Below are 144,179 nucleotides of genomic sequence, written 5' to 3'. Positions count from 1 at the left end.
TCAGTATATCTAACAACTTCAGTTACTTTGCAGATTCAGATTAATTAACAAACGCTAAATGGTGAATGTATTATGATAGATTAAGTGAGACAGATTAAACTACCCAACAGTATATAATCAAATTAAAATAAGCGATGTACACATTAATGCAATAGTTATTATACAATACAATAATATAGTTTCATTTTGTCTTGATCTTCATAGGCTCACATGTAAAATGATATGCAAGACTACACTAAAACCCCCATTAGCTCCAATTAGAAGGATTTTTAATTGGTGTGTAATGTCTCATGCGCCAGGCTCAGATTTTCACCACATTTTTACAACAAGCTTTAAAGGCTTAAAAGGCTTTAAGTCTGAGCAGGTACTGTGGGTAGCAACAAAGTAGTACTTCTAATCCAAACCATGATCATTCCCCAACTTTCCACTAAATTGCTTTTGAGCCTAAAACTGAACTATGTCAATGTAATTTCTTATATGGCGTGTCATCTTGTCGATAGTGGTGTTGCATCACAACATGCTTGTCGTTCTGGAGGACACTGACCAACTACACATTTTGTTGTTTAGTTTGGAGGAGTTCAAAATGTTATACCAGCTAAAGGATAATAAGCAACATCATAGCAAATATCATCTGCAACAATGAAATTGACAATCCCGGACCAAAGGTTAGCAGAACAATAACGATACAATACTTTCTGAAATGCACTGCCAGCTACACAAAACTGTATTCCATGCCTGTTGGGTTTCATTGTCGAGTCCCAAGAGAGAAAAAAAAGATGTTAATTTGAACTAAAGCAGTCGATGCAGAGCTTTTTGTGCGAACACATCTAACGCTGCCAAATCCTTTCATTAGACCAAACTGTGCTGTTCAGTGTTTTTGCTCCATGGCTTGAATTTAAACACATATTTGGCAGTGTTGGACTTCACATTGTCTTGCTGTTGTGTTTCTTTTTGTTGCACTGAAGGTCGTCATGTTGGCAATTTTTCATCTGTGCTGAAATTAATTCTAGCCGCCTAGCTCTCTCTGTCTCTCTCCTCTCTCTCTGTGTGTGTCTGTTTGCAGGAGGAAGACGATAAATCAGATAACTTAACTTTTCCTTTTGTCTGCAGGGCCAAAGAGGTCTGCGGGAAAGAAGTCAGAATATAAACTTTATTTTTGCTGAAGTGAGATAGCGACACATTTTACTGCAGTCTCATCTGTCTGTGACCTCTACACCGGACGAGTTTTGAGTGGTTGGATTGTTTTGGGGCTATGATTTCAAAACTTCTCCTGTCCTGGTAGAGGCCAAGTTTACACCGGAAAAACTCCAGGGAAGCTCTGAATCCAATTGCTGTCAAACATTTGGGATGAATCATGCAATTTCTCATTTGTGTTTTGATATGTTCATTTATTTTTATTTGGATGTTATCATCATTTTCACATTATTAAATAGGGGAAGCTGTTTTAGATGAAATTATTTCCAAAGGGATTAGTCTGTCCTAGTTTGCTTTTGCACCTGGAGGCATGAAATGAATGGCTTTAAGTGTATGTGTTTGTTGGCGTAGTTTTAGGGTCATGTGGGGACAATCTGATTACACACCAACATTGTGGGGACTTTTTTTGTGACTAAATGGGGACAATAACACGTTCGCTTAATGCAAATCATTACATTTTATGGTGAAGTCTTGGTTTAAGGATAGGTTTAGTTTAGGGATAGGGTAAGGGTTTGGATTAGTCTGAAAGTGGTTATTGTTCTGGTAAGTCTCCCGGCAATGAATGTCAGTCAATGTAATGTCCCCAAAAGTCATAAAAACACATCTTTCTTTGTGTGTGTGTGTGTGTGTGTGTAGTCATGTCCAATGTTATGTTCAATTTGATTTCACGTAGTCAAATCAAATGTAGTAGCACTTTATGTTCCATCTTTCAAAAACTCTGCCAAAAACAATCATGTACTTGAAACACTGAGAGACAAACACAAATGAAAACTGGAAATTGAGGCCCACACAGTGTCGAGATTAAAGGATCAAATCATCAACAAACGGCTCAAATTGAGTCCTTCTTGTCCATTTAATGATAATCAAGAAGTGTTGACAAAGCCTCGGCGGATGAAAGCAATGCATTGAGTCTGGGCAACGCAGTCAGCAGCCTGACTAATGTATTCCTGCCCCTTTTGTAAATTTGTCAATTGTTGCATTTGAGTTTGTCGCTTGCAAGTACTGATAAGGGAACTGGGGAAAGGGGGCTTGGATCTATTCCAAGTTTTAAAATATGAGTTTCCCCTCTTGTCGTCCCTCATTTTGGAATGAAAGTCTCTCACACTAAAATAAGTGGGGCTTCATCAGAGGTTCTGTAAGGCATCATGCTGGTGTTTTAGATCGACCGTTAACTACTTTAACTACAAGTCACGCATTACTGCAGAACCGTTTAAAGCAAGCTTAGCGTTTTGGAAAGCAGTCTGTGGTGTTTGTCCATTTTGGTTCAAAGTATGAAATATACTTTACAGAAACTTGACATTTGCTTTGTATTCGTGTTCCTCTAGAGTGAGTGTGGACTACTTCATAAAAAAATAAAAGAAAGTGTCACTGCAGTCATTCTGGGACTTGACTCAGAAGATAAATAACACACATGAAAGTCATGAAAGAAATCATTTGGGTCTGTCTCTGAATCTTACTTCGTTTTCCAGTTGACACAAATTGTCCTATGTCAGGCTGTCCTTGAACGCACCACACAATGACATTTTCCCAAAAGATGGCTTCTGGCTAATGTGATAACAAAACTTTGTAACGGTTTTTACAGTTCTTTTACATTCATGTTGAGCATTCATCAAGTGTAGGGTGAGTTTGAGAATGCCCAGCATTATGTAAAGTAGCAACACATAACTGATCCTTAATCATTCAACGGGAGCAGAGAACTCTTCTGTCATCGCACCACAATCACTGAAGCATCTGAAGGAAGTTTCTTGGGTCAAAACAAAAAGAGTCTAAATGTTCTTCAAAGCCTTTTTTCAAGCAGTTGCTCCATGCTGCAATTTAGTATTCTGTTTGTGACTCGGGAAACGGAGACTGTGCCATTTTGTCCGCTTTGCAAAATCAAAATCGATCCAAGAGTTTTGATTACAATTTAAAAACAAAAATGACAGTTTTGGTGACCGTCCTGTCTCATCGTGATTTAGCTTGCTTTGTCTGCTCAAAGGAATCTGTGATTGTGAGGTTTACCTATCATCAAATCCTCTCTCACACACACACACACACACACACACACACTTCAAACCCATCAGTAGTCAGAGCAGCCGCCGGCACTGCTCCATTAGTGGACTATGAAATGGAAGTTAACAGATTTGTACCATGAAATATGGCCAACAGAGGCTAACTATGATAAGACTGTGCTGAATCACAATGCTGCTCAAACTACTCAGTCAAACTGAACTATGTCAAAACTTTGCCTGACTTGCTCCCATATGTGCAATCAGAGATAGAAAAAAAAGTAGAATAATTTAATAGCAGCAGAATCCCGAAGCAGCTGTGTTGTCAAACCAGACTGAGGAACTATTGTACATTAAAATAATAAATAACGTGGCTGTTTTATAAATCACGTGGCCTGCGGTGATTTGTGTGTACATACAGATGGCGATGTCATACAATCAAAAACACATCGTATTTCCTCTGTTAAATCTACCGTCGGTGTTCACCACCGGCTCCTCTGGGGCGTTCACTTGCTTCGTGTCACTTCAGGACTGATGCTGTTTCAAGGCAGACAGCTCATCAAGATGAGTGACAGTAGGGACGATGAGGTCAAATATAACTGGAGTCACGCAGGCAGCGGTTCAAGGCAAAGACTTTCAAACTTTATTCCTCCCTGCGGAGGATTTCTTTTGCACTCGTCCTCCATTGGGATGTTCAGAGGTCAAGGTCAGCAGCAGAGTGGCATCACTGGAGCTGCAAGAGGTTCAGGGTCTTGCTCAAAGGCACTACAACAATGGCAGTGTTTGCCTTGCAATACTTGAGAAGCCCCAACAGGCCTCCGCTGGCCTACAGCCCAATCTGGTGGACTTTGAGGTTTGATTCTGAATAAATTAAAAAATAGTGCATATTGCAGAACTTTCATCATCCTTTAGATCTGTACTCAAAGGTCTTTCACGTAGATGTGCACATTAAGTTTTACAAGTTGAATTATAATAAATTGAGTTTTTTTGCACAAGGAAATAGAAATAAAATACATGTGCAAGTGAGGTAGAAACCCACCGAAAGTGAGAATAAATAAACATGGATTAAAAGAAATAATGATGCAAAATAAAAGATAAATGAAGCTGCAAATATTTAATGCCTAGTTAAAAATATTGTAAATGATTAGCTGCTAATGAACAAAACTGCATGTTGAAAGCAAAAACAATTAAATTATTCATTTCTTTAATTTCTAGATATAGATATGTTCGTGGATATTCTCATTTAACATGTTCTATTTTTATTCAGGTGAAAGATTTGTCAAACTCGAACTTAATGTAATGGTAAGAATGAATGTGAGACATTTGATAAAACAGGTTTGATATCATAAAAGTCTTACTCATTCATCACAACTGTTTTCAATTTCTTATTTAAGTTTGCACTGCTGTGATTATTGACCATTGACTGTGCTGTATACGTGATATGGCTGACAGAGTGATACTGATGTTAACCAGCACATCTGACTCCTTTGGTTTGCATCTAATTGGCTGGGTCAGTAAGTTTCAACGGCAGCAAAGTAATGAGACAGAAGTATATTCATGCCTGAGAAACACTGTTTTTTTTCTGATATTTGATTGCATGTTGGTCCACTTCAAAGTTCAATAACATAACATAATATTTCCCCCCGTGACAGGATAAGCAGTGATGAATAATGTATGAATGGATTATTTTCTCCTTATTGCCTTTATTTCCCTTCGGGTGATGTCACCCTGTCCTATTTTTTCCCCACCGCCGGGTGATGTCATCCTGACTGACAGGCGTAGAAAATTATTGCAGGCACGAACGAATCATTAGATTTCAAAGTCATAACTATTTCACGAACCGCTGCGAGACCGCGTTGGAAGAGTTGGTGTTTGGTTACTGGTATAAAATCATAATTTAAGGACACTTCTGTAATCAACAGAACTGCTTCAGAAGAGGGCATTTAAACAGAACAACAATAGAAAACAACAAAATTATAAAGCAAACTGGTACAATGAGCATGCCGGGAGCAGCTGGCTGCTGGTGTTTGATGGCTGCTGCTGCTCTCCCTCTCTGAGCCCCGGAGATCTGATGCCGTTTAATTAATGATTTGATAACTGTTGAGGTGTTAAGAGGAGCGCGGGCATGAAATACGACTACAAGTGGAAGCAGAGCGACGCAGGATTTCGCTCCACCTGGTTCCCCATATGCTCCGTGTTTCATTGTGTTTTTCCCTCTCTGTCTCTGTGCAGCTTTTCACACGAACACAAACGCATCTCAGGCGATGGGAGGCATGAAAACATGTCGCAAATGTCTTGAGAGCTTTGTAGACAGTTTACCCCGTATGGCGTTAAAAGGTGTGTTGCGCTCTCATTAAAAAGAAGCAGAGTGTCAGCGATACTATCAACTCTGATGAATAAATAGAGTTGGAGAAACAGATGATCACCGACTGCGGGGTGAATCAGTGGAGTCGCAGCTTACCGGGTGTTGAGTCTTAAAGAGGAGGAGAGTGTGGCTTCCACTGTTGGAGGTCAGAACAGAGTTTGACTAATAATATCATCATTATTTAGTATATTTTAAGCTGATCTTCTCACTCTTTAGACCAGTCTTTCCCAAACTTTTTTTCTGAAAAAAGAAAGAGACTCTTCAATTCGCCTCCTGCTCGGTAAAAATACGAAATACATTCATGACTAAATTAATTGAAAATAAAATCACATGTTTTGCTGTAGAGTTGCAATTGAGACAGTTGGACTAAAAGTTCTTACAAGTATGTGTGTCTGTTCATTATAAACATGAATCAGAGACATGAATAAGTGAAGGGGCCATTCTTGTATTGGAATAATATTCCAATACAATATACAATGAATTATTCTCATAGAAGAAAATCTATTGTCACCGTGTTTTCTTTTTTAATAAAATGTATGAATCAGGCTATGAATGATATATGAACAAACACTTCAGGTAAAAACTTTCAGAATATAGATATGATGCAACTGGAAGGTTTAGTGTATGTACAATGTTTTTGCCTGTAGAGTCTCCTCTTCAATTCTTCAGTTCAAAAAGAACTAAACCAAGATTTCAATAACAATTTCCTATTAAAGCTACAGACAATCTTTTTTTTCAAGAATGCCTGAGAACAAACATCACATGAAGGTCAGCAAAAAGAAAGCTATATCTTAAAGTAGATTATTTGGTTAAATGTTAGGTAATGTCTCTATTTCTGTGCTTTCTTTTCGTTTTAGAAGTGGACATAATCTCACAGTTGTCAGTCCTTCAAAAGAATATGATGTATGCCTCAAAACAGCAACCAGGTTGGAGTTAAGCGGTGAGGTTTCCTCCTGATCAAACATCACATTATAGAGTTTCTCCCTGTCTGGTTTAGCACGTGCAAATCACATTTATCTCAAGAGTTCGTCAGCCTTTCAATCAAATCATCTTAGAAGTGCACAAGAACAGACATGACTGACGCCATAATAATATCCTACGATAAACAACCTACCTAGCATATACCAGTGCATGCTGGGAGAGGCTCTACCCCCCGTTCCATCCACAAGTGGAAGCAGACAAGTAAATTGCACCAACAAATACATGGTTGATGTCAGTATGAATCCAATTAAATGCACTGAAAGTCCAGGACAATTATTCATAACAAACGCTGTGAATGTAAACAGCCAGGTGTGGTGCTGAGTGGAAGAACCAGCGACTGCAAAAAAAAAAAAACAACAACTAGAAAAACACAACTCTCCAGGTCAGGATGATGTGTTATTAAAATTCTTGAATTTGCAGTATGTAAATGTGCACCCCTCATCCTCGAGCTAACTGGACTGCCCACAGAGTCCTGCTCATTATAGTCAATATCTCAGATTCTGTTCATTATATATGCACTGCAAAGGGCTCGCTGTTGCATGTTTGCAGCCCAGCAGTTTTCTTTAGTGGCTGTGAGCCAGGTGCTGGGTTTACATTGTGGTATGGCTTAAGAGGATGACACACATAGGCTCTCCACACCCATATAAGACAGACATAGCTAAAACCATCCCGGTCCCAAAAGGGCCTGGTTGCTGGACACCCTGCCCTTGTCTGCCTCTGTGTGTTTGGCTGGCAGTGTGTGAAGAGCAGCCATCTGTTTGTGAGGAGAGCTCGTCCTTTGGCTGGCTCTTTGTTGGGAGAAATAAAGGATTCACAGCCTTTTTTGCGTCAGAAAACTTAGCATTGAAATGTCATGAAAAGAGCCAAAAATTAATATATATTATATATTAATGCAGGTCCATTTACAAAAGAAAAGAAAAATTAATATTTGGGGCAGGATTTATTTGATAATATGTAAATATACAGTCGTTTTTTAAACACAAAGAGAAGCAAAGCCTTCAAAAGAGGAGCATGAATCAAAACGCAACCAAATGATCGTTGCAAATCTTTTTTTGCTATTTCAGTTTTGTGATAAAAAAAGAAAAAAGCTGAAATAATTTGTAAACCAAATGATGGAAGGCTAACCGTTCCTCCATTTACTGCAGCGAATGATATTCACAAATGATAGGAAATATAATTTGAATTATCCATAAAATGTGAAATGTGATCTTTATGCAAACCAGGGTTTTATTTGTTTACCGTAATTGCACCAATGTATCACAACTCATGACAATGACTCTGTGTGTTGGTGTAAAAAAAATGGCTCATTTAGCAACTTCTGCGACAATTTGAGAAAACAATATGTTTGATCGGTGGCCAAGATTCATGTCATCTCTGCTCAGCACCTTCCACGGGAGGGTCTCAGACTCCGACGCTCAGGAGGGAATAAGGATGCTCGTGTGCAAAATAAATATCCAGCCTTACCTCATTATGATGATGCTCTGACAACAACAGCATAAGGTCACGATTGGTGTCAAAATACCCAGCACACCTTGATTTCTGCTAAATCCTCTCATTATCTTTTAAAAGTGCAGATGGAGTTAGAGAGGGACCTGAATGGAGCATCGGTGCTGAGTTTGTTTACAGAAATAGCAGCATGACAGCGTTCCGCCTGCTGTGTACAGCATGAGCACATTTTGGCATCCTCTGCTGTCAGCTAGTCGCTGTAAACAAAAGCTGACATGAAGGTGTTTTGAAAGGATATCATCTTCAAATCACATCACTCACATAACATGTGGCATATTACATCTCATATACAGATTGTGACAGACAATCGCGTCGGATCAAAGTAAACTGACCACAAAGTTTTTGAAGGTTTCTGTGTTTTTGATTTCCACACTAATGGCCCAGAATAAGATAATGCTAGAATATCCAACACGAGTAAAAGCAAGCGTAAAACTCAAAACATTTACTTGTGCACATTGTTTTATGTTTTTACTTTAATAAGCCTGAAATGCATCTGCAGTATTTGTAATTGTGTTATTTTTTTCATAATTCTCTTTAAGAGACGTGAACGTACAACAATGTCTCACTTAAGTTTGTAAAATAGTCACAAAATTGAAACCTGTTGATTCGTTTACATGGATATGAATATTCCATTGTATTCATGTTGCTCAGTGTGACTTCTTTTATAATCAGATTTATTTTTATGGTCGCCCGCTTGCTGGTTTTGTTTGACTTCCTTTTCATACTTGACTTGAAGTGGAACCAGGTTTTACTGAAGTCAGTGAGCAGAGTCCAAATCTAAACCTCCTGGGGGGGGGGGGGGGGGGGGGGTCAGTCGATGTTATTTAGTCCGTGCTGAAGCAACTTCAAATAATTCATAGCCTCCTGAGTTTCAGAGGCATTTCGCTGAATCTTAAAAAAAATCTGTGTTGGATTTTCTTTGTGAGAGAGCCGTTGCTGTCTAAAGTGTTGTTTAATGTCGGACCTTGGTGTTGCACCCTGGGAACTCCACAAGTTCCTGTTTGCTGAACCTTTAAAATGCTGTATGTATTATTCAGCATTTACGTGCCACTGTGGCTTCATTAGCTGCCATTAATTTCCCAGATTATAGTTTGAACAGGCCCTCCATTATTGCACCCTGTATTTTGCAGAAGTGCCAGGTTTTATCTAATCATCTCGTCCTCAGCCTGAACAGTTACTCCATAAAAGGTTATTGTGCTTCAGGTCATTGAAAACCTTTCACAGCGCCTTTAGAAGTAATTATGAATTCTTTATTCAGAGCAGCTTAAAGACACAAAGGCGTGAAGCAGCTCTGTCCTCTGCAATAAGCCCGGACAATGTGAAAGGAAGCTATTCAGGGCCGAGGATGTTCCTGTTAAATCCCACTGATGAGAGTGCATTTTATTAAAAAAGGATTTAAAGGTGTAGAGGAGGCGGCCATGATGGCTCTGAGGTGAGACAGTTCTTCAGTTCTTCAGTTTTTTTTTTTTTTTTTTTTGTGTCAGTGAAATTTTATATTAATTACAAATTTAATTTATAAAGTTCAAAATACAAATTTAATCTTAAGGTGCTTCACATACAGCGTAAAAACTAAACAATTTACACTAAAGAACCATCCAATTTTATGGGTTGAACCAAGATAAATAAAATTATAAACCAAACATTTAAACACCTTAGTTTAAAAATATGTTGTAGCTAACTTTTTGAACCCTATTGTCCCTTTACATTTCCTCACAAGCAGCTTTAAAGTTCAAGTTTTTCGGCTAAATAGCTGGAGCCGATCCCAGCTATCATTGGGCGAAGGCAGGGTACACCCTGGACAGGTCACCAGTCCATCACAGGACCAACATGTAGAGACAGACAACCATTCACACTCACATTCACACCTTCATTCAACATTTGAGAGTCACCAGTGAACCTATCCCCATCCTGCATGTCTTTGGACTGTGGGAGGAAGCCGGAGAACCCGGGGAGAACCCAGGTTTACATGGGGAGAACATGCAAACTCCACACAGAAGGAAGCCAAACCCAACCCGGGAATCAAACCCGGGACCCTCTCACTGTGAGGCGACAGTGCTACCCACTACACCACCACGCAGGCCTTTTTTAACTAAATTCAAATTTTAAATGAATGAATCTATGTTTGGACAAAGCTGGCTGTACAGCGTGCAGAGTTTGTATAATGGGTTGAATTGGGTTCACCAATATAATGAATGTGCTGCTAACAACCAGTGCTCTGAGACGTTTTATCAGAAAAGCGGAACAGCTAAGGATTTTTTTTTTTTATATATAAAAATATTTAGTAAAGTGGGGATAGGTTAATTGATGACTCTCAAATGTCCGTAGGTGCTAACCTGAGTGTGAATGGTTGTCTGTCTCTACATGTCGGCCCTGTGATGGACTGGCGACCTGAAATTTGCTAGTTTTAAAGTGCCAAATTTGCTACTTTATTACGTACGATGCCAACAACCGGCAATTATGCCAGCTGGCTTCCCATGAATGTCGCTTTTATCTTTCTAATTAATCCATCTCAATGTGTGACAACGCTTTGCTAAGGTCCTTAGGGTGATGGCTGTTGATGGTTATGGTTGGTTAATTTTATATGGGACAATTTTACATGTCATCTTATGGGTGTTTGTTGATCAGGTGGTCATAGAGGAAGTAAACACATTGCTTGACCAGGATGTTTGTCGTTGCTATGACAACACGTGAAAGTTACCGCTATCTTAGCCCAACCACCCGATCAATAAACACCCATAAGATAACAATTTGGCCCATAAAATTAACCAACACTAACCATCAACAGCCATCACCCTAAGGACTTTAGCAAAGCATTGTCACACGTTGGGATGGATTAATTACAAAAATAAAAGTGACATTCCTGGGAAGTTAGCTAGCATAAATGCTGGTTGCATCGTAGTAAACTAGAAAATTTGCCACTTTAAACTAGCAAATGCATATTTAAAAAAAAATTTCGACAGTGGCCCTAATATGCTCTGGCCCTAATTTTTCAATTAGGCCTACACTTTTTTTTCACCTCTCTTTGCCTGCTTCACAGTGCTCATCTCATGTTTGCATTTGTCATTGTCTCTGATGTTCCTCTGATTATCGGCACTCAACCAGGGCGACACAAAGAGAGAGAGAGAGAGCGAGAGTGAGGAGAAAAATATCACTTAGCAAGTAAGAAAGTCATTTCCTGTTTTGTTTTTGTGGGGGGGGTTGAGTGTGTTTCTAAGTAATTTCATACAACTATTTAATCCTATTCGGTCGAGTTGTGTGTCTATGTGAGACCATTTGAGTTGAGCTAGATCAAAGTATACAGCTACTCTGTCGGCTCTGTGAGGCTGTACTTTTACTAAAGCTAAATGCTAACATTAGCATACTACCATGCTCCCAGTGACAATGCTAATCTGTTGCTAAGCAGGTATAATGTTTAACATGTTCGCCATGTGGTCGGTGGCCTTTGGCGTCTGATTCTGCCACACCGAGGCACCCTTGGGTGTCAGCGAGATGCACCAGACATTAACAAACTGATGAAGTATACAGACAGTGAAAGTCCATGAAGGGAGGAGGTCATGGTGGATGGTTAGGTGAAAGAAACATGGACTTTCACCCATGAGACTGCTGTTTGTGTTCCTAGTGAAACAAAGTCAATGTTGACTTATTTTATCTACTAACTTGTTGTTAGTATGTTCTGTAACACTGAGTAACTAACTAAGTTACCTAACTACAAATCACAATCTTTCCCTCAGTCTAACCAAGTACTTTTGTTGTGTAAGTACACCTGAAAATTAAACTTTGGAAGTGTATTATGAAAAAGTAATTGTATGCATGTAATGAACAGAAACAGTGTATGTCCTGTTAGCACAGAAGTTTATTTTGAAAAGATAGCAGGTAACTAATAGAACTTGAACACCGTCGCAGCCACGGCCAAAACTGACACTACAGGGTATGTAGGAGTTTGAAACGTAGGGCCACTGATCAAGGCTGATAATTGGGGGGTTAGTTGTGTTGGCAAGCTAACATTTGCACTAAAAACACTAAAGCACTGAATGCATAATACAGTTGAGGCTGATGGGAATGTCATGCCATCCCACAAGCCATGATTGGCTCAACGCAATTCAGATTTAGTCATTTCTTTACTTATTTTCAAGGGGATATACTTCAGATATTAATAAAAGTTTTAGTGAATTTTATGTTCTCATCTAAAAGCTGTTTTGTTGTTCCCACTGATAGAAAGCGCTGTTCCATTCTGTTTCCTCTCATGGCGAGTGCAGTGCTAATTAGTCTTTCAAAGTGTTAAAATACCAAAGAATACATCAAAGTTTATATGGAGGCACTGCAAATCATATAACCTGCAACATCCCTGCATATTTTCTACAAACCACAGGATAGGCATAATGTCAAAGTTTCTGAATCACAAATATGTTTCATTCATACATTTCATATTATTCTCATATCACGCTTACAGAAATGCACAATGCCACGTGGTTAACATTGTGAAACTACTCAGGCACAAAACTAATTGGAGTGCAACGACATCCTATAACAACATAAGGAGTGTGAGTAAACAACAACAACAACCCTTAGAGGACTTTCTTACAGAGCGTAAATTACATTTTGACACAAACAGAAGTCTCCTGGGTGAGAGTACTGTGTTTGTTTGACTCATCCACCACTGTTCCCCTCCACCACTTCAATATAATGCTCCATTATTTTTATTAACGGACGCTCAATATACATCAATCACTCTGCCTGAATGCAAAAATATCCACATTAAAAAAAGAAGAACGTCCAAAGTATTCGTGTTTTGCAGAAACTTATGATGACAGCATTTTTTTCCTCCTGGTGATGGGCTGTTTTTACATTGCTATTTTTACCCATTTTACACTCAAAAACTTCTCTGAGTATTTGCAAGGGACTTTAAATGAGCTTTACCTGAAACACACACACACAGCATTGAAACTATCACAGGCTGCCAGTAAGTCTCTGCTTGGCAGCAGCAGCAGTGTGGTAAAGCAGAACCAGCTAATCAGTCCTAAACTAATCTGCTCCAAAATAGCTTCACTTAAGCAGCGCTGCTTATCCTCCAAGCCGTAAACATACCTTACATGGAGCAAATTGATTTTTCTGGCCTGATTAATCTCACCTTGCCTGTGATTGGTGCTGTTGATTGACTGCGCAATGATTTCCCAGAGTGTTTCTGGTGGCTGTGATTGCCAGGCCCGGAGACTTTATCTGAACACAGATTAGTCATGGGCAGCACAGAGAATACATGCCTTTACTTTGAAAGAAAACAAACCAGACTGATTACCAATTCACAGAAAACTCTTCTTAACAGACAACCCTGTTCCATTTTACAGGGTTGTCGATCAGGGTTCATATGTATTCCAGAAAAACCTGTAAACAGATTCACAGTTATTGAAAACACACACAAAATAAGAGTCAAAAGACCTGGAAAATGTTGTGTTATGCTAGAGAATTCTGTTTAGCTCAGAATTAACTACGAGGGTCAATCAGATGTCAATGGATAGCATTGCCATCTGAAAGGGCAAGGGTCACGATCATATCAACATTAAAATGGTAGTTAATGGATGATGTTGCAGAAACATTGTGAACGCACCCCAAGGTCCCATCACATCGTGGCAAGTACAGGTTGGATGACTGAACGTGGCATTCTTCCCAACTTGTTTGAAGTTGAGTGGCGTTAAATTGGTTAGCATGTCTGGTTAAGTTGCTAAAGTTGACAACCTTGCTAGCTTGTTTTGCCTACATCTGTAGGTGTTCTTTTATCAATTTGTCATAATTTCTATCATGTAAGACATGATTACAGAGATGAAGCATAGACTGCACATCTTTACCATGGAGAGGAATATATTCCCTCATACCAGGTAGACCATTAGGTCCACGTTTGGAGATTCCGATCTTTGGTTGGGTTAAGGCAACAAAAAACACTTTGGTTCGGGTTTGGGAAAGAGCGTGGTCTTTGTTAAATGTTAGGAAACACGTTGCACGGGACGGACCCAAACATAGATAGTCAGGGCAGCTCATTGACATAGTGCAGATTCAAGCAGGCAGGCATAGAAAGCAATGAAGCACCAATGACAGCCTGGCAACAAACTGGGGTAAAAGGACTTAAAATGGAAGCAGGTGAGAAGGTGAATGAGAGTCATGTGACTGGGACCGGAGGGAAGGTCTGAGGTCATCTGGAGGACAGCGAGAGAATGGCAGGTCTGGGGAGTTAGAGGACAGTACAGGACCTGGGGGACGTGAGCAGGAGCTGAGACAGGGACAGAGAGCCTGAACGTATCACTAATAACATTTTTGCAACTTCCCAAATTTTAACAACATTACCCTTGTTTAACCCTGCTTCCTACCAATTTATGTCTTTGAAACAAAATCAAATAGAAAACGCAAAAAAAAAAAAAAAACTGAGTTATGTTTAGTAACACATAATGGTTTGGCTTGAAATAAACATTGACTTTTGGTTTTACATATGACACAAACAGCGGCCTCCTGGGTGAAGGTCATGTGGGCTTTTTTTCCCCCATCCATCCACCTCTACCTTATCCTTACATGGATATCGACAGACTTATTTGTTTGTAATACATCAGAAAAGAAATGTAATTGGAGATAAAATAAGTTTCCCTTGAAACACAGTTTTTTTATATGCAAACATCATTTTTAAGAGGCTGGCTTGTTATGGTGCTTTGTTTTCCTAAATGAAGAACTTGATGGTGATAGAGCAGATGATTATGCCCTTTCCTGTGGAAAGACTCTTGAGACTGATGGCGGGAGGTGGGGAACTTGTTGAAATAATGGTAAGAGGAGGCAAAAAACTTAGCACTGACATATGAACAAGCGTCTGTGAGGGTGCAAAATCGCAACACGTCCTCAACTTCACACACACATAGTAACAGATGGCAGGTGCTGTGGAGCTTTGTGATATAAATTCAGTCCCATACGCTGCACGTTAAACAGGTTCTTCTCACTAATAAATCACAACCCCAATAACAATACCTGAAAGAACGTCATCATGAAGATGTGCTGTACGTCCTCTTTTTTTGTTGAATATCATGCAAGACATGTTTTTGTAATGGATGGTATTAAGCAGTTTGTTTCCAGCTTTGTTTTCTTTCCAAAATTAAATCTCCACCTTTATAGAAAAAGGGGCATTTGACATGGGACAGATGTACACAGTAATACACAGCAGTGGATATGTTTGACATTTTCATATTAGTAGTATTTATATTACTTTTATGTTTGCTTGTTAAACTTTGTTTCCACAATACAGTTCAGTTCACTTCAGTTTGTCATTTTCATACCTCCATTGGCAAAAGTCATGGATTGTAGGCCTAAAAACGGAACCACTGCATTCTTGGTACTGCCTTAATTCCAGGGTTATAGACTGCTGATTGGACAGAAAGATTCATCACTAGCGTGAGCTGGGACATTCTGCACAAGCCTGCAATTGTTTAGTTAGCCACGCTACCATAAATAGAGTCCACCATTTTTCAGACACTGGACCCAGATTATTTTTAAATGGCAGCTTGCAAAACTACTCCGATACCCATTGTATGTAGTAATGTAGGCGTTCCCTGTTTGGTTGCTGTTGAAGATGATGCCAGTTTAACATGCCGTTCCTATGGCGATGAGCTGAGAATGCTGCCTCCAATGAGGGGCTACAATCGGCAGTGGACACACGGCATTGAGAAAAGTGAGTTAAGTTGTAGGGTACAATGCAGTAGAAATACTACTTTAGTGTTGTCTACCAAACTGAATGGATGAATATGATTCCACATGTATTATTGATCTGATTATACAGTAGTTGGGCAACTGATAAACTGGTTCTAAACTAATGGGTTGTATGGCAATTATGGAAAACATAACATATAAGAAGGTAAAACCGACCACAGTCTCTGCAGCTTCACCTGTTAATTTGGAAAATATGTGATTCTTGACACTCTAGTATCTGATTAGCATTTGTCCTTGGTGGAAACCAGTGAACCTTCCAGCCTACACACACACACGCACACACACACACACACACACCACACACATATCTGAGTATGATTACAGAAAACACACTAACCTACATCTCACACATAAATAAAAGACAAACTCATACAAACCAATAGTTGAACCTTACTGTGCTTGTGAAAACGTATTGACATAAACTCATAGACATAGAACAGGAGTGGAACAGACAGTGAACTGTCTTCCGTGGTCCAGGGATGGTTGGCTGGCTAGTTAGCGGTAGCTTTTTAGCCTAGTCCATGACTTGCCATAAATCAGTTTAGTTTAAACAGGATTTACAGGATTTACAGAAAGGAACAATGCCTTAAAAGTGTATTCTACAATTTGAAAGGTTTAACCCCCCCCCCCCCCCCCCACACACACACACACCCCTCCCCTCTGTATCGTTCTCCCCTCGCAGCCTCCCACCTCCCTGTTATTTTATGAAAATAGTTCAGCGAAATGTGTTTCTGAAAACATTTTAGGCGAGAAATAAGCTATGCAGTTGCTGAATCTGTCTTTATTTTAGATCAACAACGCTCAGTTTGAAAGATTTTCAACTCTCACCCCGACTGCAGTACGTCCCCGATCCCAAACTGCTCGGCGATCGCTCGCCACAATCATACCCTCCCCGCTGACGCTGCAGCCTCAGCCAAAATCACGTGAGAGCCCTGCTCCATAGCTGAACTGCTCAGGGCAACAAGCGTCTTGTTTGCTCGTAGTTTCAAACGCGGAAGTGAGTCGGGACGAGACAGGAGCAGGAGCAGGAGAGTGAGCGAGGCTCGGATCGGAACATTTAGCCAATAGTAGCCATGCGAACAGAAATGGATACTATTGGCTAAAGTTTCCATCTTTAAGTGATGAAGTCCTGTCCTGAATACCTCCAGTAGGGAATTTGACACATATTTGGCATCAGATTTTACCTGTTGATACAACAAAGTCTCACGCCAGTTAGTGAAATATAGTATATAGTATAATATGGTGCAAAATTTGAATCTAGTGAACTCTGACTGTTGCATAGTCACATGGATGTTTAATTTGTGTGTCCACCATGAAAAAAGACAACCAGGCTCAATTTGGTCAAAGAATTTTAAACATCTATATGTTACACATCACACTTTTATAAATATGATTACCATGACTACATTTGAATGCGGACACCTTAAACATCACATTTCCTTCAAATGACCTACAAATCAAAACTGAAGACAATAAAAAATTGTACGTGTCATTTACCGTGCTCACTCGAGGTAATGGCATGCATATGTGCCTTTGCCTCTTTTTAAGCCTTGTCATGTTGTCAGCTTTCATGTTTTGCAGCTTTTACTGCAGCTGAAATGAATAACCCTCATACCTGAAAGGATTTCAGTAATGGATTTACTGGTGTGGAGTTGGAGTGTTGTCCTCTTGTTTTGCCTGTGGGGGAAGTCGGCCGCTCGGGCCACTATGTGATCCATTTAAAAGGGGAAGAAATGCTATTCAATCCAAGGATTGGCCTTTCTGGATAAATCTCATTAACTCGGGAACATGCCATTCCCCCGTCACTCATCAAGCCAAAATGGCACAGAAAAAAAATACTTTTCTCAGTGCGGAGAGAATTCATATGAGCCCATGAAAGGGTTCAGCACCCACAAACCTCTTTTTCGCCACCTTGAATGGCCAAGAAATGTGACTCATCTCGGCTTTACCTAGATCTGCAAGAAGGGCCGGGTGACGCTCTCACAGTAGAGAGAGCTCTATCACATCAGACACATGATCGGTGGAGTGAAGCAGAAAGATTTAAATCCATACACACCACTGTAAAAGAAATGGCTGGAAAACGAAGAAATCATCATGAACATCACACACAATCTCTACTCTGATTATCTACACTTAAACCGTGAGCCGCAATATATACTTTAAGGAGTCGTTTGACATTTGGGGAAATAGACTTATTCACCTTTCGTGCTGAGTGTTAGATAAGATGATCAATAGCACTATCATCAATACAGAAACTCGGGGCAGAGGGAAACCACTAGCCTGGCTCTGTACAAAGATAAAACGTGTAGCAACTTCTTGCATGTAAAGTTTGTTTTTGGTACATATCACAAATCCCTTCCCCTCCGGTTTATCTGTAATGACTTTTTTTCAACGTCACTGTTCAGACTTCTGCAGAAGTCAGTCCTCTCCCACCCATGTAGTTTACATGTGTCCAGCTCAACAAATACCCACATGGGCAACCTGCATTTGGGTTCATTTCGTGCAACTGGCTCAGATATGATGCACTGAAAATGAACCACACTAGGGTTCGTTCTCCGAGATGTAGTTTAGTAGTGTGTGTTGTTTTTGTCTGTTAACCACATTTCAAACTGTGACCGTTTTCTAGAAACATAATTAAGGGTGCATTTAGTTGTGGAGGTCTTGGCTACACATGGTCTGGGGCTCTGAGGCTGTTTGGATGTACAGCCAAATTCTCAGAAACAAAACTGGAGACAGGTCATGGTAATGAAATGAACATTCAATTTACAGGCAACAGCTCTGCTGGCCATTTCTGCAGCCAGCATGCCAGTGGCACACTCCCTTAAAGCTCCAGACATCTGTGGCTTTGTGTTGTGGGGTAAAACCTCCTATATTCTAGGAGTGTCCTGTTATTGTGACCGGACCAACCTGAATACAATCATGCTGTTTAATCAGCATCTTGACGCCTGTTAGGTGGATGGATTGTCTTTGCAAAAGAGAAGTGTAACACAGATTTGTAAACTATACTTCAGAGAAATAAGCCTAAATCTTTTATTTCAAATTGACTATTTCAAAACAACTTTAGTGGTACATGGCTGGTAAGAAGAGCCACAGCAGATCCACTTCCCCTACCATGTACTCCCAAGCCGGCCCACATCCTGATTATCTGACAGGTGCTGCTGGGGAGAATACCTTCAGGAGAGGAAGATGAAGAGGTTTCAAAAGACAGCAGGACATGTTGCAGTTTGTTGTATTAAAATGTCAAAAAAAAACATGATAAAAAGACCAAACAAGCACAACTGGCTGACACAGAGTGAGAGTGAGGATGCTTTGTGTTGATCCTCCGGGTGTGTTTTGCTTTTAAGCTTGAAATGGAGTCTTCAGTGTTTTTACCTTCAGGGAGGAAATGAAAGTTTCAAAGATAAAAATCATGCAAAGGCTTTGAAACATTACTAGAATACAAAAACTAACAGAGATGCTTTGAGAGCATTTGGGATTGTAAGGCAGGATGCTTTCGGGACTTTCGGGTTGGATGCTGTGTTTTATTTGGCCTGCAAATATGGCTGCTCAAACAGAAATGACAATCCCAACATTGTCATTCCTGTGGCCGACGAGATTTATTCTCTGGATGCAGCCCAGTATCAGAAAGCTTAACTGCCAACAGCATCAACAAAAATGCTAGCCCAGTGCCTCTTCACAGGTGGTTGAAATCCCGGATATATTCCATTGACCACGTGTTACACACACAGAGAAATAAATATGATTTATTTCCCCAAAATCTGTGAGCCCTGTGACACCTCCCACGAGTTGAAATAAAAATATTGGTATAGTGAGAAATGTCTACAAAGAAATAAAGAGAGAAGAATGTCAACAGGTTGGAGTTTAAAGTATTTTTGGTATAGACGGATAGCTGAGATGTCAAAAATACACTGCGAGCACTGGGATGTCTGCTGCAGACTGCAAAGGTCAGGGTCTGACAGGAGAGTAGGACGGGGAAAGTTAAAGGACAGCTGCTTCACATTGAAGAGCTTAATGTGACGGCTCCATCCCATGGCAGGGTTGGGAAAAATCTATTGTTTTCGTGTGCAGGGACATGCATTTTTGTTTTGTGTCACTGCATGAAAATAACAATGGAAATGTGGATTGTTTTGATAGGTGGAGACACAAATTCACATCCAAGTGACTATGCAACAGCCAGAGCGAGTGACTTTGGTAAGTATTAAATATTGAGAGAGACTATTTCTGGTGGGTGGGTGGGGAGGTACATGGGTCCATCAACACAGGACACCATATGTACGTAGTTATTTTAAGCCCTCCCATGATGTTCCTAATCTAAATAAGTGATTTTTTTGTGTAAACCTAACTTTCTTTTTATAGCACAATATCTTTCCGACTGACAGACAAAAACAAAAGCTTGGTGCTAACGAACAAATTGAAAAACATTAGTTTGAAATTCTGAACCACATGAAAAACATGGAACATTTGTGTTCCATGTTTTGTGTTGGACTAGTCAGGCAGACGTATAAAAAATATAAGTGTCCTAAAGTGTTGTTGTAAGGTGTAGCGTAACTTTCGTTTTGTAGCGTCATGTCGTCCCGACTGAAAAAAAGCGGACAGTTGGTCTCAGTCAGCACGAAACCAACAGATTCAATTTCATTGCCGTGAGACTGTGTTGAATATGAAGCATATTTTCACCCTGTTTTTCTCCCAGACCTTAAGCCTGGCTGGATTATGAATAGATACTCTGAATAATATTTGTGGAATACTGAATAAACTACAAAGCCGTTGGACCTGACCTTATCATTTAGTGCTGATTTTGTTCCTCATAGGCTACAATCACAAGTGTTGGAGGGGCGTTGGATAGAGGAGCATCATTTTCTAATTCCTCACTGTTTGGTAAATGCTGTGATTGTGAATTCAGATCACAGAAAGTAAGTTCTTAGTTTTTTTCCTCCAAGTTTACTGAAAAAAATACAAGTCGTGCAGAGATTTACAATGAGCCTCCGTAACTCGGAGGGAACCTGTAGGAGGACGATGCCTGTCTGACTCCTTACATGCAACTGGAAGCCTACTGTTGCATTATGCTTCCTTCAGCACTCCACTCACATTTCAAAGTTTCTCTGTAAAAAACATGCCTGCAGCCCGGTTGACTTTTGGAACCTTAAAACTTTTGGTAATACCAACATGATATCTGGCGATATCACCAAAGGAAGACTAGTGTTCAGCCTTGTCAGCATATACATACATGGCAATACAAACTGATCTGAAGCTGGAAAAAAATGTTGCTGACTTGGACTTTAAGGCCACAGAAAACCAACCATAAAACACAAAGAAACAATCACTGATAACATTTGATACCAAATTAAGAAAACAGCTGTCATTTGGCGAATCTTCATTCACTTAAATCCGCAGCCCAGTTTCAGACCAGCTCAGTTTCCGACAAAATTACGTTCCCATAAAGGTAAACAGCACTCTCAATTTCTCAGTTTCCAGGGAAACGTACTGTATTTGTTTTCCAGATCAAACGGTTGCAGTTTGAAACATGTGGTTAACAGACTACAAAGTTATGTTAAGGCAAAGAAACTCCTTGGTTACGTTTAATATATAACATCATGCTTTGGTTTAAAATGGCTATGAAATTGGAACAAACAGAAATGTTCCAAAATACTTGGTTCACATAGGCCACAAACAGCAGTGTCCTGAGTGAAAGCCTCGTGGACTTCCAGGGACTTATTTGAAAATGATTTCTGATCAATCAAGAGCAAACATATTCAAACTATGTTCCCCTCGAAAAGCAATTCACAATGTAGTTTAGCTGTCTGAGGACATGATTTTTATGAGATCAAGCTCTTAGCTGTCAAACAATCAGCCATTTAGAGGTCCTTTAGAACACTAGAGTCCCGATTTGTCCCATCCAACCCAACATCAGCTGCAGGTTGTGGACCAATCCCAGAGGAGTGAGGCTGCAGCTTCTGTTCTAATGGTAACAGAAGAAAACAGTAACAATCTTTAATAGAACAGTAAATATAACTGAGGAAAAGTTCAAAAATATTTCTTTAATATTCTCATTATCCTCTCCCAAATGCTGAGCTGCCTGAAAGTAACACGAGGTGGACACTGAAGAGAGGGGTGCATGCGTAGCAAACCTTCCCTGTAAACAAAGGTGGAATAAATGAAGCAAAATGTTTGTCCCTTCTACTAGAGTCCATAAATAGGACCAAAGGGCCCAAAAATACAGAACTGTCCTCTGTAAAACCAAACATCTTCCCGGGGGGTTTATTTAGCTGCTGCTGTGCTCGCCTTCCTCCAAGTCCTGTATCAGCCTGCTTGGAACTGCTTCCCGATTACTGGCTGCTCAGAGTCACTCAGGCTTATCTTAATAGAGATCTTTCTGGGAGACCAAACAATGGATTGGATCCCATCACTTTGGCAGTGAGTGCCAAGTGAAAAGAAAGAATTGGTAAAACGTGTAGTGTGAGGGGGACGTCATGTGGCGTTGGCTAGATACACAAATATTCAATTTACAGAATGGATTGGAGGTTCATAGACACAGAGGAGTGAACATTTTGGAGAAAAAAATGGATCGATAAAGGTTATCAATTATGATTTGTTGAGATTTGATGCGTGAGACGTTTTTGATAATATTTGTTTTCTTGTTCATGTAACATATAACATTGTGACTTAAGATATAAAATAAAAAGTTAGTCTGGGCCAGTAAACTCAATATACGCTGCTCAAAAAAATGAAGGGAAAATTAAATCAGATCATGAAGTTGAAAATCTTCACTGATTGTTGACAACCAAAGTACGTAACAGCAGTCAATGGAAACCAAAATCAAACTAAACATCAAGGTAAAACATTTAAATCACAGGTTGAGCCAACTCAGAATCTGACTCAGTAATGTGTTTGGCCCCCACATATCTGTATGAATTCCTGACAACATCTGTGCTCCTGATGAGTAGGAGGATGGTGTCCAGGGGGATTTCCTCCCAGACCTGGATCAGGGCATCATTGAGCTCCTGGACAGACTGTGGTGGTACTTGGCCGTGTAGGATGCACCTTTACATAACTTATTATAGGTGCTCAATTGGATTTAGGATATCGGAATGTGAGGGCCAGTCAATGGCATCAATGCCTTCGTCATCCAGGAACTGCCTACACACTCTGGACATATGAGGCACCAGGAGGAACCCAGGACCCACTACACCAGGAGGAACCCAGGACCCACTGTACCAGGAAGAACCCAGGGCCCACTGCACCAGGAGGAACCCAGGACCCACTGCACCAGGAGGAACCCAGGGCCCACTGCACCAGGAGGACCAGGACCCACTGCACCAAGAGGAACCCAGAGCCCACTTCCCCAGGAGGACCAGGGCCCACTGCACCAGGAGGAACCCAGGGCCCACTTCCCCAAGAGGACCAGGGCCCACTGCACCAGGAAGAACCCAGGGCCCACTGCACCAGGAAGAACCCAGGACCCACTTCCCCAGGAGGACCAGGGCCTACTGCACCAGGAGGAACCCAGGACCCACTTCCCCAGGAGGACCAGGGCCCACTGCACCAGGAGGAACCCAGGACCCACTTCCCCAGGAGGACCAGGGCCCACTGCACCAGGAGGAACCCAGGGCCCACTGCACCAGGAAGAACCCAGGACCCACTTCCCCAGGAGGACCGGGGCCCACTGCACCAGGAGGAACCCAGGGCCCACTTCCCCAGGAGGACCAGGGCCCACTGCAACAGGAGGAATCCAGGGCCAACTGCACCAGGAGGAACCCAGGACCCACTGCACCAGGAAGAACCCAGGGCCCACTGCACCAGGAGGAACCCAGGACCCACTGCACCAGGAAGAACCCAGGGCCCACTGCACCAGGAAGAACCCAGGGCCCACTACACCAGGAGGAACCCAGGCCCCACCAGCATAAGGTCTGACAATCACTCTGAGGATTTCATCCTTGTACCTAACAGCGGTCAGGGTACCGTTGGCTGACATGGAGGTCTGTGTGACTCTCCAAGGACATGCCTCCCCAGATCACCACCAAACTGATGTTACAGGGAGCCTAACGTTCACCACGGCGTCTCCACACTGCTTCATGTCTGTCACTTGTTCTCAGTGTGAACCTGATCTCATCTGTGAAGAGAACGGGGAGCCAATGGCAGACCTGCAATCCTGGTGTTCTCTGGCGAATGCCAATGGTGCTGCACGGTTCTGGGCTGTGAGACCAGGTCCCGCTAGAGGAGATCAGGCCCTCATGCCACCATCACGGTGTCTGGTTCTAACAGTTTGGTCAGAAACACACACACACGGAAGTACAAGACAGGACATCACACATGGGACCAAATTACAAAATGAAACAGGAAATTAAACCAAGAAAACACAGATCATGACAATTTCAGGAACACTAGCAGAACACAGAACTAGAGAAGAATTAGGAAGAGGACTATCATTTGCACCAAAGCAGTTTAAAACTGATTCATAATCACTTGTTCTTCCTAAATGGACAGATTGATCTCCCTTAAGTTTAACTGACTGGGTGTTATACTGTAATGATTAAGTGTTCCCTTCATTTCTTTGAGCAGTGTATGAGAGATGAGCTCATATATTATGGGAACATTTGGAGATTGTGTCTGATTCTCAGTTCTTCAAACATCTTTTTGAGAGCTAACTTGTTTTTTTATGTTAGAATAGGCTAAAGGTTAATGTCAAAGGAATTCAGTTTATTTATGTAGCACATTTAAAAACAACAGGAGATGAAAAAATATGCTTTCCAGGGAAGGTGGATGGCTTATGATCTGCCTCACTACAGGTTTACACAATTAAGTAGGTGCAAAGTGTACAAGGCAATAAAACCTAATGTAATACAGAGAGAGCGAGAGAGAGACAGAGAGACAGAGAGAGGGAGGCATCAGGGGCAATGTATCTGCATTGCATTGAACAGTATTAGTATAAAAAACATTATTTTAACAGCATTGTATTTTATGGAAATATATAACTGTAATCATTGCTTTATTAAATGTATTCAATGTCAAATTGTCTTCAGCGTGGAGAATGTTTTTAAATGTTTTCTCATGCCTTCATGCCTAAAGAGGAATAAAACAAACCCTGGCTGTCCCAGCTGATGCATGAATCCAGAAGTGCAAGGAACTGTTCTACCATGTAGTTTTAAACAAGGAATATATCTTACAGGGGTGATTTTTCCATAAGACCCATGCGCTGCTCTGCTACTTCCGTCCTCTACCAACCTGAAACCCTCATAGATCACAAAGCGACATCCGTGCTATCCTCAACAGCCTCTTCCTCACGGCGTCTCATTAAAGTAGGTAAAATAGGTCGCTGCTCAGCTGGAAGTTTCCACTGACCTGGAAAACTGGAGGGGCCCCAAAAAGGTGCTTTTTGTTAAATTTCCAGTGGGTAGGTAGGTTTCCTTTCTTTGTGAAGTTTGTAAAATAACAGTTTTGTTCCCACTGACTTGATTAAAACGCCCCCTCACCACAGACTTCTTTCAGCTGCCAGTCAGTTCCTTCTGTAGAGCCAAATCTGAATTAGCCTGAGAGCAGCAGACAGGCCACACTGACAGACCATAATTACAGTAAAAGGTCAACAGAGACACAATCTGCTCTAATGACAGGATGGGAAGTGTTGGCCGAGCCGGCGAGTGTCGGACACTGGCAGAGACAGAGATGCAGCTGCTGCTGGTTACCGAGCCGTTAACACCGGAGCATTTACACTGCACGACCGTTGCAGATGATCCTGTGCTACTGTAGCACATTACTGCTGACATACAGTTATTTAAAAGGCCATTGACATTAATATTTAAGGCTGTTTGTCCTGCACCCAGACAAGGTATTGACTGGGCCTATTTCAAGGACCTGACCTTGCAAAAGTTGCGAAGTTTGTGGTCTGTTTTTGGTTTTCAGGGTCAGTGACCCGTACCAACAGATAAAATATCTAAGAACAAATTTGAGAAATCACACTATGGAGCTTTCAAGAAAAGTACATGCGCCAGTGAGCTTTCCTGCACACAGAGTCCACTGGACGCTCAAAGGTCAGTTTTTCGGCAACTGTGCCCAGATCCTCCAGGGCCCAGAGAATGCATGAGGACTTTTGCTAAAATCAGTAATAATCTCCTTGGTTTTGGGGACATTAATATGTAGGGTGCCTTACAGCAGCCAGAAAAGTCTGTCACTTCAGGGTCATTGTCATCAGTGCTTAAAAGAGACACGATGAATGAATCATCAGCAAACCTCCCAGTGTGGTGCACCATGTGCCAGTTGAGACATGCATTGGTGTAGAAACCTAATTAAAGAGGAGAAAAGACACAAACCTGCGTTGAACCAGTGAAGGAGAGAAGAGCATCAGATAAAATACCATTAACCTTCACACGTTGAGACGGGAAGAACATACAACAGCACATGTCAGCCAGCTGTTCGGCAAAACTCTTAGGAATCATCGGGGCCGGGACTTTCCCTCTCCTTTGTAGTTGCATATTGAACATTTTCAAATGACTGATGAAATATTTACAGCTATGCATCAAGTGATCTTCTGTTTATGTCGAGTGGTGCTGTTGAACTTTTGTAAATGCCTCAAACAGCTGTGCTCAGTGTAGCTAAATAGAATAGGTTAATGACTGCGGCGGTGGACATGGTTGGCATTCAGGGGAGGCGTTGAGAGCGTTGCCAGGTGAGGTGATTGGCACAGCTGGTACTCGTCGACTCATTCTTTCCCTTTAAATGGTAGAGGGATGGACCTCGGATGGCCCCAACACACACACACACACACACACACACACACACACACACACACACACACACACTAAGACTTTTTAAATGTGCAGCACTTTGTGTATAAAAGCAGCTGGACCTTGTGCTACATGAAGCCGGTCAACCAGGAGCTCATGGTCAATACGTTATAGTTAAAAGTGTGTTTGTCATCAGTCACAAGTAAATGTGTTAGCAGCAGCCTGCCATGTCTGTGTCGGTGCTGAGGAAACTCATAATAGACTGCAATTTCCCCCCTAAAGCCTTAAACCCTGAACCCTCAGGGACTTAACTGATGTCACCTGGTAAATGGTTGAGTGTGGGGCTGTGGGCGTGAAATGGTAGAGATAAATGGGACAGAACTTTGCATGTCACGTTACTGTGATGACACAAAAACATGTTGGAAATGCACGATTTGGGAGTGTGTGAGTCTGTGTCTCACAGACTGTGAGTGTGGACTTTGGGATTGGGCCACAATGATTCTACAATGACATCACTCCGTCCATATTTAAGCATGCTAGCGGGGTTCAACCAATTTAGTAGGCCGCAGCTTTTGCCTGCAAATTCCACAATCTTTAGACTATGAGTTTGGAAAAATGTGCGAGAATCTCCAGATGGCAACAAACAGAATCTGATTAATCCTCACAACTTTAAGAATCTGGGTCCTCCCTCAATGGGGATCATTATTTTCTCAAACTAAATCAGATGCGGGGCCTTGGCTTTCACTCGTTAGGATCCACCTCCGCTGGCAGCTTCTAAACAAGGAGGTGATGCTGTGTCTAGTGTAAGGCTGCCATAACAAATTCAGTTGGATAATGTATCTGTGCTCTTGTATCTCTTGAGATACACGATAAGACAGACAAGATGGCTCAACACACACACACACACACACACACACACACACACACACACACACACACACACACACACACACACACACACAGTAGATTATTGATCGACTAAACTTAAAATGTATACAAACAAAGCACTAAAAAACATGAAATCTTGGATGATTTGTTTTTTTTTATTTCCCCCTCTGTGGTTTAAATATACACTTACTTGCTTTCTGGTAGATACAAAGCAATTGATACACAGTCATACAACACTCGTATGTATCCATTACATATAAGGCTACAGCAACACCAGGGCAGTTTAGCTTCACAAAGACTGGAAACCTGAGAAACAGCTGGCCTGTAGTAGCGAAATCCGCCTACCATCATTTATTTTTTATTTGTTTGAGATTTAACATGTCCTTTTCAAGACCAAGACAACAGCATGAAAGGTTTCACATAAAAAAACAAACAGACTGAAAGCAAAACAGCAAAATAGTTAAAACAACAAACAGCTTTTGCAGTTGGACACACAAAAGACAAAATATCTCTTGCAGAAGCAAGCACTTCATTCCAAACGATAAATTCCTTAAGAATGGTATTTTGGTATCACAACTTTACACACAAAAGGCAAAAAATAGCTATCTCCACATGCCAACACACACACGGATGTACCGAGTATAAAACACTGTTATCTTTCTTTGGCATTTTCATTGCATGCTGTAAATATAGACTGTGAAAGCAAATACAATGTGTTTTTTCTCAATACTCATGTACTCGTAAAAGTTTCAGACAAGATAACTTCAACTGGCGATGACTTATTCTCTCTCTCAAATTGGCCTCCATTGTTGTGCACCCCAAACAGGAGTATCTGTAGTGTTCAAGCTCTGATTTCCACCTGTTCTAATTAGTTCACAACTGCAGTTATAGCATAGCATTTGCCAGCTCTGACCTGGATCTAACAACTATCCGGCTCTGCCTCATGGGGTGTTTTCCCCCCTGTAAGTCCAGAGTAAATTCCAACTTAAATTATCCCAGACGTGGGCTGCATCTCCCTCTACTTGACATTGATTGGTTTGTAGACGGGCTCGTTGTCAATTTGGCAGGTAGCCTCTTCTGTTTGAATGGTTTGAGAAAATGAATGAATGGATTGTATTATTACAGTATTTCTACCAGCAGCATCAACTTCAAGCACATTAATTCAGACAAATTAGCTTCCTCTTAGTGCAGACAAGGAGGCAAAGACTTCAAGCAATTTCTGAATTTCTATGTGTGATTTATAATGGTCTTTTTTATAGTTTTGTTTGACCAAATTGCTATTAGATATATATCGTCTCCTCTCCCCATGTGCTACTGCAACTCAATTGAATGATTTTGCAGCTTCTTCTTCTCTGATAGCTGGCTGCATCAACTCCCTGTAATCAGTCCAAGAGTCCGAATCATCCAGAAAATTGTGTACGTTACAACACATTTTCAATTATATGCTGATGTATGCTGCATTTGGTTTTTAATGATTGTGACAGTGAATAAAATAAATGATCCCTAAGGAAATAGACCTTTTATTTAGAGTAAAATCCAAGGGAATTAAGGTTTTATTATGACCAGACCAGAGTTGGTCATTGTTTGAACAGTGAAAGAACTAAGATGAGTTTGGTGGGTTTAGTTCTGTTTCTGTTGACTATATGAAGGCGCGGCAAAATTACTGTTTTTGTCAATGAAGACTGGCGTTTGACAAGAGCCATCTGCTGTTTCTGGTTAAGGTATATCCTCTCCATAATGTTCTCAGAAATCAGTTTGACATCCTGGATATATCCTTAAAACACATATTGTGAGCCATCTGTTTTCTTCTCCCTGAAATCTCTTCTTTTTTTCTCCTCCAAAGATTAGATAATATTTCTTCAGTGAGTGCAGTTAGTGACAGTGTGCTCCATGGTCGCTGACAGTTTGATGGGGTTGCAGCAGGGGGCGGGGTTTCATGAAGGGTCACTTGAGTTTTGGTGTTTTAATGGCAGTGTTTAGCAAACAAAACACTCAGACCCAATTTCAATCCGGCCCCTCCTATCTGAGTGATGGAGTGAACCCCGTAGTCACACTCACAGCTGAATGAAGCGCCCTTCTGCAAGGTTTTGGCTATAAATATAGCAACAAGTTTCGGGATAAACATCCCTTTCTGTAAATACACATCACAATCAGTAATACTTTATTGATCCCCTGCGGCAAATTTGGTTACGTTACAGTTGCTCCCACTAATGTTAAAAATATCCAAGGATAATTTACTGTCTTTAAGCAACACACGGATGTATAATGGAACAGTTCAAGCGCTACCCGTGAAAAACAAGCCAAAAAAACAAAACAAAAACGGTAGTGCATTTTTTTAAATTTGCATCAAGAATGCTAATCCAGGCCGACATCATAACACTAAAAATTCAACATCAGGGAAACGTGCATCAATTTTACTGCTTGAGCAACAAGCAATTTCGCCTATATGGGCTATATAGCTGCGCCCACACTGTGTTCCTTTCTGTGGTCGTATGAGGAAGACAAACCTGCTTCCTCGTATAACAATGATGCATAAACTGGAACTGTCACACGGCATTGTACACTGAATGTAATGTTTAAAGAAGATGAGCCTGCATACATATACATATCACAATTACTTGTGATATCATATCACAAGTAATTAATTGCTGATTAATTACTTTAATTATTTTCCTTGCAGCAAGAGGAAAAACCCCATTCATTTCTACAATAGAAACATAACTTCAAGAAGTTTGACATTGTGATGTTTGAAAGACAAATTAGCTTCTCAGAACAAAACCAAGGTATTTATAAGTGAAGAATTTTCAAAGCTCACTAATTAACATTAGCTGTATTTAATTTGTGTAATCAGCACCAATCAGTTAGACTACTTGGCCAGGCACAGTTACACAGTAACTTTTGTTGCCCAAAACCTAATTACAGATACATGAAAGAGAAACATGGTTAAAATAAATAGCCCTTCCTTCATTCACATTATATAAATGTATCATTCTCATATTTACAAGAGGTCGATTATTAAGAATACTGCAGGTACTTTGCTGTAAACCTTGTTGTTTTTCAGGTGAGACAGATTGCTACTGCCAGCCCTGTAAGCAAGTTAAAGCTGAACCTTAGCTGTGTAGACAGTGTAATAACAAGCTGTGATCAACAGTATTGATGGAGCCATAGGAGGGCAGCGGAGTGCTCTGAGTCATCAATAACTGAAAGATCATTCGTCAACCCAGCCGGTGTGGTTTCGTTGGAACAGAGAGATACAAATCCAGTCTGGAATTGATCAGAAGGCTTACCACATGTGATAAAAGATAGAGGTTGGGTGCTTGGCTGTAACATATTTCGAGCAGATGTAAGGTCACTGATATGGTTGGATCCCGCGTGGATCCCTATGAGATGACACATTTGGTGAAACATCAAGTTTTGTTTATTTTAGTGTTTGAGGTTGAATGCCTCCCGTATACTACAAACATATGATCCTTTATATGATGAAGTCTGCCTCTGTAACGCGGTCTCTCTCCCTCCCTCAGACAGCAGGTCTTCCTTAGATACAGTACATTTGATTGAAATGCCTCCTCAGCTTCACAGGCTGGCTGCTGAGTAAGCAGATGTTTCTGTCTGCTTTCCTGTCAGCCTGTGTTTAATAATATGTCTCTGTTGTTTCTCTAATTTTATAATTTACACAAACGTGGATGGGTTACTGAATGGGCCGACTCTGGAATCCAAAGTGTCAGAGGCCTCCCTGGCCTTAACCTGCAAAATGTCCCCAGAGGGGACAACCAGGAAGAATGATAAATGACCACATAGAAACATAAAACAACTACAAGGAGGTCAAAACAACAACAAGGAGATGCAAAATAGCTGCAAAGAGAATCCCAGCGATTATGAAAAGGGGCAAAATAACTACAAAGTGACATAAAATGACCAAAAAGACAAACAACAACAAAAACATCTTATTCTGAACACACAAACAAACACACAACCTGCAAAATGATATATGATATTTGCTGTAATCACAGATCAAGATTTTAATCGAAGTCCTCCCAATTCAGTGTGGGTCTCTTTCACCCACGCCCTCAGAGATCTGACTGCCTGAATGGCTTTTTTACTTCCTCAGAGGTTTGGCTGTTTTAGAAGTTGTTTGCAATAAAAGAAAACCAACCCAGAGAGACGTCAAAGGTCCAGCCAAAGTAAAATCCTCTGAAGTGTAAGTGCAGAAAGAATAAGAATTGTGCAATCTTCCAAAATCAGATTTGTTTTTTCATGTTTTGTGAATCCCGCACACAAGACAACTCCAGCATGTTTAGCAGGCAGTCTGAGAAAACACAAGGGAACAAAGCAACTGGTGGGAAGTTAAAGCATCAATCTATCGCTCCAACATCTGAAAGTGTTTCCTGAGACAAATAAAACTCATCCTCTGTTCTTGCCAGCATGGATTTTGATAAACTCGGAACAGTTATATCCGGAAAATATGACCTCCAGTGGATCAGCACATACCAAAATTCAAAACTGTGATACGACAAAGCTTCGCACACTGTGTTGAGTTTTTAATGAGCTATTATATATTCTGGCCTTGGCTGGGCAGGCAGCTCGGAAAAGCTTTTGTTCTCTCTTCAGAACTTTTTTTTTTACGTCAAGCATATCAGTCGCTGAGTTTCTTAAAAATGTTCCTTGGGTCGCTGGTTTTTATATTTGGACATTTTAAACATCACACCAAAATCCAGCACAAAAGGGCCAGGACAGGCAACACAAAGAAACATGACCAACATGGCCCTCATGACAAAAACAAAGAAAAGCAACTAATCTTCGCATTTCTGAAGCTGGAAACGGAGAATATCTGGCTCTTTTGTTGCTCTTCTGATAAAACTTGGTGTTGATTACTTTTCTAAAAAAGTTACGAAGAGGAACTCTTTAATACTGATGCCCCTATATGACCTCCATAAGTAAACATGACCATCAGTGAGATGATTGGCTATTTCTACAGAGTTATTGTTATTGTTAATTGGGTCGGATTCTGCTGAAATCAGCGGAAATCATGCAGGTGTTCTAAAAACTCTGCCTCTGGCAGCAACCAGTCCACTATGGACGGACCCAGAACCGGCTTCTCTGCGGCCCTCGAGCTGCAGAGCTTCAGTGGGAGGTGGAGAAGTCCAGGAGCAGAGCTTCGCCTCGCTGGTCCAGTGGTCCCCGCTGGGAGCCAACACCGACATGCTGGAGGCCCAGGAGGTTTTATTGTGTGGTATCGTATTAATTGTATTGTATTGTATTAATGTTCTAATGACATGTTGAGGAAATATTCAACATGTCTGTGTGTGTATATGTGTGTGTGTGTGTGTGTGAGAGAGAGAGAGAGGGAGGGACAGATTTTCTGATAATGTTGCCACTACTGTAGAGCACAGTTCTGTGGCTATAAACTATTACATGTTGCTATCAGGGAGCTGTCGTGTTTCTCACCCCTCTGTGAAGGCTCATTTCCCCTCAGCATCATCCAGAATCCAACGGATAACCAGAAAACACTGATACGTGGAGATAGCTGTGGGGCCAGGCTCTATGTGAGTGTCATTAAATAAAGTGAGAGTGAAGCAGTGAGGACAGAGACACCAATCAGCTGGAAGTGCTGCATTCAAGTCCCACGTGTAGGTAAGTGTCAAACTCAATACCTCCTTGGTGGGGATGATGTTTTGTGAAGATGAGGCTGCCTGCAGTCAGGTCTCATGTCTGTGGAGCTAAATGATACTTACAGAACCACAAGCAGACTGAAGCCAAAGCTGAAGTGCCTTTAACCTGCATTCTTTCTAATGGCCATCAGGGGGCGAAAGAAGTCTGATTCCATAAAAGTCTGTGAGAAAATGAGCCTACTTCTGCCTTGAGTTATTTTTAAAAATATAAGTTTATGGTCTTGATCATTTTAAGTCTCCACAAGCATGATGCTCATTTTCTAAATCATGGTCCCATTTAGAGTAAAATAGACCAATAGGCCAAATAGGCTTTTGAGCGTGGCTACCTTGTGATTGAGAGGTCGTTACCATGGCATTGTCAGATCTAGGAGTCAGTGTTTTGGTCTTACAACTTTAAACCTTTCACAGTGTGTTTTCAGTTCATGGAAGTAAATTATTACATTTTGGTCACCTATAAATATTTTATCCAACATCTGGTTGCAAAGATGGCGACCGGCACAAACGTCTATGGATGTGACAGGGATGTGAGATTGCTGGTCATTCAGATGTTCAAACTTTAATACACTCAACAAAAATATAAACGCAACACTTTTGTTTTTGCTCCCATTTTTCATGAGATGGACTTAAAGATCTAAAATTCATTCCAGATACACAATATTACCATTTCTCTCAAACATTGTTCACAAATCAGTCTAAATGTGTGATAGTGAGCACTTCTGCTTTGCTGAGATAATCCATCCCACCTCACAGGTGTGCCACATCAAGATGCTGATCTGACGTCATGATTAGTGCACAGGTGTGCCTTAGACTGTCCACAATAAAAGGCCACCCTGAAATGTGCATTTTTTTGCTTTATTGGGGGTCTGGGGACTCAGAACCAGTCAGTATCTGGTGTGACCACCATTTGCCTCATGCAGTGCAACACATCTTCTTCGCATAGAGTTTATCAGATTGTCAATTGTGGCCTGTGGAATGTTGGTCCACTCCTCTTCAATGGCTGTGCGAAGTTGCTGGATATTAGTGGGAACTGGTACACGCTGTCGTATACGCCGGTCAAGCACATCCCAAACATGCTCAATGGGTGACATGTCCGGTGAGTATGCTAGCCATGCAAGAACTGGGACATTTTCAGCTTCCAAGAATTGTGTACAGATCCTTGCAACATGGGGCCGTGCATTATCTTGCTGAAACATGAGGTGATGTTCATGGATGTATGGCACAACAATGGGCCTCAGGATCTCATCACGGTATCTCTGTGCATTCAAAATGCCATCAATAAAATGCACCTGTGTTCTTCGTCCATAACAGATACCTGCCCATACCATAACCCCACCACCACCATGGGCCACTCGATCCACAACATTGACATCAGCAAAGCGCTCACCCACACGACGCCACACGCTGTCTGCCATCTGCCCTGAACAATGTAAACCGAGATTCATCCGTGAAGAGAACACCTCTCCAACGTGCCAGACGCCATCGAATGTGAGCATTTGCCCACTCAAGTCTGTTACGGCGACGAGCTGGAGTCAGGTCAAGACCCCGATGAGGACGACGAGCATGCAGTTGAGCTTCCCTGAGACGGTTTCTGACAGTTTGTGCAGAAATTGTTTGGTTATGCAAACCAATTGTTTCAGCAGCAGAGTGGCTGGTCTCAGACGATCTTGGAGGTGAACCTGCTGGATGTGGAGGTCCTGGGCTGGTGTGGTTACACGTGGTCTGCGGTTGTGAGGCCGGTTGGATGTACTGCCATATTCTCTGAAACGCCTTTGGAGACGGCTTATGGTGGAGAAATGAACATTCAATGCACGAGCAACAGATCTGGTTGACATTCCTGCTGTCAGCATGCCAATTGCACGCTCCCTCAATGCTTGTGGCATCTGTGGCATTTTGCTGTGAGACAAAACTGCACATTTCAGAGTGGCCTTTTATTGTGGGCAGTATAAGGTACACCTGTGCACTAATCATGATGTCAGATCAGCATCTTGATGTGGCACACCTGTGAGGTGGGATGGATTATCTCAGCAAAGCAGAAGTGCTCACTATCACACATTTAGACAGATTTGTGAACAATGTTTGAGAGAAATGGTAATATTGTGTATCTGGAATGAATTTTAGATCTTTAAGTCCATCTCATGAAAAATGGGAGCAAAAACAAAAGTGTTGCGTTTATATTTTTGTTGAGTGTACAATGCAAGGAGGTCCAGGTTTAAAAAACACACAAAGCAACAGATTTGTGTAGCAGTTTAAAATAGCGGTGTCCAAGGAGGAGCCATATCATGGTATACAGATCTGTGACAAAAAAAGCAAGCCCCTCGTCACAGTAATAGAGCAGAACGTTAGCAGAGGAAACACTCTAGCAGAGATTAAAAGTGGCTGGGAGCTCCTGAGAGCCATAACGTCACTGTTGAATGTATAGGTAGGTCAGGTAGGTGTTGTGTTTTTCTATCTACACACCAGGTTGTCTTCAGGTTCCACAGGACATCCAACAAATGTGCTGTTGTATTTCTGGACACTGAAGAGCCAAACTAAATGTCTAAATCTCAACTGAGCTAAAAAAGAAAAAGTGTCTCCCTTTCCAAAGTGTGATTTGATCCCTATGTTTCTGATATAGAGTTTACTTTGTCTCAGCGTGGATGAAGCTGACCTCCTCTCTGTTTCTGAACAGATGCTGATTTTCTCAGTGGCTGAACTGAAGTGGATCTCATCAGCTCTCGACATTCAGCGCCGCCGGGAGGAGAGCGAGTGATGAAAACCCAACCATTACGAGATGACAAGTGCCTAAACGAACAACCGGTTTTCTCCTTTCTCTGTCTTACTCTCTGTGTGCCCGAGCCGGGTCGCACCAAGCAGTGATGAATGACACGACAATTTGTAAGTCATATAGTGTGCAATAACAACATCTTTTTGTCTTATTGTCATTTTTGCCGCAATATGAATATGTTTGGACCTGAAAAAGGTGGTAATGACTGGGTCAAACTAACACAGGACTTTCACTGGTGTTCATGTCCCAAAGTGCTGTAGAGTTATTTTAAAGTCATGTCCGTAATGTATGTGTTTTATGTTATATTGTAATATATTGTATTAATCTTTCTTTACTTAGTTTAAGTAGTTATTTAAAGCCCAACCAAGATGTTTCTTCAAGACCTAACTAAGTTGTTTTGTGGCCTAAACTGCATCTATTTCATGCGAAAATCCCAAAATGCGTAATTATGTCACGCTGAATGTCCTTGAAATGTCATCCTTTCTAGATGACTTCCCTCAAGATCCGGTTGGTGTCTCCCTTCAAACACAGCTGTTCATCTCCTGAAGAAGAATAATGGCATTATTAACAATCACTCAGAGAGGAAACTCCAAATAAACAAAATAAACTTAAGTGAAATGAGGTGTTAAAAATGATGAAGATATGGTTACAAATATATACCTTTTCAATGGTAATAAATGATCATACAACTGATTTTCTTTGGAGAAAACATGTCTGAGGTAACTTGGTCCACAACATTAAGCCAATCCATCTGGAAAACAGACATTTTATTACACAATTTTATGCACCAAACTTCAACTCAGTTTTTACAATTGAATGGGACTGCGCTTTCTTCTCAAATTGAACTATAAACTCTTTCTCTGGTTAATCTGTATCGGAAGGTAAGTCATTCTTTGTTGTTCAATGAAGCAATGATTTACTAAATAACACTCGGGGAGGAAAACTCATCCCGCTGCAGAGTCCCATCGAACCAGCAGAGCAGAGCTCACTAAAACACCACATGGAAAACAGCTATAAAGCTGTGTTTTGTCTCTGAAAAATAAACACTGGATCAAGTTCAATGAAGTTCTCAAAATGATGGAGACACCGTTACTAATTTGGAGCAAATGTATACCTTTTGAAAGGCATGTTGATACTGATGATCTAGTTTTAGCCGGACTATCAGTCTCATGTAAAATATGAAGGTTTGCGATTGATTGATTATGCAACATTATCTTTATTGGATGAATAATGAGTCGCTCATCTCAGCTCTTTCTCACTGCCAAGGCATCAAATAATACCGTGCACTTTGGCATCTGACACCGGCGCTCATTGACCCACCCGTTGCATTATGGGCAGAGCAGAGTGAGATCGTCCACACAAGGAGGGAGTGGAGGTCGGTGGGTCGAACAAACACAGGACTTTTGTCCAGGAGGCTGTTCGTGCTGCACGCTAAACTACAAGGAAAGTTGACATTTTATCACATCAGTCGTTAGTAACGTAAAAACGTAAGTGTTGATAGTCACGTGACTCACTAGATAGAAGTTAAGCCCAAGTTATGCTTCCGTGTCGACACAACGCAAGGGGGCTTACGGACCCATAACGTCCTTGCGGACCCCCCTTACGACCAACGCAAGGGCCTGATGTGCACCTCCCAAAAATCCTAGACGTCTTTATTGTTTGCACCTTGTCGCTTTTGCACAAAGAAATAAAACACCAAGTTCTGAAAAATTGTGGATGTTTAAAGCCAGAAGGTAAACAAATAGGCTATAACGAGGCTAACGACGATATACGTCAAGAGTCTCAGTCGGTCGGTCAGTCTTTACAAAAAGACATAGCGCCCTCTACCAGTGTGGCATTGAATTGCATTTCGACATGTAGACCCCACACAGAACCATCACGGTCTCACGACTGTGTCCAAGCAACTGCGTGGCCATTGCGTGATCACTACGCGGAAGCATAACCGAGGCTTTAACGTCAACCACGCTCTATTCCGGAACCTAACTTCCTGTGAAGACAGAAATGTATTTTTGAAAGCATGTAACAAGCATAAATTGACACGCTGTCAATGACATGTAAGTGAGAGTGAGAGGGGAACGTAGAGCGTCCTGGATATTTAGGTCACTGACCAAGCTGCATTATTTGACTTACTGGTGTGAATGTGATGATATTGTCAAGAGAGGAGAGTTTGAGAAAGAGAGCGGAGTCTGACGTGATGAAGGTGATACTTCATCACTGAGCATTTTCTGTTGACCTGACCTTGCAGCTGAATATTTAATTTAGAGAACTACAAATGATGGAGAGTACGGTGGTCACCAACCACACTGGTTTATATTCATCATATCCTAAACTTGTCACTGTTCTGCCGGTATTTCTCGCAAAAAAAGAGTTTCTATCTAGTTTGAATTGCACAGCCATCAGTTTAACTTTGACCTTGCAATTGTATATTTAATTCAATAAATCATAAATGATGGAGAGCATCTCGCTTTCTGAGAAAACACAGAGGCTCTCAGTGGAAAAGCTGAGCTCTTGCAAAATATGATATGTATAATACATTCTGTGTGCCTCTCCACTGGCCAACAGCTATATAGTATAAAAGGCTGTGGACTCTGAGGATCTAATTATGAATATATATAAAAAAAATCTAAACCTGTCAGTTTGAAATAGATGACTTTATTAAGTTTAAGACAGCTACCAGCCTGCAGCTGTGTCACATAAGAACAATGAAAATCAGTAAAAGTGCAGTCAGACTAATCAAGTCAGTCACTGCTGTATTATGGTTTCAGAGGTTTCCACACACATGCAGGTTAGTGTGTGCGTGTGTGTGTGTGTGTGTGTGTGTGTGTGTGTGTGTGTGTGTGTGTGTGTGTGTGTGTGTGCGTGTGCGTGTGCGTGTGTGTTTTGAAAAACTCTCCTCTACATAAAGCACCATCACTTTTATGACCTACAACGATGTGGAAGTGTGAAGAAGATGTTACCCGCGTTCTGGTTTCCATTTGGTGTCTCAGTATTGACTAATCACAGACTATGTATACGTAGTGGACGTCGTCAACATGAGGTCCCGCCTTGGCTTTGGAATGGCTCGAGTTTGGCATTTGGGCCATCTGGGTTTTTTTCAATCAGAAGTGACACGCGACCGAATGCTGAATTTGTAGGAGGGCAAAATGTAACAATTCACTTTCATGAAGTGAAAACAAACTGGAAAGTGTTGCAATGCAGTGATCAATCACAAAGAAGCCCCGCCCTAAAGCATACCCTGCTTTATGGTCTATTTGGCTCTAAATGGGACCATCATTTACTCAATGAACATCATGCTGTTAACAGTGTTTACCAGGGTAATAAATCCATTTAGATGTATGGTCATTTTCAACCGGAGGAGTCACCTCCTGCTGGCCATTAGAAAGAATGCAAGTTGATTCCTATGTGTGGCCCGTCGCCGCCGCGGCGTGCACTTGGCCCCGTCTAACTGTGAGCAGCAGATCTAGAGAATCTATATAACACCGACAACGCCACCTTAGGACTTTCACCTAAAGAGTATACTCCGCACACAAATGAATACAGGCACGTATGATGTATAAGTTAACAATCTTTATTTCTTGCAGTAAACAATTTTATTAAGTTAGCTCTAAAACATTTGTATAGTTCTTTTCTTTAATGTCAGACAAAATATGGTGTTCCACTTACACCCATCCGTAGCGGTCCAGCTAAGAGGAAGGGGGCCGATAAACAGCTAGCTCCAGCAGCGGTCACTGCTCTTAAATAAACTCAAAAACCAAGAAACAAATCAACTGGAAACTCAAACGATAAAACCAAGATAAACCATGCAACATATATATATTTAGCAGGTCCTTCACTGTCACTGCTGCAATATTTTCCCTCTACCCTCCCACCGACAACTCACGGTCTGATCTGAGCGGACAAGATTGAACTCCAGTGGCTTCAAAGCTTGTCTATGCGACAAGAGCAGCGCGACTGGTTACGCTAAGTACGCAGAGCAACGCGACTGGTTACAACTAAACAGAGCAACGCTAATTAAACAAAGCGAGGCTAATAAAACAGAGGCTAACTACCCAGAGCAAGGCTAATAAAACAGAGGCTAAATACACAGAGCAAGGCTAGTAAAAGGAGAGGCTAGGCATTAAAGGCAAGAGTTTGGAGGCAAGACAGGGCACACAGCAGCCCAACGCCAGGCAAGCTTCAAAAACAAAAGCAATCGTTAGTGACAACACCTAAACACACTTAGCAGACAAAAATAGCACTTAGCTCATAGCACGGGTTACCTGCGTCAAGCCCGCATCAGTGCTAATAGCTGTTAGCAGCCACGGCGGCAGCAGCGGCAGCTACCCGGACAGGGGGGGACACACACGCACACACACCATCCCGGCCCACTGCGCCAACCTACAACAAAGGACCGTCAGTGCAGCATCTTATTACCTTGTCACATCATGAGACTGCGCTACATACCTGCGGAACACTGCACAGACGCCGGGATACGATGGCTCGGCGGAGCTGGCAACACGCAGCACCCGCTTCGGCAGAAGAGAGAGAGAGACTAAATAACTGGGGAGTATATAAACCACCCCGCATTAGCGGTCGAGGCCACGGCGGCACTACAGGTGCCGGAAAGGGGCGTGTCACACCTGCCGCGATCGCCATACCTGTCACAAAACAGACTAACGAGGACACCAAAGAACCGAAATGAATAGATACCATATATCATCCGGTTACATATGCAGGTAAATGGAGGACAAAATAGGCTGAATGCATTGGCCTAAATGTAATCTCAGAAGCCATTGGCTTTCGTCTGACATTGATTTCAATTTACCTTAAAATTAGCTTGGAAACTGACAATCTGGTCGTAAATGTTGTCCCTCAACTCCAACTCCAGTGTTGCATCTCAAGTTAGAGTGTAGCCATGAGCAGAAAAGGATTGAATATCCACTTGCTGTGGATATCTGTGGCCATGGCCACACCTGAACCCCCAGAGGCTTATCCGTGTCAGATCAATAGCCAACAGGTTCAGAGTTTGGCAACACCTGGGATGATCAGAGGAGAATTTGGACCCAGCAAGGCCTTTTTTACTGATCAGAGGGGGGGTCGCAGAAAATGATCTGCCGGGGCCAGCTGTCCTTTTTGGACTTCTAGGAGCAGCAAACTCCACGTAGATTCCCCGTGTCGAGCATCAGCTCAGCCCGACTGTGACAGCCTTTTGACACAGCCCTGGGGCAGGACGGCTCACTTTGCAGGCTTTCAATTAGTCTTTATTTCCATGCTGGGTGTAACTTCAGACAAGTTTGAAGACTAGAGTATTCAAACTTGAAACAAACTAGTTTGTATCTGACCACATCCAAATGCAAAAAATGTTAAGTTTGTGAATAAATCTTTCGCATTACATCGCTGCCCTTTTGCATGCTCTTTCTTCTGTGTACTGGTTGTCAACAGCTCCACAGTCTCATTATATGCACATCAGGTGTCCTGCTCCAGGTCCATCAGCAGCAGTGCTAGTTAAAGATTAAGATCTGGTTCTGTATAAATATGGGACCCGCTGTGTATGGAAACACTTCGAACAAAGCCGAATGAATCATCTAATGCACACTGGGCATGACGGCTGTAGGACCGTCTCCACGCGTAGTCGGCACCACCGATCCACCGCTGTCATTGAGAATCGAAACAAGGCTGCTTTAAATGCAGATTTGCTGAAGTAATACCACTTCCACTTTTAACTAGACACAGACAGTGTTCGCTTTCCACAGATATTTTGACTTCAAATAGGATAACGTGTTGTTTTTTCCACAGGACGCAGTGTCAAACTATGAAAAGCTCACCAGGACTCTTGACAGCCTGCAGCAGCAAACTCTTATTTGTTATTCTGTTCGGGTTCAGTAGTACGCATGGGATGATATGAAAATTTAATTTCACAATTATCCTGGCCAAAATAAATTGGCGTCAAGAAGCACCGCCACCGCATAAGGACGGACTCATACACATCGACACAAGTAAGAGGCTATCTGTCTGGGCAGCGACATAAGTTTGATAGTGTAGGATATGCTTGTAAATCTTGTTAACGTGTTTTAAGTTTTTATCACGGACCGCCGAGTCCATTGCTTTATTTGTTGTTGTATTCGAATGCTGATTGTGTACCCACGCCGCTGGGTTTCATTTCGGTAACAGTGTGTGTCCAACCTCGGACACATTCACAAGCTCAGTAAGTGATCTACCATCAGTTAAAGGACCGGGGTCCCGCCGAACGAACGCCAGTTCATTCACAAGCTCCCGTGAGATGGTAATCGCTTACTGATCCTTTGTGTATTACGCGCGCATTCTCTCTCTCTTTGTTCCGGCTAACAAACATGTGCACACACATACACCGTCCCCCACACGTATCTACGCCAGCTGTTTCCGTCTCCGGACACTAGGGAAATAGCTCCATCTGGTGGCTGTACCTGGCCATCTCTCTCTTTTGTTTAGCTTAGCTTTGTGTGTTAGGTAGTTAGGTAATAAGTAGGGCTGTCAAAGTTAACGCGTTAATAACGCGTTAACGCAACATCCTCTTAACGCCGTTAATTTTTTTAACGCGCGATTAACGCTCGGTATTAAAAAAAAAAAAACGCGCATTGTATGATTTATGGCCGTCGGTGGCACCTGTAGTCTTGATCCAGAGGGAAGGTACGTGTCAACAGGCAGCGGTGTTTCACCGCGTCCCATTCATTGTCTATAGGTACGTGTCCACAGGGGCGATTTTAAACGCGTGTGGACGCGCCGCTTCCCAGTATTGCACGCTTGGTGGGCTGCCACTGGAGGATGATTGACAGGCGCTCTCCTTCATACAACAGATTTTTGCGAGCGTTCGCGAGCGTTCCCGAGGCGGCGAGTCGAGCCCGGCGCCTCTGATTAGCATAAAGTAGATTCGACTTCAAGGCAAATGAGGAGCGGCCAACTCGCGCGCCGTCTCTCGACATTCGCCGCGACGCTACCAGAATGCATTGCTCGGCTTTTCACATAGACAATGAATGGGACGCGGGGAAACACCGCTGCCTGTGGACACGCACCTTATGTGAAAAGCTGTTCACCTTCAAAAGACTGCCAGATGGTTCAGTCGATAATACCAAAGTCATCTGCGCGTACTGTGGGTATGAAATGAGCTACCATAGAAATACGTCCAGTCTGAGATATCACTTGCAAGCCAATGCACTTATATCCTAACTGTACTTATCTCCTGTTACACTATCTCCTGTGACATGTTCACTTTAATTGTTTGTGATATATTCTTATAACCCTGTTTTGATCCCATGTTTTGGTAAGGGGATATTTGAAGTGTTAAATAAACATTTTCATAAATCAAGTATATTTGCCTTATGTTGTTAAAAGTATTAAGAATATGAAAAAAATACATTAAGGTACATTTAGTAGAAAAAAAAATGTGCCAAAAAATGCGATTAATTTGCGATTAATCGCGAGTTAACTATGGACAAAATGCGATTAATCGCGATTAAAAAAATCAATCTTTTGACAGCCCTAGTAATAAGGCTTTGTTAATTGCAGTGTTATTGATTGTGATCATTATTACTTATTCATTTTAATAAATCTTATTATATTATAACTAGCGGTCTCTTGTGCTTGTTGTGTATATGTCACTGGATAACAGCAGGTTGTGAAGGCTAGTGCTCGAATTTCACGCCTTTTTAATTGTTTGATTGTTTTTATACTCCTATGCCAATGATCACGATGATTGGCATGTGAGTATAAAACCTTTATATTGAGACTGAATACAGTTTTTGGTTATCTTTTCCCTGATTCCAGGGATGGTGCCCCGTACATTTATGATCATATCAGAATAATATATTAAATATAATCATTAATATCGATAGTTATATTGACATTAATAATTATCTGTTGATAGCCAAATCTGCTCCTGCTACATCCCCAACACCATCCATCCATCCATCCATTTTCTACCGCTTATCCTGTATTCAGGGTCGCGGGGGGGCTGGAGCCGATCCCAGCTATCATTGGGCGAAGGCAGGGTACACCCTGGACAGGACGCCAGTCTATCACAGGGCCAACACGTAGAGACAAACAACCATTCACGCTCACATTCACACCTACGGGCAATTTAGAGTCACCAATTAACCTATCCCCATCCTGCATGTCTTTGGACTGTGGGAGGAAGCCGGAGAACCCGGAGAGAACCCACGCTTACACGGGGAGAACATGCAAACTCCACACAGAAGGAACCCGGGCCGACATCCCCAACACCTTGAAATGTAATTTACAGTTTCATTGGGAACATATATTTTAGGAGACTCGGCTGCAAAAGTCACATGACTTTCACCCAGGAAACTGCTGTTTGTGTCCCATGTACACCAAGTACGTCTGTTTTGATTTTGTTTGAATTTCATATTAATTTTAAGCCATCATCATTTAAACCATGATGTTTTTTTACGAAACCTTAATCTAAAATATGTCATTTTGTAGCATTTTTTGTTTTGTTTAGTGTTTAAATCATTAAGTCCCTTCAAAATTGCTTTCGTTGCTGCAGCATGGAGACATCTGGCTTCAAATGGTCAAAACGTTTTCATCACAAAAATGCTTAAAGTTTTAGGATCTACATCATAGAATCTATAGATGTCTTCTTTATAAATGTTCTTTTGAAGAATTAAATGTCAAAGATGTATGTGCGATGTGCTTTTGATTATGTATTGATCAGTTGTCTGGTTTTTCCCTTCACAAGCTTATTAAGATTCTGTCTTTGTCAAACAACTAGGCTGTATCTATTTCATGTCTTTTGTGCTTCACATTATTAATAATAACTGTAATCCTTCAAGGAACCAAGAGAAAGGAGATCCCGATTCATTCTTCCTCAAATATACTTGACTACAGCCGGCAGAATTAGTGTCAAAGAGGATTGTTTCATTCAAGCCATCTTTTAGGGAACAGCTACATGTTGAGAAGCTATAGGATTTGAAATTTTCCAAAATTGTCCAAATTGCCGCAATTAGGAAAATGTTTTGCCCTTTTCCTCTGCTGCTGCCCTTCTGCATGACATTTATATTACAAAGTGTCATGTAGGCGTCAGCAGCCACATCCAGCCTCATTATATTGCATGCACACTTTTTTTCAAAAGGTGAATGTGTTGAGATTGAGTTCTTCACATCGACCTGTCTCCTGCATTTAAACTGACTACAGCTCATTAACATTCTGTCTCGATGGCGATCGTACACGTGGAGAATGTATAAGAATGTCACAGTTTTCATGCCAAAAGGTGTTTTTCTACAGATTTCTTTTGATAAAAAAAAAAAAAAAAGAAGAAACAGAAGCATGACAGCTTTGCTTTATATTCTGAGCTTAATGGACACTTATTGCTGTAATAGAACAATTTGAGCATGTTTGACAATTACATCACTTTGATGCAGCTGTATTTGTGGAATGTCTGAACATAATGCTGTTAAGATGTGCGGGACAGATGTGCACTAATTTAGCTTTGAATATTGAGAGAAAAATCCATGTTTAAGATTTCCAGAGAGACACATTAATGTGATGTGAGAATTAAATGTAGAAGTGAGGTTACTTGTGAATATAAATTTAGTGAATTTATGTATTAGTGAGTGTTTTCCCTGCCATTTTCCACTTTATACTTGTTTGTGGCTTCACTCAACAACACTCAACACACTATTGCATGGATGAACATGTTAATATCTCATACAGTGAATCATCGTTTTCTGCTTGCAAGCATTGAACGAGAGTATTTCCAGGTCAAGTTCTTGATCTGTTCTTTTTCAAAACACACTGAACATTTAAATGTCAACGTGTCAGGAAGCCGAGGCAGCTAAATTAATCACATAGCTGTGGCCTTTACCTGTTAACAGGCAGATCAGTTTGAACTAGCACTTCTGGCTGTGTGTTGTCAGCATATTGCATGAACCTAGAAGACTTTAAGGAGTGTTGCTGCCGAGGGATCAAATGAGCTGTTTCTGCCATCTGCAGGACAAACAGGAAGTCACAACCAGCCAGTAAAGGGGCATTTCAACCCCAAACACTTGGTTTTAAGACCACTGAAATCAAAGGTATAAAATAAAATATATAAAATAATTTAAAAAAAGTTAATTTCAAAGCAGGTACATTGTACGGCTCAAAAAATACAATTCACTTTCTAAATGTTATGACAATATTATACACAATAATGAATCTTGTTATATGCAGTTTTATTTAAAATGACCTGCAGCTCCTGTACACATGCATGGAAAGTAATTAAGTACATTTTCTCGGGTACTGTCCTGAAATACAATTTAAATACAATATAGTGGTACTTGACTATACACTGTTCAATCTGCGGCAAATACCGAAATGGGTCACAATGAGTAGTTTTACTTTGGATACTCGAGTTACATTTTGCTAATAATACTTGTACTTCTTCCACTACTGCCCAGGGCATCTACGTAGAGGCAGGACTTCCCTTTAAGACCGTGGCCATCATATCTATGGTTTGTGTGCAGGAGTGACTTTGCCCTATTATGAGGTAAATGTGGGGAGAGTGAATGTGAATGAGACTAAAGAGAGAGAGAGAGAGAGAGAGAGAGAGAGAGAGAGTAAGCGAGAGCAAAATAATTAATAGCTAATAGAGCTAAGAAAAGAGAACGAGGAAGTCTGAGAAAAATCTATATCATTATTGATGCAGCAAAGATATTTCTGGGGGTTGTGGGAGTTTCTTCTGCCTTCTCAAACACCTTGATGATGAAGAGAATACAGCAGAGTTGTTGTCACTACTTTATCTTGTGGAGATTGTAGTTTTAAATTCAATTCGCTAGATGGCGGTAAAGCAACATTTTGAATGCCAACCGCCAATAAACACCAGAAAAGAAGAGGAAGCGTTTGGACTCTATCGCTCTCCGTAGTTTCGGCAGCATACACATCCGTGCAGTTGTGGTGTTGTACTGCTGCGCCACTACTTCACTACTTCACTTCTGTGTTTTCGCGTTTAACTTGGACTAAGCTCACGTCTGGAGATGTCCGGTGGAACCCTGTTGGAGAACGCGAACCCGGTGATCTTCCAGCGGTCCGTGGAGAGGCTGCTGACGGAGACAGACGAGGATGAAGACGTCCACGACCCCATCGACGACAGAGAAATATTCGATATCCTGTTTTTAACTTTACTACTAGCCTGCTTTTACACCGCACATATAGTCTGTGTATGTATCTGTGTGCTTGTTAAACTGAAACTATGGACACAAGACGTGTTTCCGTTAGAACATTACTAGCTGTTGCATCATTTCTTAGATAACGTTAACGGTTACGTACCGAATTTAAGTAAACTTTTAAGTTAAAATGCTCAAGTAAAGTACAACTAACTCTACGAAAATATACCACAGTACGTGCTAAGTGTAAACGTGTAGTTAAATATTGCACATTTTACTCAATCTAAAGCTATACATCTTCATATATCTTGTAAACATAACTTTTGCCACATTGCTTCAGAATATTGAAGTGATGTTTGTTTTTTCTGTAAAACAATGTTTAATTAATCTATTTGTTTTATGCTGACTGTGATATTTAATTGGTGCTCTGTATAACTGTGTAACAAATATGCAGGCAGCGTCAGGATCGGTTGTGAAACAAATATCTCTACATCTACAATCATATAAATGAGAAACATTTCTTACTTCAAATGTGCCCTTTATAAATGTGTGCTTTCGGGTTATTCACAGTATATGGACAACTACATTACTTGGGTTTTAAGGAAGGGACACCCTGTAATATTCACTGTGACTCAGCACTTAGAGGCCGAGGTTGTGTTGTTTTACATTCTTTAACCAAAGTTACATCTGATCAGATCCATCAATGACCCAGAGCATCCTCTGTCTCTGGAGGAACTCAATGTGGTGGAGCAAGTCCGAGTCAGGGTAAGACCCATTCATTGTGTGTTTTGGTGGGTTTCTTTTAGTTTTATTCATAACAGGGTGAATGGAGGGGGAAGCAAGCAATTATTTTCCTAACATCTTAATAAATGTAAGACAAACTTTAAATGGGGTATAACTCACCACCACCATTATCCCTTTTTTCTATAATTGTGCAAGTCCCTGACCTGATTTTCCCTCTGCATAAAAAACACATAATATATATATTTTTTAAAAAGACATTCAACACATTTCACGCTCCCTGTGAAATGTGACTCCCTGCAAAAACACCCATCAACCATAACAAGTAAAGAAAATATTACAGAAAATATATTATATTTCAGCTCATTAAATTGCAGAAGTTAATTGCAAGTCCCATTTTATTTGATTGTCTTTTTTTTTCTCAGGTTGACGATGCAGAGAGCCATGTGGGTATTGAGTTCACACCCACCATTCCCCACTGCAGCATGGCAACACTCATTGGGCTGTCTATCAAAGTCAAGCTGCTACGCTCCCTGCCAGAAAGGTTCAAAGTAAGTGTGTGTGTGTGTGTGTGTGTGTGTGTGTGTGTGTGTGTGTGTGTGTGTGTGTGTGTGTGTGTGTGTGTGTGTGTGTGTGTGTGTGTGTGTGTGTGTGTGCGCGCTTCCATTGATTGAGTGTTAGTTCATATGAACAATGTTTCATACAATAAAACATTTCTTTTTTTTCCCCATCTTAACATCTATATTGTATGTTTTTCTGTTTCTACTCAGATTGATGTCAACATCACTCCCGGGACTCACGCCTCAGAGGAAGCAGGTAATCATTCAGAGACAGCATGCATGATGGGATATTAGATCATATTGCCCACTAGTCATAAGCTGCACTACTCATCTTTAAATGCGAGGACTTGAATGTAGGTTGTGTAAATGTTTGTGTTGTGCAGTGAACAAACAGCTGGCGGACAAGGAGAGAGTCGCAGCAGCTCTGGAGAACTCGTCGCTGCTGGAGGTGGTCAACCAGTGTCTGTCCGTGACCAAGGGCGTCTGAGCAGCCAATCAGCTTTATCCTCTTCTGCTTCCAGCCACTGAACAGCCAGTAATGTTTGGCTCTTGTTTTGACAACTGAATCACTAATTCTGGTTTGAATAGCTGCAACTGGTGGCAACTGATGCAGCAAACCAATGTCAGGATCGTACAGAGTTTATACATCCAGTGTTTCCAGCAGAAAAGTACAGGCAATGCATCCACCTAAAGAGAGTAATATCAACCTTTGATTGTCATGCAGAGCTTGGAAACAGCAGTTAAATTATTCTAATATCTGTTCATTTTGGGGTCATCAGTGTGAACCATTTTTGAAACTGTTCATTCTGTCATTTTTGTTTTATATGGTCAAATCTGTATTCTAACATATGTTATGAATACTATTATCAATCCCCCATGTATTATTGGTGATTTTAACATGGATTTATTAAAAATTGACACATCAGAAATAAAAATGTAATGCTGATAGTATTTGTGTGTGATTTATTTCTTCGGGGATATGCTACGTAAATGATCAGACATTGAATTAGTGGTCTTGACTACCTTTTTGAAACATTGAATGATAATATATAATTGAAAGTCGTGTTTCTTCTAAAATTAGGTATTTTCTATCGATTGCTGACCTACAAAAAATGATACATGCTTTTATCCAGGCCCGGCTTGATTATAGTAATGCATGTTACTTGGGCATCAGCCAGGGCTCCTTACTGGGACAACGAGGCATGAACAAATCACCCCTGTGCTTGCCTCCCAACACCTACTCCCTGTTGGTTTTAAAATGGTACTGCTCACTCTTAAAGCCTTAAACGGCCTGGCCCCTAAGAACATTTTGGATTTATTGACCTGGTATGTGCGATCCGTGGCTGGAGCCCTGCTGGCTACTCAGGATTTTGCCATTAGAGCCACACTTGGACCTCTGCCTTCTGAGGCCTCTAGATTATTTTTAATCTCATTTTAAAACTCTTATTTTTGAAAGGCTTGATATACATTTGTATCTATACTGGTTTATTCCTATTTGTCTGATCTATATTTATCGTATTGTCTTTACTTCCCCTGTGCTTGTGCTCTTTACCCCGCTTCTCATTTCATCTGCCTTGTTTGGTTTTATTTCCTTTTAATGCATTCGTTAATCCAGCAGGGGGCGCCATATCACCTCCCTGCAAAATCTTTGTCGGAGGCTGGTCCATCACATCTGAGGAGGCAACTGGCGCAAGAAGCACACAGAGTCGTCCAACATGCTTGTCCACCCACACTCCCCCTTAACTGAACTCACCAAGCAGCTGGGCTTACTTTAAGTCAAATTCAAACAGACACGCTCACTGAAATCTTACACAAAGAACAGTAATGCCTACAAATCTCTCTGAACTCGATAACATGGCCGGCTAAGTTATACAAACGCAGAGTGAAAATTATTAAACTCTAAAATGTCACTTTTACTCAGATTGATGGGTGACTCACAGAAGCCCAAACAAATAGGAAATATATTTTTAGATGTAGGTCACGTTCCTATTGAGGTTAAATGCACTTATATACTTATACTTGTATGATATGCTCACAACAAACATGCAGTACACACATTTATTGTGTAACATTTATTGTAGGAAATAAAGTACAAGAGTTGGCTAAGACGGTTATGTAATCTTACTGTTAATCATGACTCAGTGTGCTATTTGGTATCACTCTTTTCAAATGCACCAGCTGAGTGATTGTAAACAGGCACTGATATAGAATACATTATAAGTTCTGTTGCAAAAACCCATTAACGTATACAACTGTAAAGAACATATCCAACATGACTGTATGTAGGGAGTAAATGTTTGTTGTTCCTTAGGCTAAACTAATACCTTCTTTTGTTTTGTCTCTCTTGTTCCACATCTGGAAACATTGCGTCACTGCTAAAACCCCGGATAAGAGACCCAGCCGGCACAGCTGCATTAGCCGAATCCAGAGCCTTGCGAACACAGGGTTTAGTCAGACCAAAGATGTCGTCAGAGGGTGAAGATGACGTAGCCTGCTGACAACAACAGAATGCAGGGTAGGTATGTATCCTTGACCTACTACTCTTTAAACGTTTACTCTTAATACTACTTCTTAATTGTGGAAGTACATGTATGCTAGCTATCTGGAATGGGAGGTTGACTGGAGAGGATTTCTAGTGAGTATTAACAGTAGATGACATTGTTTCTTCCAACTTGTTGCTATGTAAAAAGCTTCTAAAAACGATGACATGCATTTAGCCATAGGGTATGTTTTTGACCCAAACAAATTTGATATTGTTTCATGTATCCATGTATTCTACAAAGTTAGCTTCAACTAGCTGCTTTTTAGCTAGCTAATCGTTAGCATTTACTATTAGCTAGTGCTACCAAACACCATACCAGACACAACTAATCGTCTGTTGTACCGCACGAAAAAAAGTTTTTCTTTATATCATTAATGGTTGTATCATTGTCTTGATTCTCCTCCCCTTACTCCTGTAGTAGCAGTATTTCCCCACATGGTGTTCCTGAGGAGACGCTTAGCTCAACCCCCTGTATATAGGGCTCTGGATGGGGCCAGTTTAGCTGGCCTGCCTGCCTGTCTGTCTGCCAGACAGTTCTCTGCAGACTTCAGGATTGGCTGCACGCATCGCTTCAACACCACCTCCGGTATATTGACGCTGTATGGAAGATTATTAGCCGTGCACAGCGTTTCACACCTACGGAGGTACGTTCAGCAAACATTATCTCAAGTTCGTGTTAAGTTTTGTGTTTGTGTGTGTGTGGAAAATAGCTTCAGTGAAGCGGAAACCGTGAGACCCGGAGTTCGCTTTACAAGCAAAAAAAACAAAAAAGAGAGAGAGAAAATAAGTTGTCATCTTCCAGAAAGCAGGCTGGGGCCGATTCCAGCTGCGAAGGCTGATGAATTGAGACGAGCTGTTTACTTAACCGCCCAAAGACGCATTTAGTCGGTTACAAACGTCTTGCAAACTGGTACAGAGCTCTGGCAGGGGTTTTGGTGGCGGCAGGCCAAGGTCTGTCCTTTCTTCCACCCGCAAATGATGGTCCATGGGAGTTGATGCATCTACTGCTTTTCTTTTAAAACTCCACCGTGTTTGCATGAACTGGTCTGCTGTTCGGCGTGAAGTCAAAATGAACATATGGGATGTGTTGGGAGTTGTGTGTTTTTGCCCAGAGAGAGGAGAGAAAGAGTGCAGGGTTTTCCACATATTTGGGTTTTCTTTTCGAAGTGCTTTGTAGGGAACACTGGTGGGTACAAACACACACACATGCACACTGAAAGAGATACTCTTGACTTCAGCTGGGCATATCATTCACATCATTAAGTGGCCTGAAGTCAGAAAGCTAAGGAAAAGGAATTTGTTTATGTATGTGTGTGTTTCTTCGGAGCCTGTTTGACAGGATGCCATTTGGCTGTAGGCAGTCATCTCCATGCACCTGCATAGACGCAGACTCTCAGACTGAGCTCCTTCTGTAAACATTTAGTTTATAGAGAGCCACTTGCTTTGAATGGAGGATTTCAGAGTGAATGCATGCTGATGTGACAGTAATCTGAAAGGCAGCAGAATAAAAAACAGTTTTCCCTTTGAGAGGCCCATCCACTCATCCTCTTACAGAGCAGATACTGTAGCCGGCTTGTCTTAGCCCCGGTCGGGCTGTTAAAGTCATAACTCGCTGCGTCTCTGTTTCGCCCTGAGGAGGTCTCCTCTCGCAGAATGGACTCCTGTGTTGATGCAGTCGTGCAACATGCTAGTGGAGGTCCGGTTGAAATGACAGTCATTAGATAAATAAGAATATTTCTTCTCATGGCGAGGTCCTGCATGTCACAATGGAGCCAACATAGCAAAATCTCACATAATAATCTATCTGTCATTGAGTGGCGCACACTATTTTCCATACGTGCATGCAATGCATTACATCAGATGACACTTATCACACATATAAATACAAATAGGGATTAAACAGAAAGTAATTAAACCACAGTAGAGATCTAATTATTAATCGATTAGTTGTCAACTATAAAATTAACCAGCTTCTATTTTAAAAATGTAAAACTTCTTTGATTCCAGCTTCTTGAATGTGAGTGTTTTCACCATTTTCTGACATTTTATAGACCGAACAACTAATCAATAGATTAATCAACAATGAAAATAATCGCTACTTGCAGTCCTGAACCATAGTATTAAAAAACTTGACTGAGAGTCTTTTGCCAGCATGCACATACACTCTCTAAAAGAACATTCAGTTTGTGCTCATCAACATGGATTTTTATTAATCTGTTAATCAATATTTCTTTATCTATTCACATAAAAACTGTCCACCAAATGTCTCAAGCAAGGCCAGAAACACATGATAATGCCAAATGAAACATTTGGAGAAGCTGTAATGATGGTGATGAAGTTAATTCTGAGTTTTTGGTAGTCCTATAGACTTATGTGGACCTGCAGTACAGTGAGTCGCTGTTAGTTTGTCAGTGTTTTTCTGGATCAGTTTCACATGTTAATGTGTTTCTTCAGTTAAAAATATGTATCCGCTTGAAATAAACAAAGATGTTGTTTGTCTGAACTGGACCCACTCTGCCGTAAATCCTCAGGAGGACTCAGTGAGGCTCCTTCAGCCAACAACCACTAAAAGATGCCGTTTTTTATAGCGAGCTGAGCTTCTGTCCGGCTCATCAGGAGCATCAGGGGTTCAGTGTCTTTCTCCAGTTCAGTTGGACATACAGACAGGAGGAACATGGAGGATATAGGAGTTTATACTCAAAATAAGTTCATCAATATCAGGATAACTGAAAGATCTGTAACTTGAAAGGTCTGTGAAAAATAGAGCCGGGTAAAAATACAGGATACAAAAATGTGTTTTTATTTATTTCTCCTTTATTTATGCAGGGAGACCTTAAGATTTATGATCATCTTATTTTAGATTATTTGATTGTTTTTAACTTTAAAGGATTTTCATCATGCAAATCTTATCTAAGATGCAATAAAATAAATACTTATATTTATAATAATGATATTGTTCTTTATAAAACACAAGTATTAAGCATATTTTGACAATTATCGAGATTATCTGGCATTGATTATTTTGATTGTGAAGGAACTAATAACACTTTTTCTTATGCACGCGTTTGGAAACGTATTGTAAGAGGATCTTAAAACAAGGGATGGGAATATTTCGGGGTTTGCTTTGGTTGACAGGTGTCTCCCAGCTCATGCACAGCTACGCTGGTTACATCAGATACTATACCCTTATACGTCATGTGACATAAAAGCTTAGTTACAGTACAGCTACAGTAGCCAAACATAATTCTTTGTAGTTTGTATTTTGTCTGATACATATTAGAATTAAAGTAGCGATAATGCAGCTGTTATGTCCCTGATAAGGGAATCCAAGTCACTGGGTGCTTCCATTTGTCTCCCTTTCAAATGTCGGTTTTCTGGACCTTTGCACTGGTTCCCACCACACATCCATTGGAGTCTTGGATTGTTGGTCCCTCGTGTGACACCAGCATCAGCTTGTCCGTCATCTCTACTTTCAGAGATGACCTCCAGGCTTGATTCTGCTGAGACAGCTGCATCCCCTCTCACATACAGCTGAGGAGACTAGGAGCGCAAACACCACATTACGTGGCTCCAAATGTATAATATCCAATATTAAAATATCTCTAATGCAACAAATGAACAAATATTTACATTGGGTTGAACCAATGATGACAACCCTAATGCAAAGACGCAAATTAACTCAAATTTGCGGCGGAAGGTGGGAATTATGCAGTGCAATTGCTGAACATTCGCATGACACTGTATTGGGAAAGCCTATCAATGTTAGCATAGCTTAGCACCGATCAGCCCGAGCTCCATTCAGTTGATACAGCTGTACAGTGGATACAGTGACCGCATGGCTAAATTCCCTGTTATGAACAGGACAGCGTTTGGTTTCCTGGTGCATCTGGGACTTCCACAACGTGTACAAAGCAGCAATAGTGGTTATTCCGTCCATGATCGATGAAATGTTTTAGGTATCTACATGGAAGTAAGCCCCGCCTCCCCTCTGGTGCATCTAAACACAAATCCTGTGGCCAAACTTGCGTGAGTAATGTGATGTGAAAATTTAGCTTCGCGTTTGGTGTGAACGCCGCATTACTGTGAAGCCCGGTCAGGCCACAAAAAGAGCCGTGATGTAACTAATGCTATGTCAATGTTTCTCTACTGTGGCTATGACACAGACGACCTCATTGAGTTCGTGCAGAATAATGAGGGACCTATGTATAGACTCCTGGGCCGCATGTGTTTCTTCATATTTGGTACGAGGCTGGTTCCTGTGCTGGAAGTCGCCCAGCAGCAGCTCTGTGCAGATGCTGCTCAGAAATTCTCATCAGTTTGTGAAAAAAGGAGGTTGAGGTTTTGGTGGTTGGTTAAGGTGAAGAGGTTACATGATCACGTATGCTGCCTCTGGTTGTGTTCTCATTCATATGCATTGTCACTGAACAAGTTTTATTTCATTGCTGCTCGGAGTTCTTGGCATTCCTCATGAGCTGGGTGGGACGAAGCCAGCGTTGGTGAGGAAGTGAGGGGCTGGCTGAACCTCGGCCACGTCTCCCCCGCTCTGCCATTTATCCAAATCTGGCTCGCGTCTTCTTTTGAATTGGACTCAGACTTGTTCTAAAGAGCATCGCATCATTTCCGTGCATTCAGAGATGAACACGTGAGAAGGAATGCATCACTCTGAAGCGCGTTTCACGGTGGAAGGATAGCATGTGGGGATTCGTTTAGCACACGTGGGACGCAGTAGAAACATAATGCAACACTATGCGCCCTCTTTGTGCTCAGCCCTGTTTCCTGAGTAAAGCATGTGATCCTGGCAGCTCTCCGTCCATCCAACACAGAAACTCATGACCATGTGCCTCATGTGTTGTGAGTGCAACCACTCAAAGGCTTCACACAGCCATAAATTAAACACAAATGGTATATGTGGTCAGTACGTCAGAGGGTCATAAAAATGCCTTTAGTGTCAGATTTACATCAAAAAAAGACATAAAAGTTGAGTAGAGGTGGCCGTTGCTCAATTTTATTCCCTCTACGCTGCACTTGTGAAACTATGTGAGTAAAACAGAAGGCTAAGTAATTTTGTCCCAACATCTTGTTGTTGCTCTAGGTACAGCCAGAGTTGATCTCAAATATTAACACAGTAAAATGACTTCTGAGTCTAACTTTTTTTAGTTGAAGCATTTGAAGGCTGTTTTGTGGCGTCTGTGCTTGGCCTACAGTATGTGAGTCATATGTTGTGTGATGCATGATCACAAAGCCTCTTAAGTCACTGACTGGCCTGCAGGCAGAGCTGCGCTGTCCATGTGACTGTGTGACATGATGACATATCACTCCTCATCTCCTGTCTTCAGTCTCCTTTGGTATTTGTTGAGGCTAATGAGTCTGAGGACTGTTTGCCGTTAGGATCCGGGTTATCGACGTGGGCCGTCACATTCAGCCCTACGTGGCGAGATGAAAAGGGACAACAAGGAACAATTGAACCTGATGACGTTAGTTCAATGAGTCCGTTGAGACACGGGAACGGATGGAGCTCCTGCTGTCAGTGGTTAACGAAGAGGAAATATTGAATATGTTGAGACACAACTCTGCTCCTGTTGCAACACCAGGCTGTAGTTCTGATACAGATGAGACTGTGTAGAAATGAATACTCCTGAGATGCAATGATATCTTATATTTTTGCCCTTGCCACAAATGCATCATGATTCAGTGTTTGTAACTAGAGATTTGCTGATACCGTTCGGCCAATGGGAGTACGATACCACTGTAAAAAAAATAAAGTTAAAACGGCTCCTAATTCCCTCTCTAACTTCTATTTTATATGGCTGTCAAAACATCTCCTTCAAGCTGCTGTATTTATTTAAGTTTCTCGTCACAACTAAATTTTTTTTACCAGATTACATTTGAATGCTTCATGATAATGTATAAATATATAATTTAGCTTTTGCCTATTACTAAGACCATTATAATGTAACTCAGTGCAACCTCTTTTAATGTTGGCTGTTAGCTCCGTTATTATAATGTGATTTATGATCGGTGATTCATATACTCACGGATACCTGATTCAGCGTTTTCGGCTGCATCGGAAGCAATTCTGTGACTGGTATCAGTATCCGAACAGCTCTATTTGCAACTGATGCCTCAACATTTCAAGCACCTACCTTCTGGCCTCTTAGCATCTCAGCAAGTGTCCTGTTGTTGTCCTGAAAATACAAACTGTGATGTCTGACTCTTGTTAAAGACACAATGACAGCAGGTGAACCCCAGATTAAATCTGGAACATTTGTCTACTTGGAATTTCGGCATGCTTTATTTAAGTTTTTCTTCAGCGCTGTGTCTGCTGTTTTCATAGCTTCCTATTGTCTGCAAGCTTAAAATCTGGCACCTAGTCGCTACGTTTCTATAGAGGTTTACGCCCAGAAAAATCTCGAATGCAGCTAAATGAAAAGAAAAGGCAGAGGGCAGTGCAACTGCAGACACACACTTCTAGTTGATGCAGAGCGTTAGATGAGAGGATCAATTCCACTTTCATATCTCTGTTAAACATGAAGCTACAGCCAGCAGATCGTTAGCTTAGCACAAAAATTGGAAACGGGGGGAAACCGATAGCCTAGTTCTGCAAAATGCAACACAATTTGCTTACCAGCAACTCTAAAGCTTTATCACATTTGTTTGTTTTTTCTACACAAAACTCCAAATAGTTGTGATTAATATCGATCTTCTCATCTAACTCTCTGACACAAAGTGACTAAGCAGATTTCCCAGAATGTCCTGCTATTCATGTTAAAGGAAAACACCACCGCATTTCCATACTGAACTATGTTATGCTCTGATCTTAGACGAGGTGATACATACCTCCCTCTCCTCTGTGCGTGCACTCAATGGCTCTTGCGCGCACTCCGCGCAGCGCTAATTTGCTAGCATGTAGCTTGTCCCAGTATATTCCTTAGGATCCAAAGGGGGGTGAAGTTAGAAGCGACCAAGCACTTCCACGTTGCCCCTATTTAAATACGGTTACGTGAGTAGTTACACGACCCAAGTTTGGCTACACAAAATGAAACATGCCAATTTTTCTAAGCGGATAACAAGGATAACTATATAGTATGGCGGAATAACAACTGGAAGCACTTCGACGTCGGTGCAGTAATATCATCACTCCGCTCCCCCTCTTACTTCCGTCAATAGAACCTACGTGACCTGCACGCCGTCCCCTGCACTACCTGTAGTAGTTTGTGCACAGTTGAGGAAGCATCAGGTTGTAGTAAGATAGTTTGTGAACAATCAAACATCATGGTTATAACGTGCATCGCACAGGGTTGTGAAAACAAGCAGAAGTATATAGTCCCGTCATGTTTTGAGTGATGATATTACTGCGCCGACGTCGAAGTGCTTCCAGTTGTTATTCCGCCATACTATATAGTTATCCTTGTTATCCGCTTAGAAAAACTGGCATGTTTCATTTTGTGTAACCAAACTTGGGTCGTGTAACTACTCACGTAACCGTATTTAAATAGGGACAACGTGGAAGTGCTTGGTCGCTTCTAACTTCACCCCCCTTTGGATCCGAAGGACAAGCTACATGCTAGCAAATTAGCGCTGCGCGAAGTGCGCGCAAGAGCCATTGAGTGCACGTACAGAGGAGAGGGAGGTATGTATCACCTCGTCTAACATCAGAGCAGAACATAGTTCAGTATGGAAATGCGGTGGTGTTTTCCTTTAAAGCTGACTTATTTATTTATTTATGTGTAAATTATATTGTAAATAATTACATTATTTTGTAGTTTCAGCCTGAATTGCTGATTTGTGAACATACTAACGGCATGGTGTGGTAAGGGCATCGCAGACATCATACAAAAACAGAATTTGCATTTCAGAGAAAAGGAAGTCACAGCCACCGAATACTAAAATGATTGCTGCATCCCCAAAGTTGATTGAGTTCAGTCAACAAAAGAGAATTAAACAATGAAATTAATGAGTTTCACTACATTGCTGCTTGTGTATGGCTTTGCATTGTGATGGAAGTTTCTTTGTGTTAATTTGTCCAACAGAATTAAACAGGGTTAGACGTGTCCAAAGGTGTGATATTTGGACTGTCTGCTTTAAATTCAAATCGGGTTTTATTATTAGCAAGTTTCTGGAACAATGTTGCCAAAGCATCAACATACATAAGTCAATCTATTTACCACGAAAATGTAAAGTGATTAAGGAAACAATCCAGATTTCTGAGAAAATGCCTTTTTGGGAATTGTGGCTGTATGTTTGTTTCATTCTCAGTCATTTAAGCAGCATCACTTCCAGAAGCTGCAATGATTGAAAAAGCTCTTCATGTAGCTTTACATATTAAATTCCTCTCGTACATTTGTCAAGGCTAGGTGCTGATATAACCTTATGAGCACTTTTTCTTCTTCATGCAGTAGCCTGTTGCAGTGGCCTCGGTGGGGAACACTGTCTTTCTATTTAATGGTTTACTGAAATTCCAGCTCAGACATGTTTCCGCTCGCTGGAGCCTGGTAAGGAAAAACAGCTGAGTGCAGCGGAGAAAGCCAAGGTGTCTGTTTAAGAAGCTGCTTGAAAGAGAAGACAGGAGAGAGAGAGAATATTGACATGCGGCCGATGGCGGGTTGACAGGCCGCCCCTGACTGCGCTGTGAGGCAGGAAGTGTGACACTGAGAGGACAGGAAGTGACTGCTGCGGAGCTATGCTAACCCTTTCATCCAGCAGCTTGAGTAGCTGGAATCAATTCACTTTCAGTGAAACAATAAAACAAAGGCCGTGGGCCCATTTGACTCTGAGGTTTAGGGTTGATTTTTGCCTGATTTCTAATCTCTCCCCTCATTTGTCTCTCCTCTCCTTGCGGTGCTTAAAATTCATGTTTTCATGAATTTTTTTTAGGCCTCTCACGATGGCATATTGGCATGGTCACAGGCACACATGTGGAGTCAAGGACAATCGTGGGAAGAGCAAACTAATCAGAACAGTGAAGCACAGAGACTCTCGCATATGATTAATTATTTTTGCAATGGATATTTTGTTATTTTGGGTAGGCGAGACAGCCTCAGTGTGAATGGATAGAGCCAGGAAGCCGGACGTTTTAACGACGTGTTATGTGTGTGACCTGCCACCAGGGTATTTCAAAAGCTCAGAAGAAGAAGTTTTACGTTATAATGCACAGCGACTTTGCTTGTGTTTAAAGAGTTGTGTAAATGTACACGGCTAGCAAAAGAAACTCAACTCTCACTTAACCTGCCATTGTTGTTTTGGTATGCACAGCGTAATTGGATTTCCGACACTTAATTAAAATGTCACGAAACCGCCAACGCCGTTGTTAGCAGGATGAAAACACCTTCTGAATCTATTGTAGTTTCATAATATGAAACTAGATTCAGAAGGTGTTTTCATATGTTTTCACCATATTTGTTGGCACGACAATTACTGAAATGATCTTAAATGTTCTTGTAAAACGTTGCTGCATTGGGAATCCCGGCCCCCCCTCCCCCCCTCCCCTCCCCCAGGTGGGGAACTGAAAAGAGGAAGTGTGCTTGTGCCGTGTATATATAAGGTTTGTGTGAGTTGATGTGGGACTTCTCTGAACGTGGGATGTGAGTTTAGAGGAAGAGGAATCAAGAAGTTCTACTCGGTGCACAATGTATTTTTTTTGTTTTTTTAAGATTTTTAGATGCAGCTAATCTTCCGCTTTTTCCTGTCCCCAGCTGTATGTGGCTGCTCTTCACATTCTGCAATTGTATGAGGAATGAACTAAGGTGCTTCTTCTACTGTCTTCTGAATATACTGCTGATTCTTCTATGGACACAGATTGAGTAAGTATTTTCTTTAAGCCACACATTTTCACTGTTTTACGTAGGGTGTGTTTTCCCTGTTGATATCTAGTTATGATGAAATTGTGTGTAAAAAGTCTGCTCGTATGTATTGCTGCAGTTTATCAGAGGACTCCGGCTCAGTCGTGTTTAAAACCAAGTAAATTTGTTTCCCGTGTGTGAGGCTGAATCCACTAGATGATTAATAATTTAGTTGATTGACAGAAAATCAATCTGCATCTATATTGATTAGTGATTTATAGTCAGTTTTCTATCAAAAATGCAAAAAGAAACAAAATAAATGGTATCTGTGGTGGTTGCAGGACTGTTGAACCTGTCCAATTATTTTATTCGGCCTGAATCAGATGATTGGACAGAGTACCTGCTTGTCTCCCTTGTTTTTGCACAAACAAGACTGGATAACCAGATAACGAAAAACAAGAAATGCATCAGGAGAGGTCACGACGCCACAGGCATAAACGACGGACTTCCCCTCAACTTAAAGAGAAAAACTAACAGTAAATAGAAAGACAAACCAAGCTGACATATTTTAGAAGAGCACCAAATGACAAGAAGCACATAAAATGAGCAAACAACAATTCTTGTTCAAAATAAATCCCTCACTTAATAAGACAAATACACAAGGGCCTTTCTACAGAGATGCTGATCTCTTAACGTTTCCGTTGCAAAATGTGTTCAGCATTAATTTAGTTGAAGAATGTTAGAGAGGTAAAATTAACTGCTGAGTTGAAGTCTAAAACAACAGCAGCAGCAGAGCCACATCTGTTGCCAGATACAGCTGCTGTGTGTGTGTGTGTGTGTGTGTGTGTGTGTGTGTGTGTGTGTGTGTGTGTGTGTGTGTGTGTGTGTGTGTGTGTGTGTGTGTGTGTGTGTGTGTGTGTGTGTGTGTGTGTGTGTGTGTGTGTGTGTGTGTGTGTGTGTGTGTGTGTGTGTGTGTGTGTGTGTGTGTGTGTGTGTGTGTGTGTGAGCAAGTGCATGTGAACACACCACAGGATGTTAGCTTAGCCACTCAGCACTGTTCCTGCACAGCCGACACATTTATTACTACCCTGGGCTGCATTCAACATGTTTAAAATGGCCTTTTCCACCCAAATGTTCACAATCAATCCAGATTTAAACTTTGCAGCATTGAATTGATGATTTCCAGGGAAGACAGATGCACATGTATCATATTTGAAAGTTGTTACTTGAATTACTCGAGGCACGTTTTGATTGGTCTTGTTGTTTTGCTCATTATTGAGCTGTCTGAGAGCTGGAGCGGAGTTGAGTTCCTCTTGATTATCACCCCTGTGAAAACCACAGCATGTCAACAACGCGCATTAAATCATACTCTTTTTTTTTAAGTTCAAACAAGAATCCTCAAGTAAACTACTTAAATCATATAACTGTTCAACTTCAGCTGTTGATTTTGAATGTTGTTGTTATTATTATTGTTATTATTATTATATCAGTGATTTTCTTTCTCACCCTTGGCCAAACATGAAACTGAGGGCATTTCTATTGCCCTTCAATGCCTCTCAACATGGACGACTGCTTGCAGCTAACGGTGCTAACTGTGCTACAGCAAAAGTGCTGACCGTGTTAATCTGAAGGGGGAACCGGAGAAGAGGTGCTATGCTTCCACGATAACGTTGCCGGTTGGGTTGGCTGTATCAACTGTGACCCTTGTATGAGCGTGGCGCAGAGCGGCGGCTAATAGCTGTGCATCACATGCACTCAAAGGAACACGGAGCAGAGAGAAGCTTGGATTACAACACACACAGAGGGAGACTTCATTCTCTGCTCAGGTTGACTTCAATCCACTATATCTTTGCATAGCTAATAGTTGCAATGATAGTTGTTTAAGCGACACTTCAACGGTGACTTGCATCAATGCAGCCACGATTTATTGCTTTTGTCGCTCAGTGGGAAAACGGTATAATGAGGTAGAGTAGCACAGGAGGCTCAGTGGCAGGATGAAGACGCCTTTTTATGGCCATTTGTAAACTGAAACACATGTGAGCATCGTTCAGCGTCTGCGTGTCTTCAAAGGATCCTCACCCTCGTATCCCCTTCTCTCTACCCTCTCTCCCCCTCTACTACTCTCTCCGTCTGTCAAAGGAGCCATTGTGCATGCTTAGCTAATATTAGGCTGTGTGTGTGTGTGTGTGCGAGTACTGGAGCAGAGAAGTTGCGTTGTGCATTTTAAATTTCAACAAACAGGCCTGTTTTCTTTTAGCAGAAGTCGATTTCTTTCTGCATTCAGCTGCCTCAGCATCGTCGGCGCCAACTGACGATTCATAACTAGACTCAATTTGCAATTTCTCGTCATAACATTTAGTTGTATTTCTGGGTGTGGAAATGACAACTGTCAACCACACAAAACCGAGGAGGGGCTTTCCATTACAGTCCCCATTTCTGCTGGTCTTACATGTGCAGTTGTGTCAGCGTCATTTCATCACTGTTAACTGGAAATGAGTCGATGTGCTGCTCTCTGCATCCGGATCAAAACTGTGAAAGTGATTCTTACTTGGACCAAATTTCATTCTAGACCCCACTGTCATCAACAAGTATTTCTACAAGTATTCTAACCAACTTGAGTTTTTGTTATTTTAATGTAATCATTTTGCTCGGGTCACTACTGAAAATACAAACATTTCTGATTCAGATTCCGATATCTTGAATTCAATACCGATGCACAACGATACTTTTTTTGAATGAAAGGTATTAGTTATCTCATCAAAACATCAATTTCTGGATCTGTGGGCTACAGCCTCTTCAACTTTGCCCTATTCTCTGCCATGGTAAAAGCAGTCTGGGAATCAGAGGAACCTTGGTCTGAACTGTAATGGGATAAGAAACCGATCCAAACTAGCTTCCTACTGCTAGTGTAACAGACTGTTCTGTGATTTGGAGAAGTGTGTCCCTGTAGAGTTGCCGTAGGGTTGCCGTAAAGTGTTGTGGCTGTCTCATTTTGTTTTGGTTTACACATGTGAGGGACCGAGTCCGAGCAGAGCTGTTGAGGTTCACTGTACTTGTGTCTGAGTGGTTTATTATTCTATTACATGCACCCGGTCAAGCGAACCCAAGACGCTCGGTTACACTAGTTTGTGCTGGCTTCAAATCTAGTCTATGCTGCTAACATTAACTAATTTAGCCAGGCATGATAGCTACCCAACAGCAACAGTGGAGCGAACGTAAGCAAGTTGGAAAGTACAACTGTTTTGTTGCCACTGTCAGCAGAAGTTGCCGCGGTAACCTTAGATGGCTGTGTCTTGTCAAAGACTATGCAGTTGTCCAGCCTTAAATTCACGCCATGTAGGTTTAAAGGCTTCATCATGTTTGACGTGTTTGATGATTTGCTTTTAATTATGTTCGGGTATCTGTTGCATTTCGCGTTTCAATGCCTGGTAGGACCGATGTAATTCGGTGATTTGCCTGCTGTTACCGTTTCCAGCCTTAGTTACCACTCATAAAACTATCTCAAGATCCTCATGATGATTGAGTAACTTTAAGCAAAAGTGTTGATCATATTACATACTGTATGCAGTCAATATTACAAACTGGACACGAGCGGTGTATCATGTCCAGTTATGGTTTTGCAGAAATGGAAAGAACTGGTTTGGATTTGGATGTTGAGACCTGAGTAAACCTTTCAGACGGTGGTGTCGTGCAAGAACATTGACCATCACATCTTGATTTGGTTGGTTTAAGATACCAGACATTAACATTTTTTTTCTGTTCAGTTTTGCTGTTGTTTTTATATACACATTGGTGCACAGCAGTAGAAGTGCATGCAGCCTGCTGTGAGGACAGATGAAGAGAGAGAGAGAGCAAGAGATACACTCTCAACATCAGTTTGAGGTGTGGAAGGTGACGAACCATGCAGGAGCACTTGAGATTAGATCATAACGAAAGCCCACTGGGTGAAACTGTGAGTGAGGAAAGAAGGATGCTGGGTGAAGCAAGGATGAACGCCAAGATAATGTAAATGGATGAAGAGAGTGAGCATGAGGAGGAAGGAAGGGAAATAATGGCGATACACAAATGCATTGTGAGGGAGAACGAGGGAGTGATGCACTGTTGAGAATAAGAAAGCGTGAGGAAGGAGGAGGATGTCAAAACGATGCGTAGCTGAGATGAAGAGGTATCATCATCCTGGCAGCCGGATGGCTGCGGTGCTGGAGCCGCGTGGTGACTTCCTGTTTGTCAGCAGCATACAGGAAGTAAGAGGCCCCTAGAGGATGGTCTGAGTGTGCGTATGTGTGACTTAAAATGAAGTGAGAGGCCAAGCTGTGTGAGTGGAAATTGAATTTGAGATAAAGTTAAGTGAATTTTAATGCGTGTTTCATGGCATTTTACCTGACCTCGCCTCTTTGATCTTAGTGCAGTTAGTCTTTGTCTTCAAAGATACAATAGGTTAAAGTTACTTCAACAAACTTTTAACTGGTTATGAGACATTCTCAATTCAATACTGATGCCTCTTTATGACCTGCATAGGTAAATAAGACTATTGGCTGTTTCTATCCTTCAGACCCCTGCTGAAGAAGATCCTTCAGCAGGGGTCTCCGGCAGCAGCCAGCTCATTGTGAACAGACCAAGTTCAACTTCTGTGAAGAGCTCCATGGCGGGCTTCAGCGGCTCCTCCTCTGGCCAGGAGCAGAGCTTTGCTTCCGTTGGTCGGAGCCAACGCCACGCTGCTGGGGGCCCAGGCAGTATTGCAGGCCCTGATGGAGGGAAGGGAGTTACTGGAGAACCAGAACAGGACTGCATGGGGCAGACTGCTGCAGTAAAATTAGATGTTTTCTCATGGGAATCTGGGACCCAGAAACAATACCACTTTTGTCCACAGGGACTGCCAGAATCAACATCAACACTATTTCCTTGAAGTAGCTTTACATTAATGTTGTAGACCTGATCCAATGGTATTTTATTTGTAGCTAATGTTCTTTAGGTAGTTTGGTCATATTTTCTACCTGCAGTTCTGGTCGACAGGAGAGACCCTGAAAAGTTGAATAGTATTTTTTGTGCAGCTTTAACAATTATAAGAAAATCAGCAATTGATGCAGGCAGGTAATGTAGCATCTTTCTTGCTCTGCATGTTACACCACTGCATTAAGTGACGAAGTAAGGACTAAACTCTAGATATACAGCGTGTTTTGAAGTCATGTTTTAGGGAACTTAACCAAGTTCCTGTTCAATGAAACATTTACTGTAAGGTTGTCATTACCTGTGAGCTCAGCATCAGTGCATTGGAGTTATTTAATTGCTGTTATCGCATATTATTAAGTCGAGCTGGAATGCAAAATGATCACATCCTCGGTCATACTGTTCACCTATTTAACAATATATAAAGAAAAAAGTTTGTATTTATTCGCATTTTCCGATGTTTTGTCTTCCTGGAAAACAAATTATTTGATGCATGCTTACATCGGCTATTTTTGACCAATTTCAACCAATATCATGACATCCATCCATCAATCGATCAACCTGCAACTTTTGGCGGGCACAGCAAGAGAAGATCGTGAACAAATAAAGTTCCTCCTAATGTTTCAGCTCGACTTAATAGTATGTTATGATCACTTTGTCTATTTTGTTTTATGCATACAATCCATTTGAGAACCACAAAATCAAGCAATAATCTCAACAGCACTTTGTAGCTTCTCTAAGAGCCAATATGGCACAAAGTCCTGATTAATTAAACAGATTAAAATCCTGGATGGAGCTCAGGTTTGTCGAGCAAAAGGCAAGAACCATGGCTGAATGTGATATGATGTCTCTTCAGCAAACCAGGTCTCAAACATGTCGTCAAAACATATTTAAGGAAGTGAAGTTAACTATTGTGACCACTGCTTCCTGTGGACAACATTTGACTTCATACGTTCATTGTTTTACCAGTCACTTCAACACAATGACATGCATCTAGTAGCCTTTAAAGGAAATGCAGCTTACAGCACCTCAGTGCTCATATTTAGTGGTTAACTAAATACGAGTTGCACACTAAACAGCTTGAGAACCACTTGGTTTTACTTGAGAAATATTAGCAATAGCTTTTTATTGTGTGTCAGTATTGTAGATGGAAAGATAACTGTACACTTTGGTTTTGTGGGGACAACCTCCCTCCAGTCTGTTCTATTTTATTAAGTGTGTGTGTGTGTGTGTCCCCTCCAGGGTGCAGCGTCCAGTGCAGACAGAGTAAAGTGGAGAGAGGAAGATGCCGCCTCCCCCCCCACCACCACCCCCAGGGCCTCCCCCTCCTCCCACCTTAAATGTTGTAAGTCCTTCTAGTCGGATCAACAGAGACACCTTGTGGATAAATCATGTCATGTGTGATCTTACTGATTGATCTAACACACAAACATCGATAAAGTCACTAGTTGTTTTCTTTCTTGCTGTATCCTGCAGCTGTACTCTGTCTCAGACTGACTGCATCCTCTTGAATGTGTTCTTGCCTTTCAGGCCAACACACAGAAGCCGAATCTGAACCGTTCAGAGCAGCACGGAAGGAACGCTCTGTTGACCGACATCTGTAAAGGCTCCAGATTAAAGAAAACTGAAACCAATGACCGCAGTGTACCCGTACTGGACAGTAAGTCAAGACCTCTTTGTAAGCAGAGAAAAAACAGTTAGTTTAGCCCAAAGTCTGGTTTGTTCGACTTGTGTGAGTGTTCAGTACCTTGCTCAAGCAGATTGCATCCCGCAACCCTACAATTTATCATGTAATATTGTTTGTTCATCCTCTCAGAGCCTAAGGGAGGAGGCGGCGGAGGAGGCGGCGGAGGAGGTGGAGGAGGAGGTGGAGGTGGAGGTGGAGGTGGCGGTGGCGGGGCTCCTGCTGGTTTAGGAGGCCTGTTTGCGGGAGGGATGCCCAAACTGAGGTCTGCAGCAAACAGTGGTAAAAATGGTAAGAAACATTTATAAATTAATTCTAAATTACAATCTGCATGTTTTCCCTGTGCCTGCGTGGGTTTCCACCAGATGCTCCAGATTCCTCCCACAGTCACAAGATATGCTGGTTAGGTTAATTGGTTACTGTTAAATTGCCCGTAGGTGTGAATTTTCGTGTAGACGGCGAAAACGAATACGCTGACGTCATCGCCCCGCTCCTCGACCCTCGAGCCTGACTTCTTCCCCTGCGACGTCTCGTAACAACAACAACAACAACAACGGCGGCCTCCGTGCTCGTAGCAGATATTCTGCTCGTCTGTACGACGGCGTATCAGGGCCGCTGTATGGAAGAAAAAAACGGAGCCGATAGAGGGGGGCGATATTCCGGGAAAAAAGTTGCAGATATGCTACTTTATTACGATGCTAACAAACAACCACTAGCTAACTTCCCATGAATGAAGGCATTGATTGGTCTAATTAATCCATCCCAACGTGTGACAACGCCTAATTGTCATCTTATGGGTGTTTATTGATCGGGTGGTCGGGTGGATATTTAGCCGTAGCTCTCACGTGTTGCCATAGCAATGGCAAACAGCCGGTCAAGCTCCGTCTCTTCTTCTGCGTTTTTGTAGCAGAAACAGCGCCGCATAAGGGCCTGGAATATGTACTACAGCGCGCTGAGTCGTTTTCAGTGGATTCGTCTGGACGCGGATTTTCTTAAAAAAAAGTTAGTTTTGCTTCGTCTGGACGGCCCCTGAGTGGCATTCTGTCAGCTGGGATTGGCTCCAGGCCTCCAGTGACCCTCATGTATGTAAGCAGAGGCCTGTACTACGAAGCAGGATTTGAGGTTAGCGAAGTAACTTCAGGGTAAACTCTGGGTTTTGAGTCTTACAGTGTTTCACTTCTTACCGGTATACATCTCCATGGTAACTTGCACACTGCACAGCTAAACTGCCCCTGAGCAGGTTATGTTCCTGATAAGAGATCAACGTGTATAAAAGCACCGCCTACTGACCAATCAGCTCTCTTGGAAAATGGCATCACCATTGGGAGAAGATCCCGTGGAGCTCAGTGCACGGATCGTGAGAGGGTCTCTTAGGAGAGCTAGAAGGTTCAGGGACCTGCAAAACCCTTCGTCCTTCCCTGATGATTTTATATATGAGAGATACAGATTCTCATCTGAGGGAATGACATATCTGTGTCAGCTCCTCGAGCCGTATCTCAAGACTCACTCAAAGGCTCAAGACTCACCTGTTCAGACTTCACCTCGACTAGCATGACCCACTAACCCCCCCCCCCCAAAAAAAAATACCCTTACCTATAGCACTCTGATCGTAGCACTGTTGCTCTTGAAGTACTAGTTTACTCAGATGAGGACCTAACACTTGTTCTATTTTTAGCTCTTACTTTATCAGCAATGATTCGTTGTGGTTTCTTTGTTTCCTTCTTTTGACAAATGTACTTATTGTAAGTCGCTTTGGACAAAAGCGTCTGCTAAATGACCTAAATGTAAATGTAAATGTAAATGTATCTGGCCAGTGCAACACGTCGGAGTCGAGCGTTTACAGTGCTGCAGACTGTATGCATTGCACTGCGTTACTTTGCCACGGGTACTTTCTATGTATGCTGAGGGTGATGCAGAGAATCTGAGCAAAAACACAGTCTGCAATGCAAATCATAAGGTGACACGCGCTCTGACACAGGTGCCGGCTAAGTTATGACAATAAGCCGACTTACCACTTTGAGTTATGTTTTTATATTTCTTTTTTATTTGCTCCCAAGTCTGTTTTACACCGCCGGGAAGGAATGAGGCTGATATTGTCATCCACCACGCCATAAGATTACATCTAGGCAACGCATTAATTTAATGGAATACACAAATGTAATTATAGTCATGTAATTCTTGCCTTTTCTGTCTTCCAGACTCAGGACCCAGCAGAGGACCAATGCTCCCCCCAGGAATCCGCTCGTGTGGGCCCACCCCCTTTGGTGGAGGCTCTACTGGCCCACCTAAACTTCCAGGAGCCCCTGCTGGTGTCCGTAGCAACGTCCCTGATCTTCCCAAGGGCCGGCCAAATTTCTCATCCAGACAAGACACTCCAGGAGGCCCCCCTCCTCCTGTACCCAGCACACCTCGCCCAAACCAGGGCTTCCAGTCTCGCGGGGGCCCATCTCCGCCCTCACTCCCTGGAGGGTCGAGACCAAGTCCATCTTCTGGACCAGCACCTCCTAGTGTTCCACCAGGGAGGCATGGGCCTCTCCCTCTTCCACCAGGAGGCTCCTCAGCTGGGCCGAGACCAGGATTCTCTGCACCTCCTCCTCCACCCCCAAGCAGCAGCAGACCTTCCTTACCGCCCGCTCCTGGTGGGAGGCCTCCACTTCCTGATGACCGACCCCCACCACCACCTATGGGAGGTCATCGGCCATCTATGCCCCGAGATGTGCCCCCTCCTCCTCCCTCTGTCAACTCCAAGCCTTCCTCCTCTGTCTCTTCCTCCTCTCCCTTCTCTCGTTCTTCACCCGTTGGGGGTGCGCCCCCTCTCCCGCCGGGCCGACCAGGCCCCCCTCCTCTCCCACCTAGCCCGGCTGGAGGGGACGACCACAGCACCCCTCGTCTGCCCCAAAGGAACCTGTCCCTTAACAGGTACTGGTAAAGTTTCATCTGCTTCTGCCCTTTATCCATATGGACGAGTTCACTGAATGTTCCTGATACTGAGTCTACTTTTGTATAGATTCAATTGCTTTTCATTCATGCAAACTTGCTAATGTAGTGTCCCTTTAAAAAGAACAGTCCCTTTGTTTGGTAAGAATGTTTTTTTCGCTCCATCTGGCTCAACAATCAAATACTTATGTGGCAGAGGCAGGTGATGTGTTCATACCTATGTTCAGTTTAAAATATAGTTTGTTTTTCACAGTCATAATGATATTTCAGAAGCAATGATTTTGACTTGCTGTAGTGAGATCTGCTTAACTTCTCACATCCTCTGCCGACTTTCCTGTCTTTACGTGGCTGTAGCAGGCTCAGGCTCAGAGTTTGAGTGAATCGGTGGGTCTCAGCCATGTTGTGCTAGCTTGTCAGGTAAAATGTTAAATAATGCTCCAAAGTTGGGTTCCATTTAGGAGCATTATGATGGAGGTATATATCACTAATATCTCAAGTTGTTGGAGCGATCTTTGTTGATGATGCCAATTTTTTGTGGAGACTCGTTGGTACCCATAGATCCCATTTTCCTTAATATATCTTGAGGTGAGGGGTCAAGGGACCCTGTGAATACCAGTTTTCTGGGGGAAAAAATGCAATTCCTACAGAAATCTCCAAATGTCAAATGTTTTAGATACAAAATCACAGCATGAGATGTTCCTGTGTTGTTCAAATAGACATGGTTAAGAGGGGTGAATTAGAAAAGGTTAACTGCTTGCTCTCAGTTTATCGCTCTTTTTCTTACCACAAACATACTTAAGTATAAAATTCTGTTTCTCCTTGCCAGCCATGGTCCAGCTCCGCCACATGGTCGGACAGGACATCTCCCGCCTCCACCAAACGAGAGGCCGCCATCTCTCGGCAGGAACCAGTCCTCCACACGCACAGGTGAGCAGCCTTGATTGATTGGTCAACCGAAGAGTGACTCTAAAAATGAGTTGATGTTTGAAACAGTGTGTTTCTCCTATGTGAAGTGATCATGCAGGATCAGCTTACATGTCAATTTTTATCCCTACCTCCAAGGGCCTCTTCCACCCCCTCCTCCCTCAGGTCGTAGTATGGGTGGGGCCAGTGTGAGGTCATCTCCAGCTCCTTCTCCTATTGGTCGGCCAGGCCCAGAGCACCCTCGTGGAGGACCTGGAGGTAGACCTCCCCTCCCTCCAGACAGGCCGGGTATGGGAGGACCCCCTCCTCCTCCAGCACCCATGGGGAATGGCTTCCAAAACTCTCACCACAACCAGGGTGAGTAAAAGCCCTGAAGGTGCTAAATGCTAATATGGTTTCTCTGAGTATTCATACAACAATTTGTGTGGAATGTAGTTGCCAATGTAATTTATGGCACAAAACAGAAATACCATACTTCACCAGTAAAAGATGGACAAGGAGGAGAATAGAGCAAAACAATATTTACAGTATATTTAAGGAAAATAAAAACCCTTTGTCTAAAGTATAAATCCATGCATGCCCTGTGCAGGCAGATAGTAAACTCTATGCCGAGAGGATCGACTCTCTTTTCAAAGACTGTACTCTCCCAGTATCTACAAGAGAAATCCGTTGCCCCGAGTGTTGTTTTTACCACATGACTTCAGATGCATTCAACTATGGCAGAGAAACCCACTGACCTCCCGTTTGTGTTGTTTTTATCCCATTGTACCAAGTTTGATTTGGAAGGCAGTGTATAAAAGAAGTGACAGTCCTGAATGTCCTGCTCAGGAAAAATAGTCACAATATTCTGTGACTATGTAGTGCTTTTTAAGACAAATTTGAACCTGTAAATCACTGTCTGAAATATGTGTATTCAGTTGGAATATAATGTATTTGTAACATACAGTATGTATTCTTCTCTTTAAAATGTAGTTTAGAATAGAAATATAGCTTGTTGAATTATTGCACATATTTTAGATTGTGTCTTGAAGTAAATTGAAGGTTTATAGTTTCCAGATTAGTGTCGAATCAGGAGAATCCTGTTTAATGTGACAGGCCCAAACCCACAGCCCTACATTAATTTTCTGTTAAACTAGAAGACTCAAACCTCATGATGTGCCTCATGCTTGTATAATGGGAGTTTTGTCTGTCTGATGAAGACCACTTAACTGCATTTCTTTCCAAAAACCAGATGAGTGGGAGTGTCGGTTCACTTTCCATCCAGTGGCAGACCTTCCTCCACCTGAGCCCTACGTACCCTTCCAGAAGACCTACCCCAGCAAGATGGCCAAAGGTCAATCCAACACACGCACTCACACCTGCATCTGCCTGACCCCAACCCTTATGCTTACCCTAACCTAAACCTGATTCTAACCTGAGTCTTAACCCTCAAACAGGCCTTTAAAGAAGTACGGACCTGCCAAAATATCCTCACTTTGTTTGTTAAAATCTTGTTTATGTCCTCACCAAGTTGCAATTACAAGAACACAGTCTTTATGGAGTTCCCAATAAAACCGGCAGCCACTGAGATCAGTAAAATAAACTATTAATCACTACCTCTCTACCTATCACAACAATAATTACAACTGCAGTTACACAATATGTTTATAACTCGATCTTGATAGTCAGCTTCAAATAAGTTAAAACAGACAAATGGATAATAATATCATTTGAGGTCAAATAAGCTACAGTGCCACCTGGTGGAAGAAAATGAAATCTCCTGTGGGAAGCTGAGGCAAATACTAACTTCTGTGTCTTTGCTTCTTTTCAGGTTCTGGTAAAAAGGAGAGAGGAGCTCCCCCTCTTCCTCCTTTACCGAGGTGAAGAAGAGATGGCATCAAACACAACCCCTGGAACTACTTTCTCTGTTTCCCTACGTGTGTGTGTGTGTGTGTGTGTGTCTGTGTGTCTGTGTGTGTGTCTGTGTGTCTGTGTGTCTCTCTCTCGCTCTCTGTTGTGCTTATTGGGCCTCATGCAAGAACCACTTATATGAACAGATTTGTTTCTTAAATGGCTTGTACAAATTATTTATGTCAACAATTTTCTCAAATTTAGAATTTTATCTTTGGTGCGGACACAATTTACGAGTGGTCCAGACCTGTCGTAAGTCATGTGCAATTAGTCCGCTGGTTTCCAAGCCTGATTTTCACTCATGGATTGTATATTTCATTACTTTGAATCTGACGTGCCACGCTCATACCAACTGAGAAATAGGTAAGAGAAAGATAAGATAAGAATACCAAAATGTTCTTGGATGAGGCCCAGTGTGCTTGTACCTGTGGCACGTGGTTTCATCTGTGGACTGCAATGTGTAAAATGGACCTGAAGGTTGGTCGACCAAGTAAAAAGACTCACAATGTGGAGTTTAAATCACTTGCCTCTGCAGCAGCAAAGACCAAAGCCTGTTTATCCTCCGGTACACTGTGTTCAGAAAAAATGAAGGAAAAAAAGGTGTACATCTTTAGGCACTTGAAAAAATGTGATCTAAAACCATGCTGTCGGTACTTTTCTTTTAAAGTGGGCGTTGTTGACCTGGTTGCAGTGAGACAGATCACAACAGCATTTTCATGGATTTTGACCCACTTTATATCATTCACTCACTTTTTCATCCTTTGCTTTCAGTGGTTGATATTATATTTAGCCTACCAGCTATAGTTTTATATATATAAAAAAAAGAAAAAAAAAGTAATACAAACTCCTACTTGACAAATGAACCAGCCTTTGGCAAGACTTTGCTAACACAGACAGCATTAGGTAAAGCTAAATCAACATGTTTTGCAATATTATTGTCAAAATCTGGAGTCCCAGGGTAACTGTGCAGGGCTCATAATGCAAACATCAGCTTGCTCAAGTGTGTTGATGATTTTTGATGTTTGTCCTATTTTGTTCCCTCGTGCCTTTTTTTCTATCCAGGATTGTGTCTTCAGGATGCTTAAGAGTTAAGGGAATTAGCCTTTATGTGCCTTGGATTATGTATGGGTTTGTTCAGCTGGATTGGATCACCTCTGCTGATTAAAAAAAAAAAAAAAAAATAGCAATACAGCAGCCACAACATATAAAATACTCAGTATAGCAAAGTGTCTTCATTACAGCATCAATACACACAAGCTCTTGCCACCAATGCATAAAACGTCAGGGGAAATGCGGGTGTTTAATTTGCCAAAGCCACATGTGCCTTCGAAGTATGTATATTTACATCTGTGTGTTTCTGTCTGAAACAACAAAACGGTACTTTTCATTTGATTGTTTGATGTGACGTGAGTGCACATTTGATGTTTATGATTGAGATGTTTTTAAAGAACATTGTGTGGTGTTACGGCAGCATTGGTTTACAGTTGAACTGATTCTTATTTTGCTGTTTTGCTAAAAGCTGCATTTACTTGCTATGAAGGACCTGTGTATGTATCTGTATGATTTAATCAAGTGGTATTGAAGGACTGTATTATTTTAAGTTATGTTTCAGGACTGTGCAGTATTATGTTTGTTTGTTTTTTTTTGCTTCACCCAGCACGGCTTTGAATGGTTTCTGTATGCGTGTTGTATTGTTATGATCATGTGTTGCTCAAAGAAACATTTTCTAAAAGACAATCGCATGGAAATAAACCTATTTACATCAATAAATAAAATGCTTTAAAATACTTTATGTGCTTTCCTTTCAGTGAACTCGGTGGACGATTACAGATACTTGTGCACAAAGGAGCATCTTTTGATCACTGAGTAGCTGATGAAGTGATTATGTTTTGTCAGACAAACATTTTCATGCAAATATGCATCACTGATCTGTTTGACTGAGATGTACTGTTTTCCCACTTAACTGCCTCATGCCTGAAGATTTTTCGAGTAGTGTATTTGACAGACATCCATCCTTTCAGCGACTGTAGTTTCTCAATAAACTAAAACTAAAGAAAATCCAAATATCTGAGTTCTTCTCAGAAACTCAGTGTTTGCCCATGGACAAACGAGTTGGAAATTAACTATGGTGCACCCTTTATTTTGGTCAATATTCTCAAAGTAATATCCTAATAACTTTAAAGTTGAAAGTTATTGGTTTTATCTCTTTGATCACAAGTGATTTTGGAACAATCTCGTACCAGGGTATTTTATTTATAATCTTGCAATGTATTAACAACAATTACAATTTGTAACAGAGCAGAAAGGATAACAATAGATCAATTTTAAGTAATCTGCAGGACATATAAATGTAAGGTGTGCATACTTAAACACATCATCATTCTTTCAGTGTGTGTCGGTTTAGTTATGTTGCTGCATCTAAAATCCAGTGCAATTTTCACTGGTTTCACAAAAGTCCTGAAACTGAAGTTCAGACAGAGGAAAGCTACTTGGGCTTAGGATCGATTAATGGCGGGTGTGGAGTCCCGGAGCTGTGATGGCCGAGTGGTTAAGGCGTTGGATTCGAAATCCAATGGGGTATCCCCGCGCAGGTTCAAATCCTGCTCACAGCGTTGATCTTTGCTTGATAAGATCAGGTAAATGTTAGTGGAAAGTACGAAAGCACTCTGTTGTAGAACATCAGCATGTAGAAAAAGTTACACGGTACATTTGTCCCACTGTAAAAAATTAAGGTGAAAAGAAGTAGGAATATACTGGAAAAAGGTATATGCAGAGGAAAAGAGTAATCTATTAAAACTACATGTACCTTATTCATTTTTGAGGTACTGTTGTTGTTGAACTTTAGTGATATTTTGACCCTATTTAACCGATGAATGACAAAATGAACATGATGAAGCACTTTACCTTTGTTGGAGTTAGTATTTATATTGTAGCCTAACTGCCATAAACATAATGAGGTCCAAAGATTTAATCAGTCCTCATCACGAGTCCAGCGTCGGGCTGCACTCTTTTATCCAATCACAGTCGGAGATTGCAGTGTATCTCGGCGATGATTGGCTCAATGGTCTGTCAGTCATTCCTTTAAGGCGTTGCCACTCTCGGCAGCTGTCAGATTCAGGAGCAGAGCGTCTCCCCCCCAAACAGCAAAACACACGGGCTTATTCAAACAGCAAGACACGATGAATGTGGTACAATACTGAGCAGAGATGGTCTTCTAACTGAGAAAGGTAACCGCTACGTGTCTAAACAAGTCGCTTCTGATCATATCTGAGTGCCAGATGTTGAAGTTAAAGCTTACCGCGCCCTCCGATAAAACTAACGGTATAAATGTAGATGTTTTTAGCTGGCACCGAGCTAGCGCTAACTGTTAATGGTCACCTGGCAGCGACAACGGTGCTGTCATATAAGCAGTCGGCTTCTTATGCGGTTTAACGTGACAACACACTAGTTTGACTCTGCTATAGTGTCGTTAGTCTGTCTGAATGCGCTGTCGTTGAAAGAAGCGCGTTGCCTTCACCGTGCTAACTTAGCTAACGGTATGCTCCTGTACAGGGGCGTAAAACGTAAGCTAGGTGTTGTGGGCATCCTGGGACTCTTTCACAGCCTCCTCCCATTTTTAATATTTAATAATCCGTCTTCTTTTGGGCTCCCACCAGTGGGGGAGACATCTCTGCTCTTTTATTATTAAACGGGATCGTTCTACCGTGCCTGCGACTGACTGTTTTCCATCCTGTCTTTCCTCCAGAGCGCGGATACCGCCCGGCCATCACCCGACTGCCCTGACACCCATCCCATCATCGCCATGGAGACCGCCAACAGCTACGTGCTGATCCACGGGAAGAACATATCTCACAATACCCTGGCGGGTTCTGCTGTGGTTCCCCACATGTCCATCGACAAGCTTTTCCCAGCTCTCCTTGAATGCTTTGGGATCATATTGTGTGGCTACATAGCTGGCAGGTAAGTTATCTATTTGATTCAACTCAAAGTTATCTATTTGATTCAACTCAACTTTATTTGTCAATTCCCTCCACAAGAAAACGAAACAGTGTTTCTCTGTTAAAGTGCACAGGCACAACAGAGAAGACAATACATTAACACTAAAGTAAACAATAAAGTGCACAACAGATAAGACATTTACTAATAATAAAAATAAACAAGTCTACAAAAAAGTCTATTATGGACATATATAAGTGGTAAGTGGTTGTAGTGCAAAAAGGCAAAAAGTTCTGATATGTTGTAATGTTTTAGAGGTTCGAAGCCACCATGTTAAGGTTCTGCTGTATGCAGGAATATAGAGGTGAAAATGTAAAGTGACATGGCTAATTCCTTCCTATAGGGCAGATATCATCACACAGAGCCAGGCGAAGGGTTTGGGAAACTTTGTGTCCAAGTTTGCTCTCCCTGCTCTGCTCTTTAAAAACATGGTGCTGTTGGACTTTGGAGACGTCATCTGGGCGTTTCTCTGGAGTGTGCTGGTCGCTAAGGTTCGTGTCTGTGCATCTGTGTGTATGTGGTCACACCTTTACTTTCACTATTACTTCCTATTTTCGATCATGGTGGTTTGAGAGCGATGTGATGAAGGACCTAACAAGGACACACAACCTGACTTTGATGCTCCCGTCTTTTGTGTAGGTGACCGTGTTTGTTCTGGTGTGTGTGCTGACTCTAATGGTGGCCAGTCCAGATTGCAGATACAGCAAGGCTGGCTTGTATGCCATCTTCGCTACGCAGAGCAATGACTTTGCCTTAGGATACCCCATAGGTGAGGCAGACACAAAGAACTAACATTGATTGTTTAGTGATTGTGTGCTCTACAAATTGTCAGAAAAATACTGTATTTAAGACACAATGAGTATTCCCCCCTTTCTGTATTTCTAGTTGATGCTTTGTATCGAAGCACGTATCCAGAGTACCTCCAGTACATCTATCTAGTTGCCCCGGTCTCCCTCATGCTCCTCAATCCCATTGGCTTCGCTCTTTGTGAGGTTCAGAGGTGGAAGCAGGCCGACCATTCTCACAGCACTCTTGGCATCCTGGGAGTCGTAATCCTACAGGTAGTGTGTGTGTGTGTGTTTTAAGGGGAATAACAATCCATAATAAGTGTAATACACATTTAGCAGTCATTTTTTCTAAGTTTGACAAACTAAAAGTCTTCACCTGGGATTTAAAGTTATTTTATCTAACCCTCTTCCTGTTACCTCTGCAGGTGATGAAGAACCCAATAGTGTTCATGGTGATAATAGGAATCATCTCCCACTTTGCCCTGGGCCAGCGGATCCCTGCTGTGCTGTCACAGTTCATAGATGGCTTGGCTAACTCATTTGGAGGGGCGGCTTTGTTTTACCTCGGCCTCACTATGGTACTTTTGTTCTGTTCAGGCTTTTCCATTTGTCATGTTTTCAGCCTTAGGGCCTGTGTCCACATAGCGTATCTTTCTTTTTGGCAGAAAAGCAGCCGCAGGGCGCCGGGAAGAAATTCGTCCCAGCGTTTCATCAGAAGAGCACACTTTTTAAATGTTTCTATAACAACAATATAACAATATATAACAATATATCACCACTGTCACCACTGTTGAATGATAGACTAGAATTGCCTCTTTGATTTTTAGTATCTACTTGGGCTACCATCAATTTGTCAGACATTGCTTTTTTTACCATGAGCACCGGAGGATGTTTGCTTCGTACTTTGAATAGATGAGCTTGTCATCGCTCTATTGGACATTCGTAACATTTGAGCAAGGAGGACGATCCTTTGGGGACAACATTATGGCTTTAAAAGCACACCAGTCACAACCAACATTCAGTGTCTGCCCAGCCGATCTTCTCCTACAAATAGGCTTTACAGTTATGATAGTGTCTGTCTGACATGGCCAAAACAAGCTTTTCCTTCACTGGTGACATCATCAGCGATTTTCTTGAAGTTTCTTGAAGTGGCCGCACATAAAATGACTTTTTTCCTTTGGTAGGTGGCATGCAGCCACATAAGCTCTCGCTTCACTGAGAAAAATAAGTCAATTAAAGAAAAAAACTGTTATGTGGATGCAGACTCTTTCTTTACATTTGCCTTAATCCTATCCCTTTGATTGATCACTATAAATACATTTATTAGTAGGAAAATATAATTTATTATCAGCTGTTTTGAACCCTGTATAAGCATGAAGGATGTCATCAGAGTTAATTATTCTTTCTGTTTCTGTGGCAGGTCGGCCAACTTAGAAAACTAACCAGAGACACTGGAGTTGCCTTGATCCTCCTCATCACAGCCAAACTGTAAGTGGGACGGGGATATTGTGTGTGTAAGAGCTGTCAATGTTCCTCTATAATACTATTCCAATTACATTCCATATTTTCTTTCAATATTCAAATATTTAATGCTCAATTTCAGCCTATTATTAATATTAACTACACAGGCTTATAGGTTGCCAATGTCATTATCAGCATTGTGGTTGTTGTACTTCCTGTCCTCTAGAGGGCGTTCCAAAAACATCACTGATAAATATGTTGAATTACTATCAGGTGACCGCTTTCTAGATAACACAAGTAATAATTAAGAAAGTAAAACAACCACATTGCCGTTCTTCTGGGGACGCTGTGCTCCGTTGTCATGGCTACGCCCTCCTCGTCTCACCGTTAGCTCTACTTTCACTTTCTCGCATACATCCTGCTGTTGGTCTTGTTCCAGACGAATAAGCCGATGGAGGCGCGGATCGATCTAGCTAGCAGTAAGCAGCATGAACACATCTTTGTCATGACTGCATCGCTTCTAGAGGTCCGTCGATATCTTTGTTTTCATTTCACCGAGTGTTGCGGTTATTTCAGCGTTTATCAGACTTCATGTGTGAAAAGCATCTGTTTATGCGGGTAGGCCAGGGTGAGGAGGACGAGATTTACTTTCAGCATTCGAATAGTACAGATTTTTTTACTATTCGAATTATATTCGATTCCCAAAGTTCATTCCAACAGCCCTAGTGTGTGTTTTATTTTTAATAAATAGAGGTATTGTACATACATAAAGGGGAAAGATTATTAGGCATGCCTCAATATAATGCTGTCCAGTGCAATGACACCATAGCTACAGCCTCAAAATCAAAAGATCTTAAATATCTCTTGACACTTGTTTCCCTTTTCTCAATTAATTTTAGTTGAATGTTAGAATTCCCCAGATTTGATTGTAGTGTTATTCAGATCACCTGTTGTGCAGGTGTGGTTACTGGCTCCTAAGTAGCAATTAAGAGCACCTTGGTGCATTTCCTCTCTGGGCCAATCAGGGGGTCAGAAAACTGACTTACTGTTTTAAATTGTGTTTGTCTATATGTGCTGTTTTTTTTATTTGCATGATCTGCGAGTCCCAAGTAGAGAGGAAAGGGAAGGCTATTATTAGAGATGTGTCACGTCCCTTATTTACGGCTGCCAACCATTTGCTTCGCATCAGTCAAGCTTGCAGATCATTTGAGGAGACCAACGATCATTGTTGAACAAACTGAAATTAAGATAATGCTCTAAATGGGGCTGTGATATATAAGCCTGTCCTTCCTGCGTTTGTCAGCTGCAATTTGGTTGGTGAGAAGGTGGTGCTGTTATACACCTTGATCTGTAATGTCAAACATAACCTGCATAACTTGTTACTGTCGGTGTGCAGCACAAGTTCCCATGGTGACCTACTCCTGTAAAAAGTGAACCACCATTATAACCCTAAACACCAGGGTTAAATCTGAAGATACCTTGCTAACCCCAAATCCTGCTTCTTAGAAGCAAAGTTTGATGGATTTCTTTCTATGCCTCTCTACCTCTTCTCTCTCCAGCCTGGTGATGCCGCTGGTCTGTAAAGACATGGTGGATATTCTTGACGTAGGAGAGAACAGCACGAGTGCCAACCACACTAGTTTGTCTAACTTTGCTTTCCTGTATGGAGTCTTCCCAACCGCACCTAGTGTGGCCATCTATGCTGCACATTACAACATCGAGCTTGAGGTGGTAAGCACCATTGATGTAGTATTCCTTGTGTAGTTTAATACTGAAGCAACAAAACAATATTTGAAATAAAGTAAAATAGAAGAGGGTTGGCGACACTCCAAATGAACAGTCCAAATTCAGAAATCGGGTCTAACCCTAACCCTAAGAAGAACCCTCTACTTTGGGACATTATTCGAAGCTCATGGCTGGAAGCGTTTTGACTTAAAAACAAGGCGTCATCATGGTGTGTCAAAATTACAAGGCAAATGCCAAAGTGCTGGTCAGGTCACATTACAGGAATACACCACAAAAGGATCACACATACACAGAAGTCAAGAAAATTACAATTTGTTTCTAGTAATCTGCCATTTAACGGTTTATCCACAGTACCCTTGTATTTGTCCCACCCACCATGACACCACCCAGTCACATTCTTCTACTCCAGTCACATGAAGTAGATTTGATGTCAAAGATTTGATGTTATTTTGTCAAAGATGAAAAAGTAGCACCATCAACATGGACTTCAGAACTCTTGTTTTAAAATGTTTGGTGTGTTGGAGTGAGCCGAGGAAAGTTTGAGAATTGTGTCGGAGAAAAATATTAATATTTCTTGTTAGCGTTACATTTTTATATTATTGGTTTCATCAGGAAAAAAGGTGGAAGAGAAGAAGACCTGATGATTTGTATTAATTAGAAAGTGCCAGATACAATTTTAAATCCTCTGAAGGTGATGCCCTTCTTCTTAAGACAGTTTCTAAATTAATATTGAAAATATCAATACATTGTATGCACACTGTCAGTGTAACAGCAATTATAAGCCTTGTGATTTGATCTTTCTTTCTCTCTGTCATTTCTTCAGGTAACATCAGGGATGGTAATCAGTACGTTTCTGTCTGCACCGATCATGTACGTGTCGGCCTGGTTATTAACAATCCCTCTCATGGACCCGACCCCCCTGGTGACAGAACTTCAAAACGTCAGCTTCAACATCAGCATTGTCAGCCTCGTCGCCCTGGTACGTTTCCAGTTATATGATTGGGAATGAAAACAGCAAGAACTATTTGTCAGACTTCAGACGGTTAGGTTAACATGCAAGCAGTAGTTAAGAGCTTAAAGATGGAAAGTTGTTACTGGTGTGTGTGTGTGTGTGTGTTTGTGTGTGTGTGTGTGTGTGTGTGTGTGTGTGTGTGTGTGTGTGTGGGGTAGATATTAAATCATTCAGTACGGTACATTGAATCAGTGATTTCAGTACTGTAGTTGTGATGTTGCCTTGTATTCTCTCAGGTTTGGACCATTGTGGTGTTGCTGCTAAGCAGGAAATTTAACAGACTTCCTCACCTCTTTGCCTTAAATCTTTTTCTGGCTCAGGTCAGTCACAGCTCAAGTTATTAAAAGCTTATACATTTTATTGATTTAAAGCGTTGCTTCACCGGTGATGTTTGGAAGTAATTTATTCAGGAAATATTCACTTTCCTATTCTCCCTGAAACTTCTGTACTCTAGTTTTTGGTGTGTGTCAGTATGATCCTGTGGAACTTCTTGGTGAAACAAGAGGACAATCTGCTGGGCAAGATTCTCACCTTCACTCTGCTCTATGGGTCTCTGTACAGCACCTACATTTGGACAGGTAAGAGTTTGAGACGATTACACCTTTTTCCACCCAAATAAAAATGTGTATTCAGGTTCTCTTAATGCATGACTAGTCGGTGGAGGGATACAACCACAAGATATAGTACATCTGTTCCTTTATTCAGTCTCACTTCAAACTTGGTGTCAACTCATTTGGAAAGAAGTTCAAGCTTAGACGGAGACATTTCATTTGAAATTTGTGACTGAGATTATGAGAATTAGCATGTCATGTTTCCATCACTGCAGATCGGATCTGGAGCCGATAAATACCTGTGAATACTAAAGAGTCATTTGTGCTGGGAATGAATGCTGATTTTCACCTTCCCACTGAAGACTAAAGTCAGATGTTAGTGGATTTTGTCCAGTGGGAAAGGGTCTTTAAATAACATTTGACTCAATACTGAAATTAATTGTGTTTAGTATGTACTCTCTGGTGCTTGAATTTGTTCTGTTTTCCAGGTTTAATCCCTCTCTGTCTGGCGCTGACTAACAGAGACGATCTGCTGAGACTCCGACCAGGAGTATTCATGATTTTGGGTTGGGGGTAGGTCAGCAAACCCAGACACCTCAAGACTTGGAAATTGTTCATTGGTTTCAGCTGATCTGCCATGACAGGATGAATGTGAATTCATAATCATTTGAATTGTGTCTTTATGGTCATAAATAACCACTATAGATGACAATGACAAAGGAAAAGAATACCATTTAGAACTTCCAACGGTTTACACTAACTTCAAGATGATTTAAATTATTTTTCTGCATTTTTTTGTGTGCGTGTGTGCTTGTGTATAGGGTTCCCTTCTTAATGGTCGGAGGTCTTCTGCTATCAGGAGAGAGGACTGATACCATAGACTCGGCCTTCTTCTATGGCAGAGCTCAGGTAAAAGGAAAAAAACCCTGCTACTACATTCTGTTTTTTATTCTGTTTTGGTCAACGAGCTCTCTACACTAATTAGGAATATGATATAACTCTAAATAAAGTAAAGTTAATATTCTATTCACTCTTCCTCCAGATAATTAGCACAGCCGTGGTGCTTGCAGTCAGTCTGGTGCTCGGTGCGTTGTCTCTGATGGGTCTCAGCCAGGGGGACAGGGAGCAGAGCGGCTACCAGGCCCTGAACAGAGCTGCTGTACCGGGCATCAACGAGGAGCTGAGGACCCCTAGTGGCCTGGAGAATTCACAACAACAACAGCCACCAATGGAAACTTCACCTGCCTGCAGCTTCAACTCAGGTAGCTCTGACTAATGTACTAATACAGATGCTTTCCCAATAACATTTGCTTGAATAAGATTAAATAAATGGGACATTTGTATTGAATTGGGGACAGGGCATTGGTGGGAATATAAAAGCACATTTGAAACGCGTCGATAACTTTAACCAGATGATGTACTTATAAGTAACTGCCTCTGTTATGTTGCCAGACCTCCAGAGTTTCTCTCCTCTTCAGCCTATACCTGACATGATAGCCAGCACTCAGAGGGAGCAGCCAAACGGCACAGGTACATGATCAGTACTTTCCATCCATTGAATGTAAATAGTCACATTTGCAGGCCCTGTGAGTTCAGATATTCCATGTTTCAAGGATTTTATGTGTAAGGCAGATCAGGCTTTGACTCAAACATTTCCTTACTTTGTAAAATAAAGTGTAGAAAATGAATACAGGGATGTAAATAAACGTAGTTATTATTTATCAAAGTAATGGTATCTGATACCAGATACCCAATCCAACTATTTGAGTCAGTATCGGTGTACCTCCTAAAAAAATATATAAAGAAAGACACCAGCAATAGTATATTGAATTCCCAATTTTTGTTGTACAATGATGATGATGATGATGATGATGATAATAATCATAATAATACTATAAATGACTTGACTGTGAGAACCGGGATGTTAAGTCATTTACTTTAAGAAAAAGGAAAAAGACTGAATCAATGAAAAAAATCACGTTTCCAAGTGTGATGAAGTCTATTCAGTCATGTGAATCATCATGAAAAAATCAGGATGTGAAGAATTTCTCCAGTCACCTTGTAATTTCCCAGTTATGATGGATCACGGTTTGTTTTCCCCTCCAGGCCACAGTGAGGCGCTGTGTGACGGGGAGCAGCAGCAGTGTTCCTCCTCTGAGCAGCCGCTGAACCTGCCGCCACCTGGGCTTCAAACCACTGATGATAAACAGACAGTCAGACACGTCGTGCTCTGTCTGCTGCTCTTTGTCAGCCTGCTAGCGGTGAGCATGAAACACTCATCCAGTGTGTGTGAGAATGTGTGAGTGTGCTCGGCAAATTAGCAGGAATTAAAAAAGGAGCCTGGAGAAATGACACATAGACGCTGTCCAGACACTAGAAACATGTTGATGCCGATGAAGGACCATATCTGTTTTTATTTAAAAAAAAGGGATCAGAAGACATATTAGACAGCAGTGCCACACACTCTTATTTTCAGTAATAAACTAATGTCCTACTTCCTCATTGGTCGGTGTGTCTGTCTGTACGTAGAACCTGTCCAGCTGTCTGTGGTGGCTGTTCAACAAAGATCCAGGAAGACTTTACCTCGAGCTACAGTTCTTCTGCGCCGTGGCAAACTATGGACAGGTACCACTGTTGCTGAGTGTAGTGTGTGAAATGTGTAAACGTGAGCCGTGTGTCCAACTGTTAGTCTTTGTCCCAGGGTTTTCTGTCCTTTGGGATCTTTGGTCTGGACAGACACCTCATCATCCTGCCCTTCAAGAAGAGGTGCGGGAGACTTTATCTCACTCATCATTCTTTCTAGATTAATTTCCCATCAAATGAGCAGCACAGTAGTAGGAGCATGTTTGTGTCTGTGTCAGGTTGCTCGGGCTGTGGCAGGGCAGGGACAGTGAGGATTTGAGTCCCTCAAGTGTCCCAGAGGAGGTCAGACTCACCAGTACCCAGTTCGTCCGCTACCACAAAGACCAGTGTGTACAAGACATAGTGCACACGCGCAGGTATGGGTTTGTGCTGTACACTTCTCTTTTAAAAAAGCCCACCTATTCAAATTGCTTTAATATCACATATGTTTCTGCCTGTAGAAAGTAAATGGCCATTGGGATTTCATTCCAGCTTTGATTTTGTTCTGTTTTGGATCTAAACTTCTTGGCTGTTTTACAAATTGTTACTTTTTTCACTAGAAAACTCTGCAAACACTCTACTAACTAAACACTTTGTTCCTAGATGTTTATGAGTCTTTGGTGCTTTTCTTTTTCTTTTATTCTAACATATTTTTTCCCACTATTCCTTCCTCCTCTTGATTAATCCTTTCCTTTCTTCTCCTCATATTTGCTTTATTGCTCCCCGCTTCCCTTGGCCTGGCCCTTTCCCCCGTTTCTTTCTTCTCTATCGCTCCAAAGTGTCTCAGGGGAGAGTGTGAGCGCTTCGACAGGTGAATCCTTCCTCTGATAACGATAGGTCTGGAGCAGAAGCCAGACTGGAGGAGGAGGAGGAGGAGGAGAACGGGGCCATGAGTCACTCTCACTCCCATCAGCCCCGGTACCAACACTCGCATCAGGATCTTCAGGAGTCACTAAACAGCGGGCTGCAGAATCTGCACCAGATTTCCCAGTCTCACGTTTCAGATGAATCCTGCAGCCAGTGTTCACTTCCATCCCGATCCCAGCTTGAGTCTGAGAACAACAACCAAGCACATATTCCCCACTCTGAGTTGCAGATTCCCCAGCTCAGACACCAGCATGGTCCTGCTTCCAGCCCGCCCCATCTCCAACAACATCCCCAGTCCCATTTAGAAAGAGTGTTTCGGGGCAGCGACTTGGTGGCCTGGCTGGTTGAGCGAGGCCTGTGCGCTGGGCGAGCCGAGGCCCAATTGTACGCCGTTCGCCTTCAGCAAGGAGGAGTGTTGGATCACCTGACGGGTCAGCACAGCTTCAGGGATGACCCCTCCCTATTGTACCACTTCACACAGGGGAGGGAAGGAGAACGGGGAGGAATGGTCCCAGATCATGTGAGAGGAAATGAGGAGACGGGAAGCGGAGGAAGTGATGGTATGATGAATTTGATTGAGAAGCTATTTATGGTGGTTGCCACCAAAATGTGAAAATATGTGTATCCAGCTACTGAGAGGCTTCGTTTGCAGTTCCTTTTTATAAATGCAGAGCCAGGTGAGAAAGAGGAGGAAACAAGCGCTCCCTGCTGGTACTTCTCCTGGCTCTGGACCAAGTCTGTTGAATCACAGTTAAATTGTTACTCTAAACTGAGCTGGTTTTGATCGTAGCCGTTTTTGATTTTAGTCACCTTGAGATGTGAAAAGTGATTTTTCTTTTTTGCTGGATTTCTGTGGAATGTGTGAAAGAAAGTTACCATCCATCAGCCTCAAATATCATATTATTTATGTGTCATTTGACAAGAGCAGACCAGGAAGCTGATGGTACGGTGTTAGTCAATAAGCTGCAGGGCTGCTCACTGAAAGCCAACGGTGTTCCTGTGGTGCTCCTTCTGTTTTTTTGTTCTCAAGTTTTTGTTCAGGTGTCATAAAATCTGCCTGTTATTTCAGTATTCGATATTTGCACGTTGCATCTTTTAACCACTGATCCACGTTGACTACTTGCATGACCCGGAGCAGCGCAGACTTCTGCTCAGCACTGAACCTTTTGCACTGACTGAATAATAACATTCTTCCACGTTTTTTGTTTTTCTTATTATGCAACTCACTGGATGTTTGTCTCGTGATGATGTGTGGAAGATGTTTGTTATCTTTGCAATGTGTAATTGTGTTGCCGCTGTCCATTTGAAACATGTTTGGGGCCGATAGTCGTCCGGTCACTAAATGGATGGAAGACGTGGTGGAAAATCTGCACAGATGCCTTTTTAGCCACATCAGGCACTAGCTTGATTTAAGAATTTAAACTTTTTTTTTTGTGATCCCAAATAATTCAAATGTTTCCTTATTATCTTGTTACAGTCCTGAAGTAGCTTATAATGTACATAAAAGAGTTCATGAGTCAAAACCACTGCTGAGCTGTTTGTTGCTCCCACTGAGCCACCGGCAACATCAACTACACCACAACTAATGTTCGCCTGCTGGTTCGTGATATTGTTGCCATAAAGTTTACAGCATGTTGTGCAGGAGAGGATGGATGGATAGAGATACATGCACAGAACTACACTAATGTCAAACTGAGGCCTGAGGGTGACCCCTGACCTTTCACCTCTTTTCTCCTGGATCCCTTTGCTTCATCACAAACCTCCTAGAAAAAAAGAATAATGTGCATCTATGTCTATCTCTGTGTCCTCTGCCAGCTGACGCCACGTGTAAGTTCATGCAGTTCACATCAGGTCCTTGTGTTACTGAGTGGAGTGCCTGCTGATGCCAATGTGAAGGTGTGTTTGTGTGCATGAACATGTCTTTGTGTGTGTGTGTGTGGTAAAGGGATTTTAACATGAGTTGTGACTGTGTTGTTGGCAGACTGGATTAGTGTAGCTGTGGATGTTTTAAGTGTGTTGCTGTAAGTCAATCAGGGTCAACGACTGTGACCTCAAGAAAGCCACAAATAAACTACTTTGCATCCAAAACAAGAAGCAATTACTTTTTTTCTGATTTGAAATTCAGCACCTGAAAGATGCAACAATGAACAGGTAGTACAGACTTTATTCAATTTTGTCCCCCAAAAACTGCAATATGCATCACATGTTGGATTAAAAACAGTATTTTGTCTCCCCTGAGTAGATTGGAGTCGTTTTTTCCTTTAACTTGTTTTGGTCAAAGAAAAGAACAAAAATCCTGAGACTACACAAAGCCCTTTTAAAACCTCAAAAGAAAAAATATTTGTTTCCCCTTGCCACAGTATCGGATGCAAAAAATGTGGCACTTTGGGTGTTTTTGTCATTCATGACACTGAACAGTGGAAGCTCCCGGAGCGAGAACATCCTCACTGTTTGTGTCGAGAGCAGCTAGACTGAAAAAACGTGACTCCACTCCATAACTGAAGATCCTGGACTTCCCGACGCTGTCAGGCTACAATATATTCAAAATACTAAATGTACATTTTACAAAATATCATCTTGACATAAGCACCATCATTAAATTCCTCTAATAACACAGTAGATGATCTAAACTCTATGCTCAGCAAAATATAGATTTATAAACATAAATAGTACAATTCCAAACTTTACAAACCGTAAATCAGTTACATTGATAGTAACAGACGTAAAGTGGCAACCTAAAGATTTTCATTTAAATCATCACAGAATGTGGTAACACAATGGTGACTGAGCTCATTGCCCCCTGATAAAAAGCAATATTTGTTATTGCAGTATTACAAATTAGGTGTCTGTGGTGACGTTCCAGTAAAAACAATCTGTATTACGTTGCAGCGAATGCAAACTAAACATTTCCAGCACTTGTCATTTGTTGACATTAGACAGGTTTGAAACATGTCAGGGAGTTTTCTCACAGAACGATGGGAAAATTTTAACAACACTGTTTTGTTTTGCTGCCCCTCAGCATTCTGGGACATGTAGTGTAAAACCGTATCAGGACTGAAATCTTAAGGCTTGCCACTTTAAAGTCGATCGCTCCACTCAGTTAAAGGCCACATATTCACAGAGGCACAAGATGTGATCTTCTCATCACAGAATCCAAATCAAATAAAGAGTAAATCTTTCTTTTGTAAAATGAAAGGATGTAGTCTCACAATACCAGACAAGCAGAGATCTCTGCTACTTGTCCATTACTACATGCAGTTGTTGCCATAACGGTGGCTAACAAACCTACGGCGGTTACATGTCCTGGATCTGGACAGGCCAATCACAACCATTTATCTACATGTGGGGAAGAACGGGGCAGCCACATGGGGATAACCCACTGTGATCTGGTCCATGTCCTCTAGGCTTACTGGAAACGCTGTTCCCATTTTCCTCTGTAGAGGAGATGCCAACACAGATCAACACACTTTGGAGGAGTTTTCTTCGGGAGCCATCCCATAATGCACTGGGTGTAGAGGAAGCTCAGCTGCCAGACAGACAGTTTGTAGGTTTTCCGTCGTTGTGCGACGGAGGTTGTGATCGCTGAAGGTCTGTCAGCAACCACAAATGTGATTTCTTCAGCCATAACTATCCAAACTACAGGTAACCTGCAGATGGATCTAACAGGATGTGGACATTTCTGTGATTTCCTATATATTCTTTGATGTCAGAAACTGATGAAACGTTTGTCTTCAGTCTGTAGTTGAGCGAAGCGTTTAGAGACTCCACTGACGAACACATGCAGCCAGATAGTATCTACACTGTAAGCTCTGCACTGTTTGAGTTTAGTGTAGAAGTGAGGTAGTACACTCCTCCTGCTGGTGTCAAGGTGCTCTTGAGCAAGGCAGCCTACGACCTGCAGAGAACACCTGCATTAAAAGCCATGTGACCCAAAAACGAAAGTTACGAATGTAACTACGGTTCTATGAATTCCTGGATGACCGCCAGAGGCGGTGCTTAAAGCACTGGATATCTCCACCTCGCGCATGCGCATTTCGAGTACCAATAACAACATAGTCACCTGTGACCCCCACGTGACACCGGGAAGGCTATATCTTCCGGTGTCGTAAGAGGATCTGTTCCCAGAATCTTCTCGCGAAAACACACGGATTCTGAGTGACAAGATGCTCTGGCGGTCATCCAGGATTCATAGAACCGTAGTTACATTCGTAACTTTCGTTCTATTTCATCCTTACTGACCGCCAAAGGCGGTGCTTAAAGCACTGGATGACCCATACCAACAAGGTCACAAAGAATCCAACACCCACCTCACTCATCGGGGGCAGCAGCGCTTGGACACAGGAGCGGCGACGTTGACACGATAAAAACGTGCAAATGTGCCAGGTGACGTCCATGATGCCGCAGCACAGATCGCCTCCAGGGGCACCCCTCTTAGTGCCGCCCATGATGTTGAAACACTCCTGGTGGAGTGACACCTTACCCCGGATGGCGGGGGGCGGCCACTGGCCCCATAGGCATGCGTGATCGCATCCACAACCCAGTGGGACAGCCGCTGCTTGGAAAGCGCACGGCCTCTGTTAGGGCCACTATGACACACAAACAGCTGTTCCGACTGCCGCATACCGGCAGTAGCGGCAATATAAGCCTCAAGTGCCCGTACCGGGCACAGCAGCTCCGACTGACCATCCTCAGACAGGGAGTCAAAGCGTGCGAGCTGGATAGGCTGGTTAAGATGGGCACGTGAAAGCACCTTGGGTAGGAACGCCACATTCGGCCACAGGACCACCCCTGAGCCATCAGGGTTCCACCGCAGGCAGGTATCAGCCACGGAGAGGGCATGCAACTCCCCGACCCGCTTCGCAGAGGTAATGGCGAGCAGAAAAGCCGTCTTCATAGAAAACCATTTCAACCCTACCTGGGTCAAAGGCTCAAAGGGAGGAGCGGACACGGCCTCCAGCACCAGGGGCAGGTCCCATGCTGGAGCCCCCAGGGTCCTAGGGGGACGCAGCCTCAGAGCCCCTCTACGGAAGAGGGACACCAACCTGTGGCACCCCACTGTGGCTCCGTCGACCATCTCGTGTTGGGAAGAAATAGCAGCCACATAGACTCTTAAGGTGGAAGGAGCGCGACCACCATCCAGCAGGGACTGCAGAAACTCCAGAACAGTGGGCACAGAGCAACGTGCTGGATCTACTGCCTTATCCACACACCAGTTAGAGAACAGCCTCCATCTGTTCTCATATTGAACCCGGGTAGATGGTGCCCTGGCATTCAGAATAGTACGCCTGACGTCCGCAGGGCAAACCCTCAGCAGTGGGTCGGGCCCTGTAGCGGCCAAGCCCAGAGCTGGAGGCGACCGGGGTCCGGATGCCAAATCAGACCCCCCAGCTGTGAAAGGAGGTCCGTCCTGTAGGGGAGGCGCCACGGAGAGCTGCAGCAGAGCCTGCGCAGCAGTGGAAACCACCGTCTCCCTGGCCAAAAGGGGGCCACCAGAAGGAGAAGCTGTGTAGACCGGGTGCCCCCTTGGTGGTTGATCTGGGCAACAGTGGACATGTTGTCCGATCGAACCAGCAAATGCTTGCCCCACAGGTGAGGCAGAAAGTGAACAAGTGCCAGATGCACAGCACGGAGCTCTAGCGCGTTGATATGAATGTGGTGCTGGGCCGGCCACTGCCCCTGGGCAGTCCTGCCCTGCCATACCGCGCCCCACCCCGAGAGGCAAGCGTCGGTCGTGACCATCTCCCGGCGGGATGGAATGGCGCCCAGGGGTACACCCACAGACAGAAACGACCTCTGTCTCCATGGGGACAGAGAAAAGAGGCACTGGGCCTGCTAGGAGCGGACACACTCCTGCGTAGACCGGATAGCCGCTGCCTGGTCTGAGTAGCCTGGGCAGCTCTCTCCAGCGCCTCCAGGGCAGCAGAACCAAAGAGCTCCCCAGGTTCTACCGGTACAGCACGAAGAACCTTCCTACATGACTCCTGGACAATGGTGGACATTGTGCGCCCCAACTCCCTCGACATGAGGGCAAATGCCTGTAACGAGGCATCACTCAGACTCTGCAGCGACGGATCAATCTGCGCCTGCTGCAGAGAGGTAGAAAGGCCCAGCAGTAGGTGGGAAAGGGAATTGCCAATCCGACCCATGCGTGCCGCAGCATCATAGGCCTTTGTGAGAAGGTCGTCCGTGACCCTGCACTGAGGCCGGGGACACCTGGCATCCGGCCTCAAAGCCTCATCAGGAGCCAAAATGAGGGCCGCAATGGCAGGCTCAACTGGTGGCGTACGGCCTAGCCCAACCTGTGCCGCATCATGCATGGCAGCCAAGGTCCGGGCGTCTGAGGACGGATGGGAAAAGGCCCTGGTGTCCCTCCAACACGCATGAAGCTCCTTCAAGTACTCCTCTGAAGGAGGAAAAGTGAGTGCGGTCGGGGCAGGGCTGCGCCTGAAAAAGGCGCTAGCCTGAGCCGCGTCTGTCTGTGGCACATCCAGCTGTAGGCGAGCAAGGGCCATACGCATGATGGCCCCAATAGAGGTGTCTGCTGCCCCCTGCAGAGAGCTCCGAGCAGAGGAGCAGGAGGCCTCCCCCAATGTGTGGGAGGTGTCGTCCTCCGTAACAGCCTCACGGAACAGGCCAGACGAAGCCGCCAGCGACAGGGCATCGTCCAGCACAGGCGCCTCCTCCGAGGGGGGGTCAGGCTGTAGCCCAGCCGGCCCCCGACCAGCCCCAGGCTGAAGGGCCAGGAGGAGCGCCTTCATCTGCTCCATGTCGGCCGCCAAACCGTCCACCTTGGAGGACAGCCCGCCCCTCCCCTTTTTCTTGGGGGGGGGGGGGCGCCCATGGCCGCAGCTCCCTCATGTCGAGGCCGACAACGGCGGGACTGATGTGGAGGGAGCCTGTCAAAGCAGAGGGGTCGTCAGCTGTTGCCCGACGCTCCAACTCTGCCAGCCTAGCCACCCTGAGCACCCAAGGCAGGAGGCCACAGTTCATACAGGCACTGTCAGTGAGGCCCTCTCTCAAATGTTCGAGGCCGAGGCAAGGAGGGCCCGGTCATGACCGTCCTCAGACTCAAGAGGAGCCGCACAGGCGACACATGGATGGGCCATCACAGAGGTAGCCAATAATAGTGTTACTGGGAGCGGGCGTCACCAGCAAATAATCAATAATCAGACAATAATTAGCTGTGAGCGTAAGCGCTGCTGCTAACAGAAGTCAAATAATAGCGTTACCGGGAGCGGGAGCGAGAGCACTGCCTTCACCAGTAAGCAATCAACAACGGACAATTAGCTGTGAGCGTAAGCGCTGCTGCTAAACAAAAGTCAAGTAATAGCGTTACCGGGAGCGGGAGCGAAAGCACTGCCTTCACCAGTAAGCAATCAACAACGGACAATTAGCTGTGAGCGTAAGCGCTGCTGCTAAACAAAAGTCAAATAATAGCGTTACCGGGAGCGTGAGCGAGAGCACTGCCTTCACCAGTAAGCAATCAACAACGGACAATTAGCTGTGAGCGTAAGTGCTGCTGCTAAACAAGAGTCAAATAATAGCGTTACCGGGAGCGGGAGCGAAAGCACTGCCTTCACCAGTAAGCAATCAACAACGGACAATTAGCTGTGAGCGTAAGCGCTGCTGCTAAACAAAAGTCAAATAATAGCGTTACCAGGAGCGGGGGCGCTCCACCGGTAAGATACCCCAAACAGCAATGAGGCAAACAAGAGCTGGGAGCGGGAGCGAACACACTGCCTTCACCAGTAAATAATAAACAACAGATAATTAGCTTCGAGCGTAAGCGCTGCTGCCAAACAGAAGTTGAATAAAAGCGTCACCGGGAGCGGGAGCGAAAACACTACTTTCACCGGCAAGCCACACAAAAACAAATTGGTTAGACACCAATAACATTGAGAGCAAGGAGGCCAACGAGTGCTAGGATCGGGAGCGAAACCACTGCCTCAACCAACAAACGCCGACACAAACCTGACTCCACGCTGGTCTGGTCTCAGACGATGATCAGCTAGCCACAGCCTCTGGAGGACGGGTTGCCCGCGGCTCCGACTGTCGTCACGAGGCTGCACGCAGCCAGCTGTAAACAAAAGTTTCCAACTTCCTTCTCAGCACAAAGTGCAACACGGTACATGCGCAGCGAGAAGATGAAAAGGAACAGATCCTCTTACGACACCGGAAGATATAGCCTTCCCGGTGTCACGTGGGGGTCACAGGTGACTATGTTGTTATTGGTACTCGAAATGTGCATGCGCGAGGTGGAGATATCCAGTGCTTTAAGCACCGCCTCTGGCGGTCAGTAAGGATGAAATAGAACAGCACGTTGATGATTCAAATACATCTTTCCTTCTCTTTGCCGAGACCATCATGAGAAGACCACATCTGATGTGCACAGTGAATGCAGCCATCGCTACATTAAGACAAATGTGCTTTAGGAAAAGACGGAGACAAACTTAATGAGACAATTAAAAGTCCAAATGTGCGAACGTAACGGCTGAGTCGCTGCGTAAACATCCGTGAGGAGATGAGACATTATTGTCGAGCTGGTTAATGGATCTCCATTCTCCTACGTGTATTTGGTGTGTTTAAGCCACAACTGATTTCAGTGCAGCTCATCATTAAATATTTATATGAAGACAATGGACCGAAGGTCCGGGTTTACAACAGCTGACAATTAGCGCATCATCGGATGCCTCTGGTTGGCTCTGGGATGAACAGTATGACAGTGTCCTGATATTAAAGATATCATTTGGATACATTTAAAAAAAGAATATTACTTACATGTTACATTTACATTTACATTTTGGGACGCTTACTTGTCATGTTTCGGGGTTGATTCTCATTGTTAAAACACGAAAAGCCAATTTCTTTGAATAAAGTGAAGTATCAAAGCTGCTGTATTACTGTCCAACATCAACAGGATGTGAACTATTGGGCACTCAAGAGCATTCAGCCTCAGCTGACCTTATTTAATGTAAATCTAAGGAATTTTAGGGCCCATCTCTGAAGATTAACTCTGTAATAGCATTAAGAGATCTTTAGGAAATGGTCGTCTAAGAGCCTGGTGCAACATGACCTCAAGACAGTGGAGAGAGTTTATTTCCATCTTAATTCCTCCGAAATGATCTGGGAATCCCAACTCCCACGATTCCTCCTTTGTCCCAGAATCATTGTCTCTTCCGGCACCGCTTGGCATCAGCCTGGCCGTTATCGTCCATGCCGTCGACCTTGAGGTGAGCTTTGCTGTACTGTTTGATCAGCGCTCCGGGGAGAAGAGCCATGAGGGCGATGGCCAGCAGCTGTGCCAGCGTCCCCCAGGAGAAGATATCATCCAGGGAGGAGATCTTTGAGAGGATGGAGCCCGTACGAACACAGATGAAGTTGTAGGGGATCAAACCTGGAGGAGACAGCAGCAGCTGAGGCATCAGAATCTCTGGCGTTTTTGTGTTGATGTGTGTGTGTGTGTTTTTAGTGTGTTTGTGTGGCCTCACCTATGAACACAGAGGAGAAGAAAATGGGCATGGGGATGTTGAGGACGGGACAGGTGATGTTAAGGAACCAGTTAGGAGTCATAGGGAAGAAACGGAGGAAAAGGAGGAAGAAGAACAAGCTGCTGCGATTTTCCTCCACCTGACCGATGGAGGAGGAAGAAGAGGAGAGGAGGAAGAGGAAAGATGGTGGGAGGGAAAAGTAGATGAAAGCAGCAACAGAGCGTCTCCTTCTTGTCTACATTATTCTACGTATGAAGGGTGCAAGTAAAAAAATCCTAAATAATAATACAAAAATTAAAAAATGAATAGCAAGTTGCAGAGGTTAGAAGAGGTAAGAAGATAAAAGGAGAAAAGAAGGTGAAATGTTTGCCTGTCAAATATCCAGGCAATGAAAATGATTTCTCCTCCATGATGTTCATATAATACTTACATTCACATTTCAGCTGCTATGGCGTTTGGTCACAGCGTCCATGCATACGTACTGTGAGCATGTTAACGTTGTGAGCATGCTTGCTCGGAGACGCCTACCTTCCTCTGCAGCAGGGCCACCTTCTCCGGGAAGAGCTGGACCACGTGCTGCTTCCCGAACGCAGCGGAGAGCAGGAAGCAGAAGGTGGAGCCGACAGTAGTGAGCATGCAGGCCAACAGCAGGCCCTCCCAGGGCCCGAATATGGCACCGGCTAGCATGTTCTGAAGGAGGGAGGGAGGGAGGGCCAGATAAAGACATTCAACGGTGGATCACTCCTCATTGTGTTTGTTCAAATGTCAAAACTTGATTCGAGAACATTCTTGGGATGCATTGTCTGAAATCAATAAATGATAACTCTTAATGTCACGTATGTGTAAGTACGTGCAGCGTGTCTCACCAGAAAGGAGGAGCCCGGGATGGCGAAGGACTGTTTGTAGAGGTAGGCGCTGCAGAACAGCAGCAGGACGTAGCCGTGATGTTCTCTTTTATAGAACTTGAGCATCTCCGCGAGCTCCCGCAGCTCATCCAGGTCCGACGGGAACTTGAGCCTGGATGGAAAGACACACGACAACAAGACTCGGTACCGACTGATTCATCTTCAGTACACTACGACTGACGATGTGATCTAAAACAGTTAAAAGGGCTGTCTATTTTACATTTCCTTGAGACTTACTCCCTACCTGTCCACCAGATGTCCTCATTCACCCGCTCACCTTGTTCTCACTTCCCTCATCACTCACTCACTACAAACACCAGCCCAGAGATGCTTTGTTCTTTTACCAGTTCATCCTAGTCTCCATGTACCGGCTTGTACTTTGGTTTTAAAGCAACCTGAACCTGCTCCTTTAGCTGGATCTGGACCAGAACTTCTGCCTGTCAGCTCATTTGTGCACAGTCAATCATTGACCATGACACCGATATCTGCAATAATAGTTCCTGGTTTAGCTCTAACTTTAATCATCGGGGGGGTTCCCAGCTGACATTAGGCAAAGGCAGGGTCGACCCTGGACAGGTCGCCAGATTATCACAGGGCTGACAACCATTCACACTCACATTCACAGCTACGGGACATTTAGAGTCATCAATTAACCTTAACCTAGCCAGAGAACCGGGAGAGAACCCACGCTGACACGGGGAGAACATGCATTTGTTGAGAAACTGTTAAATGTCCCAGTTTATAACCAATTACCTTCATTGTATTGGTCCAGCAGCTGCGTGACCAGATGTTAGCGTAGTTGCAAGAGCCATTTTTTATTTGAATGAAACAAACAAGCTTCATACAAACAAGGCTGCAGATATTTCTTCATCAAGAAAGATGAGGAAAGAAGGGAGAAGTGAGTGGGAGGGTAACAGGATACATTTGATTGAAGGACAGAAATAGTGTTGCTCCCTGAAGACTTGAGGAGACGTTAGGAAGACACACACACACACACACACACACACACACACACACCAAAATCCCCTGGTTGAAACTCAAGATGCTGACTTCCTCAACCATCTGCTCTGACATTCAGCATTCGTCGTTTCTACTGGTCAGTGGACAAACATTCTGCTCTGTCATTGGTCAGCAGGTTGATGATGCCTGAAGCTGAATGTTGGACAGTATTTAAGGAGGGAAATGTGTCATCGTTGGCAATTTCAATTCCGCTTACGCATAACCCCATGTGACACACTCAGGTCTCCATGCTCAGGGCTGCAGAGGTTTCACTCAAGCTGTGTCATATCAGGTTTAATGTTTTTAAAGAAACTAGGGTTACAATTAATGATCAGTTAATCCCTGAATTAGTTTTAATTCATTTGTAAGACTATAAAATGTCAGAAAATTGTGAAAAACAACCAAACCTAACTTCCGAGAGGCTATTCTTCAGTGTTTCCAACCAGCAGTCCAGAGAGAGACAGAGATTGCTACGCCTACAAATATCACCAAATTATCTAATTTATATTATAAATATTTTGTATTTTTTAAACTGACAGTTCCTAAAAATTACAATCACAATCTATCATAACGATTATCAATAAGTTTGAGCCATTTAATGAGATTAATTACATTTTAACTTAAAAAACCCTGTAATTTAGGGGTTGGAATGAGTACAGGGCCCACGATACAATATTATCACGATACTTCAGTCACAATGCAGTATTAAGGTTTGAAACATTTTGTGATATGTTGAGTATTTTCACAACATATATTGTAATATATTACCTTTTCCAGGAAACTAAAGGTTCACCCCAGGACTCAAATGGAGTCAGTTCACAGAAAACATGCAGTAATATGTCGTAATGTGATCTTGACCACCATCATGTCACTGAGGTCAACTAAAAGTTCCCACCTACTGAGGAAATTAACGTTATGTTGCTGCCCCAAGCAGGTAGAGCTGTGTTTTATTTACTTTTTATTGTTTGTGTATTATATTATTGTATGTTATGGGGTTTAGTTGAAAAAGGTGCAAATGCAAACTAAATCAATAAAAATCATTTGCATCAAGGTCACACGCTAAAACATGCACGTGGACCGGGCAGCAATTCATACACACACACACACACACACACACACACACACACACACACACACACACACACACACAGATGGGTCCTGCTGGCTTCAGAGAGTCTTGGTCGGCGTTATTCTATCATCCATAACCTCACACTTGACTGTTTGGCACATTGCAAGATGCCCCTTACAGACACACACACACACACACACACTGAGGAGTAATAAGATCAGTCCGATATGTACCGAGATGAGAGGGAGAGGAGATGTGGCAATCACAAACATTAGTATACTGAAAACCTCATTTAATTTTAAATAAAAACAGCAGTACTTGGTGTAGTTCTGGTTGTTGTAGTTTGGTATATTTAGTGTATTCTAATATATTCTTCATATTGTTCATCCTATAGATATGTACATGATGTTAATATGTATATTTACTCTGTAGTTACTGTTTTTTGGATAACCACCTGCTGTAACACAATCATATCCCGATGTGGGTTGAATAAAATGCATCTGTCTATCTGACAGGATTGTTATTGTCTGGTTTGTGACACAGAGCTGATGACCAATACCAGATTATTTTGTATTTTTTTTTTTTTTGTATTTGGAGAGGTTATTAATTCCTTTGTTCATTTGTGCTCCATAAAATTGAATGTCTTTTTCTTAAAGAGAAACTATCTGAGTAGGGAAGAAAAAACTGTTTCACATTCATAGCTGTGGGCAGTTTAGTTTCTAGGCCAGCTGATGTTCACCTTACTGTAACAAGCGACCACTGAGCCACTGCATTACCCAAGACCAGGGTATAATTGACCATAATTACTGTTGATGAGTGTTACCTCTCTGTATAAACAGTAAACATACCTAACCCTTGCAGTCAGGATTTTAATTCTCCAGTGTTTTTCAGAACTGGAAATTAAATGTATGCATGTTGGCTAAGAGAAAACAAGAGAAAAACTTAATGAAATTTATTATAAAATGAGAGAACAGATTAATTTCAATTTCGGTAATCCACAAATTTATTTTTTGAATTATAATGTTATATAATTATGATAAATAATACAATAATTATAATTACATATAACTACATATATGTAGTTGAATTTACAGTAGCAATAATTTCACAGCATTAAATGAGGTTTCTTCTTTTTCTAAGACAGCATTAAGTTCGGGTTTTAAAACTGCATTGCCTCTCTCCACTGTCCTTACCTGAACTCCTGGACCGCCTCGTCCTCCACCGCGGAGCCCGGCTGGACTTGCGCCGGTCCCGGGGGAAGATGAGTCGACAGCAGGTAGAGGAAGACAGTCGCCGCCGCCACAATGGCTGCCAGTCCCGCTAAGGAGCGCATGTCGCTCCCCGCTCAGGCGACTCTGTTCACCGGCGAACTGGATTTTGAAAGGAGCGAAAGAAGAACCGCTGGTGGAGTGGAGTGCTGCGGTTCAGTTGGACGACGCCGAGGGAGGGGGGTGTCGCTGACCGGGCAACAGGCTACAAGTGACGGTTGACATTCTGGCCGGGTTCGGCAGACGGATCACATGGCAGCCGGCGACCAACAACTTTCTTAATGTTGACGGAAAAGATCGCTGTTGACATTTGTGACATTTACTTCGTTTCGTGTTCGTCTCCTCCCTTTTCTCCCGTCACTTTCCAGATGAGGTCTTCAACAAGTTGCCCCAAAAGACGATTATTGAGCGGGTTCATGTAAGTTAACTTAATTTAGTGAGTTCAGCTGCTGTTTATGGGAACTCCGAATGCGCACTTACACAAATAAGCCACTAGAGGGCGACATGGCAACGGCCATCTGCTGTTGTAGTATTTATAGATCAGGATCATTTTTATGAATCACTGGCTTACTTCAAAATATGAAAACAATATTATTAAATAAAACAGGTATAAATGTAATAGTAGCACTTATATATTCTTAAATATAAATATATATAAACTTAAATATTCTATGCACGTTTTTGCATAGAAGTTAATTTCTCTGTTTATGTCTTCAAGTTGGATGGTGATAGGAAACTGGGTTGTTTTAGGAAAGGAATATTTTTATGGCAGACTTTATTTGTACTAGAGACAAAATACAGTATAATATTATAAATGTTAAAGATTGTAAAAGATGCTATGTAATTCTTCTGTTTTAGCCATTATTTATCTATCATAAGGCCTAAGAAAATTCATATCCCAAACTGCATCCTTTTTCAGTATCATATCCTAATAAAGACACCATTTATCTTCCTAAAATGCAAACATAAAACATTTTTAACGCAGGGACATGCATTTCATTATTGTGTTTATTTATTCAGCTATCGTTTGGCTGAAAACCATGTGAGACACATTGAGATGAGGATTTTTCAAAGCTGTTTCCCATCACTCTCACTGACCCACATCTTCTCCTGCAAAACAAATTCAGAACATTTAGTTACAAATGATGTGTGTCAACAGTGTTTACAGGTTTGTACTCTGATGTGGAAACACTGAGAAGATTCTTGTTCCATAAATTTGGAATATGAATGCATGTGAATGGCAATGACTGTGATGTGTAAGGTCAACATTAGCATGCTGTAGCACTACCTAGCTAGATTGAATTAATCGCTAAAAGCATCTGTGTTAAATTTAATGCAACACTCGCCTGCCAGCATGCTAATTGCCTCAAATCAAGCACACCTGCAGGCTACGTCACCTATAGGTGCACCCCGGATCTAGCTAACATGCTAAATGCTAAAATACTATGGAGATGTTTGCGTCCACGGAGGAACTTGTTAATATGTTGACGTTGACGCGTTATATTTTGCTCCCTAGCGTTTTTGAGGTACTTAGCTACGTAACTTGGGTATTTAAAGATACTTCATTACATCTGGAATCATCAAATGTTGAGCTTTGTACTCCAAAAGAATACATTTATTTAAGTTTGCAGGTCAAGATTTTAAAACCAAAACATGTGATCAACCTACATGAATACTTCAACTTATAAGGTTAAGTTGAAAAGATAATGTATTTAACATTACATTGTTTGTCTAGTACAGCCTAGTGGTGTGTGTAAAAAAGGAGAAAGCAACCTAACGTAAATCTAGTTCTTCTTTGAGTCTGTTATGTGACATTGAGGGGATGAAGATCAAAACAACCTCAATCCATTACACATGATGGCAGAAGAAGCACAAAGAAATTAGTCTGAACAACATTCTTGTGACGGTCGAAGCCTTGTATGAATTATGAAAGTGAAATAATGGAATTAATGGTGTTCGACCTTTCATATCGTCGGAGGTTTCATTGTTGTCGTTGTATCTGGCCTCGAGTTGGTCGAACCATCCTCCCTAATCTGCTGTAAAGCCACATCCTCTGGAATAACTGTAAGATTAGGACACTGCTGCAGTCATAACAGACCCACAATGCTTTTGGTTTGTGCTTCTCAATGTATGTAAGTACGACGTTCTCACTCACCTTCATTGTCCTCAGCTGCTGTCGCTTGAAGTCCAGCCGCGAGAACCACGAGCAGGAACACAATCTGAGCTTTCATTTCCTACAAGAGAACACATGCAATCCTCTGAAAATTTAAATGAATGATCCGTTTCCAATTGTCAATAAAAACTTGAACAGAGACTTAAAATAATAACTCACCTCTGCTGTTAAAGTGAGCAGCAGTGTGTGTTTAACAGGGAAGTTGCTGACTTATATACCAGACCAACAGGTCGCAGGGCGTCTCTGTCTACAAATAATCTCAACAATCCACCCGGTTCAGTTTTTGCAAAAAGACATTCCAGAAATAAATAGATCTATTCAAAAGCACAAAGCATGAAAAACAACTCCTCAATGGCTTAAGGGAACTGACTGTAATAGAGATTGAATCTGAAATGAAACGATGGAAGTTGGGTGTTTTTACATCCACGTCAGGTGAATAATGTAGGAATTATAGGCATTAAAGTGTTTTCTTATAGTTGGATGGATTATTGAATGGGCCCGCAGGCCTTCACCTGCAAAATACCAATTGAAGAGTCGCATACAATAAGGAAAAGGTGCAAGATGAACCCAAATATACACAAAAGAGGATGATGACACTCTTAAAGAAGACAAAGACACATACAATGGCTAAATAATCCCATAAGGAGAAACACAACTGCAAAGAGACACAAAAATACCACAAAAGACCACAAAGACACACAAAAAGACTACAAAGAGACACGGAAATACTACAAAGAGACACAAAAAGACTACAAAGAGACACACAAAGACTACAAAAGACAACAAAGGGACACAAAAAGACCACAAAGAGACACAAGACCACAACAAATATGAATAACTAAAGAAAAAGACTCCTGTGTCTGGCTCCTATAAGATGAATCAGGCGAGACAAGTCTGTTATAAACAGAAAATGTGTAATGATGAAGTCTTACAGCTGCTTAGATTCTACAGGGAGATTTGCATATTTTATTTATCCAGCAGCATCACGATAAATCCCCCAGTGGAGTCCAGGCACTGTTGACTGTGGTGGCTGATGGTTCTGCTGAGACTGGCAGTAGACTGGGCAGTGATGGGGAGGTTGAGGACTAGTAACAGCAGTATGAACATATTAGGTAGAGAGAGACACATTCTAAGAAGACACAGCAGCAAGATGAATAGAAAATGCATTTCCTGTGGAAAATAAAGTATACATGGGATTGCTGACTGCTGAAAAGCTGATGCCAAATTGCATTGCATGATTAAATGTGTAAGAAGAAGGTTATGTAGTAGGAATCGTTGGAAAAGTGAAGAAGGGTTTTTTTCAGCTAATGCTAATCAGAATTATTGGCTTTAAATGTAGAATGATGTCCACAATGTAGGAATGCTTTTGAATATTAGGGTGTTGAATATAGGGTGTTTGTGGGACACGATTCGATTTCCAGGGAGTTTATCAGATAGTAAGGCCCTATTTCTCTCTCAAGTTCTGTGTGTGTGTGCGTGCGTGTGTGTGTGTGTGTTTGTGTGCATGCACGTGTGTGTATGTGTGCGTGTGTGTGTGTGTGTGTGTGTGTGTGTGCGTGTGTGTCTGTGTGTGTGTCAGCACATCACAAGCACCTGTGTCTGCCAGTGATCAGCGGTTACCACGGTGATATTAACTGACAAAGGGAGAAAAGCCTGTCCAGGGTTAAAGCAGAGGAGCACCGGTCAGACAACATGTTCCCTGGCCAAAACTGTGAGACGTGAGGATCCCTTGATGAACAGTCGGTGCTCAATTTTTGTGTCCATCCATCCATCCATCGTCTACCGCTTATCCTGTATTCAGGGTCGCGGGGGGGCTGGAGCTGATCACAGCTGTCATTGGGTGAAGGTGGGGTACACCCTGGACAGGTCACCAGTCTATCACAGGGCCGACATGTAGAGACAAACAATCAATTTTTGTGTCTCGTGTCAAAAATGTGATCTTGAGGTCTGGTTAGAGAACTGGTCCATTTTGGTCCGTTTCAAATTTCCAGGCTCTGATTTATGGGGGCAAGGCAGAAGTTGGTGGGACTCTCACTTTCAGGCTGCTTTTACTAAATGTTTAAGTGTGTTGGGTTCCATAGTTACACGTCTATGACCAGCACAAGATTAGCTACATTTTCACAGAAAAAGTATGTTTGTAGAGTCAAAATTGTGGCATTGGGAGCGAGTTTGAAATATTTTTAATATAAACTGAAATAAAACTAGGGATGATGTCATCCACTCTAGGTCTGAACATTCAGCGCAATACACACCCATGATAAAAATCTGAAACATACTGAAAACAGTATCACTTTGAAATTATGATCATTTAAAAACTAAAAGATATCAAATAGCTGAATACATGTTTAATATTAAAAGTAAGTTGTTTAAAGTTTAAATGGAGTCTGTAGCTGAACATCTATGGGAAGGCCAAGCATTTCACAGTGGAGTATGTTGAAGAAGATTTGAAGCCTCCCTCCATAGATTTACATTGTAAAAAGAAAATGTTGAATAAAGCTTAATATAACACATGCACAAAAGTTCAAAACAGTCCCAACGTGTCCTTAAATAGAGGAACATTTTGATATTTTAATGTTTTTGTAGATTAAAGTAGTAGCCGAGAAGCAAATAACAAGGGGAAGATCTTGATATAATAAAGATTCAAAGAACAATTGTGGGAAATGCTTTGAAGCATGGAACAGCTGATACCATGATTGACAGCAAGGAAATCATTAGTGAGTGTGCATCAGCGGAGTGAATGACAGCATGTATGATGGCTGATCGGAGCGTGCAAAGGTACCGTCTTCCTGACTGAACTTGCTAGAGCCTCATAGGTTTGGGGTCGTTTTGCATGTCTGTGTCAATATGTCATCATCCGCCCATGATTTAGTCTAAAATGTCACAGTCGTCCGAGTCATTTTCCACTCACTCAACTCTGCTCAGTCAGCCACTCCCACCAACCAGCTGCAGCTCATCTAATCTACACAGTATATATGCTGCCCCTGCTCACTCACACATTACCAGGTTGTTCTTTGCATCAGCGACAGTAGCCGTCGTCATCTGTGGAGATTTGCTGAACTGCTTTTGGGTCTTATGCCGAGACTTGTTTTTTTTCACATATTAATTTATCTCATAACCGTAAAACCATAAAAATCATCAAAAGAGAATAAGAAAGTGTTGGTTTGCCTCTTCTATGTCGCCCAGCTGATGTTGTATATCCTGATATACTCAGGATATACACACAGATAATTGCGTTTTCACACCGCTGCGTGTGAGTGTTTTCTCAAAACCAGCCACTCAGATTCATAGAAGCGTTCAGATTTATTCGCTCTTCTCTACAGAAGAAAATATTTAACCAAATCTCTAATACAGAACATAAAGAAACGTTCCTAGTATATACATAAAGTTTGTTCTCTGGACAGATGGAGAAAGAAATGGAGAGCAGATATGGGAAGAGTAAGACATTTACAGAGAACACACCCACAGAATAGTGCTGTCCTAGCTGAGAAACAGTAAAGATATGCAAACAAATGTGCCTGACTGGAGCAATCCCAAAATACTCCTCACTTCTAATTCTCATTAAGTGTTTTTAATGAGCAAACAGTATAATACAACAACAACCCCAACCTTCAATTTGACTTTTCCTAGTAACGCATTAAATTAATCCTCACATTACAAGCTGCATGGCAAAAGTAGACCCAGGTGATCTTATTCAGGATTATTATTATTAATATTGTTTAAAAGGTGAGTGGAGGCTGAATGTCATATTGTAGCTCTGCATCTCCCCCTGGTGGGTGTTTTTGTTCACTACCGTATGTAAAGCTCTACAGTGATGGATAATTGTGGCAGTACATACAAGAAAGATACATTAATATAATTGTTTAATGAGTACTAAAAAGAGAGCAATGAGGGAAAGCATGGGGGTTGGAAATGGAAACTGTATTATTTCATGATTATTTGAATAAGATTTTTAGATTCTCTGTGCAACTCAACCCTTATCCTTTTGTATAAACTTTAACTGACCAAGTGTTTTACATCTCAGAATTTCTTTTAAATCCAGAATTAAAATGGGGGAATCTTTTTTTTAAATGTCAAACGGAAAGGAGTGCATCATTTTTCTATTTCATAGTTTTCCAAGTTTATGATTTGATGTGTGTAAAATTATGCCCACTACTTTCAAAGCTATGTTTACACCAAGTTCCACAACTTTGAGTCGAAAAAAAAAATGTTTCTGTTTGAAAACCATCATCATCACCATCAGAACAGCTTAATACTGCAACAGTTCCTCTCAACCCTTATGTGTTTTAGATATTAGCTGATTGTATACAACTCTTTTACTTACTTTGAATTACTTTGAATTTCATAAGAATTTTCTAAAAGTTTGTCAGGCATTTTCCGAATTCTAGGACTTTTGCAGGACTTAATATGTCAGCGTTATAATACATGGACTGTATTAATGCACTCAGAGTATATGACAGTCTGTGCTACATGTGAGGTCCTTTTTTAATGTTTTTCAAATCGCATGTCATTTGATAACATCAATTGGGCCAATAAACTCAACTCTAACACTCACTTTTTACAATCCACCAACACTGACGAAATGATCACTAAATCACTAATTGGCCTAGAGCTCACCTACATTTACTTTCAAGCCAATCACTTTTTAAGTATTCATTTCAGTGGGTGATACGGCAATGATCATGATTTTCTTCAGGCAGGATCACCATCCATGATCTTCAATGTAGCATTTAAAAGCCTGTTTTTTCAAACAGAGTCTGGTGCAGTGTTCCCTCTTCATAAACCAAACCAGGGATACATTACATCATTTCCAGCAAATGTCACAGAGAACAATGAGGATCTGTTTAAACCCAGAACCCAGATCTGGTCTGGCTCAACTAGGAACACTGAATCCCCCAGCAGGTCAGCGTGTTGCTCACTATGAGCCTGTTTGCAACATTATCCTCTCTCCTTCACTTCACTTCCAGTGTGGAGAGCGTAAATCGTGACAATGACTTTGGTTGGTGGATTTACAATCAGCGCTCGTCCATGACTTCAAGTAGAGATAGTGAGTTTATTGCATTTGGGAAGATTTTTATATATCAGTGGCGCTGCGCCGCTGTCTGCATGGGAGACACTGAAGTGGAAGGACCTGAAACTGTTAGTCTATTAACTGTAATGTGATACCAGGCGATCTCTCTGTAAGGCAAACAGTGGAGACATCTTAATTGTTCACAACCTAATATCACACCCTACCTCATGAGGGAAATGAGTGGTGCCTTAGGAGCAGATGGATAGCAGTTTACTTGTTTTGAACTGATTGATGTGAAAGTAAATGTCTCTGCAGAATCAGAGAGAGAGAGAGAGAGATGGACAAAAAGCAGACGTAGAGGTCAACATGACAAAACACAATCAGATTGGAGGTGGTTCTAACAGTGACTCTACAGATGGTTGATCATCACAAGAGAGTTGCTAACGTTTGTGTTGAAATTGACTCAACAGTTAAAATCAACGCGGGACTCGTCTGTAGCTGACAAACTGAACCAAACGATCACCGAACCGAGTTTCATTTGTTTTCCTCAATAAAAACTAACAGGGATTCGATTAATGAGAACATGTTGGATACCACATCAGTAACCAAAGCTTCATGACAAACACACTGGCTTAGTTGCATTGACATTAACATTATCATATTATGGCTACAATGTTCAAACTAACAGTCTGAGGCCTATTAGGCACAACTTTTATCACAAAAACAATGTCACACACAGATCTGTCTCTAAACGAAGGAACAAAACAATCTAGACCGATTATTCTAAAGTTATGAATGACATTGACTACCTGCTTCAATAACTGGTGATAAATGGTGTAATAAGTGTTGTTTCCATGATAGCGAACACACAGCTAATGTTCAAACACGGCTCTGTTGCTTCTGTCTTTGTCGGTGTGGTAAATAATGTAACATACGGAGTGTGAAGGGGATGTAACAGTGTCTCTGGCGGCCAGATTCAGCTCTTTTTTATGGCCACACACAATGCTGTCAGGTTTTTTTCTTCATTGTGCCAGACATTTGTTCACTTTTATTGTTATGCACAAAATCAAACTATGTAATTGTAAAGCTATATTCAAGTTGAGGTAACAGAAAGCTCTCAGGGTCAGGAAAAGTCAAATGTATCCTCATATTTACAATAAATGCTGAATGTACTCACTGTTTCTAAGATGCTTCGCTTTCCTCTCCTAAGATTAAATGTATAATGCAGGATTGTTGTATTTGAACAAAAGCGTTAATAAAAGTATAAAAGACTGTTGGTTTCTACATAGAGCTCACATTTGGCACATCTAAACTGAGAATTTAGAAAAATCTGAATTTCTGCTCTGTTTTCGATGAGGAAATGATACATCCAATACGATTTTATTTGGATGTTAATTTGTCTAAGTATAACTGAAAGGATTTGTTGAGTAATCAATGAGTAGATCAGAAAATGAATCACCCACTGTTATCTGTAATTGATTAATCCTCCATTGGGAAAGTAAACTGAACATCTTTGGTTTTCCCACCAGCAATTTGTGCTTTAAGTGATCTTAAGGACATTTTCCCACGGTTTTCTGGCATTTTGTAGACCAAACCATTAATCTATTAACAAGGTGTTGCTTAGGTCAGGTCAGGAAGGTGTTTGTGAAGCTACACGTTTAGTGCAAAAAGGAAAAACCTCCACGATGGATCAGGTCGAGTTAATTCTTTCATGAGAGTGAAACGGAGAGAAAAAGACAAAGGCAGAAGCATCCATCTCTCCAGTAAACAGCGTGGTTAAGTCTACAGTTTAATGTGTATCTTCTGTGTTGCATCAAGCCGACCTCGTCTGGAGGATGGCTCTGAGCTACATTTTGCTGCTGGGGTCCAGTTACAGAATATAATATTAATATATATACTATACATATTTAAACCAGAGCCCTTGGTAGAAAATGACAATTTGTACAACAGTGGACAAGATGACATCCATCACCTCTCACTCTTCCAGTCCAGGTGCTTTCCTAATCAGTTCATGATCATCTTCTATACTACCGTCACACGGGAAGCTACAGAACAGCACACTGCTCTAAATGTTGACACACTACACAGACTGGAGACCAGCAGTGGCCTTCTGGTCCAGGATGTCGTATACAACGCTAGGAAATGATGCTCTCACATCATTTGAAGAGACTGACAGGTGAGGATCATACCAAAACCAACGGGAGGGGGGACTACTCCGTGTGCTTGTGTGTACTACTCCACTAAATACCACATTGATATTGTCGACACTCTTTCTTCTACAGACAGGCAGCCTGCCGTCGTCTACACAACGATGAATCCATGTTAGCACTATAACGCTTTACGATCCAAAGAGCCTAACAGTCCAAACATGGCAAGAACTCAACGAGACGATGTTGGGATGGAGGAGAGTCTTTGTTCAAGGGGGCATCAACCTCCTCTCAAGAGAGAAGCTGTCAATCCAGAAACTGTACAAAGCACAACGCAACTAGTGAGTTTTTTTTCATGTGTGGTCCAGAAACCGGAGTCCCGGCTTCATTTCGGTCCGCTGAGAAGCTGACTTCAGCTAATTGTCTGCCTTATCAGGTGTTAGCGGCTGTGGAAGATGTGTAAGATCTCATTAGTGTCCACAGTTTGGTGTCCCAGCTGCATCACAAGTGTTTGTTTGATTCAGCCGGGGACGACCAACAGCGGGGGTGCAAGGATCAAATTAATGGTCCTACAAGATCTGGTTCGCCCCCGGCGGCCGGGAGTTGCCATCATCCCCCTGCTCTGATTGGTGTTTATAGAGGTCACATGGCATGAGAGGGAGGGGCTGTCCTTGCTCGGCCAGCACGGCCTCGTAAGGTGGCGCCGCCTCCGGCGGGAAGGAGATGGATGCGATGTGTTGATGCTGCTCCTGTGGGCCCTGTGGGTACTGGGATGGGGAGAACCAGGCAGCGCTGGCCGACGTCCCTCCGCAGTATGGAGACGGATCCTGGCTGGTGTTGTCTGGCTGCTCCTCCTGCTCCGCCCCTCTGTGACAGGGGTCCAATAGGGAGTAAGGAGGCGGGTCATCTGTAGGGATGTAGATCTGAGTCGAACCTGAGCCAACACACTCATCGTAACTATGGAGATGAAAACAAAACACGAGATGGTTAAAAATGTGGTGATGTTATTTCCTTCGGGCTTGGATCAGCTAGTAAATAAATAGCAGCAACTGGGAGCAGTGTTTAGTTTTTGTTTGGTGATCTCCAAAGTTTGGATGGATCTTTGAGAAAGAAGCAGCTGTTTTTCTTGCATGCCTCCACAATGGAGAATCTGAAATGTCTCATAGGCAGAAAATGCATGTGTTTGTGTTTGTTTTTGCCGTACAAAGCAAGGCTTTGAGTTTGTAAACTGGCTTTTGCTGTTTTTAAACCTAGACCCAATTTACTTCAATACATCAGGGATTTACTTCATTCACAATCAAGGCATGCAAGAATACAAATACATTGAATTCTTCAAGAATTCAATGTAACACAGTGTTACTGATACATATGATAATTTGTGGGTGAAGTTGAGCATTTTGGTAAGAACCATCCAAGTTGGTTTACTTTTGGATTCACTTAACAAATACGATGTTTTGTTCCCTTCTGCAACGATGAAGCCTTCTTCTCCATAGCAACACATGACACTTCTCAGAAATGTGCCTTCCTATAGAATAAAAACTGATGACAGAGCATAATAAAAAATAGTATCATAAAATAATCCAAGAGTTATGTCGTTTTCTGAATACAATGCTGTTGCTCCATTCAGACGCTGCTACGTCACACCTGACTGATACATTGTGTTCTTACAGCTGAAACGTTTTATGTAACAACAGGAAGAAATACCCGTCTCACCTGCTTTCATGCCCACTCATCTACACAAATCCATCTTTGTCAAAAATAATGGACCCCATAAAAGCATGGAGTAAATTAAATTATTGAAAAATATGTGTGGGTAATATCCCTCTGACAGAGTTCATCTAAATAACCACTGGCTTGGTCATGCGCATGTGTTTAATACTCCCCTCAGGAGATTCCTCTTTTCGTGTTTGAGAGGTCAGAGGTTCAGGTTCAGTTACAGAGCAGCGTGCCAGAAGCGGGTGAGGAGTTAATGTCTTGCTCAAGGACACCGAAGAAAACATGTTGTGCACATAAAAATAAACTACAGTAAACTTTTCCTGAATAAAATACATCTAACATGGTTCTTTGTACGCTGTTCCTGAGAGTTCAAAAGCTCTGCAACTTAAAGCTGGAGTAGGAATGTGACACATAAAAGTTTGTTACGTTCATTTTCTGCTTTTTATGTTAACCAGCCAGAGCTAAAGGGGGCAGGAAGGGGGGATACGATGAAGAGAAGAAGAAGAAAGACACACAGAAAGCTATGGATGGCGAGGAGAGACACTCCTAGGGTCGGGAGAGTTACAGTTATATTGCATACAACAATATTTGTGTAATAACTCTCACCGCCAGAGGGGGGAGACAAAAGTCCAGCTTTAAAAATAACATGCACAAGAAAACACACATTTGCATGCTCAACACAAACATGTTCAAAGATAATAAAATGATCATATTAAGAAATGCATACACTAATTTGATATTATGACATATGCAGCTGAACAAAATGTCTGTTTTATGACAGACTGATGACTGAGTTGTTGATACTCTGGTTTTGGACATGAGGTGAAGCAACACAACCAATTGGGCTGACAAATAGAATATATTCCTTCTTTTTTTCTTTTTTCTGGACTTTTAAAGTGGATTTTTAGAAAAGATTCTGGAAAAAGCAAATTGTGACATGGGTTATGTGAACAAATAACATTGCACGGTCAAGATAATAATTACTACTAATTAATACTTCTTTCTTATAAGCTTCACTTAATGTAAATTTCTTTTGGTAAAACTGATGTTACACTGCATCAACGTCTGTTTAACTAGCAACACTTGATCCAGGCCGCCTCCTTCCCTGATGAACTCCTGTTACCTTATACCGACATCCTCTCTCAGCCAGATAGACCAGAGAACATATAAAATAGAATAAAACTAAATAGAAAATGGAATTATAAAGTTTGTGTGTGTGTGTGTGTGTGTGTGTGTGTGTGTGTGTGGAGCTAATGGTAGATGATGATGGGGGCATAGGAAGCAGTAAATCAGTGTAACTCAATCAGTGTAGTAGTTAACTACATCAGTCTGGTACCACAGTGATGCAAGTGTGTGTGTGTGTGTGTGTGTGTGTGTGTGTGTGTGTGTGTGTGTGTGTGTGTGTGTGTGTGTGTGTGTGTGTGTGTGTTTTACTGTACCCTCTTTCTTTCGTTTGAAACTTTCTCCGTCTTTCTCACCACCCTCTGTGAGTGTGTCCAGCTGTTTTAAAGCAGCGTTAGACATCTCGAGTGTGTGTCTGTTATCCTCTTTCATGTGTGTGTGTGTGTGTGTGTGTGTGTGTTTGCAAGCTATTTTAGCCTCAATGTGAGAATGAGGGTCAGTCAGAAAGACCGAATGTCCGCTGCACCCACTTCTCGTCATCACGCCCTTCACGCACACACACACACACACACACACACATTTTGGTAAAATTACTGTTTTTCTGGTAGCTTTGATGAGCGCATACAGCAGCTGTTTCTCTTCACAGCAAACACCCTTATACCACACATGTGCACACACCAAAGGATTGAGGTTTTTTTTAAAACACATTCTCTTTAGCTTTGGGAAAACTGACCTTGTACATCGATGCCAGTATGAGGCGTGCTGAGGTGAAAATTGGAGATGTAAGGAAAGTGTGTGCTGGGTGTCTCAGAGGTGTTGTCACACACTGAGTGTCCCTGTGTCTTCAGTGTCTCTGGAGCTACGAGCTGCTCTGCTCCCCCATGGCCTTCTCCTGTCTGTGTGTTTCTGCAGAAACCTCATAATGAGTGTGTTGTTTTGCTTGTGTGTGCTCTGTTAACAGTGTGTGTGTGTGTGTGTGTGTGTTAGCGAGGTGCGGCTGAGTGTTGATAATTTGTCTCCTCTGAGACAGATGCTGGGAGTTAAACAACTGCTTCTGTTTATCTGTCCGTCTATGTGTTTGTCTACTGCCTGTTTCTGTGTCATATAAATTACACGTTAAACAGCGTTTGTTAATTAGTCAAAGATATTATGGCTCTGGCAGGGTAACACATTGATGTGTTGCATGCTGCTGCTGTCCTAGGCCGTGGCGAAACCAGCATTGGACTTCTTGGGCCTGAAGCAGTCAAATCTCAAATCTTTGTGACGGAGGAAAAATTTAAATCGTGTGTGTGGACTGAGGCAGTGGGTGGGGCTAACGTCCTCTTGTATACAAGCTCAGTCAGTGCAATGCAGCTTCTGCTCGGCTGTCAGCTGTCATGTCCGACTAGCGACTGTACTGCTCTGAGAAAAGTCACACCCACAAGGCATGGTTAATGAGACGGATGCGTGTTTCAAGACGGGTCGGGACAGCGCCGCAGACCCTCTGATGCACTAGAGGACAGTCTAGGCCAGTCGCCCATCCCTCCCTGCGGTGAGAGAGGGAGCAGCTAACATTTAGTCCACGGCCCCTGGAAGCGCCGAGGTCCAGGAGAGGGGTGCTGTTGAGCTCTAGGGCCACCTTAAAGCTGAGCCTTTAAAGCAGACCGGCTATTGGCGAAACACGGAGAAAATGGGCCCGGCAAGAGGCAGCCAACATCAGGGAGAGTTGAATCCGCCAGGCAGATGCAGTGTAAATACAGTATATATACAGTTTATCATGAAACCATGGCAGGTCTACCATGACTGTAGGTTATTAATGGGAAACACTGGATTTGTCGTGGAAAACAGGAACTGTGCGAGTTTTTCCTGTTGCAGCACAAAATGTTTGAGTTAGTTCGCCGACATCTCACATCCTGTGATGTGACTATAATTACATTATTATATCACAAAGGCGATGCTGAAGCGATAAATTGTGTGTCATGTGACATGAGTACTTCATAGTGCTGGAAAACCTGGAAAGGACACTTTTTCTTTTCCTCAGCCCAGACAACTTATTTACCAAATTCTAACAAAGATGCTTTGAAGGAAACACAATGCCTTCCGGGTTGTCGTTATCTAACGTATCTGGCAAGTCTTGAAAATGTTTAACATATTCAATTTGTTTTCCACACAAATATTCATTCATGCCGTACTATAACCTTTCAACCTTTAAACGTATTTATGGTTATCTTTAGGCGCTCACAGCACTTGGTTAAGGCGTCGTTATGTGCGGTCGATAAATGTTGCGCTTCATTCACTTTAAAACAAAGTTGCCACTGTGGTTTAACAGATATTCGCACACAGAGAAGGCTGTCAGACCCACGCAGGTCATGAGGAAGGGAGGACCTCTGGCATTTATTCATGTATTGGTTGTGACGCTACAGAGCTGAACAGCAGACGCCTCTACAGCATCGAGCATATGGTCTGAGCGTGTGTGTTTATGTGTGTGTAAAGCTGGCATGTCCCTGCTTGTACCACTGTGAGGTACTTGCCTGTGGAGTTAAAGGACCGTATAGATGCTGCATTCAGTGTGTGTGTGTGTGTGTGTGGTGGATCATGCCAAAGCGGATCTGATTTCTCAGCATAAAGCAACTCACAGGATGAAGCCCACAGTTACTAGACTCGACATTTGAAAGAAAGTTTTGGAGATGATATTGAACAGAGCAGCTTTTTATCAGATCACACCAGATCATGTGTCTCTGTTACTGTATTCCTTTGCTGTAAATTTGCCTTCTTTGCTTCTCTTTACGTCACAACATCTGTGGCAAGATGCAGGACAACACTCCTTGCAAAGTCCTCATCCTTGCTATCTCATCGTATCATTTCTGCTGGAGTTCACTGTTCCTTGAACCTGCTGTGAGACATCCTGACCCGAGGACACTCTTCCTGCCTTCGTCATCGACTGTTGGTTTTATGTGGTGGGTGTTTCTCAAAGTCACGGATGCTTCCTTAGGAGGACGGTTCTTCCAATCAGGTCCACGGGTCAGTGCTACTCTGATTGATAATATCTTTACTAACGTTACTGACACAGCAAGTGGACTCCTGATAAATGATATAAGTGACCACCTACCTATCTTCGCTATCTATGACTGCAAATTCACTGTGAGGCAGACACCGAACAAAACCATATACATAAGGGTCAGAACTGAAGAAGGAATGAATACACTGAAAAATGAACTACTGAGGAAAAACTGGAACAATGTTTACAATGAAACAGATGTGAATGATGCATATGATTCCTTTTTGCAAATATTTAAAACACTGTATGACAGACAAAAAAAGACACCCAAATCGGAATAAGGAGCAGAAACCATGGCTCACAAAAACATTGATAAACGCCTGCAGGAAAAAAAATACTATGTACAGACAGTTCATAAAATCAAGGACGGCCCAGTCAGAAGTGAGATACAAACGGTATAGAAACAAGCTAAACAGCATCCTAAATGATCGCAAGAAAGAACATTACAGCAATCTACTAGCAGAAAACATGAAGTATACTAAAAAATTAGGGGATATTCTAAACAACGTGACTAATAATAAAAGTACAAAACCAAACTACCCTCCCTACTTCAAGTATAACAACATGCAGGAGGATAACCCGGAGGTCATAACAAATAGATTCAATACATTTTTTGTAAACATCGGGCCAGAGTTAGCCAAGGACATTCCTGACTCACTCCCACTACACTGGGACCACTTTGATAAGGATGGAGGCAGAAATCCCAGCTCAATGTTTCTCACACCAGTGAAGGACACAGAGATTAGACACCTGGTCAACAAATGCGTAGCTAAAACTTCTACTGATGTTGACGACCTGGACATGAGATTAATCAAGGAAGTATTAGATGGAATCATTTCACTCCTGACATACATTTTCAATCTGTCATTTCAAACCGGGACGTTTCCCACCAAAATGAAAGTTGCCAAGGTTGTGCCACTGTTTAAGAATGGTGACACACACGAGTTTACCAATTACAGACCAATCTCAATACTGCCACAACTGTCAAAAATCCTAGAGAAGCTATTCAACAATAGGCTAGACAACTTCATCAACAAACACAAATTGCTATATGACAGCCAATATGGTTTCAGAAGGAAGAAGAAGAAACATTCGACTGCCCTAGCTCTAACTGGGTCTGTGGAAATCATTACCGACGCTATTGACCAAAAACAACATTCAATAGGAATTTTCATAGACCTGAAAAAAGCATTTGACACCGTTAACCATATTTTAATAGCTAAACTGGAGAGATATGGCATTAGAGGTGTAGCACTGCAGTGGGTCAAGAGCTATCTACACAAGAGATCCCAATATGTTAAAATAGGTGATAACACATCGACTAGCTTGGACATAGTCTGTGGGGTCCCACAGGGGTCAGTTCTGGTTCCAAAGCTGTTTATAGTATACATAAATGATATATGCAAAGTGTCAAATATTCTGAAATTAATATTATTCGCGGATGATACCAATATTTTCTGTTCTGGGAGTGACTTGAACCAACTTGTGGAAACAGTAAATCAGGAAATGGCCAAACTTCATGTGTGGTTTAATAGAAATAAATTATCACTTAATCTTGGAAATACTAAATACATGCTATATGGGAAAAAAGGCTGCAACAACAGTACTAACATTCAAGTAAACAGAGTGAATATTGAGAGAGTCCGTGAGAATAAAGTACTGGGAGTGATTATCGATGACATGTTAAGTTGGAAGCCACACATAGCACAATTAAAAAGGAAGTTGGCCAGGAGTGTGTCCATACTTTGGAAAGTACAAAACATACTAAATCAAAACGCACTTCATCTGTTATACTGCGCACTAGTCTCTCCGCACCTGCAATACTGTGCAGAGGTGTGGGGACACACATATAAAGGCTCCACACAGCCCTTGTTAATTCTCCAAAAACGAGCTTTGAGAATCTTACACTACGCCAACTACAGGGCACACACCAATCACTTATTTATCGAATCAAGAATACTCAAACTATATGACTTAATAAACTATCGCACAGTACAAATGATGTACAAGGCTGCTAGAAAAAGCCTCCCTCACAACCTGCAAATACCTTTCCTAGAAAGAGAGGAGAGACAATCTTAGAGGGAACATGATTTTCAGGCAAAGGAAGGTACGAACTACGTTAAAATCCTTTTCCTTATCGGTCACAGGTGTTAGACAATGGAATGTGTTAGAAGAAGAAGTAAAAAAATCAGCAACACTAAGTGTCTTCAAGAAAAAGTATGTAAATTCAACCGTTGACCGGTACAGATTATTGCATGAGAGTTGATAAAGGTCTGAGGCACGAATCAGCAGACACGGTGTTGTGACGGCATGGGAGCATAACTAATGAACATTCTGTACCCAAACAATAAGTTGCACTGGACTTCAGCTCTCTATACCACCTACTGCTGTAACATGTTCTGTCAAAATGTCACAAGTAGAAGAAAATGTTATGTCAAATGAAAAATGCAAAAGATAAGAAAATAAATAAATAAATAAATAAAGTACAGAGGCCAGACGACACTCCTTCCTAGCATTTGGATACATTGGAATAGTCCAGCGCGTGTGTGATAATCGTGAGTGCAGGCAACGATACTTCCACTTGAAATACATACGTTTCAAAGTATGTTTTGTTGCTGCCCCCGTCCACAGCAGTATGTTCTTTTGTCCTACTGATGTTTCTGTTTCTACAAACTGTCCATCGTCATGACTCATACAACCCCAATTTAAAAAAAAACATCCATTTAAAGGGATAGTTCGGAATTTTGGACATAAGACCTATTTTCCAACTCAGCCGGTGTGTTCGAGACGTCTGGAGACGTTTTCACGAAATTTCATTCAGTTCTTCTAGTTGCCGAGTTCGCTTGTGCTATGGCTAGCGCAAGTCAATCGTTCTAGTTAGCATGGCATTAAAAACACTCATACTGACTCCACAGTGCACCCGAGGCAAATCAATTGTAACGGCAGACTATCGATGTACATATCTGTGTTGATAGAATGTTTGAAAAAAAAAACAACCTTGCATTTTTTTTTTAAGGATTTATGTCTCAGCAGCAGCAGCAGCAGCTTGTCATACTTCCTAGTAGGCTATGGCAGCGGTGGACTGATATCACCTAGCGAAGTTACCGGTTCTATAATAGTTTGTTTACCTGCTGTCATTGCTACAGACGCAGAGTAGCCTGCAGTGCTAGTTTCTTCAATCTCACAGAAATGGACACTTTTGGAGAATATACTGAAACTTTTGAAGACTCTGATGAGGAGTTTTTTTTCCACCCAAATCCAACCGTACCTGTACGAGCCTGAATATACAGAGGAACAATTGCGCGAGAGGGATGCTCAAAGGGCAGAACGCGAGCGTCTGTGGAGACCGAGATAGCCCCCGCTGGAACTGAGAACCGGGACCGAACAAACGGAGACTGGTGGTGCCAGGAGGGAATCCCCCGCAACGCGTCCGAGGGTTTATGGTTCTCCGGACGGAGCAGAGGTTCTGGTTCACGGTGCGTAATTGTGGGTTGGCTGGGCCGTGGGCTGCCCAGTGTTTGCGTGAGGTCCAAGCGCTTTTCACCCAGGTCTGAGGGCATGAGGCCGGACAATTCGGCCCTTTTCGATTGCCTATTTACGGGCAGTATTTCGGGCGGCGTGTCTTAGAGTTTTGAGTCCGACGGAGAGTCTGCATGTGTGGATTCGCGTGGCCGTGTGCTGTCCGGTGTTTGTGTGAGGTCCAAGCGCTTTTCAGACAGCCTTGGGGGCATAAGGGCCGACAATTCGGCGGGAAAACATCTCCAGACGTCGCAAACACACCGGCTGACTTGGAAAATAGGTCTTATGTTCAAAATTCTGAACTATCCCTTTAAGTAATTATAAATAGCTTGTTGTGGGAATAATAAGTAACTGGAAATCACTGAATTTCAGTGTTACATTTTTACATTTACACATTTTTAAATAGCACCACTTTCTTTTTCAATGCAGTGTTGTCTACCACCAAACAACTTGGGACAAAAATACGGAAGCGTATTGCATTCACTTGAGTAATTTTTTTTTGGTTTGTTTTTTGGAGTAATAATTTCTGTTTTTCTGAGTAATTTATTTCTTTGGTCTGTTTTTCGGAGTAATTTATTTCTTTGGTCTGTTTTTCGGAGTAATTTATTTCTTTGGTCTGTTTTTCTGAGTAATTTATTTCTTTGGTCTGTTTTTCTGAGTAATTAATTTTTTGGTCTGTTTTCCGGAGTAATTAATTTTTTGGTCTGTTTTTCGGAGTAATTTTTTTGGTCTGTTTTTCGGAGTAAATTTTTTTTGTCTGTTTTTCTGAGTAATTTTTTTTGGGTCTGTTTTTCGGAGTAATTTTTTTCTGATTTTCTGAATTTTTTTTTTTCTGAGTTTAGACAGCATTTGAAACAATAGACGCATTTATTCCTTTGTGAAAGCTCGATAATGGAGGCCAACATGACCGACTTGTTTAGTTTGATCAAGTTCTACTTTGATCTGGGATTAAGACACTGGGAGATAGTCCTGTCTTTGAGTCATATAGATGGTATTACCATAAGTGTATCCACTTTACGCAGGCACCTGAGGACTTTGCGGCTGAATAGCTGAAGATGGGGCATGTGTATGCAGGAGTCACTACAGGTCCATGGGAGTCACTTGCAGGTTGGAGGTTCTCGCGGGAGTTCGAAGTATCGCGATAATTCAGAAAAAAAATTACTCCGAAAAACAGAAAAAAAATTACCACGAAAAACAGAAAAAAAATTACCACGAAAAACAGAAAATAAATTACTCCGAAAAACAGGAAAAGAATTACTCAGAAAATCAGGAAAAATAATTAGTCAGAAAAACAACCAAACAAAAAAAAATTACTCAGAAAAACAGACCAAAAAAAAATTACTCAGAAAAACAGACCACAGAAATAAATTACTCAGAAAAACAGGAATAATTACTCCAAAAAACAAACCCAAAAAAAAAATTACTCAAGTGAATACAATACGCTTCCGTACAAAAACACACATGATAACTGTTTTAGTTAATGCGTCCAGCTCCCATCAGCAACCAAGCTCTGATGAATACCAAATGGCAGACAGACTGTAGCTGGTGAATGCAGAGGTGCATTAAGCAGCTCAAGAGTGAGATATTTCCCTCAGGAGTTGTTAGAGAGAAACACAGCTAAAAGGTGAGTAAATAGTGTTATCCATCAGGTGCCCAGAAACACAACTACAAATTATTGGTAATATAGCACCATGTCTCATCTTCAGTATAATAACTTCAATAACAATGTCTCATTGTGTCTTTTCTGTTCCTTGAAATGCACCATATACACTGAAGTTATGACTAATAATAATTAGGCCACAGATTGTTGTAATACCGCAAAGTGGGCGATACAAACTATGAATGCTGCTTTACATTGAAAACATTAGAACCAGTATTTAGCAGTCAACACGCATCTTTCAAAACATTGTGCAACAGTTTACCTCTACTTGCTCCCCGTTGTGATCGCACAACGCAAACCAGAAAGCAATGAGTGTGTATGTGTGTGTGTGTGTGTGTGTGTGTGTGCCAAAGCTGCCCAGCTTCTCCCTGAGAGGAAGCAGAGGCTTTCAGTCTCCACAGGTGAGCAGCTGATCCGTGAGTTTTTCTGGGAGATGGAGATTGTGTGTGTGTGTGTGTGTGTGTGTGTGTGTGTGTGTGTGTGTGTGTGTGTTCGTGTGTGTGTTGGAAGCATAGCATTCACAGTCTCAGTAGGTGAGCTGTTGATCTGAGTTCTCTGAGTTTCCCTCAACCATCTGGGGCCCACCAACACACACACACACACACACACACACACACACACACACACACACACACACACACACACACACACACATACAGCATGGCAACAACTACCTGCATGGTGACAGCGTACCAAACAATGGCTTGTCAGCATTATGGTAAACAAAATGTGTGTGTGTGTGTGTGTGCGTGTGTGTGCGCGTGTGTGTGTGTGTGTGTGTGTGTGTGTGTGTGTGTGTGTGTGCTGGCTGCTCTCCCATGGTCCGGGCCAGAAAGTCCGGCTCTCATACAGGCCGTCCAGAACGCTCTGGTTCCCTGCCAGAGTGCTGACGTAGCTCGCTAGCTCCCCTCCTCCTCTCCCTTCCTTAATTTCCTCTCATGATGCTGTGGTGTTTAATGCTACTCTCTCTCTCTCTCTGTCTGTCTCTCTCTCTCTCTCTCTCTGTTCCTGCTGCTTAAGTTGAAGTGAGGACAAACATTGTGCTACGCTTTCTGCTAATTAGCAGCTTCAGGACTTTTTATATCCATTATGGATGTATTCATCAGGCGACTGGCGAGAGCCGTATTAGTGCACGGGAACATTTTCTTGGCCCACATTAGGACCCTGCAGCACCTCAGCAAACCCAAACCCTGCTGCTGACCAGGTGTACACCCTCCACAGATGATGCATCTTTTAGGATGATGCACTTTGTCTGTGTTACACGAGATAGCAGCAAGAACATGACGGGGGCTTTGGTTTAGTCCCCCTGATCACAACCTCAGCACAGACCTTTGGCTGCTGGTTCAACATGATGAATGTGAATGTGCCACGCTATTGAATCAGCATTAATCAAGAGCCACCTAGTACCTATGATCACATGGATGTATGGCATGGCAACCGAGGACCTGCAGTAAACATACTTTCCATCATGATTTCTTCATGGTTTTCCTACATTTGTTGCTCCTTCTTCTTCTTCAGTGCTTTGATGGCAAACGGCTGCACAATGATACCACCGACTGATTACTTCTATGAGGGTATGGAAACTCACACTTTTTCTTAGGAAATTCACTCAATTATTTGCGCTACATTTGCATAGAAACCATTAAAATATTGTGAATACACCACTTAAAGCACCGCTAAGATCGCACTTGGTAAAAAAACCCTGATGAAACCATAGACTATAGACTTTCAGATTGTGGCTGTGTGTCAGATGAACACAGTGTTTGTTATTTCAACTTACTTTCTAAGAAATCGCTAAGAAAACACTGTTAAAAAATAAACCTTATTGTCAAATTCAAACCGAAGAATCCTGTATTTCTATCGTGAATATCATTGAGGACATCAGTATATCTGCTCAATCCCCACATCGATGATGAGATTGTTAAGTATGACTTGTTAATTTTGAAATGTGGCAGCCGGAGACCGGGGACATCGGAAAGTCACAAACAATTGTCTGAGTCAGTAATGAACTCTCTTTTAATGAACAAATAGAAACGATAAGATGCTATCCAACCTCCGATCGATTCATTTAGGTTAAGTGAGTGAATGTTTCTAAGGCAGAGAGGGAGGAGAATGAAACACACACACACACACACACACACCAGGCGAGGGATGTATGTGAATTATTAAAGTTGCCAATTAGACCAGCTGACATTTAGATCAAAAACACCATGACATTGGCCTTTAGCAAGCTCTTTCTTTCTCTCATTCTCCCTCTCATGCACACAAACACACACACACTCACTCACAAAGTGCTCAAACGCTCATCGCTGCACCCTCACAAAGGGCACCAAAGGTAGCAGTGCTCCCTAATAAATGAATTACCACAGAGGAAGGGTCAAGTCAAGTGGACAGAGACCGGAGGGGGACACGGGCTGAATGGTCAGTTACGTTTTAGATTTGACATTTCACGTAATTGGCAAAAGGAGGACTGGTGTGACTGCTTGTTTTTAAATGGACTGCAGCTATTGGTGGGTGAGGGCAGCCCAGGCATCGCATTTTCATTGGGTTTTATTTATTTATTTATTTATATTTCTGAGTATTTTAGCTCACCAGAAATAACCAAGTAAACAATACCAACACTATAAAAAATGGACCTTCTTGGAAACCTGAGGTGAAAGTGCATCCGGATGCCACTTTTTTTAATCTCATGTCTGCACTGTAAATATGAAGCTTTAAAGCGATGGTTCAGAGTAAAATGCACCCTAGGTAATTTCCACCATGACATCCAGCCAAGCATTTTTAGCGATGGTCAGCATTGGTCAAAATAGGGCTGTCAGCCGAATGGCTTAGTACTAGCGCTATGGTACAGTGTGTAAATCTGGTAAATTACTCCACTAATAATGCATGGAATGTTACCAAACTTCTGCAGTAGTACACATAGGGTCTGTACTCACAAAACGAGGCATTTGAAAGTTTGTAAGTACACCAGGAGTTTATTTAAAAGAACACTTGCCTGATAGCTTCTATCCTCGGCTGCTAATGCTAACTAATGCTACTGCTGCGTATACGCCACTTCCGTGTTTACCCAGCCGATGCCGTCACGCGAGAGTATGAAAAAGTTTCGCTGAATTTTTATAAATGCTTGTATTATCAGGTCAACAAGTGTTGACAAGTGTTGACCTGATAATACAAGCCTATTTGTTTGGCTCTAATTAAGTACACTTGTAACGTAAAATGAGTGACGGGCGTAATGTCATGTGACTCTCTGCCGTAGTTATGTCCTGTGACATCGGTGTTCTGAGTAAAAATACTGTGTTTGTTCGACTCATCCACCACCTCCCGCCCTGAAAGGACGGCTCGCTCATAAATCCTGCCTCCGTTGCTTTGAGCGTCTTAATAGTGAGTTGGTATCAAGACTTTAATGAATGCAACATGCCCATACAAGTAGTCTACTTACCGTGGTGGTGAGTCGGGGTACAGGTTGTTGACCTGTGACAGGGTCTCTCTGTATGACTCAAAGTCTAAACCAGGAGGAAAGTCTTCTAAGCAGGTAGATCTCAGCTCTCCTACTGAACCTCCGTAGGAAAAACCATCCAGACCTGCAGAGACAGAGACAAGAATCTGAAGCCACATTTGAATGGAGACAGAAATCATTTGGTGACATCCGGTATTTCAGTAATTGAGGTGATATGCTGTTTTTTTCTTTAGTGTATATGTAACTTGTATACTAAGAAGTAACTACATGACTGTGTAAGAGTCAGAACATAATTATTAGATAATTTAAAGGACAATTGACGAGATGAGATTGTTTTGTTTTTTCCTTTTGCTCAGTGCCTTTAAAGATTTACATTCTCTGGGGAAACTGAAAAGCAACTTATGTGCTTGGATGTGTGTAGGTGTGTCTTGAATTTCAGACCAACATGAGCATGAAACATGTGTGGGTATATTTCATCAGCTATGTGAGAAAGATCCAAAATAAATGGGCCTGAAATGTCTAAACTTAACAGTGTGTTACATGCTACAACATGATGTATGTTTCTAATTTCATGTTCTGGTGACTTCTAATGATTTCAATCTGTGATTCATTTATGGACGTGTTGCTACGAACACACGGATGCTCTGATGCTTCATCGTTTGTCGCCAAGTTGAGTCGCAGACTGACCATAACTGGCTCGGAGGTGTGGGTTTCGGAGTCGGCTGTCTTTGCGCAGGCTGCCGACGATGATGGTGATGCAGGAGAGGAAGAGGACCAGACCTATAACGATCCCCGCCACCACCAGCGGAGACACCAGGAGAGACGCCTCCCCTCCCGACTCCCTCTCACTCCGGCAGTCTGGGTACTCCCCATGGCTCTGGTTGGAGCTCACTGCTGGGAGAGAGACAGGGGAGATCAGGCTTTGTGTGCGTGTGTGTGTGTGTGTGTGTGTGTGTGTGTGTGTGTGTGTGTGTGTGAACATGTATGTTCATAAGTCCAGTATTCACTCTTCTGTAGGCTCTGCTTCTGTTTCCAACAAATCCAGAGGGAAATATCTGTCCCTGTATCTGCTGTAAGTAAAAGATAATGCCTGATTTTGTGGAGGCAACCGTCCGACAGCCTCCAGGTTGACCATTAATTCTTGATAATGGACCCCCAGAGAGCATTATCCGCCTCATAGCATGGTCACTTGCAAAGGGAGAAAAAAATGAAGACCTTTAATTCTATTTTTTTTTCATACGTTCTTCTACCGAAATCTAAGTTTTTTTCACAAGCCATTCACTCTGTTTCCCTGGTAACCAACTGAGGGTTTGCTGGTACGTGGAACAATCATTACAATCCCTGAAGGTTCATAAACTTTATGCTAGCAATATTCACAAGTCAATAACATTGTGCACAGTTGACATATTAATGATACAAACTAGCTAGCCAGCCATGTCGTTGCCCAACGTCATTACAGTTTTTTTTTCTCATTGAGGTGACATTTGCTGGATGGCATGATCATTCATTTAAATTGTAGTAATAAGCGTGAACAGGTGTGTTAAACTAATGTTAGCACTCATCCGGTTGCCGCCTGGCAACAATAAAAAAGGCACAGCACTGTAAAAAGCTGTCCGACAGGGCAACGGTACGTCAGTGCATTTTAGACCTTGCATCTAATATAACTCGGCCAATCTCAACCATAAATAACATTTCATTTTACATTTTGATCACGGGCCAGGTGCACCATATAATGCCGTTTCCCATGTAAAATAAGAAGTAGGATAAAATATACAGTACATGTAATCATCATTAATTAAATCATGTAAATGATCTCAATAAACATTAGAAAAATAAGGTCATCTAAAATCTATAAATATGTGCATAATAAATCTTACATTTGTAACATTGTTCACTGTTTGATTGATGCATATTAATTAACATATATATTGCTCAAATAAATCAAGTCATTCCCTGACTTTTATAAAGGACATTAAGTGACTTATTAATAAATAAATATATTAAAATCAAACATATTAATAAACAATGAAGCGTCTGTCTTCCTGTCCGTCAGACCTTGTGACAGTAGTGCACCAGGGGGTCGTGTTACATAACTGTTGTCTTGCCCAGCACACATCGGACCCCCTCCGTCTTCTCTCTCCTTCTCTTTGCAGCTCTCATTCCCTGAGGACTTATTCCATTTCAGTGTGTGACAGATAATTAGAGCTAAAGTCAACACACGCACGCACACACACACACACACACACACACACACACACACACACACACACACACACATCCCTGTACCTCTATCTTTGTGAAGACCCTGATTGACATAATGCATTTCCAAGCCCCTTAACGATCACAAGTAATGTCTGATCAAAACCCTGAGCCTTACCCTAATCTAAACCTAATTCTAACTTCAACCTCAAAACCAAGTCTTAATCCTCAAACAGGTCTTTGAAGATGTGAAGACTGGCCAAAATGTCCTCACTTTCCAAAAATGTCCTCAATCCCCACAAAGTAGCTAGTACAAGAACACACACACACACAGTCTCTCATCATCATTAGATTAGGGAACGATCCTGTTCCTCTCCGTTTCTATTAAATGTCTCATCCTGCCTGTTTGCCGTCTGCCTCTTTATCAGTCTCACTGCCAGTCACTGTCTGTCTTCATTCACATCACAGCTGAGAGAGGACACACATGTTGGGATGCTGTTCTTCATGCCCTCCTTATTGTATGTGACACAAAGCCGATGTTTCCTCACAAAAATGAAGAGCACAAAGCTGTGTGGAGTCTGATATTTAAACTCGAGACCTCATGTCATGTGATGCAGGAAGTGCATCATTAACATGGCGAGAAGTTGGAGTAAGTCCATCCATCCATCAGATGCCCTCAAACTTTCACACCTGAGACATCACATTCCCCTGCTCACCTGTGTGTTCTTCCCCTCATCAGCCCTGCACTATACAACCAGCCTACTTCCACTCATTCCAGTCCAGATTGACAATTATGCTTTTTTTGTTGTTGTTTCCTTGTGTGTTTGTCTGTGAGTCATGCTCCTTTGAAACACCATTCTGGAGGGTACGGACCAGTAACATATTTGTTTGGTTTGGAGGACTGTTTTTGGCATCAAATCTGTGCAACATCCTATATAATATATCAGTAGTCATCCAAACAATCAAGTGAGTACCTGCAGTCTGAACAGTTTACAGTAATATACTCAAGTGTATACTGATTTTTGTATTTTTTTTTAGTAGTTCGGTGGGCTTGTGCTTTCGGGTTTTCCTGTCTTTCTGTATGTATGTCCCATTTCTCCTGAATGTGATATCTCAGGAACAACTTCAGGGAATTTCTACAAATTTAGCCCAAACGCCTAGCTGGACTCGAGTATGAATTATTCGATTTGGGTGATCAAGGGTCAGTGTGACCTCACAAATGCCGTTAGGCAAGAATTAATATGCTAATATGACAATTTCACACAAATGTCCAATATGATTAAATGATCAAGTAATGACAGACATGGATGTAATGTTACTGATTGACATACAACCACAAGGCGGTTGTTACGTGGGAGTGTTTTTTGTTTGTTTTGGTGTGTGTGTGTGTGTGTCCTCCCTCTCCCTCCTAATTTTCTCCAGGCTGCTGCTCGTGAAGCTGATTAAGCCCCACCTTGGCTTAATCAGCTCCAGGTTAAAAGGCAGGCAGGAGCTCCTGGTTGCCTCTCTCTCACTCATTTCAGGGTTTACTCCTTTTTCCTCAAAAGGAGAGTGATTACAGCGCACGTTTTGTTTTGTGATTTGGATTTGGTTTGTCAGTGCCCTAACCTTTGTTGTTTTTTTGTCCTTTTACATCGGCCTCTGCCTGTTTTGTGTGGCAAGCATGTTTTCTGTTTAGTGACCTGAGGGGTATTCAACCAAACTCGCTAATTAAAGCGGCGCTTACCTGGTTAAGCCTGGTTAGAACTAACGCCAACTTCCACTTGCGGCTAAACCCATTCCATTAACGCATTTCAGCCGCGCCTTGTTGAGGCTAATTCAAGCCAGGTTAAAGTTGTCTTGTGTTACGCCGTTCACGGGATATGAAGCCAGACCAGAACCGTGAATGTCGAATCATCGAGAAAATGGCAGAAAAGACCAGAGCAAAAATTATTGATGGAACTGTATGAGGAGTACAAACCCATCATAACCAAAAAAGGGAATACTGTAGTGATAAATAAAAATCGCTCGGCAAGAATTTAATACGGAAGTACCGTTAAGAGTAACATGTTCTAATATAACACTGACTACGATTTCTCTAACGTGAGGATAGTGTAGAGGTAACGCGTTGGCTTTACACGCGGCCGGCCACGGTTCAATTCCCGAATATGGAACATTGTGAAACATCTTTCTTTGGCCGGATCTCTCTCTCTCTCTCTCTCTCTCTCTCTCTCTCTCTCTCTGGGGGCTTTAAGTTATGATATGGCCAGTCGGTGTTAAACAAAATAAACGATTTATTCATATTTTTTAATTGCAAGCATGTATTTTTAGACGCTTGATGAAAATATAGTCTGTTTGTACTTGATATATGTAATTTTGGTAATTTTTGGTCTTTCACGTGATGAAATCACGAGGACTAGGCTTGGCGGAACCTTCTGCTGGTACAGTTGTTTCCGACAGACAGACTTCTCTGAAACTAAAGTAAGCCTGATGGTTAGCCTGCCCCGGAGCAGGCTAGTTTGGTCGGATGAACTCCCATGGTTACTTAGCGGAGAGTGCCTCAAGTCACGTTGATGGAACAAAACTCTGGCTAAAGGTAGCGAGGCTTATCGAAATTAGCCCGGCTTTGCGCTTAGCGAGTTTGATGGAATACCCCTCTGCTTGGTTACTTTTTGTTTGTTTTCAATGTTTCATTAATAAAATTGTACTGACAATTTCTTTCAACAAGCGCCTCCCATTCATCCTTCTGACCCTTAACGTCAATGGTTACTCCCGGTTCCGTATCGGGGCGTAACAGCGGTAATGGAACAGTCATGGTTCTTGGTTCTGCATTACAGCAAAGATATGGAGGAACAAAATGTATTTCTGAAACACCGTTGAACTACTGAAATGTATGTCGATGTTAAAGCAGACACTCCAGTTGGGCCATAATTTCCAGAGAAATCATGCATTCTCAAAATTCAAGCAATGTCCAAACAAACAACAGGGTGGAACAACAGGAGGACAAAACTTTGACTGACCCAAGAAGCAACAACATTCTTCATGTTGCAAGACATGGTTCCTGCTGTCTCCCTTTGTGTCTATCACTGCTCTGAATATAAAGCAGGAGAAACAATAAAATGACAATATCATTTTCATTTCAGTCTCTTAGTGCTTCTCTGTTGCTCATTTCTCGTGTCTTCCCCCTGAACGCCTCTGTAATTCTGTTGTCTGCAGTAATTTGGTTTCACACACATTCCCAAGAAGAGGAAAATGTTCTCTCGCAGCAAACGATTCCCAGCAGCCCTCTCTGCTCTCGCTAACGTCTCCTCTCTCACACACTCCGTTGTCTGCTCTCTCTCTCTCCTAACATGATTTTCTCTTCATTTTGCTTCTCATCTCTTCCTCATAAACTCTATTTTCTTGTGTTCTCTCCAGAGAGAACTCCAGGAGGAAATCTATAATTATATAGATTTAAAGTCCCATAAACCTTGCTCCCTTTGTAACATAGACAAGCAACAGACAAACTCTCATAATGATCTTGGTAGTGGCGCTAAAGATGGAAATGTCAGCCTCTCCGTTGTTATGAAATGAGACATTCATTTTCCCAAGATGATGAATCCTATTGCCTAGCGCCACCACAAGTTTTGCATTTCTGAATTTGAATTGAAATGAATGGTCAGTCGTGCAATGATGGCTTTAAAAGTATCCTCATACAACAGTTTGTATGATATCTTATAAAAAGTTGTTGGGTTTTCTGCATTTTACTACAGATGTCCAGTAAGACAAGCGATCAGTTGAACAATTTCTCACTCCAATGTGTCAAATATTGCCGCTTGCTCAGTGCTAAATCTTCAAACTATGACGCTCTGCAAACCCCTCTAGCATCACTTTTGTCAATATATGCTTGTCACATGCATAGTGTCACAGGAAGTTAGGTGTAGACAACAAAACCACTTAGTTAGGTTGAGGAAAAGAGAGTGGTTGACATTAACTTCAATAATGACTCAATGATGCAAATATTGTTTCACCTTCTAACGACTGACATGACAACTGACTTTTAGTGTCACACGGGCCCTGGACCGCAGTCTCCTGGAGTGAGGTAGTCCCCCCCCTGTGTGGACTACCTCACTCTATCTGTTGCTCTAACCATAATGCATTGGCTGGGTGTGTCACATACAAATGCTCCTACGCTAAATGATGCCAAGATGATGCCATGGCAGTGAGAACGGGTTGATCAGTTCGCCTATACAATCCCCTGTACAATCCCCTGTACAATCCCCTGCAGTGTTAACACAACTACTTGGTTAGGTTTAGGGAAATGACGTGACAACAAAGTCAGTGCTGACTCGTGGTTTCACATGGGACACAAGCTGTAGCTTAATGGGTGAAAGTCTGGTGTTCATAGGCCCATCCATCCACCCCGACCGCCGCTATGCTCACTATGTCGCATCTCATATGAATTATAGTGCATTACTTTCAGTAGGTATAACTACTAGCAGTGTGTGAGAACAGCCTGAGAAATTAACCCTACTGCTGCTTTCTTTGGACAACGTCATATTAAGCTACTTGCTGCTCTTTGCCAAAGAACTGGCTCCGTGTTTGTGGCTTCATGAGCTCACTGTCCTGTAACTGCCACTTGCCAAAACTGGCCAGCAAATGTCTTTTCTGTTCTCTCCACTTCAGTGTGATATAAGACAGAGGAGGAGAATTTAAGAGATACAAAGAGTGTAATGATGGTAGAGAGGAGAGGCAGCCACACAGGAGAGTGGGGAAGAAACACAGAGAGTGCAAAGGAAAGATTGTTATAAATGGTGATAGTGTTATATTTCAAAACCCCCGAGGGAGCAGGACCCAGCTGCAGAGAGAAAGCAGAGAAAGAGGAGAGAAATTGTGTGTGTGTGTGTGTGTGTGTGTGTGTGTGTGTGTGTGTGTGTGTGTGTGTGTGTGTGTGTGTGTGTGTGTGTGTGTGTTCAGTATTATGAATTGCTGAGTGTAAAAATATTGGCCCAATATGCCCATCCCCTGAAATAAATCAGTGAAAATGAACAGGGGGAAGCGGGTGAACAACAAACCTATACATCTTGAGACGTCGAACGTCACAAAATGTCATAAATATTCTGTGACTCATGTCGTCAACATTTATGATGTAACCGATAAACCCAACAATGTGATCGAGAGAATGGAAATCATAGCCGCCCGTCTCACGGTCTGTGAGATAGTCACAAAATTAAATCTGTTGGTTTGGCGTGCAAATTGTCCATTTATTTCATGTTTCTCAGCACGAAAACAATAGATAACAATTATTGACTGTTTCAAGAACCGCTGTGAGACCATGTTGGACATATGGTACCGCTTGTGATCCTCAATTGGGTACTTGGGGACTCCGGAGGTAAAACATTTGTATTATTTCTAGAAGTTGTGAATTCACTTTGACCCAGGAAATCTCTAGAGCCAGCATTAAGCAGATCATTGTGGTATTTCATCCTGAGGCTTTTCTACATTGGCTTCTACTTGTTCAGTGCCTTGCTCTAAAGCGCTTCACAAGGGCACATAGTTGCTGGCCGTGCACATGAGAGACATACAGTGATCTCCACTGCTTGGCTATCGCTGCATGTGAGAGAGTACGTGCTATATGTTCATATATAATGAAACAGCAGCAGTGCTAACTCACTTTGACAGCTTGTCACTAATGCTTACTGTTGCACATGCACCGCCTCATACAGCGTAGACTGTAATGTGCTAGAAAATGTCCAATATCAATTCATGATCCCCACGTTGACACCAGCCTGAAGCTGGCCATTGACCCGGGGCAATTACAGCCCTGAAAGTTATTAGGAGTCATAGAAAAGTGTCTTTGCATTCTTTTTCAGCTGATAAACACAAACTGGTAATAGAGGACTAAACCTGCCATTATAATGAATAAATAAATGAATAAAATATTAAAGAAAGAAATGTAGAAATAAAAAAACTCAAATAAATGTGCATGTTAATGTGACAATCCAAAGTGCATAAAAATATAGTTGAATAAATAAATAAATTGTATTTAATGATGCTGCACAGTGGTGTAGCGGGTAGCACTGTCGCCTCAAACCGAGAGGGTCCCGGGTTCGATTCCCGGGTCGGATTTGAGTTCCTTCTGTGTGGAGTTTGCATGTTCTCCCCGTGTAAGCGTGGGTTCTCTCCGGGTTCTCCGGCTTCCTCCCACAGTCCAAAGACATGCAGGATGGGGATAGGTTGATTGATGACTCTAAATTGCCTGTAGGTGTGAATGTGAGCATGAATGGTTGTTTGTCTCTACATGTTGGCCCTGTGATAGACTGGCGTCCTGTCCAGGGTGTACCCTGCCTTCGCCCAATGACAGCTGGGATCGGCTCCAGCCCCCCCGTGACCCTGAATACAGGATAAAGCAGGAGACGATGGATGGTATTTAATGATGTAATTAAATATTTCCTAATTTTTCCCAGAAGCTAAATCATCATCAGAACAATCACCGATGGGTCCTGAGATTGGGACGTAAAGCCGAGTGTATGAAAACAAATAGCTGATGTAATGCTGATTGTGTTCTGTGTGCAGCCTTTTTCTCTGGGAGGTGGCAAAACCACTCTGGACACTGTAAGACAAACTGTAGCTTACTGAAGGAGGAGCACACAAAGGATGTTAAAGAACTTTTCAAACAAAAATATAAGTTGCTCACTAAATAATTGTGGAGCTCGACCTGGAGAGTAGCGTGGTGCCTGAAGTGGAAATAAAGCAGAAGGATTCTGGAGAGTCATAAGGAGGATTAATGTAAATAATGTGTGAAATTAAATATGGAGCATATCATTTGAGAAATGAATCGTTATGGTATGTTTTGTTATTAAAAGGTGCATCTGCTGGGCCTCGGGCAATGACAAATGGAGAGGTGGACAGGCAGGGGAAGACAAAACTATTTGGGGTCAAAGATCAACATATTGGTCCAAGATACTGTATAGGCCTATATGTACGTGTGCGTCCGCCCAGATTGGAGAGTCACTAGCAGTCTTTTATTTTTAGGTGTCACAAGCTATAAAGGTTAAGAGCCTGTGATATTGACTGCTGCTGCATACGCTGCATCACTTTGTACATTAGCTGCATACATTATACAGAAGCATCAAGCAGCCACTCAGATTCAATCTGACAGCTTGTCGTTATGAGTTACAACCGCCCTCTTTTCAATATGAAATATACTTCCTCTGGGCAGGACGCTCAATAAGGGGCGACAACAAACTCCACTCAAGCCAACAGCAGCATCAACGTTGAGTCAGGGAGGGATGGAAAAGGAACAACTCTTAAAAGTCCATACCGCCGTTCTTCTCACTCTTAAGGCGTTCACTACAAACACAAAGCAGACAAGGTTTTGCAAACGTCTCATTATCCAATCATGGCCACAGATTCAGTCGTGCTTTCAGTTTGGGTTGTCAAAAAAGCACCAGAATTGTAATTAACTGATTAGTTTCAGTTTTTCAGAAAGGTTTAATATTAATATATTTTAGTTTTAGTTTGGGCCATTAGTATGTAACTACAAAATACATAGTTGGAGAACTGTGAATGGCCATAATGTTGAATGTTTAATCCTTAGTGTTTAATGCGAAGCAAATATGGCATCATGCCATCTCCTGGCAGCTCCTCGGTTTTATTTAATTTCAGTGTGTTTGCTTTGGCTTATGATAATTGCTGCATGGTGATGAGTCATGATGGCTTTCATTTGTCGCAGAACAGTAGCGATGTTGCAACATATAACCTTCAGTTGTCATTCATCCACCTGTCAGTTCCCCCGTTCTTCCTTCCTTTTACGGTTCTCCCTTCAAGCCGTCATCCGTCCATCTCTTTACATTCCTTCATGCTGCGCTTCAGTAGTCGCGAGCCGTTCAGAGCAACACAACAAACCACTACAGGCTCTTCTGATAGCTGGTCTGCTACACTCCCACACACACACACACACACACACACACACACACACACACACACACACACACACACACACACACACACACACACACACACACGCAGCACTCCTGAGACTTCAGCATTTTCTTCGAGGTCAGGTCGTTCTTCAGGCTCTGTTTGGGCACTGGGTTAGTCATTAAGACTGTGCATGGTAGAAATGAAAACAACATAAAATAGAATATTGAATGAAGGCTGATAAATGTAGACTCACATGTAGACTTACATTAAAATGTATACCCACTTTTGTTTTATTTTAATATTTCAGGCTGCTTTAATATGATTTTGATGTCTTAATTAATCATTCATTCAAACAATTAATTATTACAATTAGGGATTGCCTCAGAGCATGTTCCAATTAGCACTGAGATTTTTCAACTATATTGTAATTGTTGTGGACATAAAGCTCCCCTGTTGTGCCTTTTCTTTATTTATACTCATCAGTAATGTACGCTAACATATCATATACTTTAGAGAAAGCACAAACTGTAACCTTCACTAACCGTCACGGTACAAAACAATAGACATTTCAATGAGTGCATCCTAGAAAGGTTAACTGTATTCAAATGAAGTAGCTCATTTAAATTGGAAAGAGAATGAGAAAGGAAATAATGTTTGAAATAAAAAAAAAACCCACATCCGAAGCAACATGAGCATTTAAACCATTCCAGCGTCTGTATTTCCTAGCTGGTGTATTTTAAACAGGCCGAGGCAGCATGCGTGTGTGGGCTGCAGAGCTGAGCAGCATCTGATTCACTGACCTTCAGTCACCTGTTTGCTGTTACTCTCATTCACTATCTAGGCTGCATGTTTTCTCTTATATGGACCCAAGGAAGTGTTGTTGTTGCCAAGGGAACAATAAAATCTCCCAGTAACCACCAAAATACTGCAGAGAATGTTAATTGTTTAAAATGTTTGAAGAAACAATAGTGCTAGAATGAGTGACTGATTTTTCCAGCTTGACTTGGCTCTCTATATGTTTTAGAGCTGGTTTAACGAGAGCCAAATCTAGCCCCACTTAATTAGCTAATGGACAACATTCATCACATTTGACACTGAAGGCTAATTAAGCCAGTTACACATAACAATCAGTATCAATGCGGTTAGTCCAGGGATGCTCATTAGGATGCATTAACATCACTGCAAATGTCTGACCACACAGCTGGATTTTCAAGCCACTCAGCCAAAGTGACATTGAAAACATCTCCACCACAGCATGCGGCCAGTTTCCAAACATTTAATACCTTTTCACTCCCGAAAAAGGAAGAAAGAACAATCTTTTTTTAAATATAGATTTTTAAATAATTAATAAAATGCATTCCATGTTACAGCAACAAACCGTTTAGAAATGTCACACTGATGTACCTCTTAAAAATGTCTGTGGCCTCTACAAAATGTGGTTTATTGCCACACACTGTGTTCTTTCTGGTGCATCAATTTTATCATTGCTGCCCAATAAGATTTAAATATGTAATGTGTTAAATTGTTGCGTCAATAGAAGGTCCACAGATAAAAAGGCCTAAAATCCTAAGCATATTTTTAAGATTTTAACACTTTATTCATGTCATATTTCTGATGAGCATCTTTTTAATTGTTACTATCTTCTCAACCCAGTTAGCAGAAAAAGTGTTGGCGTTGTATGTTTCTGCAAAACCAGCTTTGAAATTCTCCTCCTGTTGTTGATGAATCAGAAATGGAAACAAAAATTATAGTCGCAGCTATGGTCACCCAGAGAGACCAGACGAAACTATGTGTATAAGACTGTCTGTGGTACAAACATGACGATTGCTGACGTATTTATGCCTAGATGATGTTATTTTACGCGTTGATGGAGCAGATATAGCGTTAGCATAGCCTTCCTCCGATCGACCGATTCAGCATTTAGTTGTGATGCTGGGTAGTTCTCGCTTCGGTGTGAACACACCTTTACACTCATTATTATACCAGGTAACTTTCAAAATAATGATCACTCAACCACGTCACTTGCTTTGACCGAAAGCGGAAGCATCAACATCCGTGTGCTGTTTGAAGCAGGGCCCAGATTCAGTGGCTGATTGGCCTTTAGGAGAACGTTTGTGAGCTTCACATTGTGTCTTTGCTTATCACAAAAAGCTCGACCAAAGGCCAAGAATCAGAAAAAAAAACTGCTGCGCGGAGCGGATTTTTCTTTGCATTCAAGTTTGGAAAATTGGCAGCGAGCGTCATTTTGTCCTCCAAATTTTCTTTATTGTTCGTTAGACTTGAGATGATTTAATGTGTGCTGCTGCAGCACAACTCTCTCTCCTGAGTCATGACCGTAGTTTCTCCCTGTTTTCTGAAAACCCCTCCGACTGCAACTGAACATGACCTGAGCTGGATTTACATCAGCCGACGCAGGCACTAATTAACCTCTCAGCTGGTGTTGTTATTATTCCATTATATTATCCTTCAACATTTAAACTGGAAGAATGGATTTATTTCGGATTATTTTTTTGGGGGCGGTTATAAGAAATGGCCGAAGCCTCCAGGAGGAGTTTTTACATGAGAAGACAGTAACTCCATAAACTTACTTTCAGCCTATGAGTGTGTTGAGAATACACCTTCTCTGTGCGTGTTCAGTAAGATAACCTCCATATCTGAACCAATCAGGTTGCCAGAGATATTCCATGGTGTTCATCCTTTTCTGACATGTGAGCAGTCTTAACACTAAAAATATCCCCCATGTCTGTTTCGATTGAATATGCAGTGGTAAGGGAAACAGGGAGGGGTGCTGCATGTCATGGTTCGCAATGAAATATAGAGAATAATTTGAGTTTACCTAAATAATTTAGCAAGGTTCTGCTAATATGTAACTGGCTAGAATGTTGTTGAAGGTTTTACAGTAAAGGAGGTAGAGTATCTTTATTTTCGGAGGATGTAGTTGTGACTAAGACATAAAGTGACAGATGTTATCTCCTCACTTGTGCAGTGTGCTGGAAGAGCTTCAACCTTCCTACAGCCCGGTCAGAGCAGGGGCATCAAAGAGGACATCTCTGTCTCTCTCCCTTTCACACACAGGCACATCCTCCCGTCTGTCTCTCCCCATGTCTTGCTGCCCTCCTTCCTTTTCTTTCCCTCTGATCCTTCCTGTTGTTGTATTGAACAGATGTCAAGAGGGGCCTTGGTGTTTGGAGGAGGGAGGACATTGGCCATTAAACCATCATGTCACATTACCACTGGAGCAGGGAAACCATGGAGGGGAAACCACATCCAGCAGAGATGTCCCCGGGTCCTGTAGGACAGCTGTGCATCACTGCAGCAAAGGTCAGAAGTGGTCAGCGAAAGGAGGTCGTGGATTGTTAAAGAATCCTCCAAACTTAGTTCAGCTAAAGCGGGGCACACAACCACAAAATCCCTAAGCCCCTTTCAGACATGCGCTGCGTTATAGTACATAAGTATAATGAAACTAAACACTATTTATAAGCGGTGGAAATCACTAATCCCTTTGTTGATTTCAATCCTTTTGTTCAGTTCAAATATTCACTGACTGACTGTGTATGTTTTTCACTGAAGCTTAACGACCCGTTGAAATGCGCTTCAGTACAACTTGCCTCCTACAAACTGCACTCTAAATTACGTTTTGATGGAAACATGGAACAGACATTGCACTGTTTTCAGTGGTCATTTGACTGGTACGAAAGAAAATGGCAATTGTTGTTAGTTGCCATGGTGACAACACATATCGGTGGGGCAGGAAAGGATTGTCACTCCCCAGGAAGAGAGCAGACTTAGCTGAAAACGGTTCGGCTTATTTTCTGTGAACGGCGTAGCATAAAAGCATGACTGAATTAGTGTGTAAGGATGAAGCAAATGTTTCACAATGTTACTCCACTGCTAGTCGTTACTGCAAAACCTCACCTTAGTGAGTCCATGAGTCTGTTCAGTTTATACAGAAGTGGCCCGCAACAACGGTCCCTAGGCTACATTTTTTCGTTTTTTAACTACACAGAATTTTCAATGGACGGGTCAGCAGTTAGCTGGTAGTAATTATATCCAGATGTGGCCTGCAACATCACAGTTGACAGTCAGAACAACAATAATATTGGAAAGCGTAAAGAAACAGAGGTATGCCTTTAGCAAGGTAAACCGTAGACATATTCAGAAGACCTTGGTTTTTTTCAATGCAGAAGTGTTCACTGCGAGGCCTGCAAAAGCTTTACACACTTTGAGTTCCTACACCTCCGGCCTGATGCGGTTTTCAAGGTTGACAGCTCATCAAGATGAGTGACAGGTACAGTGGCAGCAAGTGACAATGGAGAGGGTGAGACACGCCACACACTCTGCTGACTCCCGGCAACAAAGTTCCATACAGTAGATTTAAATCAAAGGTGATATGTGACGTTGACAGACATCATGTCTTAAAGATTGCATTCATGCAAGTATTTTGCTGCTGGATGTTAAGCAACTGCTTCATTTTTGGGGGGAGGGTGGATTCAGAAGATATACTGAATTCAGTATATATATATCTACCTATATATTCTACCAGGGGCACGGGCCCCACCTGAAATCTGTATCATGGTTGGATCATTGAACAGGTCTTCTGGGTAGGTTCCCAGTGCCCCATGTATAAAGTGACTGTGGTCATTGGGTTGGGTGACTGAATTTCCAACAAGAAATGTTAACAATTAGGCAAAGAACTAGCACAGAGACATGGAAAACGACTACAAAGAGGTGTAAAGTGATTATAAAGAAATGAAACGCTACCACAAAGACACATGAAATGACCACAAACGACCGCAAAGAGACCCAAAATTACCAGGAAGCAACCATAATATGATGTGCAAAACGACCACAAAGAGACGCAATGTGACCAAAATGTGAGACAAAGTTACCACAAACGATCATAATGAGCACAAAATGCCCATGAAACAACCACAAAGCTGTCACAAAGAGACTAAAAGCATCCATGAGACAACCACAAATTTACCACACAGAGATGCAACTCACTACAAAGCGACATAAATAATCACAAAATAACCAGAAAGCAACACAAATGGACCACAAAGCAACAACAAAATGATCGCTAAACAACCACAAATAGACAAGGTGACTATTTAGTTTTTGCAGGTATTTACTAATATTATTTCATATGAGAAAACTTGAAGTTGTTTTTACTCACATTCATTACTCAGATTGTTTGACCCCTTCCTTTTAAAAGTTAAAGGAATACATCCCTGACTTGAACTAAATGACTGTAACACTCTCACATTCGGTACGAGCTGCTCGTATCCTCAGACGGCCGAACCTCTACAAGGTTATAAGGTTAACCAGCTCTAACTCGAGGTCATATTACAGTGGTATTCTACGTACAATGGTACATTCAATCTGGATGTAAAACACACTAACACACATTACTATTAAAATTGGGCTGTGTATGTAGATGTGGTTGTATGTGGGTCACAGAACATCACTGTGTGTGTGTGAATATGGGTCAGAATACATCATCCATCCCCTTAATCTCTCCCTCGCTCTCTCCCATGTGGGATAGATGGCAGAGAGACAGATTATGTTGGCCCACATTCCTGCCTTCCACTCGTTTAATCATCCAGCCCTTCCCTCGCCCGGTCTTCTCCTACCATCCCTCGTTGTTATTGTTGTGGTCCTTTATTTGGAGTCTTTATCTCCATCAAACAACTGCTGACTCGCTGATTCTGATGACATCACTGCTCATGAATTACAGGGATTAAAATTCAGAAGATTAAGGTGCTCAGTGCAGTGTTGTCACATTTATAACAATAAAAAAGTAAGGGATGGGATTCTTGCTGATTTTATCTGTAGGGAACTAGTACGCTAGACAAGTCAAGTCAAATTTATTTATACAGCCCAATATCACAAATCACTGTACCATCTTTGAATGGGGCAAAGTGGATCAAGAAGGCTTCTCACTTTAGGGACAGGTGTTTAAAAAAAAAACAACAACCTGTCCTTGTGGTTTGTTCAGTTCATTTCCTGTTTTTTGTGTCTGTGTGACTTCCTGTCTTTGCATTTTCCTCCTTTTTTCCCGTGCATCACCTGAGTTGTATTAGTCTCGTTAGTCTTGCTCTGCTCCCTTTGTTTCCACCAATCATTTTTCAGCCTGCCCTCATGTCCGTCCATCTGCGGCTTGTTGTCTAATTAGTTTCTTTTGTATTTAGTCTGTGTCTTTGGTTTTTGTATAATTTTATCTGCCTGCCTTTTGTCTTCATTTGGGTATTCTTTTGAACCCAGAGCCTGTAACATTCCAAATCAAAATTCGTCTTAATCAAATAAACAGTTTTTGGGTAGTTTGTTGTGCGAAACTCTTCCTGCAAAGTTGGCTACAACGTCCGTTAATCCAGGCAAGGACACATTTGCATCACAGGCCTGTGCAATCAAATCGTTTAAGTAATCGTTTGCTGTTTTTAGCAAATTTTGACTTTTGTATCTTTCTTTTTGTATTATCAGGTTAATTTGAACAGGTTATATGTAAATGAAGCAGTTCCAGTATTTATGATGGAGAAGAATGTTTTGAGGAGTAGGTGCAGTGAAGATCTGGAAGGTTAACTGGTTGTCCGATTGCGTCAATGCAGAGTTCCACAAAAACCTGCATAAAGAAATGATGGCTAAAATATTTATTTCTATTTTAAATAATGCAAATATAGATCACACAAACTCATTGTGACTCCAGCATCTCTGTCGCGCAAACCATAGTGAAAATAAATCCTGGTGATGATGTATATCCTACTGTGATTGGTCAGTGATCTCGGTAAATCCAGCTTTGATTGATCAATAAACTCTGCAGATCAAGTTATGATTGGTCAATGCCAATGAACCATCAATGCTTAATGGTGAACGAGTCTCCAAAATTCAACCCCAAATGGTCAGGCAGCACTTTAAATCCAGCTACGATTGGTTCATCAAGACTTCAGCTGTGCAGAAAATACAGTGCTTGATCCATCTATACACACACACACACACACACACACACACACACTGTCTGTACACACTTGACCATTTCCAGGCCATCTGTTAAAATTCAGGAAATAAGCTGTGGGATTTGGAGACAATTCCTCGCAACAAGTCACAACACGACACCTGTCCTCTCTTGAGGAACCCGCTGGCAGCTGGTTTTTGTCTTTAGTGAGAAAGAATAAGGGCTGCCCCCTGAAAATGTAGGAATTGAATCAACCATCATCAACCCCTTAGTCAATTTGAAAGTCTTCAAGTTGATCCATACATCTATGAAGAATGTTGTGTTCTTGTAAACAATATAATCATAAACACACTGGTTGTACAGATATGAATGGCGATGACAAAGCATGGTAAATGAGTCAGCGCCCATCTTTCAAGACAGGGCGGGTTGTCAACATCACCACAGAAATGCACCTAGGACAGTCAGCCCCGTTCCTCCGGCACGGAGAGAGGGCATCAGGTCCACAGCCCCGGGAAGTGGCAAGAGCCAGGTGAAGGGTGCTGTACATTCACCCTAAACCTTTCTGAGCCAGAGCCACCACAGAGGAAATGCAACTGACGAGGGCCAGGATCCTGAGTAGAGGTCCCAGGAGATCCACAACACCACCACTCTGAATCCCCCTTAAATTTAAAAAAATCTGATTCGGGTGCAGCTCTAGAAAGGGTACAATCAGTATTCATTCCCAGGAAAATGACTCTAGTAGTTCACAGGTATGACTCAGCTCCCCAACACCCAGTTTGACCCTTTTCCCAGCACTGTCTTTGTCATCTCACCCATCCGTCTCTGTCCAAGCAGGGATCGAAGATCGTTCCAAATTTGTTGGCGCGGAGTTTGAAGACAGACTGAATAAGTAATATAATAAAGGCATATATGTAACCATCATAATATCTTCACTGTTAACTAACCCGTTTTCTCACATGTTGTGGTGTCGAATGTAACAGAGTGGCAAATGGAAGGGAATCACCTATTTAATGAAACTGCTTGTACGCGGCGGCAATTTTGGTGACAAGGGCTAATAAATCTCTCCTCCTTCTCACATCTGATGGTTTAGAATATTTCATCATTTATTTTTACGGTTTTATAAAACAATGAGCAGTTTTACTGCACCTGCAATAAAACCTTGACAGCCGGAAAATATAAACTTGAAGTACATGTCGAAACTGCGCACTGCCACCTCACACAAGAATAAACACCCTGTCTGCCTTCTCTGTTGGGGACCTATTTTCTCCCGACTGGCTGACTGACAGGTGTCTCAGCCCGTCACGTTCAGCTGAAGTGGATGGACTCATTGTCCCTTCATCTCCTTAGAGGTTCACCTGGTTGCTCCTTGTTTTCTCACCTGACAAGGAGACAACATCGGTAAATTCCAAACCCCAAACTTGAGGAGCATCACAGACGTTACATCTGTTTTCAACCATTTCTGCAGCTCGGCAAAAATGAAAATGCAGAGCTGCCCCTAAATGCATGCTGGGATAAAAGCCAGCGTCTCTTAAAAGACCTTAGCAAGTAGACAAGGTGAAAAGAAATCCTAGATCCATTCATGCTATTCTATACTGTATGTATACTACATCATGAGAGTATACTGTTTTCATATTTAGTACACAAGAATATCAACATACTTACAGACCATTTTATAATAACAGGAAATCATACAATATGCCAATCAATCTGCAACTTATACTTCATAAAGAGACGTCAAAATCTTTTTTTTATTTAATACTTTGAGCTGTTTCAGCACCATCAACAATTTAGCTCCTCAAATTCCTTTGTACACTGCATTGTGGGAGAATAGTGCATCAACAGCACACTCAAAAATCAACCACAGTTTGCATGCTGTCTGCTTCTGACTTCATTTTTGTCACATTTCTAGTGTGAGCACACTTTGTACTGGAACCTGTTTAGAACCAGTATGTAGTGTGGATTTGGGACATGGTGGGAAGTCAGAGTGTGGACTTTAACAAACTTGCTCTATTGGAAGTATCACACCAATACAACTCAAAACAATACAGATACAGTGTTGAAGTCAAGGCCACCTAAACCGAGACCAAGTCATGACAAAGACGTGAGTGTCTTGAGACTGAGACACGACCAAGACCAGACCCTGCATGACACACTCAAGATAACATGCAAACCATTGGCACTTCTCAAATTGATCTGAAAGATCCACATTCCCATAAAAACACCCACAGAATGCGTGAAGAGGGATGACTGTTGGTTTTTGCTACCAGCCTTTTGTTATTAAAGCTAAAGAGCTAAAGAGTAAAAATGCTGCTGATTCAGAGACCATACCAGATCTTAAAAGAGTTGTTTTAACTTCTTGGGACGTTCGCTGTATGAGAACATAATGAGGGTGGCCAGACAAACGTACTCATCCAGTCACTTATGGAATATGTCATTTGCATGCAGCAAACACTTACCTGATGCCTTTCCTGTTACACAGTTATCCCTTTAACAACATCATCACCTTTCTGGTCTGACTGGACAGACAAAAGCTGTGGAATAGTTTTGACATTTGACAGGAGAAGGACGTCGGGGCAGAGGTGTCCAATGACAGTTTGACAGGCCCAACTGGGCAAGTTTAAGCTCTGCAAACCTACATAAAGATGTCACATAAGACACCACGGCACGGCGAGAAAATTCATCTTAGAGCAGCTTTAGAAACAATTCTGAAAGATATCAAAATATATTGCTGTTTGATTTCTTGCTATATCACGGTGTCTTTTTCGAATAAGGGAATTTTGGTCCGTCAATACGTCTACTAAGAAAAAAATCTGCAGGATCCCCCACACGGCGTCTCAGACTGATTTCTGCCATCAGACAATTTACCTGAAGGTGTTTCTATCTGCTCGCCTGTCAGGTCGCTGAAGGAGGATTACACCCCATCCACTAAGTGCTGGTGGCTCAGTGCAAACAGTCAGACAAATAAAAGCCATATTAGTAATAACATCATATCACAGAAGCCCATTTCAGACAGACCTCTCCCTTTTGAATTATAAGACCGTAATCTCTGACCTTCCCCCTTCTTTCTTTGACTTTCTATGTGTGATTCCCTGAGTGGCTCTTGCCCTTTTGCTCATCCCTTTCTTTCTTTCTTCCTCCCTCCCTCTCTCTCAGAAGTGCTGTGTAGGGGATAACAACGGGCGGGAGAAAAGGTGTAGCAGAGGCAGAGGAGATGATGAAAGAGGTGTAGATGGAAGGAAGAAGCGATGTTTAATCATGTTAAAACAGCTCCGGCAAACACCCCTCTGTGTAGCCTTAACTTCCAACCTAAGCCAATGTTTTTCTTTTTGTTATTTCAACAAAATCTGCATCTTATGGAAAATACAATAGGTCTGGTAGGGCAAGAGTCTAACAGGAGTTTGTGAAGTAGTCCTGAATTGGAATTTAAAACAATTTAGTAGGATTAAGGAGAAGTGTCACGAATGTGTTTCCTTAACCTAAAATTTGTTCTTAGTTATTTTAGGCACATTTAGCACACACATTTGGGTATCTGTTCCTACTGACCTAGAAATTGTGAAATATGACAACCCAGTCAGTTTTATTGTGAGCTGCCTCGATCAGACACCATGTGATTCAAC

The 144,179-nt window shown here is 42.1% G+C and overlaps 5 protein-coding genes across 11 annotated transcripts in view; 3 read left to right on the top strand and 2 right to left on the bottom strand.

The window, feature by feature from the left end:
- Positions 1–46,663: 46,663 nt before the first annotated feature.
- Positions 46,664–49,167, top strand: ciao2b (cytosolic iron-sulfur assembly component 2B). The gene is made up of 5 exons (XM_084021257.1): positions 46,664–46,915; positions 47,603–47,680; positions 48,082–48,207; positions 48,427–48,472; positions 48,600–49,167. Exons 1-5 carry the CDS (start codon positions 46,787–46,789, stop codon positions 48,701–48,703), a joined length of 483 nt encoding a protein of 160 aa, XP_083877383.1. The 5' UTR covers positions 46,664–46,786; the 3' UTR covers positions 48,704–49,167.
- A 2,065-nt stretch (positions 49,168–51,232) lies between these two features.
- wipf1b (WAS/WASL interacting protein family, member 1b) lies at positions 51,233–74,706 on the top strand. 4 transcript variants are annotated; one of them, XM_084020866.1, is made up of 10 exons: positions 51,235–51,402; positions 60,451–60,558; positions 66,727–66,829; positions 67,015–67,144; positions 67,301–67,459; positions 69,367–70,087; positions 70,932–71,032; positions 71,168–71,386; positions 72,261–72,364; positions 72,836–74,706. In XM_084020866.1, exons 3-10 carry the CDS (start codon positions 66,770–66,772, stop codon positions 72,890–72,892), a joined length of 1,551 nt encoding a protein of 516 aa, XP_083876992.1. In that variant the 5' UTR covers positions 51,235–51,402; positions 60,451–60,558; positions 66,727–66,769; the 3' UTR covers positions 72,893–74,706. The 4 variants fall into 4 exon arrangements, with proteins under 4 accessions (XP_083876993.1, XP_083876992.1, XP_083876995.1 ...); XM_084020867.1 differs by lacking the exon at positions 60,451–60,558 and having other exon boundaries at positions 51,233–51,402; XM_084020869.1 differs by lacking the exon at positions 51,235–51,402 and having other exon boundaries at positions 60,314–60,558; positions 71,195–71,386.
- Positions 74,707–76,028: 1,322 nt separating this feature from the next.
- On the top strand, positions 76,029–88,049 carry gpr155b (G protein-coupled receptor 155b). 2 transcript variants are annotated; one of them, XM_084021559.1, is made up of 20 exons: positions 76,029–76,146; positions 76,665–76,879; positions 77,259–77,406; positions 77,555–77,684; positions 77,801–77,976; positions 78,129–78,281; positions 79,124–79,191; positions 80,724–80,895; positions 81,734–81,889; positions 82,159–82,242; positions 82,377–82,500; positions 82,962–83,046; positions 83,295–83,382; positions 83,516–83,735; positions 83,926–84,003; positions 84,580–84,734; positions 85,003–85,098; positions 85,175–85,239; positions 85,335–85,472; positions 85,933–88,049. In XM_084021559.1, exons 2-20 carry the CDS (start codon positions 76,722–76,724, stop codon positions 86,573–86,575), a joined length of 2,937 nt encoding a protein of 978 aa, XP_083877685.1. In that variant the 5' UTR covers positions 76,029–76,146; positions 76,665–76,721; the 3' UTR covers positions 86,576–88,049. The 2 variants fall into 2 exon arrangements, with proteins under 2 accessions (XP_083877685.1, XP_083877686.1); XM_084021560.1 differs by having other exon boundaries at positions 85,875–86,066.
- A 6,230-nt stretch (positions 88,050–94,279) lies between these two features.
- LOC311020744 (transmembrane protein 41A-B-like) lies at positions 94,280–102,110 on the bottom strand. The gene is made up of 8 exons (XM_084020946.1): positions 102,024–102,110; positions 101,847–101,949; positions 101,653–101,753; positions 99,617–100,801; positions 96,317–96,467; positions 95,979–96,140; positions 95,451–95,589; positions 94,280–95,356 (listed from the first exon to the last, which is right to left on the bottom strand). Exons 4-8 carry the CDS (start codon positions 99,754–99,756, stop codon positions 95,127–95,129), a joined length of 822 nt encoding a protein of 273 aa, XP_083877072.1. The 5' UTR covers positions 99,757–100,801; positions 101,653–101,753; positions 101,847–101,949; positions 102,024–102,110; the 3' UTR covers positions 94,280–95,126.
- Positions 102,111–109,259: 7,149 nt separating this feature from the next.
- bean1 (brain expressed, associated with NEDD4, 1) overlaps positions 109,260–144,179 on the bottom strand; it is a 48,848-nt gene continuing 13,928 nt past the window's right edge. For 2 of the 3 annotated variants that reach the window (XM_084021701.1, XM_084021702.1), the window contains 3 exons: positions 124,218–124,421; positions 123,513–123,654; positions 109,260–109,976 (listed from right to left, as the gene is read on the bottom strand). In XM_084021701.1, the coding sequence (XP_083877827.1) occupies positions 109,589–109,976; positions 123,513–123,654; positions 124,218–124,421 (734 nt within the window). In that variant the 3' untranslated portion in view covers positions 109,260–109,588. Of the gene's footprint in view, positions 109,977–123,512; positions 123,655–124,217; positions 124,425–144,179 lie in introns of all 3 variants that reach the window. The other variant, XM_084021700.1, reaches the window with a different exon arrangement.

Source organism: Eutrigla gurnardus (assembly GCF_963514095.1).
Source record: "Eutrigla gurnardus genome assembly, chromosome: 11".
NCBI classification, from domain to species: Eukaryota; Metazoa; Chordata; class Actinopteri; order Perciformes; family Triglidae; genus Eutrigla; species Eutrigla gurnardus.
The sequence above is the reverse complement of the archived record's forward strand: the minus strand, read 5'-3'. Positions and strand labels throughout refer to the sequence as shown.

What these genes read in the sequence shown, in the direction of transcription:
- ciao2b (XM_084021257.1), top strand. Translation starts at nt 46,787, where the DNA reads ATGTCCGGTGGAACCCTGTTGGAGAACGCGAACCCGGTGATCTTCCAG. An exon ending in ACGACAGAGAAATATTCGAT is followed by an intron (nt 46,916 to 47,602) that starts ATCCTGTTTTTA and finishes CCAAAGTTACAT; the next exon opens with CTGATCAGATCCATCAATGA. An exon ending in CCCTGCCAGAAAGGTTCAAA is followed by an intron (nt 48,208 to 48,426) that starts GTAAGTGTGTGT and finishes GTTTCTACTCAG; the next exon opens with ATTGATGTCAACATCACTCC.
- wipf1b (XM_084020867.1), top strand. Translation starts at nt 66,770, where the DNA reads ATGCCGCCTCCCCCCCCACCACCACCCCCAGGGCCTCCCCCTCCTCCC. An exon ending in AGGAACCTGTCCCTTAACAG is followed by an intron (nt 70,088 to 70,931) that starts GTACTGGTAAAG and finishes TCTCCTTGCCAG; the next exon opens with CCATGGTCCAGCTCCGCCAC. An exon ending in CCAGTCCTCCACACGCACAG is followed by an intron (nt 71,033 to 71,167) that starts GTGAGCAGCCTT and finishes CCTACCTCCAAG; the next exon opens with GGCCTCTTCCACCCCCTCCT.
- gpr155b (XM_084021559.1), top strand. Translation starts at nt 76,722, where the DNA reads ATGGAGACCGCCAACAGCTACGTGCTGATCCACGGGAAGAACATATCT. An exon ending in CCGTGGCAAACTATGGACAG is followed by an intron (nt 85,099 to 85,174) that starts GTACCACTGTTG and finishes TCTTTGTCCCAG; the next exon opens with GGTTTTCTGTCCTTTGGGAT. An exon ending in GACATAGTGCACACGCGCAG is followed by an intron (nt 85,473 to 85,932) that starts GTATGGGTTTGT and finishes TGATAACGATAG; the next exon opens with GTCTGGAGCAGAAGCCAGAC.
- LOC311020744 (XM_084020946.1), bottom strand. Translation starts at nt 99,756, where the DNA reads ATGCGCTCCTTAGCGGGACTGGCAGCCATTGTGGCGGCGGCGACTGTC. An exon ending in TGGCCCTGCTGCAGAGGAAG is followed by an intron (nt 95,590 to 95,978) that starts GTAGGCGTCTCC and finishes TCCATCGGTCAG; the next exon opens with GTGGAGGAAAATCGCAGCAG. An exon ending in CTTCTCCTCTGTGTTCATAG is followed by an intron (nt 95,357 to 95,450) that starts GTGAGGCCACAC and finishes TGTCTCCTCCAG; the next exon opens with GTTTGATCCCCTACAACTTC.